General features: G+C 45.4%; 1 protein-coding gene across 2 annotated transcripts; it reads left to right on the forward strand.

The window, feature by feature from the left end:
• Positions 1-39,899: 39,899 nt before the first annotated feature.
• On the forward strand, positions 39,900-96,017 carry FGFR3 (fibroblast growth factor receptor 3). Of its 2 annotated transcripts, none has more exons than XM_062574542.1 (17): positions 39,900-40,077; positions 60,214-60,477; positions 66,901-66,954; positions 73,049-73,218; positions 78,130-78,253; positions 78,736-78,926; positions 82,618-82,768; positions 86,356-86,548; positions 87,441-87,587; positions 87,679-87,800; positions 88,432-88,542; positions 89,441-89,631; positions 90,995-91,117; positions 92,365-92,435; positions 93,956-94,093; positions 94,880-94,985; positions 95,094-96,017. In XM_062574542.1, exons 1-17 carry the CDS (start codon positions 39,900-39,902, stop codon positions 95,256-95,258), a joined length of 2,499 nt encoding a protein of 832 aa, XP_062430526.1. In that variant the 3' UTR covers positions 95,259-96,017. The 2 variants fall into 2 exon arrangements, with proteins under 2 accessions (XP_062430526.1, XP_062430525.1); XM_062574541.1 differs by lacking the exon at positions 82,618-82,768 and adding an exon at positions 83,808-83,952 and having other exon boundaries at positions 86,356-86,543; positions 87,442-87,587.
• Positions 96,018-144,179: the final 48,162 nt, after the last annotated feature.

The raw sequence follows: 144,179 nt of genomic DNA on the forward strand, positions 1-144,179 counted from the left end.
CTTAAGCACGGTCACCTAGTGCCATTGGACATGGCCATCAGTGTCCCTTCTGGCCTTTGTTGGATCTGCTGGTGGGTCTGCTGTGTCCTGGAGGACACAGCTGGCCTGAATGTCTCCATTGGATCTGCTTGTGGCTCCAATACCCCAGGTCATGTCTAGAGGCAATAGACAACCAGGTCAAGGCAGTTAGCTCGAGCCTTTAATCTCCCTGTGCATCAGATTGCAATCTACTAACCCTGAAATACATTTTCCTCTATTTTTTTTTTAATAGCTTACAAGATTTGGGGACAGGAACCAACAGAAGAGCTCCCTTCTAACCTGGTACTATTGCATCCTTCTGCAATACACATATCAAAGCAAATTACAGGTAAGCGCTTTCCCTGTGCACTAATTAAAGTTTTATTGGTCTTCCTTGGGATGCTGGCAAACTCTTCTTGTGTGTACTTCCTCCATGTACTGTGATTCCACTGAGTTTCAAAACAAAATACAAAAAATCAGGAGCAAATTGCTTTTTATTTATGCTACAAAGTTAATAAATGTGCAGAGCAAAGGCAAAAGAAGTCTAACTGCAGGCTGCTGAAGGCTTCCCCATGGCTGTCAGGTGGAGGTGCCTCTTCCTGGAGTTCCAGGAAGTCTCATCCTCTTCCAGCAGTCCCGGGTAAAGCATTAGAGACTAATTATTGGAAGAAAAGGGCAGGAGATATATTTTGTATTCACTCTATGGTGTATTTGTTCTGCAGTGCCTGCAACTGTGATTCCCCAGGAGCTGTCCTGGCTCCCTCCTGGAACAGAAGTTGAATGCAAATCCATACCAGCCACAAAACAACTGTGTGCATTTCCCTGCATTGGCTGTGCAGAGATACAAGCAAGGAGAACCAGGTTGTTGCTTGCTGCCCGGTAGGCCCTCTGCAGCAGCCAAGAGCAAGGGGACAATGGCACAAAAAGACAGCAGCAAAGCAGAGGGGGGGGACATGGATCCTCTTGCCACCAGGCAGGAGATGTTCTTTCTCTCTAATGCAAAGCACTCCATCTGAACACCTACTTTTTTCAGGTTTGTGCTGAGTTGGTCATTGGCACTCACCACTGTCAGTGCCACCTCTCCCAGGGCACCTCAATGCACAATTCAAACCTGGAGCTGCCCGCAGGAGACGGGTTGGCTCCAATGCTGAGCAGACAGGTGAGCATTGCTGGTACTGCAGCTCCTTCAAGTTATGCTGACCACCCAATTAATCTCCAGCCAAATCCTCCCTGATGTAAATCAGAGAAGCTCTCTTGGCAGGAAGCCCCAGCTCCTTATATAAGCTGAAATATTGTCCTTTGAGATTTATCCATTACCGCCAGACTGCTGAGCCTTCTGTCTTCAGGAAGGGCCCCAAAAGAGGAAGGAACAGTTGTGTTCATGCCCTTTTTGTCTGGGCAAGGTAAATATTCTTGCGTATCCTTTTTGGCGGCAGAGAGCCCGGTGCCACTTGGACAGGGATTCCTCCGCTCTCGTGTGCTGAGACACTTGTTCAAACGCTAGGAATTTAATTTGGCCCTCTACATGACTTTTGCAGTTAAATATTTGATCTTGGTGGAGTTTCTTTCGAGGGGGACTGACGTTTCTATGTGCACGAACACACACATACACACAAAGAAAGATTTCTGAAGAACAGCTGAAAACAGCAGATCACTGTGTAGATGGGAAATGGACTTTCAATCAACTGTCGCTCCATATCCTGCCTGTCCTCCCTCCCCTCCTTCTCCCACTTGGAGGATACGCACAAGCACACCTCCGGTCCTCGCCAAAGCCGAGCAGATGCTCTGCCTCTGCAGAGATATCCTCCCCCGCAACGAAAGCCTCCTCAGGCATTTGTGCCCCTTGTTTGCCCAGGGGATCAGTTCCCTGGCCCGGGGTCCCACAGCGATTAGATTGCGCTGTTGAACCAGATGTGTTTGGACAGCTATGTGTTCAAACCCTCAGCAGTCCAGCCAGCTCGGGGCAGGAAGATAGCTACGCTCTGTGCAGAGCTCTGATAAGGCCAAGGGTCTGGTCAAGAGACCTGGAGAGGCTGACACAGTCCGCTGAGGTTTGAAGTGTTAATTACATATAGCTGCTGGTTTCAGAAGGGAACGAGACTGATACTGCTGGAAGCTTCTCCTTCAGTTTTTGTCTGAGCTCAAGCAGTGTAAACACAAGGATGGCAACAGGCTAGCCCAGAGCTACACCGGCTGAGGCACCGTTTCCTTCATTTAATTTTGCTTAAACCTCCACTTGAATTTAAAGCCATTTCCTTGCAATAAAGTTTACTAAGTGCGCTGTTTTCAGTTCTGAATCCTCTATCGAGCACTGGCACGAGGGGAACAGTGCAGAGCAGCTCATGTCCCAGGGTCATCTCCCCAGGCGTTGGTACTATGCCTCCCCAAGGTGGACACCACGCAGCTGGACTCTCTTCTGGCAGCAAGGATCAAACTGCTGGTTGTTACAACACAAGTCTCTTTGCCCCTTCCTGGTGCTTTGCAGCCTTCCTAAGCGGCTCCCACTGTTTCAGGGCCCTTTTTCGCCGGTAGGGAAATGGAGCCAGGTTGTGGAGCAGTGAATCACCTGAGACAGCAAAGCAGAACGGGGATCTGAAGCGTGAGATCCAGGGGTAGGTAAAACCAGAGCCTCACAGCGAAGCAGTCCCCGGGACACTTCACCGTACAGTAATGTTTCTCAAATGCGGGGCACCATTGTTGGAGAAGAATGCAGCATTTCTACAAAAGAAGAGAGCGCTGTTAATAAGTTTACTAACCGAGAAAAACGCAGCCTTTTAATATCTCTCTTTGTGACTCATGGTGTGAGAGCCAGCTGTTACTACTGGAGTGAAATTCTTTACTGATTAGTCTTTTAAAGGGCTTCCCAGATAATTAAATAATGATTTCTCTCACCATTCATTCTAAGTGACAGGAGAGCCTGGCAAACTCACTAAGAAGGGAAGGCCAGCATGTTTTCCCAAGTCTTATGGGAGCTTAGCTATTCTGTGGTTAATCCGGTGCTTAAAACCCAGCCGCAGACCCCCTGCACCAAGGAAAACGCTGTCTTGCCTTCATGGTGCTCCAAGGGTACCTCGAGTTTTGCTCTCGGAAACTCTAAAACAAGGCTTTAGGCCAGGACCATATTTTTGAATATGAAAATATTGCTGGAAAGATGGTGTGACCCGGGATGGCAAAAAAAGATTTTTTTCCTGAGCTTCTGAAGAAACTAAGCCTTTCCTGGGGTTGTAAGAGCTCAGCAACATTGAAGATGAATTCACCTCTCTGTCCTTCCTGGTTGTGTTCAACACTGGTACTAGAAAGAGCTAGCTACCAAAATAGTAGCCTTTTGGAGGTATTTCTGGGGTGATCTGACCTTCAGCACATCAAATGTTCCCACTAGATTTCCAAGTTACAGCATGAATCACAGCGATTTGCTCAGGCCAGCATGAACTAAATCATCATATGGACTTTCTGGGTACATCTCTATTGGTCTAGTGAAATTATTCCAGATTTCCATTAAAATGTAAAAGTCAAAGGAGAACCTGCTGGAGTCAGCAGGAAAAAAAATAGAACCCTGAATATTCACCAGGAGTAGCACCGTGGTATAACCAGCCACAGCAGAATTCAGAAGCAGACATGCTTGCCATTGAATAACTACATGCTCACTTAGTTTCCCTTGCTTGGCTTTTAGACAGACTTCTTATCTCATATATCACTAAATCGGCATAAAATTTCCAAGTCTTAATATCACTGGAAAAAAATAAGGTCAGAAAAATAATACCACTAACAAAAAAGACTCCCCCTTAAAAATATTTTGCTAAAAAACAAGAGTGGCTTCTAGTTTCAGTTACGCTGAAACAGTTTTCTAGTGAGCAGATGCTTTCATTTAATTGAAAACCAATCAGAAATATCAGCTGAGACAGAAGAACATTGACCAGCCATATAAATATGTGAAAATGAACTTGTGAGGTTTGCCCATTTGTAATTGAGAATCTGTTCCCATGGTTAATTGAGAATCTGTTTAGGGGCAAGATAGGGGTGGCATAGATAGAAGGGAGAAAATATTTAGGGAGCCAGTGCTCTATCAGCAACATGCTTTAATGAGAGTCTAGAAAAACTACATGAATTTTATTTTTTTAACTCAGAGCCATCTGGCCATCTTGGCAAAAAGAAATGATGCACCATTAGCAAAAGAATCTTTCTGAGGAAGTTGTTCCAACCTAAAAGCAACCCACAAGGCATGTTTAGACACTTGGAAACATTATAGATTTGCAACATCCCTACAACAGCAGCACTGTTATAGCCATTTAATTCACAGGTAAACTGAGGCAGAAGGTGGTTAGGCGATGTTACTGCAGGGCAAAATCAATGGGTGGCAAAGGCCAAAGTACTTCTCCTCTCTTAGTGAAGGAAGCAACATCGCAGAGTACAGCAGGGTGGAGATGGAGGCAGCTCCCTGATGACAGGAGATTTGGGATGAACTCTCCCCTAACCTGCAGCTGAGGAAGGGATGTGCATTGCAAACCACTCCATGAAAGTCAGGCTGGGGGAGGATTCTCCTCCAGAAAACTTGCATTTAAATAGCCATGAACTCTTAGCTTGACAAAAGGCAGGAAATTCAAAGCAAAGGGTGACACACTGTCTTTAAGTTACATTTTTATGCCTTTTATTCCTTTCTTTCCCACCATGCAAATTGGGGGGGGGGTCAAATTGATAACTTCGTAGACTCCCTGCACTTGATCAGAAGTGTTTGATAGCCCAAATAATCAGACTGAACATCAAATTTGGTGGGGGGGGGGAATTTGAAGCTTAAATGAGATAGATTTTCAGACTTTAAGTGGAGATGATGTTCTCCGGGAGGGACTCAATGCTGACTTTAGGAGACACGTTTCCTCATTCCTTACCCCTGGAGAAAAGGTTAGTGCGAGACAGAGGTGCTGGGAGACAGGAAGCAATGGGGGATGCTTTGTAAATTGATAATGTTCCCTTTGATCCGAGGAGAGTGAAAGAAGGCAGAATCTTTTTCAGATAACCCGTGGAAAGAGAGTGACCCAAAGCATGAAGGCTGAGTTTCAGCAGAGGTTGAAAGAAAGAGGGACCTCTTGCTATAAGATAAATGCTTCAAAATCTCAGAGCTTAGCTCCCTGGACAGAAGATACCTTTTCTACCAGTATTTTTAATTCAACAAAATATATTTTTTACATCTGTTGAAATCACAGAAAAATACTTAAAAAAATAAAAAGACAATAATGCAAGTTTGAATTCAGATAATTCAGTCTCAGCCACTGGACCAAACCCATGGTCATGTACCTGGGACCACCACACTGAGCTCCTCAGACCTGGGTGCTGGGATCTTTGCAATCCCAAGGCAAGGGTCTGTGAGAAGAGCCCGCTCTCCCATGCTGGGAGAACCCATGGGAACTTGCTGGGCACCGAGGTGTGTTGGTGTCGCATGGAAATGGAGCTATCCCTGACTCAGCCCAGGGCCTGCAACAGCAGATGTAGTGCCTTTCGGAGATGCAGCAGGTTCTCCCCATTGCGCTTTTCTCATCCACAGGAAAATGGATTTTACCAGCAGAATTAAGGAAGGAATTAGCAATAGCGGGTTTTGCTACAGCTAAATAGCTATTTTGCTCTAAGCCAAATTCACGTGAAGCACACACTGATCACGCACTGCAGCACAGCTCTCCCTGTGCAGACTTTGCTTCTACACTACGTGAGCAACTGTCAGTTAAAATGATGCACTTTCACGCCAGCAGGAAAACCCTCTGTAAAGGAATTTCATTGCTTCTCTGAAGAGCACCTCGGAGTGGGTGATTATTCCAGGTTGAGTAAGATCCAGTCTTGACCATCTCTCTTTTGATGACACAGGGAACGGAGCGGCGGTGCTGCAGTGAAGCTGCTCCTGCTGCCAGGGCCAGCTGCACGTCCAGGCATCTCTCCCCGGTCCCCGCGGCGAGCGCGATTCGGCTGCTCGCAGCGAGTCCCCAGCGATCTGGTAGCATATTGATAAAGTAATGACACCCCCGATGACAGGGGAGCAGCGGGCTCTGGTTAGGCTTTTTTAACTACTAGAAAAACTGATAATCGAATCTCTCTGCCGCTCTTAATTAGCAAAGGGAAAAAGCAATGCAAGAAATAATTAGCAGAGGCAACTTTCTGTTAATATAAGACCGCAGTTGACCACCCCAGGCTATCTGAGGACATCCACTCCTGCAGGGTCATTTAAAAGTCAGCTACAAAAGCGAAGGCACTCCTGCACATCGGAAAGGTTACTGCCCGCCTCATATTGTGCTATAAAACCGGGGTGTCAGAAAGGCTAGAGATTTTACACTTAGCGTCACTGTTTTACAGTCATTAGACTAATTATGTTGGTGTTTTTACCACCTTTATTCTACTAATTGCCCTAAAAGCCAAACAGGGGCGTCATTACTTTACACAAACAAGCAATTATTGGGCTATAAACACACCCTGATTTGTGTCCTCTTGGGGGGGAGGGAGCACTCCCAAAGCGCTCTCTGTGGTGTCTGCCACAATAACACCCGTTACAGATGCACTTGACTCGAGCTCTGTTTACAAAGAGGTCTCAAAGCTCCTGATACGCTGGAGAAACTGGTATTTGTTACGTCCCTACAAATAGATTTTCAGGAAAATGGCACAACTCCAGCTTCAGTCCACGCATCGCTCTTTCAGTGCCAGGGCAACTTGGCTTCATTTTTGGTTGCAATTCCTCATGTATTTGCTTTCCTAGAAAGGGACAGTTTGGTGAATGCGGCCAGTATAATTTGTTTATGAGACGTCCGTAAGAAAAGTTTTATTTCCAGGCAGTTTGCTCTCCTTGTAGGCTTCTGGGTGAAACATTAGCTATGACTTTCCAAGACTCGTCATTGCCTACATTCCTGAGAACATATCTGATTTGTCTAAAATTGCAGTATCTTTCCAGGTTATACTTTCTGGCAATTCCACACCAGCTATTTCTCTCCCAGCTGGGCTGTTTCAGTAAATGCTTACAAAAAACCACAACTGTACTTTTTTCTTCCTTGCGTTCCAAAGGAAGGCCATATCTGTTGGCTACAATATTTTGTTCAAAAGCTTGATGTAGTTTATATATTTAAGCACTGTCTGTGTTTGAAATTAGAATTATCAGAGACCAAAAGCTTGCAAGGGGGAAAATGAGCCAGCATTCGAAAGAAGAGCTTGGGGATGTGTCATCTGGCAGCAGAGAGGCTGCCAGATGTGTTAAAGACCTGGGCTCTCCTTCATTCACAGCAGAGGTTTTCATTCTAGGTCCTTCAGAAGATCTTGCAGCCTCCACATCCAGGCCTGCCAGGCAAAAACCAGCCGATCAAATAGAAGATGTTGCCTTTCCCCACAATCATTGCCTCTATGAGAGGTGTCTGCTTCAACAAAACCACATACCTGATTCCTGTGAAAATGTCCAGTTCAGTCTATCTAAAATCAGAATGCAACAGAGGCAAACACAGGCTCCAGGAAGGATTCTTCTGTCTTCGCTTGCCGCTGCTCGTGGAGTTTGTCTTTGCTTTTTAACCTAGGGGAGAAAAAAAAAGAGCAAAGGCAGCAGAACTGGATTTGCCTATAAATTAGAGAGCATCCAGCTAAAACTATAGGTGTAATTCCATCTCTGAAGTCTCAGAAATGTGAGAAATACATCTTTCTGCCTCAGTTTTCTCTGTACTAGAACGGGACAACTGCAGAAGTCCTGGACTGCAGCTCCATGTGGAAACTATCACACCTGGTGGCAGCAGTTGTGTGTGGAAGGGGATGGTCAGAGAGTTACGAAAAAACAAATGTAAAATCCACCCCAAATATTACCACACTGGCAACATCAGTAACACCATGGTCTAATACCTTTATTGTATTTTACCTTTGGGGAACAGCTCCTCCTCAGGTGACTTTATTGGACTTTTACTTTAGACGAGACATAAAGCCTAAACATTAATCAATCATGGCCCTAAAAGAGGCCATAGTAATTTTCTGTAAGCACTGGGATATCAGGGAAAGATTAGGGCATTTTAAAAGGGGTAGGTTTATCTTAGGCAAAGCAGGGAATTACACTGCACCTCCTAAAATTCCTTTCCCAGTTTCCACTAGTGCAATCAGTCTCATTTCTGACATTAAATTCTGATGTTAAATCACAGTGTCACTGTGAATGTGTTTCCTGCGACAGACAGCTGCATTTTAATACTGGTTGAAATGATCTGTTTAATTAGTCTGCTTTTGATGCTGAAAATGACTCTAAGAGTTTTGTCCAAGTGCTCGGGACTGAGGCCTTTTAGGTTGCTGAGGGGCTCTGAAATCCTTGTGTCCTGGCTGTGTCACTGGTTTTTTAAGCCCTTTCCCTGAAGACTTCATCAGGGACTCTCACTTTAAAACCGATGACACAGTATGGTCCATCACAGTTAAATTGTGTATGAAGTAAAAGTCAAATGCTCAGTGTTTAACAAACGTTTTTTGCAGTGCAATTCTAGCTGCTGTGTTTACTGAACACATCAGATCTTTGACTACACAATTTCTTAAGCTAGCCAAGTTTTTGTTTTGTTTTCTTTTGTTTGTATTCCATATATCCATTTAAACTGAGCTATAATGATTATTTTTAAGCTATCTCTGAAGTGTTTCTAAATGACTTCTGTAATATCCAGCAGAGCTGGCTCATCTGCTATGGAACTAAGAAACTGCAAATAAACTGCAGTTTCAGTGAGAAACACTCCCTGAACAATGTCTTCTTTAAACTGCTCCGAGAAAGCAGTGAACTTCCAGCTCCAGGGGGAATTTACATGTGTTTGAGCATCAAAGGTTGATATAGCTCTATCATCTAGGGACTGTCATGTTATCTAAGGGTCCGTATATCAGGAGCACGATAACATTGTGTGGTTCACAGCTGCTGCAGAAACTGCATATTTTCTGAATTAACCGAAGCTCAGTTTTATATAAACTCTACCTTGATAACGTCTGCCCAGGACCCCTCTTTGAAAATGCACAAAGATCTTTCCCAGCTTCGAGAGGGCTCGCTCCTGCAGCAAACAGCCTGCAAAACAAAAATTAAATCAAAATCAAAAGAAAGTTTTGAGGCAAAATGCACATTTTGTGGGGCACTGGAAATTCAGCGTTTGGTTTCATGATGCCTGTTCTGAGAAACGGTGCAAAAATGTTTTGCGGCCAAGGTAGAACAATGAAGATGTCAAGTGGCTTCTTGGGGGAGAGCTGCTGTGTCTTGTCATGCTTGGACATGAACGGGGAAAAAAATGTCTTTATTACCCAGAATGGTAACCTTGAAGTGCACTGGCTGCTTGATCCTATAACTTTCCCATTAGAAGAGGGCGCCCGCAATCCTAATGAGGCACAATAAGTAGATTATGAGACTCCCTTTGTTTTGCTAAACAGCAGCTTTTCTGCCCAGAGTATCACAAAGGTGTGCGGGGGCCTCGTGAATGGGGCTGCTGTGACCGATATGCCGATTTGTTCTGTAGGGCCGAGGAGAAGAATTAAAGAAGACAGCACTAATGTTCAGTAGAGCCGTAGGGGGCGGGTGCCGGAGCTGCCTAAATTAGACTCATCAGTGCAGAGGCTCTGCCCATTGTATCTGGGCTATAAAGCTGTCAGAGAGGAGCCCATTTGAATGTTCCCTCATCCCTACCCTGGCGCTTCCTCGGCTCTCAACAGAGAGCTAAGCCCGGGGATCTTTTGTTTGCATGAGAAACCACTGGCATCTTACATTTATAAGGACTTCCAAGGCTCTGGTATGAAAAATAACTTTGACTTGGACGAATACAGGGGATTTTGTTGTTGTTCTTGTTGGGTTTCTTTTAATTGTATGCAAACCAACCAGCGAATTTGTGTGCTCCTCTGAGAAGTTATTTTTACAGAGAGATCAGTGATCATTTAAGATGCAAACAAGAACACATCACTTTACCAGACTGCAATCTTTCCACCTTGCATATTCATTTCAATGCCTAGAGGAGGCAATTGCTCCAGGCAAAAAATCATGGACAGATTCCAACCTCTGTAAAGGAGCTGGATCTGCTGGAAAGATAAGAGCGAATCAGTGGGAATAGCAAGTGGGCCCACTCACCTCAGGTGAATTAGTTTTCCTGTGCTGGACAGGTGCTGAGAAAATACTAGCCGTGGTCTAGCCAACTAGCACATTAAGGTACAGCACTCAAAATTATATTCTTATTTTCTACTGTTTTTGATTAAGCTTTCCAGCCTTTGAAGATCGAGGAGCTCCAGGTCAAATGAGGACCCTATGAAAGCAAAAAACCCTGCCTGCCCAGCCAGGCAGGAAGTTTCATCACAGCCCACTCAGATGTTAGCTATTGCTCTGGTTGAACTGGAGATACATGGTGAACAGTCTCTCCTATTTTCCTTTGACCTCTTCGCGTGAATCTGGCAACACACAGGGAGAAAAACAAACTCTTTTCAGTTGTCCCATGGACAGAGGCAATGGGCAGAAATTGAAGCACAGGAAGTTCCGCCTGACCATGAGGGGGAATTTCTTCCCTGTGAGAGTGACGGAGCACGGGAACAAGTTGTCCAGAGAGGTTGTGGAGTCTCCTTCTCTGGAGATGTTCAAGGCCCGCCTGGATGCAACCCTGTCTAACATGCTCTAGGTGACCCAGCTGAGCAGGGGGGTTGGACTAGATGATCTCCAGAGGTCCCTTCCAACCTTACTGATTCTATGATTCTATGAATAATTAGAAATAGCAATTTCTGGGGATCTCTGATAAGCTCTGCTTTGCGTTGGAACTGTGCCCCGGTGCACTTCAAGCACAGGCTGCTCAGCCCCATGGGACTTGTCCACCTCCTTTCACTCATGCGTGGTGGCACATACTGGCAATTTCTCTCTGGTATAAGCCTTATTGTACAAGTGCTCATGGCCTCTGGCGAGTCTATCTTTGACTTCTCCAGAGCCTTAGGGCCTGCTCAGAAGGGTCTGTCAATGAGTGAAGTCCTGACTGCTCGATGGGGATGGAGCATATTACCCTAATACTCAGTAAACTGCACTAATTTGCTAGTCTCTGGACCCACCCACCCAGAAAGGCAGGCTGTGTGCATCTGTGCAAATCCTAATGTCACCTCCAACTCAGCTAAGAACCTGAGTGCTTGATACAAGGCATAAATAAGGATTTTCTCAAACTAGAATGAAACTTCATGCATTTAATTCTTTTAGTGGATCTGACATTATTTGCTAAGGAGTTCCACTGCCAATCTTTGGCCTGGGATTGCATCTGAAATTTTATTTTGTTATTTATTTAATAGATAATGAGTTTTCTAATCCTTAAGAACCAGTGGATACAGCATAAATTAAATGGAATTTATAAAACTTATACCAAAAATGATGCTCACAGGTAAGTATATTAGATGTCAGGTATCTTGAATCTTCTCTCTATTATCAAAAAATAAAACAATTCTTTCATACCTAATCCAAGCAGCCAGCAATGCTTTTTTACAACACTGAGACATATCATGGGCTCTACAGTTCTACATTAATTTGCAGCAGTCTTGGTCTGAACTGGAGCTATTTTAACTGACAAAGCTGTAACAAGTGACTGAGCTCTTTTGAATGTGTCTTCTGAAAATGGGCTCCATAGTTTTTTCTCAGACTGCAACAATGCAGTTTGGAGGAGTTTTCTAGACAATTTTCCCTTTATCACCAAAATCACCAGTCAGTTTACGTTTTTCTTCCTCAGCTCTTTTGCAGCGCTTCCCCAGGGAGGAATGCTCTACTCACCGTCACTTTGCCAGCCACCTGAAGACCCCACTCAGGACACCCTGGGGAGAGCAAGAGCTGCTGTGGATGAGAGCTACCAAAACCATAAGCAAACCCAAGCAGTAGTTCAGCCAGTGAGCCCACCGGAGAGAGCCACAACCACCTGGTGGGGGGATGCAAAGCTTTTCAAGGCCAGCAGAGCTGGAGTTCTTTTCTACCAAAGTTCTATCAAACTCAACCACGCAAAACCCCCAGTGGTTCAATTTGAGTAGATGCAATCAGCGAGGGGATCCACGGGTGTTCATGTCAGCTGGAGGGGGTGATCAACCAGGATGAGAGCACGGTGAGGCAACCCTCCATTCCTGGACTTATTCTGACTTTAAATCTTCATCCAACCGCAGCCTCAGGCTGCCCAATTACACCCTGCATTTTTCTGTGGAGTATCTAGAGATGTGGCTAGATAAAAGATATTGTTGAAAATAAATCTTGCTTTACAACCATTTTTATTCTTGGCAACGACTGGGCCGTTGGAAGAGGGACTGTTAGAAAACAAATCTCAAGCTGTATTGTTGGCCAAGGCATAAAACGATTGTCCAAAATAAAGCATAAAATTTGTTAACAAGCAAAGCATACTTTCAAATGCAATGGGAACAGGAGCAGGCAAAAAAATAAGAAGACCTGCTCCAAGCACTCTGAATGCAGCCCTTACAAACTAGAACCTTTTAAGAGATGTTGTTTTATTTCTTTCCTTCTTTTTCAGGGCTTTGTTTAATTTTTAGCAGCAATCATGGCATTTTTTTTCTCCCCTCTCTGATATTTTTCTGTAAATAATAATTGGTTCCTTTGTGGCAGCACTTCCATATTGGCAGTGGTGTGTAGTGCTTTCTTGGAGGTGGCAAGAAGAAAAAGAAGTGATTTGTTTCAATGGGTCATTGTTGAGTGAATGCAAATATCTGCAGCCACTGGAGCAAATAGGAGCAGGGGATTAGGCGCAGGAAGCTGGCTGAGTGGCATAGGCCATCTGTCCTGGGCCTGAGAAAAGAGGAGTCTCGTTTGCAGTGTATGTTAATTAGTTAGCTGATTGGCTCAGCTGTCACCTTTGCAGAGTGAAAGCACACAGGCACAATTAAATGCATGTCCATATATGTTTATCAAAGCACATGCTTTTAGTCTCGCTAGTTCAAGGTGTAATTTTGTCTTCTCGGGCACTGGGATGATTCTTTGCTATTGTGCCCACAAATGAAGGGGAAGAAAAAGAAAAGAAGAAAGAAAGACAGAATGAAGAAGAAAGAAAATACCTTAATTAAGACATGATCTGAATTGTTTGCTGAAGCGTTACTGGCAATTGCAGGCCACATTCTTTAATGTACTTGAAATTACCCATTTGCATCAATGGGCATTATCTGAATTTATTTCCATTCAGATGTATTCCCTTGATGTTTTTACATGAGGTAGTAGGTTTGGAAATATATGTATAGCAAGTTTGGGCTCCTATGGTGCTCCCATTCAAACACAATGTCAATATCCTACACTTAAAAGGGATCTGTTAGTTAAAGTAAAACACTCCCTGGTTTGGGGTGTTTGTTTTTGTTTTCATTACATTGACATCTCCAAGGCAGCACCCCCAGTAACCTTCCTTGTGAAGAAGTCGTCTGCTTGCAAGCTCCAGGGAGTTATTTCCCATGGTGTCATTTCAATTATTTCTGATTTATTTGTTTACTGTCTTCCAGTCCTTGTCAATGCACAATGGGCCCATGACCCCCTTCGCGAGCGCACGGGGCCTTGCCTGCAGGGTTTCGGGGCTTCGCAGCACACTGGAGGAGGAGGTAGGAGCATCTCTGCCCAGTCACTCATGTCCTTCGGGGCTTTACGCAGAGGGACCGTGGGGAGAGAGAGCAGGTCGGAGTTGAAGGAGACACCTCATGCTGGGACACCAGCATTAACCTTCACTCAGAGGCATGAAAAAGCTCTGGTGGCTTCCCAGTAACAAGGCTGGACAAAGAGCTGGGAAGCCACTCTCTGAACACTGCTTTGCAGCCTGCCGTGGAAGATTTCTCCTGATCTGCCCTGGAGGAGAAAGCTGCCAGCCAGCCCACCTGGCTCAGGCAAGCGCTGGGATGAGGAGCTGCCTCCAAGCGCAGCTCAGTGCAGCCCGGCTGCGTTCATTGCTCTAGCGCTCTGGAAATGTCCCCACAGTGGAGATGAGGCGACAAGGCAGGGCAGTGTGGCCTACCCTTCCCATCCTCTGGCCACATCTGCCAGCAGGTCCCCAGGCTAGAAAACTAGCCAAGAGCTGTGTCTGCCTTCTCTAGGGGATATGAACCTCTTGCTGTACTGTGCCCGTTGCCTGTGTGTCTGCCAACAAGTTGATTCTCAAGTTGTGAGGAAACATAAAATACCAGGAATTTCCTCTACTGCAAGAACAAGAGCAAATGCGCTCATTCCAAGGGCCCAACAGCCAGAAGCAGCGCAGGAGATCTTCTCATCTACAGCTGCAGCTCCCAGTTTTTTAGCCACATAAAAGGAATTTGGCATCAAAGACCCCTTGTCCTGTGCAGGGCAAATGCACAGTGCTGGCCACTGAGCGGTGAGGGAGAGGAGGATGAGAGATATCTGCGTGGTAATAGGGCTGTTTAAACTGATAGACCATCTTAAAACTCAGGTAGCTGCATATGCGCATTTGAATTCTCATCTCCGCAGACCTCCCCATGTGTGCACAAATTGCTAAAACGTGTAGTAACCTCCAGGAAAATGTATATAATGTCTTCTCTTCCCATTTCATAGGAACCGCACTCTTAACCAGCTGTGGGTTGCCTTCCTTCCTCCCTCCCTCCCCCATTCTTTCCTTCCTTACTTTTCTCCTTTTTTCCTTTCTTCTTCAGTAATACTTTCCATCCAGAAGTGACTTCTGTAATACCACGTTAGAAGCCAGCGCAGAGCTGATGAGAGAAACAGCACATGTATTCAGGATTAAATGGAGTTGATATGGGGCATAGACCCTCCAGCCATATGAAGTCCTCCCATCACATCGGAAAGGTGCAAGTTGGGATGAAGGAAACCCTTTCTCTTAGTTAGAAATGTTGAATTTCCCTGGAGAGAGACCTAGGTAACGTCACTGATGTGGTATCTGATGAATGAGATGGGCTGTCTTGTAAGTACCTGTCAGAGAAAACTAAATGCACACACATATATATCTAGCTGTATTCTTCCTTTTCTGCATGATTCATGGCTCCTGGACAACTATGATACTCCCCAATACCTTTCATTGGAATCATACTCATGTGTGTATATGTGTGACCTCTTCCTTTTTAAGACAAAGCACTAAATCAGCTATATTTATAAAGGATCAGCAGATGGCTAGCAGGCTGTGAAAAAGATAATAACTGTCTTATAAATCTGAAAGGGGAGTTTAAGCAAAACTCCACAACACTTAATTTGATTAATTCTTGGAATTATATTTTATCTCTGCAAAATTATCCACGGCCGTAAGTGCCCAGAGGGTGCAGTGGATTACATGAGTGCCGTAATGGCAGCATCCCAGCATGCTGGGGTATGCTCGCAGCACCCTCGCAAGGCACCATGCTACTGTTCTCATGAAACACAGGGAGGTGAAGGCAGCTGCCCAAGGCTATGTTGAGGATCCTGCAGCAAAGAGAGGAATTGAACATGGGCCAGCAAAAGAAGGGAGGCGTGGGGTGTACACAGTACTGCCCCTACACCCTGTCTCAGAAAAGGTCCTCTGCGGAGGACAACTCTTCTGCCGACCAGTGAAGGTCCCATGCCTCTGAAAGGGCTTTGGGGAAGCCCCATGGGAGCCAGAACATGGGAATAAATGGAGGAAACCCCGATGTTCTCACAAAACCCCATGAGGGCAGGGCAATGTTGGATGGTGCCCACCAGCGAGGGCAGTGGTCCTGGAGAAATGATCAGGCATGCCTCCAGAGCGGTTCCAGAAATGGCACAATTAAAGTGAGATCAGTTATCCCTCTCTTCTTTTACAACTTTGCACAATATGTCCTGGCACAGCGCTTCATGTCATGAGGCTGCAGTGTGTCCTCTCTGGCCTATAGCCACTTCTACACTCCAAGAAACCAGCAACCCCTTCTGTTACAGGAGACGTGGGGTCTGACCCAATAGGGCCCTGACATGTGTCTAATGTGCTAGCAAAGGTCACTAAAAGCCCTAATTAGGACAGGTAAAAGCTGTATATTAACATCAGCCAGCCACAACAACCCCTGGGATTTTCCCTTCAGTAATGTAGCAGGTGCAAAAATATAACTCGTCCCCTCTTACAGGAGGCTTTAGGACGCATTAGCTGAAATGTTTTAAAAATACATTTTTCGTTTTAATTTAAACCAGCTTGCTGCATCAAAATGCTTTGCTTTAGAGTCATAGTTTTTACAGGGAGAGAGTCCAAGATGCTGTTTTATTATGGGATTTAACTCACAGCAGAACATCGAATGACGAATCTGCTCAGCCCTCGGCGCTCCAGGAGCACTGCCGTGCCCAGAGATGAGCTCTGCTGGAAAGAGCTGAATGCCAGCCTGGCACAGCCGGTTACCAGCCTCTAACCCTGCCTGGGTGACACCGACAGGCTTGCAGTAATTAGCTCTCCACTGCGCGGGAAGAGTAAGTGTATGTAGAAAAAAGCCAGTCAGTGGTCATTACTCTTAATTGCACCACTACTTGATTCAGTACTGCCACAAAATTTCCCTAATTTGCCACTGCCTTACATAGACATTTATATCAGCACAAATTGAGTGCTAAGTGGGTGTAAATCAATACCAACCCCTGAGCAGAAGTTTCTGGCTTTGTAGTGTTTTTATATTCAGTTTCCCTCACAGTAAAAGATACCGCAGAAGAGTGGAAAATCAGCTCCTCCCTGGTTTTACCTGAGATGCCTTTAACGCCAATCCTTGCTTGCCAGCACCATCCTCAGAGATCATTCCAGGCAGTGAATCCCATATGTCCCTACACAATTTTCCTTTCAAACCCTTGCTGAATCATTTTTAATACTCAACATGAGTGTTTCAAACACTAGTTTGATAGTTCTGCATCTCCCAGGTCTCCCAGGCATCTTTCAGTTGGGATTGGCAAAGGTCTGTGTTTCATTTAAGAACCCGCTTGCAACAGCCAGAGTTTTTCTCTGAAAAAATAAATAAAGATCCTCTCCCCACCCCTCAGAAAAAAATCCTTCCCAAAACCCAGTGAAAATCAAAGAGCTGAACTATCCAGGAAAGCTTATTTCTTAAAAAGGATCAGTGAAGTTATTTTGGAAGACAACTGCCAGAGGTATTGCAAGAACATTGATATCCAAAACTGTCATAATATTTGACCCTCAAAAAATAGGAAAGTCCATCCCTTGGGTAAGCTCATTGCAATAATATTAAACAGGGAAAGGAAAAGAAAACACTTGTTGTCTTTCGGAAGAGGGAAGCGGCGCGCTACAGCAGAGATTCTCAGCAGAGCGTGCAGGCAACGGAGAGATCAAAAGCCGAGCTTCAAGTACTTCCAGTCAGGAGCCTTTCATCTGCAGCTCTGCAAGCATTTACAGATGAAAGTCCTAGAGTTTCACTGGGAGTGACGAAAAACATTCCTTAGGACCTTGCTTGAAAGCATGGCTGTCTGGAGAGCGGATTTATATTTTGGTTTTGCTCTCTTTTTTTTTCCCTTAGGACCTAAAATTCTACACATTGGGCCAAACGCAGAGGTAGGCCAGCTACAGGCAAAGGAGGCTTCATATTCCTCTCTGCGGTGGTGGGATCATGGGGCCGCGCTTCGCCAGCTGAAAACCACAGTCCCCACTGCCAGTGGGGACAGGCACAGCCTCTAGGCTCCCCTTCCAGCCCCTTTGGCAGCAGGGAGAGGAAGAGCTTCTCTGTGTGGTCCCAGAAGGTCCTGGTCCACCAAGCAGCTTGTTGCACGTAGAGCTTGAAGAGTCGAGGATCGCTCGAGGCAGCTGAAGAGCTGTCATGTTTCACGCAGAAGATACTCTCCCAATATATTTCAATAAAAAGAGTCTAGTATTTAATCTTCACCCCCTATTGCAGGTCTCCAGAGATACGTGGCTGTCTCCAGGTGAGCACCCAGGAAAGGAGGCAACCAGACTCTATGGCGTCAGCTATTCAACTATTCAGTGAATTCTCGCAAATGATGGCTCTGTTCTCAGAAATCAGGATCACTCAGCATATGCTTCACAAACAGAAAAAAAAAAAAAAAAAAGGAGGGGGGATAAATTCATGGAATAATTTATTCACAATGAATAATTCAACCAGCAGAAGTGACTACTCCAAAGATCGGGTCAAAAGTTGAGTGCTTGAATAAATGAATTGCCCTTTCACAAATATAAAAAGCAGAAATCTCAATATTTATCATTTGCAGACACACAAATATTCCAGAACAACATCTTCTAATGAAGTGTGTGGGGGGGTGTTAATAATAAATTCTATTGATAACAGGAGTTAGAAAAGCAAATAATAACTGACTGGAACATGTTTATATATGAAAAGTGACTTTTCAAACAAACTGTCAACAGTGGGCTGCATTATAAGGCTATTAGGAAATAGGAACTGTGTAAATAACTTGCCTTCCCCAGCAATTATTGAACCTACTGCCAGTAAATAAGCACTACCTTGGAACACAAACCAAGCTGTTGCAAGTTCAGAGACATATGGCGAAAGCACAAGTGAAGAGGTTTGACATCAACAGTTGAGACCAGAAGCGCAGTCAACCAAAACATAAAAATGAAAACTATCAGAGACATCACTGGGTGTCGCACCCCTCGAGGAGTCAGATCATTGCACTGGCTTGGTGCAAAACATGTTTCAAAACCATTTTTGATGAAAGCTGAAGGGTATTTAGATGCAGCCTTGGTAGCGCCCCTGCACAACTGTGTGCGCCCACACTGCCCAGAGACACTTCTCCTGGCTCCAGCTCAGCCACCACAGCCACTGCAGCTCCACATTGCCCTCCTTTGCAGCAAGGACAGTCACGGCTAGACTGCTTCTGGCTGGGCAAACTCAGGTGAAACATTCAGATATTCCCCTCCAAAGTATCATGTCCAGCCTCATCAGCTAGCCAGTGGTAAGGTGCCACCAGGAAGCTTGGTGCTCTTTCCTGCAAAGATGTTGCCTGCATTTCATTCAGTGTTTAGTGCCACAGCCTGGACCATGGCTGCTGTCCCTAGCTGCCATCTTAACAAGAGTAGATGCTGATGTCTCCTTGTGTGCTATGAGAGGGGTTGTCTTCATTATTTTTTGTTTTCAGCCACCCAGTTATGCCATCATGGACAACCTGCTTGGTCGTAGTAATTTTAGGGGCAGATCAACATACAATGTGCAGATAGGAGCTGATCTGGGCTCACCAGTTCATCTCACTCAGTGCAATTAGTTACTGTTGGTCACGGCTAATCTAACGTAGCTTTCTGTAATGATCAGCCTTCAGCACATGGGGACAGAAAAATGGCTTGAAGACTAAAAATCTCTGAAATACTGCCATTCCTCTACTGCCTTCATACAATGTCCTTCATCTGCCCAGAAGAGGAGACATATCCTCCAGCCACTCTCTGGAAAACATCTCAGTTTTACTGAATTACAAAGAACACAATAATACAAGTCTCAGGCAGTTTGACAATGTAGCGAGGATTTATGGCCTGAAGCATGACAGAGAAATAGCTCTGCTGGGACCGGGTGCCTGGGAAGGCCTGTGCACTGATCACCGCTTGACTCTGCCATGAGGACCTGTGTTACATGGTGGTCAGCAGGCCATACGGCAGAGGCAGCAACTTCACCCCACTGCTTTAGGGTCCTCATTCCCTTACTGCAGTCACAGAACAGCTGCTCTGTCAGATCGCAAACCCAGATTGCAAGAAAGTTGGCTTAGATGTTTTTTTCCCCTTTATTTTATTTTATTTCTTGGGGGGGGGGGAGGGGGAAAGGTTGTTTCCAACTTTGCAACAGGAATAACATACACATGAGTAAGAAAGCTGACAGCCTTAATTTGTGGTTGCATTTCTATTACTTCATCTCAACAAGGATTCTGGACACAGAGGAGGCAAATAGTGTTCCTAACTCATAAAAGAGGTACAGGGGGAAGAATGTGGTCCAGTAATTATAGCAATAGTCTGGAGTCAGAAGGACTCCACTACAAGCAATTAAAAGAAAAATTACTATAAGAGAAGTTTTCTTTCAATTTTATAGCTGAACCCACAAATAGAAGAAATATTGTACACTTGAACTCCAACAAACAAGCATGCCTGATTTTAATGAGCAAAATTAAGGGTTTCCTTTATAGGATATGTAATATAATAGTTTTATGGTAAAGAAGTCTATTTCTCTGCCACTCTGCACTGCAGGCAGTTATTCCAAGTTGTGCAAAGTGAATGTAAACTGCTACTAAAACAGAATTTCTTCCTCATATCTGCCTGTGGTCATATTCTAACCCCTTGCACACACATGTGAATGACTATTCTGGTGGCAAATCAGCAGATTACAGAAAAAGGACCAGTATTGTAGTTAGGAAAGGAGAGGGATGGAAGGAGAGAGGTTTCAGACTCAGCTCCTTGCCATGACCTTCCTCCATGACTCTGGTTGAGTCACTGAAGTCCCTGAAGGCAAGAAAAGTCCTGGTGTGCCCAAGGCTGTCATCAGCACCAAGAAGGGGTCAGATGCTCTCTGACCCACACACTACTGTCATTTACTGAGCAAAGTTAAAAATTGTAATTACTGTGACACCTCTCACCACCACCACCCTAAGTCCCACAGCCTAATCCATTCTTACTTGTTCAGCCTTACGGAAATAAAAAAGCAACTTTGTGTTTGTAAGTGCAGAAGTAAATACAATCCTGATTTGCCAGGAAAAAAGTCTTAGGGCTATATAGCAAAATTTATTTCCAGTTGACTCTTTCCATCTCATCAGTTTCAAAGAACCAATTTGTTGGGTACTTTGTTGCTTTATTCAAAGCAAAATTTTTGCTTTTCTAATTCCTTCTCTTACTTCTCATTTCATTCTTCTTGAAGTCCAGAACAGAACAGGGCAATACCAGAGCAGAAGGAAAGACAGGTTTGACTAACAGCTGGTTATGAGTGAAAGCAGCAATTTTCAAAGCCAACTGCTGTCCCTCACAGCCTGTATCACACAAGATGGTGATCTCACCCACGGTCTCACCTCGTCTTGCCTCACCTCCGCTCCTCTCCCCTTCATTTTTGGGTGATGCTGAGAGAGGCTGCCATGGCTGAAGATACATAATACACAGGTGGCACCCCTCAAAGTGTAGCACATACATGTCACATCCAAGGCATCTACCCACAACGATGTATTTGGTCACATGTCATGGCAGCATATTGCCATGAGCCAGACCAGTTCAAGCAGCTTGTATCATTCTGCAGGGCACCACCAGCACCTTCTCCTGCCGAGAAATAGCTGCTCTGTTGTCATGACCCAGATGTCTGCAAACAGCCAAAACAAACATGACAGATAAACGCATTGCACCTACCAAACTGCCACCCAGCGTGTTGCTACACCAAGGGAACTGTTTGGTGAATTGACTCGTTGACTGCATCATACTTCTTATCCCCTGTAGGAGCTCCTCACTTTGAGCTATTGAGTGATTCTCCTGCTCTAATGGGTTTGCTGGAGACTTTAGCTGCTGAGTGGAGGAACAGGAAGGTAACATCAATCTGGCACTTGCCTCCAAGACTGGGAAAAAATTATCTTAATGTAATGACTGCAACAAATGTTTTAATGGTAGGGTGTATCTGCTGCCCAATCTTGGGCTGGGAGAGAAAAGCCATCCTAGAGCTGCTCTAGTTGCTCTTCCCTCCCTTATCCATATCATGGCAGCATGCAGATCTGTTTTTCAAGAGTACCACAGGGCATTTCTTGTTTGTTCTTGGTTTTTATTTTCTGACTACCAGCAAGTTTGCCAGAAATTAAATATCTGGGATGTGAAATTCTTTGCTGAGGAGGCTGATCTAAGCTAACAGTATAAGCCAGGAAAACAAAAAAGAAAAAAAAAAAAAAGGAAAGAAAGATAAAAGAATGGGAGGGGAATTCTGAAAATGTTGAAACATACTGTTTCAACAGCTTCTAAACAAAATGGGTTGGGTTTTTCTGAAATACCAATACATTTCATTTCAACATGTTCAAATTTGAGTCTCAAATTGGTCTTTTTGTTTTAAGAAATGAATATAAATTAAAAGAAAATAAGGTTAAATGAAAAGATTAATAAATACAACAAAACATTTTGGATTTGGATTGAACAAGCTATTTGGGGTTAACCTAACAGGAATCTTTCCCATTTTTTTTTCAGTGTGCCAAAAAACTTCAAATAATTTGTTTTGGCTTGACCCAAAGCAATTTATTTATCATTTTTGGAACTCAAAATACTATTGTTACCTAGATCAGCTGTTGGCTCCCTAGAATCCTTTTCCTGTGGCAGTTAGTTAGGAAGATTAAGAGAAGGAAGAAAGACCACACTGAGCTGACTAGGGAGATGTTGCTGTGGAAGCTTTTGATCATAGCCAAGGTGGTTAGGTGCTGCGGTAGCCACAATTCCCTCAGGACACGAACTAGACATGAGAAGCAGTGAGATCTTTTATTAGACCAAAAGAAAAGATCAAATGAAAGGCCTGATCTGAACCCACAAGACCTACCTTGTCTGGAGGATGAGGAAAGATCACTGTTACAGCTCTGCCCTAAAGGTCACCAACAGATTAGTCACCCTGACCAGTAGATTTTGCACAGCCACAGAAAGGAAATCTGCAGGGCCAGGTTTCATCGCTTGGCCCCTGTCCAAGAGAATATAGAGCAAATTAAGTGTGTGTTGAGCTACATAGAAGATGTGAAGCAGGAACAGGAATGACATGGAAGCTCCAGAAACTGGGCCTGGTCCGAGACTGTGCTCCTCGCTGTGCCTTGTCAGTGACTCCTGGATGCATGTTATTCATTTCAGTTGCGTAATGCTAAGCTGTAAGACCTCATCAGCTGCTACTCATTACAAAGGCACAGCCCTTTCTGAATAGAAACCATAGCAGAAAATAGATCTCGGGATGTAAAAACTGACATCTTGAATTCATAAACTGAGTGACAGCATTCTTGTTTAGAGTCTGAGGGTGGCCTGTTCTGAACTTGCCTTTTTTATACCAGATGAGTCTAATCTCAGAGTCAGGATGACTCCAGCTAGTATCATTACTCTAAAATGAAGAAAAGAACATGACTTAAGCCTACTCACTAGAGTCACAACAAAGTGCCTAAGCAGGGGACACTAAGTCTGATCCTGCCCTCCATCCCAATCCATTGACTCTGTGAAGATCTCCTCAGTCCCATTAGAAAGCAGCAACAGTGACAACAGAGGCTGTGCTTCTGGGCTGCAGTCAGACAGCTTTGCTAACACGTGGCAACTTTCTAACTAGGCAAGGACTTACGAGAACCCCAGCCATTAGGAAAAAAAAAAGAAAAATAAACCAGGAAAACATCTTCCACCTATCCCATTATCAAACCAGTGTCACAGCCCTGAAAGTAGGAAGGACTTGTTCCAAGGCATGTTCCCTCAGGGCCTCTCTGTTCAGCCAGGCTAAAGAAAGGCACGGCCTGAAAGGGTCTTTCTTCATCAGCAGGCCTAGAGATGCAAGTTCAAGTATCTCTTAGAAGTGCTGTGACAAAACTCCAGCCCCACCACAGAAGCCATATCCCCCTTTCTGCTCTGATTTAACTCAGCTAAAGAAGATAAATAATTTCTCTCTAGATGGCTGGATGCTCAGCAACTGTTTTCAGAGTATTCCTGGTATACAGAAAGAAAGGTTGCAGGAATCAATATCCATTACCTTCCTCTATGCAGAGCTGTGTAAAGGAAAGAGGCAAACTAGGCTATTTTGATCAAGCAGTGGGGAAGTCGGGGGAAGAACTCAATGACCTCTGGAGATCCTTTACAGCTTTATAACTTTATGGGCCTGTTTCATTAAGACACATGTTTTGGTGGGTTTAGGGAGATCTGGGGTTTATGCCAGCCTTCTTGCATGACCAGGCAAGACATCTAACCTCTCTATGCCTTTCAAAAACCAGTGTAAGGCATTTTGACAGATCCATTTGCTGTTAGCATGATATGTAGATAACAGTTCTAGAGACATTGAAGCATCTGGCTTGACTGGGGGTATGGGTAATTTGCAGAAGTAACCTGAGAGGCCGTTAATGTGTCTCAGATACACCTCACCACTGTCCCTAACCTGCCCATATCCAGCCTTCATCAGTGCATTTACTGATAACAGCAGAGTCCTTTTCTGCATCTCTTTTTGAAACCCTTCATGCTGCTCTGCTCAGTGATGGCAACACCCTTTCGCAGCCACTTTCGGGGTGGCTGGCAGTGTAAGTGCCTTTTTCACATGCATAGTAGGAGGGAAGGGGTCAGAGATAAAAATGCACCGTATGGAGCAGCCTGGCTTAAGTGTGCTGTCCCTGGGGTTCTGTCTGTTTATTCTCTGTTGGGTCCACTTACTCCATTTTTCCTCACACACTCTAAATCTGCATTTAATCCAAGTGTTAAATCCACTTATTTGCTTAATACTTTTATTCCCCTGAACTGTGTTTTTACGGTGGGTATCTGTTGTTGCAAGCATAGTGCTGAAATAATGCATATATTGGTTGCAGCTCCAGGGATTTTAACCGGATATCTGCCTCTGTTTAAATTAAGTAAATCAGGATGTTTCCCAAACACCATAAGGACAGAAGTTTAGACATCAAATGAAATCCACTTTTTGACCTAAAGCCAGCAATGTTTCAGACAAGGACATTCCCTGAATGTATTCAAGGAATCTGAAAATCTGAAAATTACCTTTGACCGGTCTCCTTGAGCACTCTGACTCACCCCACTGGAGGCACCTTATGGAGGAGGCTATCTGCCCCCATTGAGGGCAAAGTGACTAATCACACTGGAAGACTAACTTGTAGACACTCATAAGTGAGAGAGATACATCCCACTCTTTGTATATATTTTTTGATACAAAACTGCAGCTTATTTACTTAGAGACATATTCCTCCATATCTCCCAGAGGAAAGCAAACTTGCAGCTGTGATGAGATACAACTTTAGAAATTGCTATAGACAGATCTTCGACACTGGGTTTGATAGCGCTATTGGCTGAATAATGCGTTCCTGAATACCATTTTTTGCAGAAATGCTTTACCTTCAATTTTCACTGGGTCAGGAGTTTTTAAAGTGCTCAGAGCCAGACATGACAGCGAACTCAAAGCAAAACAGATTTTAGCACCATTTCTTATGCTGGCATCTTGCTGGGAGCCTGTGAGTTAGATACACAACTTCCATAAACAAGAACAAATGGCAGATGGTTCCAAGGCCTCTGGAGACTGGCAGGTCCCAAAACTGGATCTGTACATCCTGGGATATGTAGTTTTATTCTCTTCTGAAGGGGTTAACCACAGGTGTAGTCCATGGTTTCTCAAATGAATAGGAGATGAAGAGTTCCAATTTATCCAAATGAAGTGGAGGTGGTTTCAAGTATTGATCAGAGAGGGCAGGGGAGGATGAATAACTCCTGCAAGAAATTGGTCAAAATGTAGAAATATTGGAAATGCTGGTGAAAGCTAAATGCAAAACAGACTACTGTGGTGCCCAGCACTGACATGCTTAGAGTCGAGGGGGGCTTTGCTGCCCCTCAGCCACAGGCTACTGATCAAGAAAACAGAAACTGCTGATGAAATTTATCATTAATTGTCTTAATTAAATAACTGAGAGCTTTGCCATCAAATATCCTCCTCCCTGTTGTTAAGAAAGGCTAACACATTTGCAACACAGAGCTTGGAAAAGAACAACCTCTCAAGGTCACATTTTGACAAATTGATTAAATTGATTCCCATTTGAGTCTTCGAAGTGCTTAATTCCTGGTCGTTTCCAAGGGAGGGAGCTTCACCCTCAAACTGTTACCTGCACTTCACTCTGCCAAAGACTTTCCTTCAAGTCAGATGGTCTATTTAAGGAAAGAGGTGCTTCTGTGTCTGAATGACACTAGTAAAATATGAGCTTATGGCTTTAGAGTACCTACAGAGGTCCCTTTGGCTTTGAAGACCTTGTTAAATACACTTTATTTATCTCAGCTAATATCAAAGTAGTGATTCACCCTGGAAGATCTAGTAGTGTTACTCCATGCCAGCAAAATGAGTGAACTTGGATGAATGCATTCACAGAGGCACAGATGTCACATGAAGATGTTTTCCTTCACCTCTCTTCGTTGGCAGTGCCCCGGACTTCAGTATGAGAAAAAGTGTAGATAGATGCAACACAGGCCTCATGTGGCTTAGCAACAGTACCCTGTATCACTTAGATTTTACTAGCAATGCATTTTTTTAGATGAAAGCTGTTCTGATATACAAGCACAACTCAAAATGTTGTCCAGATCTACAAAAAAAAAAAAAAAAAAAAAAAAAAAAAAAAGAGGTTAAGTAATTAGCTATAAAAAAGCAAACCTAATGAGAACACAGGTAAGTCAATGTGCCTAAGTCAATGTGATAATAGAGAATAAAGGTATCTAAGCCAGACAATTTACATATCTTGGCAGAAATATGCAACTCAGCAGGAATGTCTGGAAGGAAATCACATCCACAGTCAGCACAGCAGTTTTAACCAAGCTCTGAGCCTCAAAAATCTGTGACTTAAAGTTCCATCACTTAGGCTCCAGTTTGTAAGTTATTTCCATGTTAACAAACAAAAATAAGCAGAAAAGCTTATTCAGGTTCCAGAGAACTAACCAAATGACTTTGGATGTAAACATCTTAGGAAGGATGAAGTATCTGATGAAATGAATTTACTGTATAGAGTGCAGAATTTGATCAAAGGCTTGTCCACAGTGAAGGTGATCTGTAGACATACCTGAACCAGCTTTAAACTAACAAACTGTTTTATCAGTGGCAATTTATCCTGGCAACACAGAGGAGTAACTACTCAAACTACCTTGTTCTTTGAGTGGGTTTTGCCACCATTTTGAATATTGCACCTGCTGCTGAAGATACCTGATTTGAATCAAATACAGACATGTCTGCTCTGAGTTTCAGCCACAACAGTGATGGCAGAGTAGATCCAGAGAGTGCATCACACCTGAGTCTCCAGTGTCACACAGTAAGGAAGAGGCACATATCTGACAGGTGCTAAAAATGAAACCAAAGCATCTGCAGAGGCAGTTCTGCATCAGGCATTAGAAGAAAGCACAGTTGGAGGTGGCTACAAGCCACCCATCAAAGAAAGCTTAGAGGGAACATTTATGGGACTTAAGCAACACAAAGGACATGCAAAGCACAGCTCAGGCTAGACAAGGATGACCAAGAAGTTGCCTTAAGCATTTGATAGTGAGGGAAGAATTCAACTTCAGATTCTTCAGTGTCTTGCAAGTGAGTAGGCATAAGCACTGAAGACTAAAGGAAATAATTCATTCTTCAGCTTGTTTCCACTACTGTACCTCAGTGCCTTCACAGCTAGAACTAAGTGACTGAAGTTCACCTGAGTAAACACAAAGCAAATTAAAGCCCTGCCTGCTTTTTGAAAATATTGCCACCATCTGCTCATTTAGAACTATTTCGATGTGAGAGCCTATACTGTGTGCATTTATCACCCTCTTAAACCTGTTGGATCCCCGAGGACATGTCTGCATGGATAGAATAAAGCCCCAGGCTGCCTGAGGCCAGTGCTGCACTTGTCTGCAACCCACCCCATCGCACTCGCTGTACTCAGGGCAGGCACAGCCACTCTTGTGCAGTGCTGTCGTGGGGCTGGGAGTGAAGGGCTTCCTGGGCAGGAGCAGCAGCTGGCCTGTGATCCACTGGAGGAGAATCAGGGCTTCAGCAACAGCACTACTCTGTGTGGTGTCCCTTGAGCAAACACACTTTCAGGGGCAAATGTGGTATCTTTTCTTTCACTTCTTTAATCTTATCAGTACTGCCTAAACCTGGTCTAACAGGCCATCCAAGGGACAGCGATTGCCTCAGGGGTGGACATGTAAGTGGAGAGATACTGCCAAGTATGCAGATGGTTGTTATCTGCAACAGCATTGCTGTGCAACAGGCTGAGCCTTCTCCAAAGGCAGAGGAGAGCGTGCCCCAAGGACGTGGCATGTTCATCCTTCAGCCTGTTGAATTTTGGCCTCTGCAGAGGCCGCCTTTAATCAGAGCATCACCAAAGCCTTGCCAGACTCAACTCTACCAAGTGGATCCTCATCTGTGCCGAATCAGCACTGCTCCCCCGGGGTCAGCGGAGTTATGGCGTAACCCCCCCTGCTGAGCATCCAGCCATGTCTTTCATCCAGATCAAGTATTAGTGATAAATGAAGCTTGTTTCAAATGACTTTGTCCTTGCACTGGAAGAATGCTGATTGTGAAATGGGAATTTGCAATGCTAACAAAATCCTGAGGAATAGCTACAGAGAAAATAGCTACAAAAAAACAAAGCCAAATCTTCTCCTCGTTTGGAAAATTCACAGCATCCCAATGAAGTCAGAGTATGGAGGCAGAGACTGGTAACGTTCGAACCCTCCTCTTCACTTTTATGAGGAAGATCCATAAGCAAAGGGTATCTGGTGTTGCAGAGCTGATAGCTGCCTGCTTTGCCCGATAGCTAATGATCAAACGTGCAGGAAGAAGACACTGGGCTGTAACAGTTTGCTCTCTGTGCTGTTTTCTCCTCACATTTGCATCGACTCTGGACACAGTGCTCCTCTCTGCTAAGCTCTGGTGTTCCCTTGACACGCTCCACCGCTGGATTGTTGCATTGCTTTGGTGGGTGGAAATGATCCCTGGTAAGGAATAAATACGCAGAGATCGGTTTCTGCTCTCCTGTCTCTGCCCACTCAGCTTTTTGCTCTTTTCTTTTACCTCCTCTCATTTCTAAGAAACCCATCTAAGGCTCAGTTCTGTTGTTTGCGATGTCTTTCATCTGGAATTAAAAATAAGGTTAATGCAGGTGATTTCTAGACCCATTGTGAACATGAAGAGGAGAAAAGTGTAAACCAACCTTTCACCAGTTCTAGCCTGGAATGGATAGATCCCAGTACTTATTTACAGAGCTGCAGTCCTCCTGCTTTGCCCTTAAGGTTTTAGCCTCTTTGGGAAATAAAAATTGTTTTACAGACGACAGAGGGAAACAGAGAAAACACCAAACACCCACACCAGGTGATTTTAGCAAGTCAAGGCATTTTTAAAGGCCACGTCCTCCTTCTGCAGACCTTGGCATGGGTCTCCTGGACCTTTTACACCAGATCTGCTCCCATACAGCCACTTCAACACAGCCCTGCCTTCCCAGGAGCCACAGGGCAGGTAGCATCACTGAAGCCCAGCATCTTTTCTCCCCCAAACAGCACCATGTCTTTTGACTTGGATTTGCCAGTGGTGGCCCGTGCTGTCAGCATACAACCAGCTCCCAAAATGCAGGGCCAGAGAGAGTTGCAGGACTGAGGCACAGCCATTTATTCTCTTTCATGTGGCACACTGCAAACACCAGGTGAGTTTGAGGCACTTCAAACATAGGCTGAGAAAAAAAAATAGCTGCAATAAAATAAGAGTGTAATAAAGACAAATGATTATTGCACACCTAACAAAAGGAGTAATAACATTTTTCAGTCTCCCTCCATCATATGCACCAGCATAGCAGCAATTAAACTCCAAATTTTTCTCTTTTTCCCCCCAGTAAGTGTCACAGCCTCTCAGCAAAATGAATTTTGCCCTGAAAATTTTGCTGACCCGTTCAGTTAAACTCACAGATCTTCTAAAGTTTCCCAACATCATTGTACAAAAAATAAACACTCACAATGTTAAAAGTGCTGTGAAAGACTGTTTGATTTGGGGGATTTTCCTTATTCATTCGCGGGGCTGAGCATATGGTTAGCATTTCGGCATTGGCCTGCAGTGGGGAACCAGCTGGAGGTGGAATTTCATTGACGTTGCTCAACAGGCCCCAGCGGCTGCTGAGGGTCTCTGGCTCCGCAAGTGAGGCAGTGGTTTCTCAAAGGCTATGGAAACCCTTTTGCCTGCAAGAGCAACATGCACAACCCACACAACATCACTAGAAGAAATACGCTCTCTTAATTTCATGCTGATTGGAGGGCAAGTCAGAGAACTGGAAGAAAATTAGCAAAAAAAAAAAAAAAAAAAGAGAAAGATTAAGGAATCTGGAAAGTAAACTATTATCGTAGCCTTTTAGACCACCTTTAGCCTGGTCATGGCCTTACACTCTGGTTTCCAGTTCGATGACGTTCCAGTGACGACACGGCCATGATATTTGCTTAGTGTAATGCATTTATTTACAGTATTTACCCACATCCTGTTTCCCTGAGCAAGGTGGGCGCAGAGCAACTTTCATCTCCAGTGCGTCTGAGCGGGTACCATTCGCCGAGGGGGACCATCCTCCGTGGAGGGAAATGAGGCATCCCCTCATGAAACACCGTTTCCCTCAGACATAGCCTTTATTTCCACTTGCAGGTAGGCTTTTCTCGTGCTTTCCGCTGAGTGGTTCGTAATCATAAGCCACAATGTCTTATTTTGGAATGTGTTTATTACCGGTTCAACACTTCACACTAGCCTGCGCTTTTCACATCATTCCATGAGCTCTTTATGGATACGGAAACTGGCATTCAGTTAGCGTTCAGCCTTAACAAGGCTGATATTTAGCAGGTTTCTAAAATCTGTCCAAGACTGTTTACAGAAGGAAAATATATTTTTCAAAGCTGCGGTAAGGAAGGAACAAATATAATATATTTCACACATTGTAAGAGACCGAGAGAAGGAGAATTTGAAGTTAGAACACAAGTCCATTTCTTAATGCACAGCTCTTGAACATTCTCCTCATTTCTCTGAACACAGTATTCCTCCTGCAAATGACCCATAACTAGCCATTTATCAGACTTCAGGCCTTTCAGTAATGCTGACAACTTCCTGAAAAGTCAACATTTATTTTCAAGTGGCTGAGTCAGGCTACAGGTAATTTATTGGCTGAAATCAAAATACAAAGTCAGGTATTTTGAGAGCTACTGAAGAATACTGGATGAAATCCGTAATGCCATCGCGCGCTTTTAAATAGGAGTTGTATTTATGACCAGTGGCTGTTTTCCTTTCTTTGTTGTGCTTACCTCTCAGTTACTGTGTTATATCATATATTTTGGCATAGTCAAAATCAGTGTTTTAACTTTAAAACATCTCACAGCACACTATGAAATAAATCTAAGAAATAGAAGTAGCATACTTTAGTCACCTAGCATGTCTCTCAATCGATCTTATCTTTCTTATCTTAAAAGAACTTAAAAACTATAATTGGATAATCTTTACTTAATGTAAACTTCTAAAAGCTGGAAGCCATTTCAAGATTGTTCAGATTAACTGTGGATACCTGTGGGAACATGCTTCAAAATTTCCATGAATTCAAGGTGGATAAAATCAAGCATCTCCAGTATTTCTGAAACTATTTTGGCAACAAATAGATTGGAAATTTGTCACACAGCATTCAAGAGTAAATGACAGTTTCTGTAGTGTCCTCATCTTTCTTATGAGCTGGTGTGTTAGCTGGAAGCAAATGTTCATTCTCATTTTCTGTTGCTTTTTTAAACAATACTGTCAGAAAAGAATACATTTTCAAAGTTCAGATCGTGTGATTTTGGTATACTTTTTACATTTACAAATATTCCTTGTGGTCTAGTTGCACAGCTGCCGGCAGAAATATCAAGCTGACAGTGGATTATCCCCTTTCCACAATGTAGTAAGATGCAATTATTACAAATATTTTCATATTTCCATGGTTTGAGGCATTAACAGCCACATTTAAAGAGGAGCAAATACATTCTTAACAACTTGCAGCCCTTCTGTCTTATCATGGTGCATGATTAATGCTAGGTCTGAATGTTGGAAAACAATACTAATTTGCTGTCCCAATCAAGTGACTAGTATGAGCCACAGTGGACACTGCGGCTGCCCGTTGGTTGTTGCTCCGAAGCTAGGCTGGAGAGGTTTGTATGATGTGCACTGTTTGCATGCCACCTTCCATCCAACAGCCCACCATGGGCAATTAAGAAGCATTTAAGAAGTAATTTCTGTATAAACTGCATTAAGTCTTCTGGCAATGTCTGTTATTTTCCTAATGTATTTAAACTCTGCTCTCTACTTGTCTCATCAAGCTCAGAAACGCTAAAAATTAAGAGAAGTAAGTTGTTTTGTTGATTAATGTTAGCTCCCAGTTAGTCGTAGTTGCAATCCACATAGGGACATAACTCATTCAACTGAAAATACCTAAATAATATTTCCACCCTATACCCGGCCCACAGATTCCAGACGCTATAGATGCTGAAGTAGAGAGTCCGTATAAATATATGGGGGAAAAAGTCATATTTAGTTACAAAAGACTGAGTATATAGTAGTTTTCAATCAGTTTCACTGTAGCCTGTGGGTCCCTGGGGTACACTGACTTCTTCTGAATGGTCTACAAAAGTTAACAAGAAAAATAAGCCTATTGTCATTTGGTTTCAGTTTAACGATAGAAGGGGCTGAACTTCTGCTGGAAAAATGTGGATGTCTGCAAATGAAAAAGATTGAAAACCACTGATTGAAAACCACTGGTTATTCTGACTGCATTTTTTTAAGGAAGACTAGAGTTATGCTGTAAAAATTGCTTTCAAATGTATCTATTTGCCTCTTAGTGGTACTGAAGACCTATCTGGGTATACAAATTGGGTACAATTTATAAAGAAATTAAGATCTTTTGGATTTAAAGGTGATACACAAACATGAAACAGCGTTGCATGAAATGAAGGACACAAAACCTGGTCTCAGATGAAGCGGTACTTTGGAGAAACAAAGCCTTTAGTAAAGAATGCTCAAGCTCGGAAGGAATAAAACTGAAATTGCTCTCCGCCATTCCTGGCTCTTGCCCTTGCTCGAGGCCAGATTTTGCAGGGCTCAGGTTAGCAATAGCATGTACAGCTCCACCTCAGTTCTACCTTGCTTGGACCTCCTCCATTCCTTCCAACCACACTTGCCAGCTCAGAGGGATCCTATTTCTCTTTCCAGCCCTGAGCAGCAGTGCCTCTCTTCAGGTCTGGTATTCCTCTATAATCAACTTAGAGAGAAAGGCACTATCAGAAGTAGGTTAAGTTCAAAACCTGAATCATGTTTTGGAGGGATCTAGTTCTTTCTATTGACCATATGGACAGCCCAGGTCAATTAGGTTCCTAACTCAGGTGCTTTGCTAACTTCACTTGAAGTTATATGGGTTTTTCAACCTAAAAACCTAAGGCTGACAAAGTGTTGCAGAGGAAAGTGATGTTCAAAGAGGGTAGGACGTTTCCAGCTTCACACAGTTAATAGCAAATCTGGGAGTAAATCTTAAGTCTTCTTCGTAAAAAAACCTTTGACCGATCTGTGAATCTTTTACAAGGTTCTTGAGATTAGTGGTAGCTGGCATTCAGTGTTTTCAAATGTTCTTAAATGATTCATCTGCTCTATTGACCTAAAGCAAAACTGGCTGTGAAAACCATGGCAAAGTCATGTAGGCCTTGCAGAGTTTATTCTCAACAGCACAGCCATCCCCCAGTGCTTTTCCCATCACTCTTTAAATGACTCAGGGTTTCCTTTCAGAAAAGATAGTGCTGACCTGTGCCAGTAAATAATGCAAAAGATTGGGGCAAAATCCAGCAGATGAGGGAGACCAGCCACCAGGGCTTTCAATTCTGGAAAAATGCATCAAGACCCATTTCTGGCTATAAAAGGATAATGAAGAAGAGAGAATTTCTTTCCCTGAAAGAGTTTCCAGCATCAGGTTCATCTCCTTTCTAAGAAGTCTGCAGGATGTTTATCTGTCTTAGGAAGAAAGCACTCCCATTTTTTTTCAAAATCATAATCTGTCCATATTCATCAGGGCTGTAAGGACAACCGTCCTTCCCCACCACAGCCTTTCATTTCGGCACACACTCGCAAGGCTGTTTACGCATTGCAAACTGTGCTATAACTTGAGCAATCAATTACCTCCCTAGGAAACATGTTGTTAGAGCATCTCAGTGTTCCTGGAATGTTTGGAAATACTTGTCAAAACATGACTCTGGTTTCATTGTTAGTTCTATTAACATTCAAACATTTCCCTTGTTGATTAAAGGCATTGGCTCCACACAATGTTTTAAAGTCAATACTTACCTGCCTCCTATCCAATTTCTTATGTAACTACTGCTTTCCACACCACAAATGTTTTTCCCTTAATGATGAATGAAATGATTTATGCCACAATTACCATGCAGAGGCCTTGCAGAGCTGGTGGAGGCCAAACCTCCCTGACCACAGATTGCATTCTTCATTATGTTTGATCTGGACATCCAGCACGCTGCGTGAGGGGAATCACATTTCTGCAAAAGCACAAGAGCCCCAAGGTAGTTATCACTTTATTATGACAGTACTGGATTTGGTCCCACAATCAAAGCTGCAGAATGGGATTTGGCATGTGGTAAGTCAGTTCACCTTCCTGGGCTTTGGAGCGACCATGTGTAACAGGGGAATAATAACACTTAACTATTTCAGAGACCGGCTAGAAGAATTATCTCTGTTTATAAAGTATTCTGAGACCCTCAACTGCTTTTCCACTGCAAAGCTGCTGGACGTGAACATAGGATTTGGAAAGTGCGTGTATAATGCTTTTTATTTCAAAAGCCAGAAAAAGCTATAGAGCCATTCAATTCTGTAACACATCCTGTGTATTTAATACACCAGTATGCGTCTGATCCACCCACCCTATCTCTATAGCAGAGCAAAGCTTGTACTGTGCTTTTTGGAAAAATAAAACTACCACAGGAATTGCAAGGAGATAGACATACAAATCAGCCTCTAGATGTGGCTGGGCTGGAGTCAGACGCGGGACTGTGTCAGCACTGTCTTGTGGGAGCACACAGTACTGAAGTAGTGTTCAGACTGACTGATTTGTCCCTGTATTTAAGCCTTCTCCTGAAGTAAGACAAACGTGCCACTGAGAAAAAGCTTGACTGAAAACTGTAGTAATAATTAAGTAATATTGACTAAAATTCTCCAGTCCCCAACAGAGGAAAGACCTCAGCTGAATTATCCTTAACTCATATTTATTTTAGTTGGTAGCTCTTTATTCTGAAAGATCTCCTGCTGCTCATGACACCTTCCTTTCCTGTACCGCGCAGCGGGGCAGATCCCCTGAAACCCCCCTGGAGAAAGAGGGATACGGATGCGATATCCAGAGTATACGGCTGGGCGTGGAGTCACGAGCCGCACTGGGCAGCACAACGCGTGGCTTATCCAAAGGGCTGGAGGCCAGAGAGGTTTTCACCCAGCGCATGCCGCTGCCGGTGCCAGCAGCAGTTGCCAGTGAGGCCCACAGGCTGGAGCTTGCCTCCAGGACCATAATGCCTCCATGCACCGCAGATTCTCCATGATGCAATGAAGTCCCAGTTCTCATGGGTTCATACCTGGAGTAAATCCTGGCTTCAAGACAGTTTCTTAAATATGGCTATGGGGCTCCCAGAAAATTGCCTTGGCAGCATGTCGTTCATTCTCACCAGCATCAGTCTTCACAGACCAGTGGGTGAACAAGCAGCATGTGATTTCATTTCAAATGGCCCCAATGTCGGGTGTTTTGCTACACCTACAAATGAAGTGCTTTAGCCAAGGTTTGTCTGAAATGTCATATATAGAGAGTGTTTGAATGGGCCTCCACAAAAGCAACGTCTCTGGCTTCTCCTCTGCAGGCCCCAGGTGACTGTCTTGGTTTACTTCAAGGACTAGGATAATCAGACCTGCAGGAGAGGTGAACTGCATCTCCGAGACCCGCTTGCAGGGGGGCACGGAGCCAGCCAGTGACCCGGGACTGGCTGCCATGCGGCACGGTGGCTGTGCTGAATCCAGATTATTTCAGGACCTGATTTAAAACCTTTGCTTCTCACACCCTCCATAGGCGTTCTCCAGTTTTTCTTCTACCTGCTTTCTCAAATCACCTAGTTTTCTCTCCAGGCTGCCAAACTATTTCACCTCTGCCAGAACCTCCCCATATGCTGCTCTTGCTGAAGAGACTTCGTGTGTCTCTCTCTAGTTCATTTATTCTTTCTTATTCCTTTTCAAATCACATTATTTCTCCCTTTAATTCTCACATCCACACTGTTCTGTGGGAAATAAGCTCTACAGGATGAAGTTGTGTGCAATCACCTTTCAAAGTGATATGCTTCCCATTTGCAAGCCCAGAGAAAGCCTTCACATGGTGGCTTAACCTTTCGCAGTGTTTACCCTGACAATCATTTGGGTCCTTAATCTTAGCAACAATGATTATCAGCTTGAAATTCAATAAACCTGCTTGGAATCGCAGCCCTTTGGACTGGCTAGTTAATAAAAACTGGTTTAGCCATTCCAATGTGCCTTATTGATAAAAACGGAGAGTGACATGAGCCCTGGAAAATTTACTCCCACGTCCACATCCACTGACGCTGCTTAACCCTTTGATTCTAAAGGATGCACAACTGGGATTTCTACCCGTGCAAACAGCTAATGATCTCGGGAGCAAAATTTCAGCCCAGTCTCAAATGCAATTCTAACGGCCCGTTGGGCTGAAGGAACAGGCTGGAAAACACCAGGGAGCTGCAACGCTCAATCTGGCTCACGCGTCCCCGTCCTGATAAGAAATATTTGGCAATACTTATTCTGTGTACCTAACCTGATACGATTCAGAGACCCAAGTGACCACGTCTCCTTGTGGTGCTGCCGAATCTCATTCAGCGTATTCACACTTGCGCTGAAGTTTCACCTGCTTCACTGCTCTGCTCCGTCTCAGGATTGCTTCAGGAGCTGTTTTCTGCCCGCTAAGGAAGCAAGTCACACAAGGACCTATTGATGGGCACATATGGTGTGGTGGGATGGAGTACCAGTCCCCCAGCATCATTTTACAAGATCTGAATTAAACCCCACACGTGTCAGCTCACAGCAGTCACCACGCTCTGCTCTCTGCTTGGTTAAATACGACAGCTCGGCCATGCAGGCAGGCAGGAGCTAAGAGTTTGATCTTTTATATATCTATATATATAGATATATAGATATATAAAAGAATGGGAACATTATTTTGCCTCATTCTTTTCTGTGGCCAGATTTATGCTTAAATATATTTCTGCATGGAATAGTTATAATGTGCAGGCTCATTGCTAAAAATGCTGTTTCTAGCTTTCCTGCCCATTGCCTGAAAGGCATCAAGCTCTGGTGGAGAGGCCAGGCAGAAAGGCAGGGAGTGAGCAGCAGGGAAAGGGAAGGGAAGGGGGAGAGGAAGGGGAAGGGGAAGCGGAAGAGGAAGGGGAAGGTGCCCTGGTCCAGGGCCACCTGCCTTGGTCCCTGTGCTGAATTATCCGGTGGTGGGAGCAGGAAGGCAGGGAGAGTGGTGGCTCACGGGCAAGGAGCGAGAGGAGCAGGAGCAGCGTGGGGGGCGCAGGCACCCGAGCCCCCAACCAGGACCAGGGCCGGGAACGTAGCAGCGACCAGCTCCGACACGACGGGCGCTGCCACTGCATCGTATTTCAGCTGCTCACTTGGAAAAAAGGGGCAGCCGCTTGCTGTCCCGGAGCTGCCGAAAGGGGGTTGATTTTCATCACTGACAGCTCTGGATATTAAGGGGAAGGAAAAGCTTATAAAGGGTAAGAGGAGAACAAACTCTTGGGTGGTGAGTGTACCCCAGCGTAAGGGGGAACATGCTCTTGGGTCGAGGTGGTAGCTGGGGCTACTATGCGTCTTATGGCATAGCAGTCCTAAAATAAATGCAGCGATGTTGAACAGGGTTTACTGCCCTCCATACATCGATTTTTTTATAGTAAGAATGTGGCTGAGACACAATCCAGAAACACAGTTTTTGCTGCACAGCACTACATCTCCGGCTCTGTTACAGTGGCCACCGCAGCGATGAACCAGCATCTAAAAATCTGCGCTTAATCGGGCTGGTGCTCCACAGCCTCATGCGACCGGGCTGCTCCCATTAATAAATGGGAAACCTAAAAATATCCCACCCTAGGGAAAACTGCCAACCTTGAAGTCCTTCACGCAGGACTATCTCAATCCCTCTTTGATTTCCTGTTGCAAAGGGCTTCCAAATGTTATAAGCTTTTAGTTTCTCTGCAAATGAAAACCAGTTCGAAGGCATTAGAGGGCTGGGTTTTCCTGGTTTGAGACACAGACCTTCACATCTCTCAGAAGCCTCCGGCAGCAGCTTTAAAACTCGCTCGCTTTGGATGGGACGTTCCCGTCCTGCCGCCCCGCAGCGAGAGGCACGCAGGCGTGTTTGGCTTTGCCCCGGCGCTGCAGTTTCACTGATGTTCTCATTCTAGCTGTGGACTGAGGAAAGCTCCTGACCTCCCTTTGCTGCTCTTTTGAGAAACAGAGCTAACAATAATAAAAATAACAGGGAAGGTGGTGAGGATTTGCTCACTCTCTTATCCTGCTGACTTGACACGAGAGCGGAATTTGGCCCTACTTTTCCAAAAAGTCGTCATCGAAATAACAACGGCAATGACTCCACATACGGCGTTACTTTCTTCTCACTACAATTACGTCGTTGCCGTTGTTATTATTATTTTTATTGATTTTCTGGCACCTCTAACACAGCAGTTGTGAGCGAAAACATCTTTCAGTTTGACACACTTCCCTGGCATCTCTGCGATGGTGAAAAAACTGTGTTTTAGCTATACGCCTGCTTTTCCCTCCATCGTTTTCGTTCAAACTGCCTGTGTCACCCCGCAGAGTGCTGTAGCGCTGAGACGCCAGGCTCCCCGCCCCCGGTAAAGGCGTCAAGATGGGGGCCGGGCTCAGCGGCAGCAGCGCCGACGCGGAGCCCCCCCCCCCCGCCGAGGATGCCAGCAATTCCCGCTTTCCGCCGAAAAGCGAAACCTGCCCCGGCAGCAGGGATCCGGCCGGCGGAGAGCAAGCCTCGAGGCCGCCTGAGCTCTTCAGGCATTTCTCGTAGCTGAACCGTCTCAGCTTTGCGGTTAGCAAGGTGGGGTTTTGGGGGGCCCCTGCGCAGAGCGTCTTCTGCTCCGAGAGCGTTCGCCCCGTCAGCGGGTGAATCGCTGTGTTAAAGCAGAGCCGTGCTCTCTCGGCGCGAAGCCGCGCAGGTCGCTTTTCCGCAGGAACTGATGCACGCCACTTCGGCCAGTCAGCCGTGTCCGGGGCTGACCGAGATGACTGCACTGCCCCTAACCGCAACGAGTGACATTTAATCAGATTTTATCATCAGCAGCAGCAAGCCCCAGCTAGCAGCAGGGAATGTGCAGAATCCAAGGAGGGTAACGCTCACTGCTGCACGTGCAATGCCGGCACCGGGCGGTCGGCGGGCCAGGGCATGGGAGCCCCCGCGGCAGCACGGCAATCCCACCGGCAAGCACGAGCCCTTAGGCTGAGTCCAGGCAGGGCTTGCATGCCGTGTCCTGCCTGGATTGCCCACTGACCCAAGGGAGCCGGCTGAGGCCGACTCAGAAAACCCACCTTTGCTGTTGTAAGACGAAGAAGAAGAAGAAGATGAAAAAAAAATCTGTGCGCTTTTCAGGGCCCGCTGCGCCAGGGCGCGAGGCCACTCTGCGTAGCCGCGGGTTTAGGGTTAGGACTGCAGGATTTGGGACAGACTGTAAGCTCCCAGGCGCAGGGAGAAAGGGCGCTCGCCTCCCCGCGGGGCGGACGCGCCGTCTTCCGCTCGCTCCCAGCGCGCCCCCCGCGTCCCGGGCCGCGGAGCGGGGCGCGGCCCCCCGCGGCGGCGGCGGCGGCGGCGCGGAGCGGCGCGGAGCGGGGCGGGGCGGGGCCGCCCGCGGCTCGGCCCCGGCGGGCGGGGACAGCGCGGCCGCCCCGCTCCGCGCCCGCGCCCGCCAACCAGACGCAGAAGCGCCGCGGCGGCGGGCGGGCGGCGGCGGCTCCTCGGGCGCGCTCCCTCCATGAGCGGTGCGCGGCCGGCCGCGGGGCTTGCGCAGGTACACGGCCGCCGGCGCCGCTTTTTGCGCGCGTCTCTCCCCCCCTTTATTTTTTTTTTCCTCCTCGATTTCCCCCCCCCCCGCCTCAAAAAAAATAATATATATATATCTACACATACTTCGGCACGGCGGGGGCTGAGCGGCTCTCCCCTTCTCCCGCAGCGCGGCGGCGGAGCGGAGCGCTGAGCGGCGGCAGCATGCGGCCGGAGGATGTCTGAGCCGGGCGGCGGCGGTGCGGCTCCCCCGCGCCCGCGGCGCCGCGCCGGAGGCATGCCGGCGGCGTGGGGCTGCCTGTGGTGCCTGTGCCTGGCGGCGGCGGCCGGCGGGCTCCCGGCGGCCCGGCGGCCCGGCGCCCCCGCGGAGGAGAGGAGCGGCGGGCAGCCCGCAGGTGAGGCGGCGCGGGCGGCGGGCGAGCGTGGGAACGCGGCGTCCGCTGCGGACGGGCTTGGGAGAGCGGCGGCCGGAGGGGCGCCCGGGAGGGAAGGGTCGCTCTTCGGGCAGCCCCCGGTGTCCCGGAGGCTCCTTCCCGCGGTAGCCGCAGTTGCCGCGGCGGCCCGGGGTTTGGGCCGTAGCCGCGCTGGCGGCTGAGCGCGGAAAAGCCGAGACACCGCCGGGCCGTGCGCGGTGCGCGGGGGCGAGCGGCGGGGAGGCGTCTCCCCCCCGTTGTAGGGTCGCCGCAGCTTGGTTGACTTCGGCGTAATAGTTGGGATTGTGTTGAGAAGGGGGGGAAAAAAACCCACACATTTACGGGAATGCAGCAATTACCTCCCCTCGAGTGGAAACTTTGCAGCCGCAAGTGAAAAAGAAAAAGTTAACACGCGGGGCAAAAGCTGTCTAAAAGCTGTACGGCGGTGTTTGAAATGTCGCGTCTCCCTGATACGGCTCAGCTGCTACCTGAGTCCCTGTTTATTTTTCAAAGCTCTTTAATGGAAGGTAGCCCCCTGCCAGCCCCCTGTCTTCAAGATTACATGTACCTAACAGAAAGTTTCCATTGTTCGCGAAAGGGTTTGAAGCAGGTTTGCCAAAAAAGTGACAGGGGAATAAATGGGCTTCGTGGAGGCTGGGGGGGTGGGGGCATTACTTTCATACCCCTTTTGGTTAAAGCTATAAATCATGCTGGGGGTTGGTTTTGTTTTCAAGAAAGTACTAATAAAACACCAGATTCTTAGTGTAACTCGTTTGGCTCATTTTTCACAGCCAAAAGAATTGATTTATGGGGCAACATCTCAGCTACTTTGTCAGAGCAGATGAAATTGGTGTTTAGGAGGAAACAAGAGCAGCCGGCGCTAGTAACGCTATTAGGAATTGACCGAAATTAAGTGTCAGAACTTTTCCCCGTTTTAGCCTGAAATATGTACTTGCGTTGTCACTTAACAGCAAAATTTTCTGGGGAGCCCCAAGGAAAGTGTGGAGCAACCTCTGTGACTTCCTCAGAGGTCCTCTGGATTTACACTCATGCAGGCAGAGCTCCCAGCCAGGGACTGAGGTCATGGGAAAAAAAATAGTAAAAACCTTTCTGTTCTTTAAGACACCCACATTAGGATCTTCGGGTGCTGTCTGAAATACAGCAAGTGACATGCCCGAAAGCCGTCCGGCGTGTTGGTGGAAGGGAGGCAGCTGAAGAAAACGTCCCTGTGGTGATGTCTTAGAACGGAGCGATGCCAGGCGCTCGGGGGAAATCCTGCGGGCAGGTTCTGGTTTCCCTATCCCGGCTTCTCCGAGTAATGGCATAGTTGTGGTCCGGCTGTTGTTGCTGTCAAAACTCTCCCGCGCTTTGCGGGGAGCAGGATTAGGCCGTCAACGGAGGGCTCCCGTGCGCACGGTCCCGAGCGTTTCTCCAGCGGTGGGAGCGAGGGGTGGCCCGCGCGGGGCGGCAGGCAGCGTGCCACGGAGCCCGGACCGAGCTTTGTAACGCCAGGCTACTTCTTGACCAACCACGTGGATGAGGCAAGCTTGAAATACCGCTAGCGATACCCGGGCTGCTTGTCGTGATATCTAATTGACTCGTCAGGCAAGGGCAGAGGACCCGCTGCCAGCGCGTAGGGCGCTCTTATCTGGGGGAGAAAGGGTTCTGCAAAAGAAACTGTAAAGAATATAAACCTTCAGAGCCAAGTAAAAACACATTTTACTTTTCAATCTTTCAATTGAATGGTAAAAAGCAAATTCTTTCTCCTAGTCAAATGGGCCATGGGGTATTGGCTCATTACTGAGGGTTGTTGTTCGCTAGGTTTTGCATTTACAGTCTAAGGCCTTATTTTCCATAAAGGGGCTTGGAAGGATTTTTCCCTAGTGATCTAATTCTCCACACGGGGCTGTGAAGGCTGTAACAGCTACTGCTTTGTGCCTATACTCTGCTACATAAAACACACATTGAAGGGAGGCATTCTCGAGGTATGTGTATGTTTGCTAATATGAATACTAGCTATTAGTGGAGGTGGAGGGGGTGCAGGTTTTAACATCTCCGCAGGGAGGTGTTCGGCTGTTGGCAGGAAGGAGGCAGATGGCGGGGCTGTTGCTGAATAGAAGCTAAACTAAAAACACCAGGGGCCTCATCTGGGCTGAGTTTCTCTTCTCTCCCTTTCTCGGGGCTGCTGCAGGAAGAACAATGTCATTTTTTTTTTTTATGAATGAAAGTAGAGAGGCAAGGCAGGATTGAATGTGTATGTCATTCAGCGGCTATGACAGAGATGATTAGGGAGGTCAGTGAACTCCTTTGCAGCCTTGAGCATGCGGTCACTCTATTCAGCAGCCACAGAATAGACATCAATATAAAAAAGCCCTACCAATTTGCATTAGTATTCAGATAAAGATATTACTTCGTACGATTTGTGAATGTCAAGTAATGCTGGCTGTTTTCTTAGAGAGCAGACCAACAGAAACAGCAGCATTTCTCTTCTAAAGACTTCTGATAACAGGCTATCTCCTGCATCTTGTTTGTGCGTGTGCGTACATGATACGTAGGGAAAAATGAATTTCGGGGTTTCTTACTATACTGGTTAGCTGCTAAAACTGTGTGTATGTGTTGAAAAAGTTGCATAGAAAGGTGTTAATATCTGAGAAAGTTTGTGCAGGAAGGGGGGAGCTATCCGAGTATGTCAGGAGCAATAACCGAAGTTTACTTACACGGTACTGCAGTCAAGTTGTCACCCAGAGTTATTGCACTGGCCCCAGCAAGCAAGCCAAAAAAGCAGAAGAGATGCCAATGTCAGGATTTAACTTAGTTTGAATATTGAGCCACATATTCTTGTGACTTTTCTGCTTGGAAGCAGTAGCGATGTGCCGGCTGACAAGTTTTTCTTTATACAGGTTATAGCAACTGTACTCTTATTTATTTATTTATTGGCCTTTTCAGCTTCTGACTAGCTGAGAGTGCAAGGTATAGGATATTATGATCTGCGTCATTTTGCTTTGTGTGTCTAAATGCTCCAAAGTTCACCATGAAATTATAATTGTATTAAGTGAGTGCTGAATGGCACTGACCATTCCTGGAGTAAGTTTCTGGGTTTATACCTTCTCGAAAGAGAAGCATTTTAAAGCCCTTTAAAAAGAGTCTCTTATTAAGAAATGTTGCTTTCTATGTTATGGCTGAGACCTGAAATCCTTTAGATTCAGTGGGCAGCTACAAGTAAGACAGTTTTGCTGAAGAAAGTTGATTCATTTATTGTCTTAACAGTAGTAGATTGCAAAATGTTAATTAAGTCTTTAATGTTGAGGCCAGCATATTTTAGAGAGCAGTAAAATTAGAAGACATGAGTAAAGGATGATGAAATATGGCTTTTTTGCTTTTCAGTCTATTCTTCACCTAACAAATAGTGACCTGGAAAATCTGTCCCATTGCAGAGACCGGTTCATTAATGCATTTGATGCTAGATGTATAACATCACCATCTTTTCCACATAGTGACAAGGGTCACTCCAATTATATCTATTTTTTTTTCTTTTAATTAAGACTTTATTAACAACCATTGAACAGGGAATGTGATGAAAGTAGATCTTAAAATTGCGTAGCCAATTGTTGATCTGCTAATTAAATGATGCAATTAAATTAAGCCTCTCTGACCGGCACGTTAACTTTTATGACTCCCTCTAACAAATCTTCACCGCTGTTCTACCTGTTCAGAGCCTTCCTGAACATGTTTTTGGGGAGTTAGATGAACACTGAAGAAGTCTGGACTGCGGCATCCCTGAATCAGGACCATTTCTATTTGGAGGGACCCAGCCCAGATCCCTGGGCAGGGCTGAAACTTTTTAAAGCAAGCTGAGGGCTTTTTCCCCCTTTCAGTATGAGGAAAAAACTCTTTTGTCATTATGTATGGTCTGTAAAAGTGAACTTTGATATCAAACTATATGTTTTGAAGCTGTCCTTCCAGAAGACTTATTGCATCCATCTGCTGTTTCAGTTAGAAACCCTAAAAGATATGGAATCACCCCAGTTTCTCCATGGTTAATGAGATTTCCAGTTTACAAAAGCAACATTTAACCAACATGTTTCTGAGAGCATTGGGTTAACTGGCCAGCGAAGCTTATGGCTGGCGATGTCAGCTGAATCTTAACTTTGGTTAAGGTTAGGGCATGGCCTGCTAGTAAGTTTTTTTTCCTGGCTGATCATTTAAATCTGTAGAGTCCAGTGCAGAAGGGTGATCCCGAGCCCTGGGGCTGCAGGACAGGTGGAGATGCGGCTGTCTTGTCCCCTATCACAGTTTAGCTCCAGGCAAATTTTAATATATGTAAAATCAGCCCAGGAGGAATGTTACAGATCCCCCCGGCATTTCCAGCTCGAGTTGTGCGTGAGCCCACTCGGGCTCCTGGAGATGCTCTACAAGGCGCTGGTTTGATACCAGAAACTTCCTCCGTGTCTCTTAGGAGTTGGGGTTGGTCGAGTTGGTCCCTGGCTCCCCCCTGTAGATCTTGCAGACACTTCCAGTGAGCCAGCACATCTCTGGAAGGAGCAAGCCCGGGCTCCCTACCTCTGTTTCTTGGCACGCGGTGAATTCCCCGTTTCTTTCTGTGCTTTCTACTGATCAGGTAATTGAGGTTATAAAGTGTGGCGTATTTCAAGCATGGAAAAATATACAGCCATAAAATAGTATAAAAGCAGCCAATATCTGGCAGTTTGAGCTATTTTTCCCAGCTAGGTTGAACCTAATACGCAGACAGTCGATTAAACATGCCCTATTTATTTTTAATTTTAATTAAAAAAAAATTTTTTTTCAGTTCTCCTGCCTGAACAGACTTACCTGTTGGGCTCTTCCTGCCGGAGCGAGATGTGCTCGTAACTCTGTCTGCGCCCGGGGAGCCCGTTTCTTGGCTCCACGTACCGGTTCGGAGCAGGGGCAGGGGGGCGAGCGAAACCCGCTGTGGAAACCCTAGCTCGAAACCGCGTCCGCCCGCCGCCAACGTACGTACGGTGCCGAAAGCGCCCGCGCAACCCCCTTGGCTGCGGCGACCAGGAAGTTTCCACGATATCGAAAGGCAAACACGGACCGCGAGATAGGAGGCGAGTTGAAGCCTTAGGTAAACGCGGGAGCTGCAGACGAGCGAGGCGGTCGGCCAGCGACGCGCCCCGCTCCGCTCCGCCGGGGAGGCCGCGGCCCCGGGGCGGCCGCTGCGCCGGCGCCTTCGCCGCCACGCTCGCGCGCGTCCCGCCGAGCGCCGGGGCCTTTCGGAGACTCGCGGGGCGGGAAAGCGGGAAAGCGCTTCCCCAGCCGCCGCTCCGGGCGCGTTCGCCTGGGAAAGGAGCGGTGCTTCTAGCAGGGGGAGAGTCAGCTTTCGTGCGCTGGCCTCGCTCCCTCCCCTCGGGAGAGGAGGGGCGGATAAGGAGGCTGTTGGCTAAGAAGGTTTTATTAAATCTTGGAACAGCATCGTAGTTTCGCTATCGCGCCCCAACTGCGTGCAAAACACTCACCGCGTGCTTACGTGTTTAGCATCCGTGGGACTTTGGGGCTTTGCCATTTCTGCAGGTTGCGAGGGGTTAAAAGTGTTAATGACTCAGAAGCGAGAAGGGTTCCAGGTTTTCGGGCGAAGAAGGGACGCCGTCTGGGATCGCTATCTGCGACTCTGCAAGATCTCAGCGGCTGCAGCGTGCGTTTCCCAAGGGAAACGTTCCCTGCGAACGCTTCAGGAGGTGGATTGCCGCTTGGATTTGCACCCAGCAGTTATACCCTGAGCTATTTAACTGTGTTAAAATCTAAAGGTGATTCATGCCAGCATGTTTTGGTTTTGGGGGGTAGATTTTTTTTGAGGCCAGTTTATATTCCTGTAGTTTAAGTATAAGCTTTTTTAGGGAAAGGAAATCATTAGCCGTCGTGGTGCAGCCCTGCACGATAGAGACCCGGGGGCCGGGGGAGCAGAGGGTGGATGCCAAAGTCCTGGTGTTTGATAACCAGGGTGAGAAGAAAGTACTCGTTGGCATACCTTGATTCAGTGCTTTTGCCCCTCGAAGTGTTTCGCAGCACACCTTTATTACACCAAACAACCCTGTGCAGTCCAAGCCAGTAATCTCGCTAAATTATTCAGTCGCTGTAGTTAAATCAGCAAAGCTTTGGGGGCAAGGCCACTGCTTCGGCTGTAAGGATTGGGTGAATACCCGTCTGTTGCAGGTGAGAGCCTCCCGGGAGGAGCAGCACCCCGGTCCCGGGGTCCCCGCGGTGGCCGGGGCGGAGGAGAGCACAGGCAGTGGGATGTGGGGATGCTCAACGCTGAGCTCCACGGGAGAAGGCAAAATGCGTGTCCAGGGAGGCTTTTCTTTTGGGGACAGGGACCTATGGGAGATGTTCCTGGGTTCAGGTGGGAAGACCAGCCATCATCAACCTCTCGCTTTCCCCCATCCAAGAACCAAAAAGCCTCCAAGAGCTGGATTTTTAATTTTACTTGGTTGCATGGCAAAGTTCGTAAAGATCCTTTAGGGGCAAGGTCGGCTCCTCGTTCGGAGGGTTGTTGCTTTGTTTGGGGGTTTTGCCGTTCTCCACTGCTTGCAGTCCCGCAAAAATAATAACGAGGGGCCGATCTTGTGCCTACTGGGTTATTTCAGGGAACGCAGCGGCACCCGGTGCCCTCCTGCGAATCCGCCCGACACAGCAGAGGTGCCTGGTACACGGCATACCCGGGCAGGGGCTGTACCTGGAGCCGCGGCCACAGGCAGGCACAGCAGGGAGAAAGGGTTTTCTTACAGGGTTTGGGTTTTTGTTTTTGTTTGTTTTTTTTAATATCCCTTCCCCCTCGCTCTCCACACTGCTTTCATGTGCAAGACTCGAGTACAAGCAATTCCCAGCAGAATATTTCTGCAGCTTATCTGGAGACTGTAGGTCTTGAAGTAGCCAGTGATTTGATTTTTTTTATTATTATTATTATTACTGTCTTTTTTTTAAAAAAAAAACTTTAATATAGACTCCTAGGGCAAACATGTTATTTCTAACTGTTTGTGGAATTGCTGCAAAATAAGCATGCCGATTCCCCGTGCTGTGCCTTGGGAAATTGGGCTGTCGGAGATTAAAAAAAAAAAAAAAAAAATGAAAGGAGACGACCAGTTGCAACTGGAAGAGCCGGGAGCAAAGAGTGTGTACGGACGACTAACGTGTAACTACAGATAAATCCTCCATGAGCCTGTCTTCAATTAAAAGAATGATTGGAATTACGCGTGCTGCCATCCCTCCTGATGTGTTGCATGCGTGTTTGTCCGAATAAAGCATTTTTAGGAAGGGAGAATTAAAAAAAAAACACCAGATTTTAATCTTCCTTTGGTAGCCGATATGTCTGCCTTTTGCAAGGGCGTATTTCTCCCTGTCTTAGACTACCCAGGCTTGTTGACAGTAAACAACTGTCACTTGGCAGTTTATGAAAGAAGAAGAATGTTTAAGAAAACATGTCCAGTTTAAATAGTTATGTTAATGGGCTGGGGATTCGGGCAGGAGTTGGGGGGGCTGGTAAATGGAGGTGCATAAATTAGCATTTACCCTGTATTTACCCTGTAAGAAATGAGCTGCAAATGAGTGCAGTTGGAGCAGGGGGAACACTCGCAAAATAAAATAAAACATGCATTCATTTTTATGGCTGGTGGATTATGCATGATCTCGCAGCTTTTCATGAAAGCGTGTTTTTTTTTTTTTTTTTTTTCCCCCCTTTTTTTTTTCCCAGGGAAAACTCAGAAAGCCTCTTTCTTGCAAAGTGTGGTCAGTCGGTTCCCAGGAGGCCGTGTGCCTGGGTGAGATGAGCCGCAGGGCTGGGAGCCCAGATCTCCCGCTAACCCGCCTTCACGGTGCTTCACGCTCCACGGGCGGCACTTTGCCCTGCACAGCCCTCCGGCGCCCTTGCTCTGCGCCGCGCAGGGGTGAGCGGAAGAGGCGCCGGCAGAGAAGCTCTGCCTCCCAATTCACTAATTGATTAATAATAATTAAAAAAAAAAAGAGAGAGAGGAAGGAGAGAAAAGTGAGGAGCAGCAGATGGTGTCCTCTCTGCATCACTGCCTGGTCTTGCTACAGATCCGTCACCCACCTTCTTCTAAGTTCAGCACGTATGAGGTAGTGAGTGATGACTGGAGATGGAGGGCTTGTTGCAGCTCAGCCTAAAGGCACCTGGCTCAGCAACGTTGCAGAGTGAGGGCTTCTTGTCAGGCACTTGAAATCTGTAGTTAAGCATAAAGATAAGTTGCAGACTTCCCGGGCTCCTGATTTCACTGGCTCAGGAACAAGGGCTATAAGCCGCTATGGGAACAGTTATCCTTGAAGATATGTCATCAGACAGTATCTCATCTGTCATCTCCTCCTCACCCTCCCGCAGCCCCTGTTTCCTGCCCACCTGGGATACACTGTAAATACTGTAGAGTTTCAATATATACAGTATAGATACAGAGCTTTGGTGGGGACCATTCTTGAGAGAAGACAAGCTAGGTGGCCTTGTGGCAAGTGTGTCCCACTCAACCTTCGTCTGATTTAGCCTCGCGTGTCTCGGAGCAGGGCACGTCGGCAGCAGCGCCTTGCCTTGCCCTCGTTGCAGGCAGCAAGACGTGGAGGGGAGAGAGCAACAGGGGCAAATGGGAACCCCTTGGGTATGGAAGAAAGGATCACACTTTAGTTTCTTTTGGCCGGTGGTTCAATTAGTGTTGCGTTATTTAGAGAAGGAGGTAAAGGAAACCCAAAGCTAAAACCTGCTGCCCAAGAAACGTTTTGAAATCTGCCCTCTGCTTAACCACCCGCACACAGCCCAGACAAAAAAGAAAGCAAGTCCTTGAAAGTGTTTATTGAGCTGTACGGTGACTCCAACATGTTTATTATTTATTGCAGAAACAGGATTTTTGCCTCATTTTTATTTATAGTTGTGCTGGCGGTTGTGGGATTTGAGAAGGAGTCTAGAGGAGAAGGTGGTGGGCTTCCTGATCAAGAAAGTCTTCCTGGAGGGAGGTCCAGGCACTGTTGCAGGGCTCAAAACAACCTGGCCTACCAGTGTGATATTGGCTGTTACCACCCTGTGCAGTGGCAGAACGCAAATCCTTCCTGTGAGGGGCCATCTACACACTTTGCATAAGATAATCTTCTAGTTGGAATGTGTTAGTCTTGGCGCAAAGTTCCCAAAACCTTTTCAGGTACTTTGAAAATATGTGTGCATGTTTAAAGTAGAGGTTTTCTTCCCCTCCTGCTCCCTCACCCCAGTGAATAGCAAATTAGGTTTAGACAAGCTGTGCAGTCTTTGCAGGGATGGCTTTACTCAGCACTTGAACATGGCCATCCGGTGACGAGAAGGAGGTGCAGGGGCCTGGAGCACACGGCTCAGCTGAGCGGCGGTGGGTCAGAGGGGATGGCACCATCCTGGGGTCAAGGTCTCCTGCAGCTGGTTGCAGCTGATGGTGAGACATGTGGCCCTCTTAGAGACCTAGCAGTCGTCCATGCGAGAATCGCTCAGGAGTTGCTGTTTTTTTCATGGGACTGAGAAAGGAAGGATGAAAAGCATCAACCTGTTTGTGTAGAGCAAAATTTCTCCCTGCCACCGAGACGGTGTCTCTCTCTGGTGGCACTGAAGATAAAACAGGTTCACATTGCAGGTTGGAGGGTGATTCTAGGCAGATACAGGATCTGAGTCAGGGTCATGGACCTGGCCTAACATTGTCCTCACCTGAGTGGGAGCTTCAGACATTCCCCTGTCCAGTGGCTCTATGGGCACCAGGGTCTAAACTGCTCTGTGGTCTTACTGCCATCCAGGGGGCAGCTCTTGCTCTGCTTATGTCTGTGCTAAGAAACAGGTCTGTGTAGAGAAAAATCTGCAGGGAGGTTGCACATCTTAACGGCTTTGCTCGTGGTGGTTCATCCCACCATCCACCCCCTCCTCATCCCAGGAGTCTGGCTGCAGTATGACCTTGGCGCCTGACATCCAGATGGGTCCAGCACTTGCAAGGTAGCTCAGCTCGATTTTCTGCATCTTCCAGCTGTGGAAGAGGAGTGACAAGCTTGTGAAGCAGGGAGCTGGGAGAGACTCTTCTGCGCTTTCCTGGCAGTTTGGGTAGCGAGGACTGGAAAGCAGGAGGTTGGAGAGGTTGGTCTGGCAGGGAAAGGAATGGCCAAGCTGGGACACTCACCCAGGAAGGGTGAAGCAGGTGTTGGAAAGCACGTGTGCCACGACCCCTGGGTTGCACAGGCAGAGGAGCTCATGTTCGCTGCAGGACAGGGGAAATGACCTGCGACAGAAAGTGCATTTCCTCATGGAAGTGCTCAGATGGTTTGCTGTAGAGGTGTTCGACTTCATTGTATGATTTCCATAGCCTGACGCGGTACTGTTGGAAGCATTAAAGCTGCTTTAGGGGGTGGGAACAGAGACACGCATGACTTCCTTGAACTCTCTCTTAATTTATTACGTGCAGTTAGAAACCCACCGTAATAGATATGGTTACGCGAGACCGTTAAAAGATCCGTTCTGTTGAACCTGATGCCCTGCTCTTGCCTCTGGAAATGATAAAATGCCACATTTGGATAGGATGGTATGCGAGTGTGTGTGTGCATGTAAGCCAGTAAGTCCTGCTAATTTAGGGATTGTTTTCCAAGTCTGTTTTCTATAACTCCGTAGACTTAGTACAAATAAAGAACTGACTAAGTTTCCTGTGAGAAGCATAGAACAAACGTTAGCGTGGGATTTGCATGCAGAAAGGTGAAAATACAAATGTATACAGAAATAGCAAGTCAAACAAGCTGAAAAAATATTGTAAGGTTGATTTAACAGAGCAGTGAACTCAAAGCTGTGTCTAATCCCTTTAGCAATCTTTTTTAAAGAAGAGAAATAAAAGAATTTTCGACATGCACTTTTCTTTCGCTGTTTCCCAAAACTCTTTCTATCAGTGCTGAAGGGTAAGAGAAGAGTTTTTAGCACATAGAGGAAATGTTGCAGCTTTAGTTAGATTTGCTTTCCACTCAGTAAAATCTTCACTTGTGATTCGGGACTTTAGATAAAAACGGATCAGGCTTCACTAAAGGAGATTACTTTTAGACTTCGCAAACGTGGGTACCTGGCACTGAAATCTCACTTTAGGCATTCAAATAACAGGCCTGGTTTTGAAAGATGCTGAACCAGTTCAGGCTCTGCATTTAAATCACTTAAGCACTCTTAAAATCTGTGGCCATTCCCCACGATGCCTAGATATGGATTTCTGGGCGTAATCACCAACCTTTGCATTTCAAACGCTTGGCTTTTGTTTGTTTTAGCCAGCGCGCAGACAGAGCGGCCCCCAAACTGTTACTTTTTTTCCCTTTTACACTGTTGAAAACAGCTAGCAGAGAAGACTTGAAGCTCTGTGCCTTATTAGTGAGAAACAGGAATCCGTGAAAAAAGTCCATTTTATGTAACTCTAGGGAAACTTATGAAGAGAATATTTACTTATTTTTGTTCACCTAAACATGATCTGTAATATATCTAAAACCCGCAATCAGCTGGGAAAAAAATCTCAAACTACTCTAAACCTTTGGCCTCTCTTAATCCATGTACGAGAGAGGTTTTTTTAGATGTGCTTTTTTCTCCCCCTGAAATAGAGGCAATTGATAGGCTCATAAACAAATACCAAACATTAAGTCCTAATCTCCATATAGAAGAGTTTGACCCTTTTTATGGAGAGAGAGGGTAGAGGGAGGAAGCGGGGCCAGGAGTTTGAGGTTTAATGCTTATTAAAGTTTTAGTGGGTGGGAAAATGCAATCAATAAATTTTGTTTAATGCCCTGAAACTGGTGTTGGTTTTCACTAGCGACACTGGAGAGCAGTTTTCATTTTGAAACTAGGACACTCGTAGTTGGAATGACAATTAATGTTGAGTGAATATGGTCCCAGTTGGAAGCCGATTTTTGAATAGCATGAAAACTCCCCCCACCTCCCAACATTGGCTCTGGAGTATGGTAGCTTCCGTTTTTAATTAGCAGGCCAGGCAAAATTTAGCTCATTGTGTACTTCTGCTCCTTTGGCCCAGTCGATAGCTTGGATTTCTCCATCTTGCTGTCATGAGGCTGTTCTTTTTATTTTTCTCCAGTTTTGGTGCAGGGAGGAAGGAGGGGGGGTCTTCAGGATACTTAGGATTAACGTTATTGTTCTGGGGTATTTACAGCCAGCTGCCTGCATTAAATGAAGATTAGAGGAGCGCACATTAAAAGTGCAAGGCAAATTCAGAGGAGCTGGGATTTGGTATCTGCATAGCTGTGAACCGAAGGGGAAAGGTTGGGGCTTGATGGCAAATTTTTTCTGCTGCCATGTGATCTCAAAGCCAACTTCAGAAGAGTATCACAAGTAACTGCCTGGACCAGGCCTGGCAGGGAGTTGTGAAGCAACTGTGAATCTTTACATGCTTCAAAAAGTTCCTCTGAGGTAAACCTGGACTTCTGGCCTGATGAGCTATAGATTGTTTAAAAAGTTCATCTGCAAGGGTGCTTAAAAGGTGGTGAACATTTTGCTAGTATTCACTAAGTAGCTGAGAACACTCCTGTGAGGCTGAAAACTCCAAATATAATGAAATTTTCAAGGATTTTAGGAAGGAAATGAGGGTAGAGAGAGGAATCTCAGCAAAAATAGTTCTCAACAATTACTCAACAACTTGTTCTTCTAATGCTTTTATAACAGAGTTTAAAAATATTTACGAAGATTCAGTTTCTCTCTTTATGCTTTATAGACCACTCATTCATTTATTGCCTAGATCTTGTTGCAAGCTTTCCTAATTGCTTGGTGCACATCACCTACAAAACCTGGCCAGGTAGCCTAGCCTAACAAAAGCAGGAAAAAAAAAGCGTAGGTTCTGTCCGTGCTTCTACGATGTGTTTTCTTCGTGTGCTTCAGCCTGTCGCTGCTCCAGTAAAGGCGGTGCACAGGCTTTGCCCAGGCCATTGGAAAGCCTCTGGCCCCACATCTAGCAAAGCTTTGGTGGCAGTTGGCTTGCTAGCTGCGATGATGAGTTTTTGGAGATCCTTGGATGTTGAGGAGCAGAAATGCAAAACCCTCACTGTGCAGTACAGTCTCACGGCTTTCAGTGCCAAGGCAGGATGCCAGCTGCAGCATTTCATGATCATTGTGCAGCTAAGCCTGCCGGGCACTTGCCTTTCTCAAGTGCAACAAGACGTTTGGCCTTGTTTCTCCATAGCAGTTTACTACTGGATTCACTCGTGTCGCTCTGCATAGCTAACTGCTGATGGCAAATAGGCCACCTCTCTTTGGAGGCTATTGGAGACAGACTGGCCGGGACTCATGTGCTCCTCCTAGGAGGAGCTTAACAGACCTCCTGGCACTCTCTCTTGAGTAGAAAGTTGTCTGGGTTGCCCACTTCAGGCCGACTTTATCTGTAAGGATTATGCACACATCAAGCAAGCAGCATGTGTGGGCAAGCACTCTGGTTTCCCTGTGTGCCGGGCGTGGACCGGTGTTGCTGTCAAGGCAAGGCTGCTGAGCACTCAGATACAGCTCATTGCTGCCCTCCCCTTGAATAAAGCAGGACCATCATGAAGGCTACAGCACCCAGGAGAGCACAGAGCATCTCTTCGGGTCTCCTCACCTTGCTTCATAACGTGCCATGACCTCCAGGTACCATGGGACACATCAGGTGACATGGCTTGCCTCTGGGCATCCCGGAGCATCCCAAAAGTTGCAGTGCAGCCCACCAAGATGCTTTTGCTGCCTCCTTCCCTGTCCTCCCAGGCTGCTGACAAAGAAATGGAGGGCAGTTTTAAAAAACTTATTTCTGTAGAACAGAACAGAGTACAGAACTGTAAGATAAATAGATAAGGATGGTAGTCACTTTGTTCCTTTTTATTTTGCTTGGAGAACCATGGAAAGTGTCTGGATTGTATTGTCTGGCCAGATTTTAAGGGAAACATCCCATTGGTGCTTGTTCCCTTCAGCAAGCAAGCACCCAGCTAAATACTCTCCTTGGGACAGCCATCTTCTCTCCAAACTCGAGCAGCTACCAAAGGTTTATTTTTCAGGGGGTTTTACATTTCCTTTTTCTTAGGTGTAGCCAGGGAACCCATTCGATTTGCTCTCTGTTTTTTTTTGCTCCTCAGGGCTTTCCCAGTGAGGCAGGGAAATCCTTCTGGCCAAATTGTTTTTGTAACTGTTTTAACTCTCTGCCTATTTATTTCTTATTCTAACTCTCAGCATCTGAATTGGGTTATTTGAGAAAACAGTCCATTAAAAAAAGGATACTGTAGAATCCTGATGAATCCTGTTTTCTACTTGGCCGATGGAACAGAAAGCTAATTGCCAGGAGTAAATCCATTCAAAGGAGGGCTGGAGAGAGAGAGAAAAGCTAATATTCCTCCTTGAATGCCATTTAATCTCTGAAACCTTTCATGCAGATGTAAATTAGGATTTGCACAACAGAGTCAACAATTGCTCCCTAGATAAGGCAGATTTGTAACATCTGCTTTTCCATTCTAGAAGCCCTTCCAAAGTCGTTATTGGGTATAGCCAAGCTAAACACTAGAGATTTTTTTTTCCATAAACTCTTGTTTATGAAGAAAGCAGCATATGACTGAGAGAAATAAACCTGGTTATCATTCTAATCAGATTATCATATCGTATCTGTCTATCTGTCACTTCTCTGGGGAAAAAGTTTGCTTTCCTCTTGGTACAAAAATCTAAAAAAGACTCCATGATAGTACAGCGCAGCATGCTTGTTAACGTCTTGGGAAGAAATGTTGTCTGGTAACAGCTGTCTAGGCCACTGCAGTGATGATACAGTATAAACAGTTTACCTTTCCTTATTATGATGAATGCTATTTTAAGCTTTTCCAAGAGAACTCCCCAGCAAGCACCCAATAGGTGAAAGATAAAATGACTTCTTCAAATGGCTGCAGCAGACCATTTGCAAACATGGTTTCCTAAAATCAAGTTCATAAACCAATTTGGGCTCTTGTAGGATTGGCCAGATTTTTTTTTCTGCCCAGCAGTGTGAGCGCTCAGCAGTCCTGTTGTGTGGAGGCAGGTAGCCTGGCTGCCCGTTGCTTCTGAAGATGGTGTTGCTTCGGCAAAGTGTCCCAGGCTCCAGGGACTGGGATTGACGTCTTCCTGGAAGAGCTCTAGCCAGACCCTGGAAAATGTGATCCAAGGGGGATCTTGACGCTGGAGGGAGGGAAGGGAGAGGGAGCAGACGAAATAGGACAAGGGGTTATGTTTTGCTTGTGCAGGTGTTGGGAACCAACACCATGTTCATCTGCCAGGTGCTACGGGTCAGGGAAGGTTTCTTTAGCTAAGGACCATTAGCTAAGGTCTCTGTGATTATCTTTCCTTGGAAAGAGGGTGTCAGACACAACAGGAGAATGTTCTGGCGTGGTTGTTTCTCTATGATCCTGTAATATATGTTGTTATGGTGGATTTGATGCAATAAGATACATAGAACAAGGAATATTTTAGGATTAATCTGAAGTAAAGCACAAATAGAGTGCTGCTATCTTTCTGCTCGTTAAAATGCCAAATATGACTTATCCAGCTTGAAAAGGATAAAATGTGATCTGCTTATAAATAAGCCACCAGAGTCGCTTAGTTCATTTCACCAATGAGCTGTGAAGCACTCAAAAAAAATAGCTATCTGGGATTTAGAGGGTTCAGTTTGGGGATGAGGAATATTTTGATGAAGGTCATGTGCATTGAGTCCTCTGTCACATGAATCTTGGTAGGTCTGGGACCATCTGCTTTTCAGGTACATGATGGATGTTCCCCAGTTGTGAGATGCTCCCTTGAGGAGGAGGATGGGAGAGGCAGTCCCTCACCTCTGCTTTATACTTGTGCTGCTGCCATAAGAATCCCAAACACTTAGACTTTGGAAACACAAAATGTTGTTCAAGGAGGAAAAACACAGGTAAAGAGAAATAATCAGGTGGAATCAGTCTTGTGGAGCCAGAGTAATCCCTGGCGCTGTGCAGGGTGGCGCGGGAAGGCTGGGCTTGCACATCATGCTGCACATCATGCGAAGTGACGCACGGGGCAGGGGCATTACCAGCATCACCGGGGTGAGCAGCCATCCTATATGATGGGAGGGCTCTAGGTTATCTCAAAGTGTTCAGGGGGCCAGAGGCAGCCCAGGAATCCTCTACTCCCCTTTGCTTCCTCGGCCTTTTTGTGCCTGTAAATCGCTAAACATCCTGCTGCAGTCCTTGAGAGCTGCCGACATTAAAAACAAAGCGTTTCCAGGCTCAGCCTGAAGCTAGTATTGATGTCTTAAGAGGAGCAGACGTCTGATGGAAATACTGACACACTTAAGCACTTGGAACGACAAACCACACAGAAAGTGAATTATCGCTCAGGATGAGCCAAGCAGCTAAGGAGATGGAGTATCTTATCCTTATAAGTGAATACACACAAAAGCATTTTAGCATTGCTGGGCCAGCTGCTCCTTGTTGTGGAAGGTGTCCTTCTGGCTAGTTCCTACCACGTGCCTTTTTTCCTCTGCTAAACTATCTAAAAACTGTCTCTTCCTCCGTTAAATGTTTGCTACAAGCAGCAGTGATAATACTACAAGAGCTGATCTTCTAAAGACACTTCTGAAGAAGAGTCTCTTGATAATTTTCTACCAGTTGCTGCTTTGTTACTTCAATAAATGGTTGAATTTTAGTCATATCTTGGGAACCCACAACCTAAATTACCTCCTCCTCTCTAAGAACCTATTAAAGCAGCAAACTCATTAATTCCAGTGCTGCTGGCAGGTGGCAGAGTGGACTCCTATAATCCTTGCACTAGTTAATTCCACAGTAATTTATACCTGTGAAAGTATGTGTTTATAACTGTCTACTGTGAATTTTGAAAAGATGCTGTTAAGGTCAGTTAGATCACAGATGGGAGCTTCCTTTGGGAGAGGAGAGGGGGGACTTTGTAACCTCACTTGCAGCAGGTGTGTTTTATGAAAATTTTCAAGGTAGCATGGGGAAGCATTGGATATAGCTGTTTGCCAACACTGAGTATGGTCTTGTTAGGACGCGGGACTGAGATTCAGAAGATGTGCATTTGTAGCCCCAGTAAGTGTGAACATCAGCTGGGAAGCTGTGCTATTCTGCCCTGAAGTTTTCTGAATGCCTAAATCAGAGGTGCGCATCCAGATGCAAGAAGCAGCCATGCCTGGAGAGCTCACCACCTGCTCCCCTATATTGGTTTCCTTAGCATTTGGCAATGAAAGATCCGAGATGAAAAAGGAGGTCTAGCCCTCACCCAGATTTCCAGAAGAGCACAGCCCCCAAGGTCTGTTTTGAACACACCTACCAAGTGTGGGCTGCATTGAGCTACTCACAGAGCTCTTGCAGGCATTAATTCAAAAAATGTGATTTCCAGCCTTTTGCACAACACTGTGATGGCCGGAGAGTTTGGCCTCAGGAGGGACAACTTCCTGTCCTCAGCAGAGGAATGTCATTGCTGGCTGCAGAAGACCAGGGGTGGGAAAAGAGCCGTCCTTCTTGTTGGAAATGAGTTGGAAACACAAGGCACCTGCAGCTGGAAAGCAGGCAAGGAAGAGCTGGGTTCTGTACACTGGCATTTGGGGCACTGGTGGGATACTTGAGGTCTGGATCCCTGCTTAAAATGCCGGCTGTTCTCAGTGCAGAAGTGAGACTGTCTCCATTTTAGGATTTAGCACTGTATTTGAAAGCTACATGAGAAATAATAATAGTAAACTCTCATTCTGCAAGGTCTCGATTAGACATAGTGCTTAAAAACATGCCTGAAGTACACGTTTAAGTACTGTTGAGGTCTTTCATTTGGTCCTGTTTATTGCTTAAGCCATAGGCATTTAAACTTAGAAGTTGAAAAACTGTTAAAAAAGACCAGATAGATAGATTAAAACCACTAGTAACATTCTTCTTTTAACTGCCACTACATCTTTCCAGGTCTTACTCCCAGTCGGTAGGAATAAAGTCACTAGGAGTAAAGTGTGCATTTAATGGGCATCAGGAGACCAGCTGGGGAGATTGAGGACAGAGGTGTCAAAGTTGTCAGAAATGAGATGATAGGCCTTTCCATGGAAGATACCTCAGACCCCAGTTGTTCTGCTCCAATTCTAAAGAAAATTTGCCTTTTGTTTCACTATTTCCTAATTATATTTTGTAAAAATAGTTTTTTTCCTTTTTCACTAACACAGGTTTGTTATGGCTTTAAAAAAGAGCGACTTCTTTTTAGATGGTTAATCAGTACAGTTTGGTTTGTGCTTCGTCTGAGCTTGTTCCTGTTTGGTAGGCTTGTGATATAAAAGCCAAAATATACAGGTCTTGATCATTTGGCAAACAGCTTGGGTAAAACTGTGTGTTTTGTATGGAGGAATTTTGCAGCTGCATGGGGTTTATTTTCTGGTAGATTAAATTAGCAGGAGCCTCCATCACGTTCGACAAACAAAGAGCAGTACCCAGTCCTGCAAGTGTGAAGCTGTATCCAGGGCTTTTTAATTGGAAGCTAGAGTTGGTACCATTGAAAAAATCCTTACAGTCCAAGGGAAGGAAGAAAGCCCATTGAAATGAACAGTTAAAACAGAATATTCCTCTTTACCAGGTGCCCCAGATTTCTTTTTCTCAACTGTGTTTAACCCAAGGATCTTACAGTTTGGAAGAGACTGTGAGTGAACATGTAGCATCAGAACAGGGGCTGATCTGTAAGGAAGGAGATTCTGGAGTTCTGTCTTCCTGTTCTTTTGACTAATATACTATATACTAAAAATACATGTTTTCAGGGAAAATTCCTTTTTTTGTTAAAAAAAAAACTTCTTGATTGTACACCAAAATGTTTGGCCAAAATGTAAATTATTTGAATTGAGATTGCTGCCAAGTATTTCAGGAAAGGTAACTTTGTCACCTCAATATATGTGGGCTTTCCTATGGCTAGATGATACCTCCCATGGCTTAACACATTTTAAGGTCCCTAGACTGCATCATTTTTACCCTATAAGATTATTGGCTAAAAATGTTTTTATAGTTTTAAATTTCCAGAAGAATAAAAACTTACATGACAGGATGAAAAAAGGAATCTTTTTATATTTTATAACCTACAGCAGACCTTTCACTTAATTGCAGAAGAGTAACTTAAAGACAGTATCACATCCTCAAATAATCTAAACCTGTGAAATTACTTTGATTTCACAGTTAAATTCTAACCTGTGAATGTACTTCGGCTGCAAAATTGGGATCTTTATCTTGATCCGATAATTATCAGAAATAAAGGCAAGCTTGTTGAGTTTGGATTATGGGATTAGGTTCAAACTGGTCTGGTTTGAGTTATTGTTTATTTGTTAATTGTATAATCATAGAAGCAAAGAGTCTTCACCATGGAATAGAATCTGCTTGTAATACATGTTGTACAAAGCCAAAGAGACTCTTTCGCCCAGAGGAGCTCGCAGTCTAAGAGCTGGTATATGCCAAAGGACACGCGCAGGGCATTGCGCGTGCAGGAAATGTTGGTCAGCACAAACAAGGCGGGGGACATGGCGGTCTTGCTGTTGATGTAATTGGGTTGACAGCAGAGTCATCTTTTTCAAACTGGTGTGAGGGAAGAATAATCCATTAGACATCTAAAGTCAGTTAACGTATCACTATGAAATGAGTCTGAGGACAGTCAGACCCTAGAAACACGCTCTTGGGATGTCCCGCCTTCCTGCATGGGGAGGCTTCTGAGCTTCTAACCTTTCCTTTCGTCAGGGTCCTACTGTAAAACAAAGCGCTCCAGCCCATGGCACTATTTGCTATCATCACCAGTGTGGCAAGCTGCCCCAGTTAGGTAGACTGAATAGAGAGATTTCAGAGCTTCGTGTCCAGCATTGGGGTTTGTGTGTCATTGTTGCTTAATGAGCGAATAACTCCTACTTGCAGAGAGTTAATTTATTGCAGCTCTGATTTCCATCCAACCTTTTGTGTGGTTTCCTCCACCTTGTAGAGGTGTACTTGCACCATCCTGGGTCTCAGAGAGAACCTTCCCAAGACTTTAAGTCTGGAAAAGGGGAACTCTGGGCACATAGAAGGATCAGTAGGACAAATATGGGGTGTTTTTTTGAAATGTTCTTTCATTCTCTGACACCTGCTCTTACTCATTGCTGTTTCTTCTTCCCTTTGCAGAATACTTGAGGAGTGAGACCGCCTTTCTGGAAGAGTTGGTGTTTGGAAGTGGAGATACCATTGAACTTTCCTGTAACACTCAAGGCTCTTCTATGTCTGTTTTCTGGTTTAAAGATGGTATTGGGATTGCACCTACCAACAGAACTCATATTGGACAAAAACTGTTGAAGATAATCAATGTGTCTTATGATGACTCGGGGCTGTACAGTTGCAAGCCAAGGCATTCCAATGAAGTCCTGGGGAACTTTACAGTCAGAGTAACAGGTACGTGCAGGAATATAGCTATTTCTCCTATTTATCTCTTTTTTAAATTTCTTTAATTTTGTTAATATTTTCAGCGCTGGTGATTCTTTACACTCTTATTCCAGTGAGATTTCTATCTTGTTAGCGATTCCAAGCAGTTGCTGGACTAGCAAAACAAAAAACAATCGATCAAAGAATGGTGCATGTCCGTACCACATGTTAAAGCTTGGATGCTAAGGCTGAGAGAGACTTAGAAATGGTGCTAATCAGACTAAACCCCAAATCCCCCTGAACGCTCAAATAGAAGCAAAGCTACATGTTCCTTTGAAGTCTTTTATGAGTGAGTGAACTGTGGTTCAGCGAGGTTAAGTGACTTTTTCCAGTTGTGGGGCAAGTCAGTGGCAAAATTGGATATGAAAGCTGGGGGTTCCTAAAAGCTGTTTCTTTTGTAGATGATAAATGTGGCTTCCTTCTGTCCCAGTTATCACAGATGACTTGTTTGTTTCAGAAGTAGCTCGTCTATAGACTGTGTATGTTTAGGAGCTGAGCGCAATCAAAGGCACTTACAGGGAACCACATATTGCAGACACATGATGTGTTAGCAAAGCACCTACTGTCATTTGCCTGACTGTTTTCCATGGTTAGGACAGTAGGACAGAACAGCTGCAAGCTAGTCTAAGCATGGATTGCTAAACAGAGGGTGCCAGAAAAATCTGTTCTTCACAAATAGTTAGCAAATCATGCTAAAATCATCCTCATTGTTTCAGACTGCCACATAGGTAGTTGAACAGTCATCAACAAAAGCTGATAGAAATTCTCCTGATGACAGAGATTAAAGGCCTGAATTTTCAGAAGTATTAACTCCCTGCGGATCTAAGGTTTTGAAATCTTTCGTTTCACTGTTGGAGCTTTATCAAGCGTCCCCGAACAGTCGGGCTTTGCCTACTGTGCCCTCAGAAGTTGAGCTCCCTGAAAAAGTAAGGAGCTCCATATGAAAACTAAACACAGAGATAGCAAATCTGGGTGTACTTGAGATATTACATCCATTCCTTAAGGGGCTTTTGCTTGCCAGAAATAGAATCTTATGCTATACTCAAACCGTCTTGAGAATAGGTGCTCTTTTCAGCAAGCCTTCACCAACATCTGCTTTTCATTGAACATTACTGGAGATTATTGAGAATGATTCAAGGTCATATCAATTAAATGGTTAAAGAAGTATTTGGCCCTTGAAAGCCTTTCTTTAACTAGGTACAATTATGGGGAATATTCAAGGAACTGCAGGTTGTTAGAAATATTACTCTCGCTTTTTTTTTTAAAGCGACATTAAAACACTTTGGAGTTCAAGGGGCAGCGGGAAGGCAGAAGAAGGCAGCCAGCTCCACGTTCAAATGAAACAGCTGCCAGCCCCCAAAGTTTGTAAAGTGAGAAATTGTTTTTAATAGTGGAAAGACTGATAATCCCCTCCTTTTAAAAAATTTAAGCCCCTGTGTTTTTCCTCTTCACTAATAATAGCTAATAACAGCTTAGGAACAAGCACGTAACCCGAACCTACACTCTGACAGCATTATGAGCCTTTGATTCTATTAGTCCGCTGTCATTACCACCAAAGTGCTGATAATGTAGGAGTCTCGGTTTTAGCTGTCAGCCCCACTTGTTTGAAACTTTGAAGCCCTGCTTCATGTGGCAATAGTGGCGCCTCTTGTATTCTCCGATATTTCTCCGTAATTTTTATTGATTGCTCAGTATTCCACTCCAGAGATGAGATTGCTACCTGAGATTCATGGTGTATGTTCCCACTTCTTAAAGGTAGCATTGGTGATTAGCTGTGATATCTCCTTGAATATTTACATTGATATCTGATGTTAGGGGCCGGAGTTGTGCTCTACATTAAATTTGTTTAAATCTGTGCTAACAAACTTGAGTTGTGTGGATCTGTGCTCTAAGTGAACAAAGCTGGACCATACTGAAAAGAGGCATATTCAAAATAGGTGATATACATGGAAATCTCATTTAAATTGATGCTTCTAGGTCCTGGCACCATATCAGGATTCTTCTGCGTGGGGCTGTGAGTTTTGAGCTTGCAGCAGAGATGGTTGTGCTGAAGGCAGAGCCCGTAGTAAACGCTTTGGTTGGCATTTCCCTGTGTGGGCACATTGTGTCACCACACTGAGAGGTCTTGCAGGCGAGCCGAATGTGCTTCTCGTCTCACCAAACCCTTTTCAGGGTGTTGAGACCTCCCTGTTGACTGCTATGAACCAAAATTGGTGTTTGCATTAGGAACCATTAGATAACTGAGAAGACTGAAGCTGCTCCTTTAAACTGAGAAATAGATTGATTATTAACAGGGTCTGATTGCTTAAAAATGCAACTCTTGTTACATGTGGGCTTGAGCGTTTTATTGGTTTACAAGAGAAAAACGTACTGTCCTCTTGGAACGCAAGCACATTATGTGAATCACAAATAAAAACTTTATGCCCAAACTGATATACAGGGCTGATTACAGAAACTCTATTTCTGCGATCATTTCATGCACAAAACAGCCTTCAGATTTAGTGGCCTATGGAGATAGAACAAGTGCCCAGACTAGCACTGGTGGTAGGTTGGTACCGAGCAAAAAGAGCTTCCAAAATTCCAAAGACCAAGATCTTCAAAACAGGTAGCTAATGAAATTAAACCCCTTAATTGTGCATAATTAAGGCCCTTTCAGAAATAGTGTCTAGCAGTTACTGTGGATGCCAGTTCTCACTGTCCTCTGGAAAGGATTACTATTTCAGTAAATAGTTAACAATTAGCTTAGCAAATTCTTAGTCACTTTCTGAAAAAGGTGACTGTTCGAGTACCCTGAAGAGGAATGTAGCTCTGAATGTGGGATATCTGCTCTTGAAACCTAAGCTGCAGTTTCCCTGAAAAGCTTTCATCTGAAATACAGACAAGGTCGAAAAGTCCCCCTTGGTCCTGCTGATTTTTCCCTCCTCCCGTTAGGACCGGTACATTTGAAAACAGAAGAAAACTATAATCACGTGTTAATATATGGGTAACAAAGTCTCACGGTGCAGGGCTGAGAATTTGCTCATTTTTCTGTCAATGCTGATGGGTATTTGGCTAGGTTTCTGCCTTCGCTGGGACTTGAGTAAACCTACTGGTTCAACCGAAACACCTAAACATGTGCTTGGCTTTCAGCAAGCCCTGTGGCATTTCCCCGGTTCTGCTGCCAGCAGGACCTTAACCATGGATTTGCACTTACATATGTGCTTAATGTCTCTCTTGAGACTGTGCCAAACAGAAGGTGCAAAGCACAATGTTCGACTGTAATCTAAGGCAGGGAGATGGTTCCTGTGTTACTTACTCATACGTACAGTGAATGTGTCTGTAAATTCTTCCCAGATTGCAGAAAAGTAATGCTTTTTGTTATCTTTCCTCCTCTCCCCCCCTTTTTTTTATCCTCCATGCTTTTTATCAGTGAGTTGGTTAGAGAACGATAGAAAACTTGAGAGCACATCTTGGAATGAAGGACGTTCTGCCTGACTCGGTCTAAACTAGTGCATTACGTTTCTGGCTACATGCTGAACACTCATAAAGTTTCCTCTTTTCCAGTGTTTAATGCTGAGTTCTTCTACTGCAGTATCAGAACATAAAGGCTGCTGCACTGTTATCGTTTCGCCTTTATTTAAAAAAGAAGTTCCTGCAGGTTATGTAAAGTGAGAGATGGCTGAATCTTGCAAACATTGAGTTGCACTAAATCATTTAAACAGCTGCTATTTTATTATAGGCTTTACATTTACAGTAGTCATTTGAGGGGAAAAAAAGGATTGAGGCTTTATTATAGACAACTCGAGAAAGGAAAGATGTTAGCCTACAATAAGAAAATGGATTCAGGAAGTTTTTGAGCATTGTGAGATACTGATGGAAATTTCCCACCTGCTAACCTGTGTTTGGTTTCAACCTCAAGGTGCCTCTGTAGATGGAATATAACCAGAGTGAGCTGGTTCGAGGAGTCACCAGAAAATGTCTATCCAGAGAGAAGTTTGGTGATGAGGAGAAGTTTTAAAAGCTTCGGTCTGTGCAGTTTAGCAAGGACTTAACATGGGAAGAAGTGGCTGAGGTGTATTGAGTTAAAAGAACAGCACAGAGAAAGTGAATGAGAATTGCTGACTTGCCACTTTGAGATTCAGTGAAATAAAAAGTCTACGGAGTGAATGCTAGCAAAACAAAAAGTAGGGGAGAATTTGTTCTTTAAAAAGAAACTTTCCTGTTTGGAATTGACTGTTTGCTGGCAAAGAGAACAAGCATTTCACACATGGAGAAGCATTTGGCATTGGTCACCAGCTCTCTGATGGCAGAGTGCGGGTAAACTCACTACATTTCTGTCCCAGTTTAGAAAGCTTCTGGCCTAATAGTAGCTGCAGGTGCAAATGCACTGGTTAGGAGGCGCGTGGGAGCAGTGTAGGAGGGGTGAGCTGGTAGCTCTGCACAAATGGGGAATGTAAACAGACGTGCTTGTCCCTGGGGGAAAACTTGTGCCTGTTGCCCAGGTACAGGGGTGGCAGGCTGTTTGGGGACTACTCTGTTTATTGAGTGGTCTCCTCGGTCACCTGAGGCAATTCATACCCCTGTGGCTATTAAGGTGACTTTCAGCCCTGGAAACTTGGTAGCTCCTTGATGGAGGAGGATCAGATTAGGGAACACTTGCCCAAGCTGAACACACACAAGTCCAAGAGTCCTGCCAAGATGCACCCACGCATGCTGAGGGAGCTGAGCTGTGTCCCTGCAAGACCACTGTTGGTTATCCTTGGATGGTCATGGTGATCAGGAGAGGCTCCCGAGCACTGGAAGAAAGCAAAAGTCTCCCCTATTCCCTGTCTTTTAAGAAGGGAACCCCAGGCCGTTCAAACTCACAGGGACAGTGACATCACCCTGGGAAGGTGATGTAGCAGCTAATCCTAGATACCTTTTCAAGGCAAGTGAAGGACAGAAAGGTGATTGGGAATAGTCAGCATGGGTTTACAAAAGAGAAATTGTGCTTAACAAACCTGATAGTCTTCAAGGATGAGGTTGCTGGCTTGGTGGATGAGAGGAGAGCAGTGGATGTTTTCTGCCTTGACTTCAGTAATGCTTTTGACACTGTCTCCTATAACATCCCCATAGGTAATGAAGTATGGGCTAGATAAGAGGACTGTGAGGTGGACTGAAAACTGTCTCAACTGCTGGGCTCAGAGAGTTGTGAATAGTGGCACAAAGTCCAACTAGAGGCCAGTCACTAGTGGTGTCCCCAGGGGTCGATATTAAAGCCAATATTGTTCAACATCTTCATTAATGACTAAATGATGGGCGTTCAGCACATTTACTGATGATACAAAATGGAGAAGAGTGGCTGATACACCAGATTGTTTCACTGCCGTTGGGAGGGACGTCAACAGGCTGGAGAAATGGGCAGAGAGGAATATCATGAAGTTGAAAAAGGGAAATGCTAAGTCCTGCATCTAGGAAGGAATAATCCCATGCACCAGTGCAGGCTACAGGCTGACCAGCTGGAGAGCAGTTTTGAAGAGAAGGACCTGGGAGTCCTAGTGGACAAGCTGAGTATGAGCCAGCGATGCACCCTTGTGCCGAAGAAGGCTGAAAGCATGCTGGGCTGCATTACGTAGCTCATTGCCAGCAAGTCAAGGGATGTGATCTTTCTCCTCCACTCAGCACTGGTGAGGCACAGCTGGAGCACTGGGTTCAGTGCTTGGCTCCCCAGTACAAGACAGACATGGACATACTGGAGTGAGTCCAGCGAAGGGTTACAAAGATGAGTAAGGGACTGAAACATCTCTTGTACAAGGAGAGGCTGAGAGAGCTGGGACTGTTCATCCTGGAGAAGAGAAGGCTCAGGGAGGATTTTATCAGTGTGTATAAATATCTGATATGAGGGTTTATGAAGCCAGACTATTTTTAGTAGTGCCCAGAGACAGGATGAGAGGCAATGGGTGCAGACTGAAACACAGAAAGCTCCACTTGAAAACTTGAAGAAACCACTTCTTCACCGTGAGGATGTTTGAACACTGGAACAAGTTGCCCAAAGAGGGTGTGGAGTCTTCATCCTTGGAGGTGTTCAAAACCTATCTGGACATGGTCCTGGGCAGCCTGCTGTAGGTGACAGTGTTTGAGCAGGAGGGTTGGACTAGACAGTCTTGTGAGGTCCCTTCCAACCCCAACTATTCTGTGATTGTGTGAAACCTACTGTAGTTTCTTGGTTTAGATGATACCTTTCATTTTGCAGAAAACTGTGGGAGCTGGAAGTCCAGCCTCTGACGCAGCAAAGGCTGGAGAGTAGCTGTGCCCTCCTTGTTGAATGCATCTGCCAGGGTGCCCTGACTCTGCACAGCCATCAAAGCTGGATACAGAAACATCTGTGGCGCTGGACATAACTCCTTATTTTTCTTTTTCTCCTTCTCATTCTAGATTCTCTTTCATCAGGTGATGATGAAGATGATGATGATGAATCAGAAGATACAGGTAATTAATTTTTCTAGGGTACAAAATCCTCCTCTTTAAAAGAGATGTGGCTCCCAAATGGATGAGGCTCCTAAAGCCTTGCTATTAAGGAGTATAGCACTTTATTTGCTCCTCCTCCCCCTATCACCTCCCCCAAAAGCAGATTTTCAGAGACAGAGCTGGTTGCACATGAGAAAGTCTGATGTAATGGACTTGGGGGAACAGCGATGTGTTCCTGGCCATGCCATGGATCCGTGCTGAGGCTTGGATAACTGTGTAGCAGCTTTGAAAAACCGCAGTAACACTTTTACTTGCCTTTTGAAGTCTTCCAATAATATTATCTGACTGTTAGCCTGGTCAAACTGGAACTCCTAGTCCATGTTAAAATCAGTCGTCCTTAGGACTGGAAATAAAAACTCTCAGGACCAGGCAGCATGATGATATTTATCTAGAAATTCAGAAGCGTTTGCCAGAGTGCTATAGCTCCTGTAATATCTAGCGGCAGCTGTAGCTTAATTTTTGGGGGAGACTTGATTCTGTGAATCTGACTTTATGAGCTGTAGTTATAAATTCTCCGTGTATTTAAAATCCAGAGAAACCCACTCCGTCATCGTTTCTTTACTACAGCAAAGTTATACCAGTTTTACATGCTCCGCATATCTTAGCCTGCTTTATTTTTAGCCATTTTAATTCTGGTCCTTACCAGCATCTTGGCTGGAGGCAGAGGCAGCTTGGAGAATAAAATTCACGCTAGCCAAGGGCCAAATTTACTGATGCCGTTAGAAGGAGCAGCTCCTTTGGTTTTACTAGCATGCTCAGGTTACTCGTGGGGAAGTGAGCCCCAGCGCTGAGCCTCTCGGTGCTTTTACACTGAATCTCTTTCAATCCCAGCGCTTGTTGCTTTAAGTGCGATACCATTAATCAGGACCGTTACATGCTTCATAGGCGTTAGTGTTGTGTTTTATTATGCTCTTTATGTTTCTGCAAAGCGAGCTGCCTCTGTGTATGTGTTTTTAATAAATAAATGTCTTGCATTTGAACTCCAAATCAGTTATGTACATTGGCAAGAATTCAACATGACTGGAAAATTTCTCCTACCCATAAGCATTGGACATGTAGGACTCCTTAAAACAGGTCTCCCACTGTAATAAATTTGTACCACTGTGTCTTGCAGTGTGTGGACAGTAATTGTGAGTTACGGAGCCAGGCGACCCGTCAGCAGCAGTTAGTGGTTTTCTGATAGCTTCTAATTAAGGGCTGAATCCTGCAAGGTGACACGCACCTTTGAAAATGCGTTCAGCGCTCCTACTACCTGGCAAAGCCCATCGGAGCCGTGGAAAGGGTTGGGTTTGGTCAGGATTTGTTCCCACTGGAGACTGACTTCTGATTTACACAATTAATCGTTCTGTACTTTTCTTTTTATGTGGTCTGTAGTAAACTTCATCTCCTAGCAACAGGTATCGCAAAACATGAGCTGTTTTATGGTACAGAAAGGCACGTTTTTATTCACTGAAAAAGAAAACACACGCTTTGCCACACATATTTATAGCCTGTATTCTGGGTCTTCTTGACTTTAAGACTGTCTCTTTTTTTAGACCTTAAGGTAACCACTGGCATTGCTTAAAGGTCTCTCTGTAAGAAGTTGGATTCTCTTCTGCTTTAAGCATGGTTGAGTAGCTTAACATGCTGGAGCAGCGAATCCTTACGGCGTGTAGTGCTGTGAGCATGCTTTAATGTGTTTGGTTGAACGTCAGACCCTCTCGTTAATCTTAGGGAAAAAGAAAAATATAACCAAGAGTTACCACCCACGAAGGGTCGCAGCTCTGACGTGGGAAGGAGGTGCATCCACACAGGTCTGCACCAGCTCTCAAAGGACTGTAAGGAGCTGATATAGTCTAGGAGTATTTTCTCAAAGAAGTCCTCAACGGGAGTCCAGTGGAGTGCCTCTACCCCTACCTCAGCCCCGCTTAGCCCGGTCTTAGTTGCTTTTCACAGGATGTAACCTTTTCTTCTGGAAGCTCAACAGGTAGTCTTTTCCCCTCATCCTTAAAATCCCGTCTCTTGCACTGATGGAGGATTTTTCTGGCTTGCTCGTGTTGTTTAAGAGAGTATCTTGTCCTCTTATTTGCTGAGAGGAGCTTGGAGAGGTAATTCTAGTGGTGTCATGAGTCTGAAGCCAGTTTCATGAACTTTGGGGATATGACCTAAGAGTGTTGAATGATGGTGCTAGAAACAGCAAAGCTAGGGGAGAAGAGGAAATCTCTGATAAAGGAGTGAGTATTTGGTGCAGAAACCCTTGGCGAATGTGGAGGTAGGTCCTTTGCATGGAGTCTCCTACTCTGCTCACACTCCTTTAATCAGCTTCTCCTAGCAGGAGCACGGAAAGGTAGCGTCCCATAGGGATAGAAGGTGGAGAAGAAGAAAGAAGAGCTTCAGTAACTTCAAACCGTCCGTGCATTTGTTACAGCCTTGTCAAAAAACGCGATCTGCCTTTGCAAAGGGAGGCTTCCCAGTACCTATTTCTCCACAGCTGTTTTTCCTGGCTCAGAAACAAAAACAAAACTCCCTTTTCACACACCACTCTTCTGCCCCAGTGCTCCCTACCCCTCTGTATCTGTTTGTTTGGAGCCCCTGCTGCGTCGCCGGAGCACCTTCAAAGAGCCCCTATAATCTCCAATTAAAGCTGGCTGTGTACTCGGAGGCGTCAGCTGGGGAAATTACACAATTAAGAGTTGATTCTATCTGCTGCAGAATTTTGTGGCAGCTCCTAATTGCTAAATAAGCGCTTGAGCTGTATTAATTATTCCAAGTATCGCTGGAGTTTTTTTAATTGGTCATTCAAGTTGAATGGGTGGCCAGTGTCTCTGCTGAACAAAATGGGTCGTCGGGCTCGGTGTTTGATGATGGGAAAGGACTGCTGATACTGTTTGCTGTTCCCTTTTTCACGCCTGTGCAGGCAGAATCATTGCTCCTAATTAAGCTAGAGTTGGTCTAAAACTTTGGGCTGTCTCTCATCCCTCCTCATTCCCCTTTCCCAAATCTCTCTGGAGCTCTGCAAACTTTGTTTGGAAAGAAGAGCTAGCTGAATCTTCACCTCCTTAAAAATAAGTAATGAAAGGGCTCTAGGGGCACTGTTAACTGCAAGCGCTGATGTTTTGTGAGCTGCTCCTTAGAGCCGTTTCTGAATGCAAGCTGGGACACTTATTTCCAGTTTCAGTTTGACTTGCACGCTGTCCTGGTTGTGCAAGGCTTGGTCGGTGAGCCCGGGCGTTCCCAGCACGGGTGAGACCCTTACCATGTGGGAGAGCGCTCCTGCGAGGGAAGTGCAGAGAAAAAAGCAGTGTCTGATTGCCAGGGTGAGGGACCCAATCCTGCCATCACTCCATATGGAGACTATCCCCCATCTAGAAACCTTTCTGGACCCTGGCCTGCTCTTTGCTGATGGCTGATAGCAAAATCCTTCTCAGCTTTGGAGGGAAAATGTGCTGGTGATGGGCCTCCAGGGAAATTCAAACTTATCTTTGAGCAAGTTCCTGCTCTGCGGAGAAAACCAAGCGAAGTAACCGCAAAGAGCAGGCTATTTAGCTGCCCTTCTCAGCTGGGGCTTCCTCCACACTGGCTGCGCTCACCCCAGAGGCAGAAGCGTGTCTCAGCGGCACGGCCATGCAAAACACGAGGCATGGCAAAAGCCTCGCACAGGGCAGCAGCAGGGTCGGCCGGTGAAGCTGTGCTAACGTTTGGAAGTATTCCCTCCCTTTTGCTGCATAGGCAAGGCAATTCTTTGTAGTTTTTCCAAGCTCAGATATTCACAGCTACCTCGTGTCCTGCCTTAGCCTGTGCCATCTTGTAGCATTTAAGCCTTTTTCTGGCTGTGCCATCCTACATCCAGGATTTTGCATTCGGCAGCCTGGCTGCAGAAGTGTTAAAACAGATTTTATTTGAGGGCCAAGCGCATCGTGGAGCGGTCCCCAGCCACAGAGGGATGTGCGTGCTGGGTGACATCTGGGTTCCCAGTGGCCAGGCAGGCTTTTTCATGGAGTCGTGGTAAAGCAGATTGCATATGAGATGTTTGCAGAAGCTAAAATTGTGGGGTGCGTGGATATTCTTACCTGGGCTGTATGAGCTTGCCTGCAAAATCCTTGGAGCTAAAACACAGCGTGCAGCCAGGAGGAGATGCTGAGAAAAACAGTTTGTTAATGAAAGAGCTCTGGAGTCATTTGACCTAGGGAGATGTGCTTCACTTCAGGGAGCTTAGCTGCTGAGCAGGTAAGAGATTTCATCCCAGCAGAAACAGCCTCCTCTGCATTCCCCCTCCCCAAAGACCGTAGGGAAAGAGCCCCATGCTCATGGAGCCAGGACAGAACTCTGCTCTGTGTTTTCAGTGTTTGCCCTTGTAATACTTGAGGTGCTGCAGAGCTGGGGTTTTCAGGAGCCGGTGAGGTGGTGAGATGCCCCTGCTCGCCTTCATGTTCTTTCCCAAAAACACCAGGTTCATGTTGCAAGAACTGACTGAAATCCTGGGTGTACGGGAGCAAGCAGCCAAACACCCGCTCGTTTCCACCAGTCTGGGTTGTGTCCAGCCAGGCTGAAATTAAAAATAAATATTGAATTAACAGTCGGGAAAGGATGAGGCCACTCCAGACTGAAAGCAGGCACTGTGAAACCCTCCATCAGGCCTGCTTAGCTTGGTTGTGCTTGTCAGATACTTCCAAAACTAATCCACACGCACACAGTCCCCAGCAATAGTGTCAGACAGTGCGTTTGTCTACCCAAACAGCATTTGTGTTGAACGTACGAGACCGAGGTGATACCATCACTGATTTAAGTGGAATTGCAACAGGATGGGTCTTGGGGAAACAAACGCAAGGACGTTAACTAAACTGGGGAGCGCTGGAGAGAAGGGACAGCGGGTTGTAGAGACAGTCAGAGTAGCACCGGGGGCTGCTGCAGTACCTGGTGGCATTTCACCTGGTGGCATTTGAAAGAATCTTCACTGCTGTGTGAGAGCCTGACGGGGACACTGTCCTGGTGGCCCTTCTCCGAAGCAGTTCTTGCAAGACTGGCCCCGTCGGTTGGTCTCCACCAGGAGCACGCAGGTCTCTACAACCTGTGGGTTCAAATGTTCTTTCTGTCCGTGGTTACGACCTTCTTATCCGGAGGTGGCTGGTTAAGCTTCCTGGCTTCCTCTTTGCTGTTTTGCAGGCACAATGCTGTGTGGACACACCTCCCGTTGGTCCTGGTGTCAACCATGGGTTGAATGTGGCCCCCAACATGCCAAGAAAAGCTCCCCGAATGCAGTGCTGCAGTATCCCCTTAAGCAGAAAAGAAGGCTTAGGAGACTTTTTTTTCCTTTCTTTTTTTAACTTACTTTCTTCGCAGTATAATAAGTTTGCTGCCACTGCTGTCTTAATTTGGAGTTAATATGTAATGTTTGTAGCAATGCCAAGAAACATTGCTGTACTTGAGGCAGATTATAAAAAGTATCTCATGCTAACACTGGTATTTTAAAACTTATCCCTGTTCAAAGGTAACATGAATCTTTAAAACTAAAATCACTTGTACTTTAAGAACGTAAACATGATAAACCAGTTTGGCATTGCCTTTTTTTTCTTTCCTTCCCTTAAGGAGGCTACAGTACATTTCTGCTCACAGAGAAGCAAAAGTTTCCTGTGCATTCAGTTAACACTTTTTTTTTTTTGCTCCCTTGCTGGCCTGTCAACATTTTTTTACTGTTCCAACATCTTTCTGCTATTTATGCTTCTTGGCTACTATTGTCCTGAAGGTACATATGTATCTTTTTATGCACCAAGGCCAGATTCTCACCCTAATCTAGAATAACTCTCATGCTTGATTTAAAAGCAGCTACTCTAGATTTATACTGGCATTACTGAAACAAGAACCTGGTCGTGAACCTTTCATCACAAACCTAAAATGGAAACACCCTGTCTCTGTCTATGAAAATCATTTAGCTGGAAATTATTTCTATGTCATTTATCTTAACTGCAGCAGGTAGCAATTTAACTGTCGCTCCACTCCTGCCAAAGCCTCCTCAGATGCATCTGCTCACCAGCTGATATCCTCCGCTGGTCTATTCAACTCATTTTCTCTCTTGCAGGTGTCCCCTTCTGGACCCGACCAGATAAGATGGAGAAGAAGCTGCTAGCAGTTCCCGCGGCCAACACAGTTCGCTTCCGTTGTCCAGCGGGCGGAAACCCAACTCCATCTATATACTGGCTGAAAAATGGCAAAGAGTTCAAGGGAGAGCACAGGATTGGGGGCATAAAAGTAAGACACCAGTTTTGATCTCAGTGTAACAGGTTTTAAGGTTTTTTACTGACTCTCTTTCTCAGATGAGTGAAAACCTGTTTTGTGGTGTTTAACTGACTGCTGCATGTAAGAGGAAAGCACAGTGCTGCCTGCTGGGTGGGCATGGTTTTGATAGTCTTAGCAATTGCTTGACCCCAAAGTGTTGAAAAGCACTGCTGTCCATGGGATTGAAGGCTGATTCCCTTGGTTCCTGATTGAAGGTGAGTTTGTCTGCCTTGGTCATCCAGGGATTAGGTAAAACAAGACTGGGTTTATGGATGCATTGTGGATGGTGATGGGAAGGACTTCCCTGCTGATGGCCAGAGGCCAGGACGGTGGGACTGAGTGCTGCTTTGGGAGCTGGTGGCAGAGCCGCAGCGTGTGCCTGCCCTCCAGAAAAAACAGCCTTTTGGAGCGTACAAAGGACCACACCAAAGAACAGGTCTGTCGTGTTGGTGGTCGTGAGCGTTCTCGTGGTGTAAATCACCCACTTGATCAAGTGGTGGAGTCTCCTTTACTCACAGTAATAGCATCGACTCCTTGCTTTCTTCCTCCCCCATTCCCTTTCCACCAGAAGGTGTTTTGGAAAATACTCTGGCTCATATTTATACATAGAGCTAAGGGACAGCAAAAGTCAGTGTGCTCAAATGATTTAATTAGCCAGAACTTTCTGTGCTGCTCTAAATAACAAATTTTGACATGAATTTAAGAGAAAAATCGGTTGCTCGGATTCATTTTTATTGTTATTATTTTGTCCCTTTGAGCTCATAACCAGGCTCCTTCGTATTTTTATTTGGGGGCAATGAAACTAACAGTAGCAGATTATAACAATATCAGAATAGCAGAAAAGACTCCAGAGCAGAGATTTTCAGCCTGTACTGTGCCTGGCATGTCCCTAGGCCACTACTGAGGAAAGAAGGTGATTTTTAGAAAGGCATTTCCATCAGTGCCATAAATAGCTCTATGCTAATGCTCGCCGTCTCTGTACCACTTTGAAAGAGGGGCTGCACATCCAAAGTGTGCAGGGTTCCAGAAACCAAAAAAGGATTTAAAAAGGTCTTCTCTCGCCCCCCAGTTTTGGGCTGTTTCCTTCCTGCTAGCTCTGGCCCGTTCCTGCAAGAGGCTAATGTGATTGTTTCAATGAAACTTTCAAAGCTCCCTCATTAGCTCCCTTCCCCTTCCAGCCTGCTGACAAGGCTGAGGACACACTCGGTTTTCGATCTTCTGAAAAGTTTAGGAGAAAAAAGGAGTGGGGAAGCAAAGGCTGTCTGTAAGCAGTCTTACAGCAGATAACATTTACAAGCACAAGCATCTTTTACTAATTGCATTCTACAAGGATCATCATAAACTGCTTTCAGGCTTGCGTGCACTGTTTAAATGGCTTTTTTGCAAAACTATGTGACATCAGCTGCACTAGATTATGCTTGCAGAATAAAATCTAAAGCTGAAAGCAATTCCCCTACTGACTTGCCACTGGTTTTAATCTATACTTGAGTTTAAATTGACATGTTTCGTCCTCTGGAGCATGGTAGTATGTCTTTGGCATCGCTGTGATTTGTTTCTCTTGGGTCACCTTCCAGCAATGAGCCAGTGCTAAAGAACTATTGAAGGCAATGTCAGGCCAATTACAGCAATATTGGTTTAAGCTCTCTATCTGTCTAGATAGAGTTCTTTGTTCCTTTCTTGATATAAAGACATTTTCTGCTCTCTGTAATTCTCTTATTTGCTTGCTTTCGCTGTAGAGCCATAGTTAGATGTAAGTGTAAATCTCTTCTAGAATATACTGACAAATATCAGCTATAATTTGAACTAGAAAAAGAAACAGAAAACCTGTTCAATACCTCATATATTCAAGATTTAAATTCTCAAAAACAACTTAGCTTCATAACAGAATTACGCAGCTTGAAAAGAGTGGGCAAGATCCAGATCTGGCAGAGTTTGGTTGGCTTGCTCCATCTCTAGAGCTGGTCTTAACTCAGAAATCCTTGAGCTGGGAATTTTCTCATCTGTTTTCAGTGTTTAGAAGAGTTTAAAAGTTGGTAGTGAAAGGTCTGTGGTTGGCAGATGGAAGCTGAGCACTGCTGCACTCCTGCATCTTGTAATTGGCATTTAGATACTCTCTGATCATCAGAGCCTAATGTAAAGTCTGCAAGAGAGAAGAAGAAGTGCTGAAAGCATGAAATCCAGGCTAAGCTAATTTTGTTACAGTTCATCCTTAACTGGAGAAAAGAAATTCATATGACTTACCATATGAAATTTCCCAAAGAGCATTAATGGTTAAATCCTTGTTGGAATCTCTAATATCGTAAGCCTGTGTGTTAAATGACCCTAGAAGGGAAGACTGAGGGGGAGGGGAGATGGAGGATTATCCCTTCCCCAGACCATTGCACTGACTCACATACCAGTCTGGCAAACATGGACTGAGTTTCCAAGTGTGTCTGAAAATGTTTGTTTCACAAGGAGCCAAGAATGACAACACCAAATAAACCAGAGGGATTTCCAGTATCTCACCAACTTGATAAATGTCTGCACTAAGTCACTTCATGTTTCTATTGTTTTATCAAATGCAGCGACTATCCTGAATTGGAAGCATCCCTTTTTATTATCTTCTCAATCTAGACTTTATTTTCAGCCCCCCAAAAATTGGTTGCTTCTAGAAGAGTTTCCAAACAAGTTCTGCCTCCTAAGTTTGAGCCTCCAGGTTCACGTCTCTGAACTCCGAAGTCCATGCCACAAAAACAGTGATGAGAAGTTCTCTGAAAGCGTTGTAACACATGCTATGTCAAGCACCCGATTTAGACCCAGTTTTATAATATAGTTCAGAGTAGGAATTTGGCCACATATCTGGAGTCCCATTTCCTTGCAGTAGCTACTAAGCATTACAAAGGCAAATGCTTTGCAGTGCTGAAAAGTGAATTGAAAAGAGTCTTCAGATATAACTATGAGACAATCCAGTATGGAGATGAGCCACTAATCAGCCAAAAACATGGATTCAAACTTCCTTGGCTTTCTGGTATGTTCAGATTGAACTCTTGTTTCAGGTTCTCAGAACTTCTGTTATCCTGTAATTACCGCACTTTTACAGAAAATTGATCTATTACAGTTAGGACAGTGCTTTTCAGAGGGTGAAATGTTGCTTCTGCGTTCAGCTCCATCTCTGCAGTCCTGGATGGGCAGATGTCTGGTCAGGCCAGATCAGACATCTTCAAGACAAAACTTTTCTAAAGACATTTTAGCCACAGCCTCCTAGCATACATAGCTTGGAATGAGGGGAAGTGCTATACTCAGCCACATCAGAAAGGTAGAGCACTCAGCAGTGCTGTTGCTGGCGTTGCTGAGGTCTACAGAGCAAGGGGCTTTGTTAAAATGGCTTGGTGGCTTATGTTGAAACTAAACTATCTAGTCCTATGACTTTAAACCTTCTGTTTCCCAAATTCTGGCTTGAATTGCAGCTTGTCCCTTTAAAGAAAAGCATGTGGATGCAATTTACATGTAGCAGAAGAGTAGTAAAGAATGACTTCCTATTTGACTTCACCTGCTCCAGCTAGAAACGAAGGAGCAATTACGCCCTTGTTTTTTCCCTCAGTCGCTGACATTCTGTAGTGCAGCGTTACCATGATCTCCTTCTTCTGTGTCCTTGGAGTCAACTTCAAAATGTTTAATAAAGCTAAATGTTCTACTTTGGGTGACAGAAAGCATCAAAATAATATCCAGAGATTTTGAGAGCTTTTTTGGGCTGTGCATCCTGAAGGCATCTCTGCTTGTGTTGGTCACTTTCTGCATTAGTTCAAGATTCGTTTTCCATATCCATTATTTCCTTTATACCCTTCAGAAAGGAACCTTTTAGGGGAAGCACATGGCCAGCAAATCAAACTGGACTCTGCTCGTTCTGCTTTCCATTTTGCCGATGAAAACTCAGCAACTCTGGACATGAGTCACATCCAGAGACACAGCTGGTGTGAAACCTAGTGCAGACAGAGAAGGACTGACCAGGAATCCTAGGGACCAGACTTGAGGCTGGGCATGTTTTCTCCTCTGTTTTTGACTGATTTGGTTCTCCTGTCTTGACAAGGAAGATAAAAGCTGAGTGGGTGACTGGTAACTGAAAGCAATAGTGAAGACGAAGTCCCACATTTATCCTACTTAGACAGTAAAGCAAAACCTGTAAGTTTGGGACATTGTCCAGGTTTCTGTTGTAGTCAGTGGCGAGGAATGAGATGTCCTAAAGGGTGAATCGTAGGACAGCTGAATCACCTCTGGAGATTTCCATTGCTTACTCTTGTGACTAAATAGGAAGCCCTAAATAGGGAACTAACTCAGTTTTAGACATTCATTTCTGGTTAGATTAATGCCATGCTGGGTGCCCTCATAGCACAAATCTTTAAAATACATTATAGATGAGCTAAAAAAATCATCTTTACTGTTTCTATTCATCTTAAGGGTCGCACATAATAACAGTAGGTAAAGATCTGCAGACGAGGGTATGTTTTCTTTGAGTTGAGGGACTCACTGGCCCAGAGTCTGGTGAAGTGGATCAGCAGATCAGAGGTTACCTTAGCTAATGCCTTCTGTACATTGTTCTAATGAAAGGTGCGATGTACAGTGCAGCTGTCAGCTGGTTTCATTATTGTTATTGTGGGAGTAGCTGCAGGCCTCCATCGCAAGCTCAGCATGTTATGTTGTGTTGCACTGTTCATGCATTTGTCTTAATTACTTTTTATATTAAGCCTGTTCATGACCCTTGAAATGGGTTCATGCCTGCTCCGAAGTCCATCCATGGTGGCCAAGCATGTAAAAGACACAGGCAAGGGCATGTCTGTTATTTTCTGATTTGAGTGTTCTGGTGATGATGGTACTTTACCATGGGCTTGATTTTTTTTTTTTTCCTAGTTGCGACACCAGCAGTGGAGTTTGGTGATGGAGAGTGTTGTCCCGTCAGACCGAGGAAACTACACCTGTGTTGTGGAGAACAAATATGGCAACATTAGGCACACATACCAGCTGGATGTATTAGGTGAGATTTCACTGTTTTCCCTTAGCAGCTGATTTGTAATGGTGTTGAACAGGTGCGTGAAAGGATATGGAAGCAGGAATTTTGATTTCCTTCCCAAAAGGCTTAATCATGCATCTTCTAAAGCCAACAAGAAACCTTCTGTTGACTCTGCAATTCAACCTCAAATCCACAATCAGTAAATTAGTCTGCTGCTCTACAGAAGGGCCAGAGAAAGATTAGTGTGAGTGGGGCTGAGATGCCTCCCCTGTTCCTGGTGGTTCTTCCTCATTTGGCTTGAGAAGCGGTGGCTGGAGCAGTGGCCAGGGTGCCAGTCCCCAATCTGTACCCTTCCTGTGTAAAAGTGGAGAGACTCACTGACGCAAATCCTGCCGGAGCAGCCTGAGCTACTACCACTGAGCAGGCATTGTCCGTTCCTGAGGACAGCCCCAAAGGGAGTAGAGAAAGGACAGGTAAATCTGGATTTCCCTCGGTTTTCCTTCCAGAACGGTCGCCCCACCGACCCATCCTGCAAGCAGGGCTTCCCGCCAACCAGACTGTGGTGGTTGGCAGCAATGTGGAATTTCACTGCAAGGTCTACAGCGATGCCCAGCCTCACATCCAGTGGCTGAAACATGTGGAAGTCAACGGCAGCAAGTACGGACCTGATGGGACACCCTACGTCACGGTGCTGAAGGTTGGTACGCACTCCTTCTCACACCTCCAAGCTGTCCTTTCTCTGCCTTGATCTCCATCCTGCAGAGATGGCATCTGCCTTGTGCGAATATTTCTCAGAAAAACATGCCATCTGTGGTCAGGCTGTACTCATGGCAGAAGAGATCAGCACCAAATAATGGTGCTTTCTGTCAGTGGAGGCCATCAACTTTATTTACGTGTCTATAAATGAGCCTTGAACTAGATTTACAGTGGGAACTAGAAACTCCTGACAGAATATGCTCAATGCCACAGTTCCTAGAAGAGTAATTACTATTTAAATCAGATTTTGGGGAGCTCCAAGTTTCACTTTATATAACAGTTTCATGTTTATAAGGAAAAATTTTGAGAATAAGCCAAGGACAACTATTGGGAATGCTTTCTTGTAAGCCTGCGCAGTAAACTACTATGCTTTTTGGAGGGGTACAGCAAAAATGTCCTGAAGTCAATGTTCCAAACTCTTTTGTTTGCCAGAGATAACACAACTACTGAAGTGGCACAGATAAGCAAAGTAGTTGTAAGAGCTGAGACAACTGTGAGAAATGCAGTATTATAACAGGGCAGCTGTCAGATTGCATTTGACCTCAACATGTAAAAATAACCTTTTTTTTTACAGCATGAAGAGCGGTATTTTCAAGGCTTGTTAAAATAAAGGGCTCCCAAGTAAAACATATTCTTTCTTTCTTCTCCAAGTAAACATTCTGCAGCACACATGTACCAAATAGCGCTGCACTATCAGCACCCAAGAAATGAGATAGTCTTGTTGCTCCAGCCAGTAACATTTTTGAGCAATGCTATTACCCATGTTCAAGAAGGCCTTTTTTTAACTGAACAAAAACTCACGTAGCAAACTCAGTGTGTTTAGGTGCTTTGCTAAAATGCTTTCTTGAAAGGCAGTTTCCAGACTACAGCCAGAACAAAGCTAACTAGTCTGGTTTCTTTTCCTGAACCAGTGTAGATATGAAAGGTAGACAGTACAGAGTAAAAAATATATTAGACTTCTGAAATAGTCCCTTTTTGAGTAACCCTGTGTTTTTATTCATTAAAATATATAGGGCCAGCTTTTCTGCTTCTGCAGTATAGCTGAAAACAGAATTTGTCCTTTTCATTTCAAGCTGAGGCTGTCCTCTGCATGGACATTCCCCATGCCTGTCCTGCTCCACACACCCTTTTTCTCTTCGTATTAAGTTAAAAAAAGAGAAAACTTATCAGGCAGCATCTACAAAACTGTAACTCAGCCAGATACATGATAATAAAAGCCAGAGACCCTGGAAATAATTACACAGATTGAAATAACAGATTGGTTGGAAGAAATGGCTGGAGACAGTTCTTCAGGATTGGCAGCCCGCACTTCTTTCAAGTTGATAAAACTGGTTTCTGTCTGTGTCTCAAAATGTGTTGGAACTATGCATGTTTGAATTTCCCCCTGGTTTCGCAGCACAGTACCAAGCTCTGAATAGCTGGCCGTGTCACATGCCATCTCGCATAGTCTCCTGACTCCGTGTGTGGTCCTCATGGGATAACGTGCTACCTTTTGGAAGTGTTCAGAGCCGCTGCGAACAGCGGATTGTGTCACAAGCACAAGCTCCCCTTTTGCTGTGGCAAAGAACATATAAATAGTCCATATAAATAGTGTTTTAAAATTAAGTCTGAGCAGCACCGGGGTGGCTAGGTAATTAGAATTGCCAAATACCTTTTCTGTGGACAGCAAAGGCTCCGCATTCCTCGAAGGGGAGCACAGGCAGGCGCTTGAAAGGACAAGTTTTGTTTGGTTTTTTTTTTTTTTTTTTTCCTGAATAGGACCAGCACACGTCTATTTACTACTTCTGGTTAATCAGGAATGCTTTGAATTGTATTAACGCCGGCATCAGCACTGGGGCACTGAGCATTTCCATTTTGGGATGCATCTTTTGTGTGCCTGTACTGGGCCTCAGTTGAGCTGCATCAGGCCCGGCTTTGTAGAGATTTTTTTTCCCTTGTTTTTTTGTGTGTGCTTGGTTTTTAATCAAAAAGATGAGATAAAATGATCTCTCACTTATCTTGGAGCCAGTTCCTCAGCTTTTTATGGTCTTTCCCCTTGCTTCGTGAGACACTGCTGCTTTGATGCAGGTTCCTCAGGCTGCAGCTGGAGCAGGGTCCTGTCTGCGGGCTCTTCCCTGGCCACAGCTGCTTTGAAAAGGGCTCCGTGCTTCCCGGTATTGTGGTGCCTGGAGGGAGATAAGGTTTTTTATCAGCCTGCCTTTCCCCCTTGCCTTCCGGAAACCTTGGCGGAGCTGCTGTGGGTCAGTTTGGGCGCAGAGTATGCCAGTGTCTGCTGGAGCTGGGGAGAAGGAGACGTGCCCAGCACGTGAGATCCCCCCTCACACTTACACTGGCAGGGCACGAAGCTCACTCGTGATCCAGATGATGAGATTGTGTGCTCTACTTCCAACCCATTTTTTTAAACAGGCTGACAAAGCCAAGCCACCACCCGGGTCAGTTCCTGAAAGCCTGGGCTAATTTGCAGTCAAAGAAAAGCCCTCTGCAGAGCGCTAAATGCAGCCCAGCTGCGGGCTCGGGGCTGGCAGCTCTGCACCCGAGCTTTGGGCAAGGGGACCTTGCGTGTTCGGCATGGAAACGTGCCGATATCGTTACAAACCGGGCAGCAAGAGCAGGCCAGCACGCTGCCACACTCGTCAGGCTGGACAAACTTGCCAGCGTGCAAGAGCTGGAGACGAGATCGAGTCAAAGCCCGCAGAGTTTATAGTGAAATGTGGACGCTGGGGCTCCTTTCTGATGCCACCTCGGGGCTTGGTTTCTAATGCCCTATCAGATCTGATCGAGGTTGATTTTAATAGGCTGTGAGTCCCGTTGGCAGGATCAGGCCCTGAAGCTGGAGGCATTGAGATTGGACAAGTGAGCCTGACAACAAAATTGGGAAATGCAAGCATTTTATTTGCTTTTCCAGAACTGAAGCTGATATTTTTCTAGACTTTCCTTAGGCTACTTCTGAGGCCACCCAAAACAGTTGTGCATTTTCAACCAAAATAAAAACAACTGTTTAGGAACAAACTGATGTGCTGTTGTGGCAGCTTGGAAGAAGAGAAATAAAACCCTGCTCAGCTGTCTGAAGTTTGTTTGATTTATATGCACCACTTTATTTAGTAAAGAAGAGGCTCCTATAAGCAGTGGAAAAAATTACAGCTAATTTCTGAAAGGCAAAGTCAGCAGCGAGTTTCAGACCGCCACTGCTTATATTTTGTTTCCAAATGCTATTTTGGAATCTGATAATTGAAACAGTATTTGCTGAGCTGGGTTGCAAACACAAATCTCCACTTAAGCCCTTTCTCTGGTGCTCCTGTCTGCAGAGTTATTAGGAAACCATCGGATCTGTGACTGCTGTCAGATGGAGAAGTAGGAAACTGTTATGTTTTTTTAAAAAAAAGAAACCTCATGTGCACCTCTAGCACGAGAAACAACCAGGAAGGGAAGGGAGTTAATTTACGTGTGGTCTGGGAGCCAAATGCAAATTCTTTTCTTCGCCTAGGTTTTTGGTAGGTTTCTCAGCACAGAGTGAGCAGGGGATGTTTCCACAGCCAAAAAGAAAAGTCATGAGCAGTCAATCCTAGCTGACATAGGCTCGATGGAGGTATTGTTTGGTTTACTGAAGTTCAGGTTTCTGTCTATTCCTGCAGTCTTGGATCAGTAAAAACGCTGAAGCCGATGCTAACCTAAATCTGTTCAATGTGACAGAACAAGATGAAGGAGAATATCTATGTAGAGCCAACAATTTCGTAGGCATAGCCGAAAAACCATTTTGGCTCCACATTCGCAAACCAAAACCAGGTAAACCACAGACTCTGTCCCAAGGCCCTGGCAACTGCAAGAATGAGCTATAACATTTTAAGAAGCTAGTGATTAAAATTAGTATTCATTTTGTGTTATACCCTGTCAACTGACGCTGAATGGCTTTATCTTATTTTCTTGCTGATTTTTTTTTACAAGAATGTAATGCCTATACAGCAATTGCCATAGAAAAATTCCCACAATAAAATGACTGTCAAATTTTGCTATAAACTCTTCCCACTTTTATTCCTTTCCCTTCCTTACAATTGAGTGCTGATAACAGACTTGCATGCATTTAAAGAGTTTTGCCCATAAAACCGATCTAACAAGTACACAGACTTTAGTCCTTTTGAGTAGCAATTGAGGAGTAAGTATCAACGTTGACTCATGCAAGCAAACACGCAAAGTGGAGAGCAGCAGCGATGTAGCGAGCTCCCACGGTGCGGTGGAGGCTCTGGCTGGTGCGTGGCTCGGTGACGCTGCAGGAAGGCTCCTCGGAGGGCACCTTCCTGTAACCAACCAGCCAACACTACAGCACCAAGAGCTTTATGTAGCTTTAAAATGCCTATTCTGAAAATAATTCTCAAAAGTCCTTCGATGTGTGATGAACTGATAAAATACTCAGATGTTCATCTGGTCAGCACTTAAATCCTTCCCCACTATACCTCCCCTCCTTTCTCGTTTCTTTCTGTCTTTCCTTTTCTTTTACACACCTTTTGCCCCCCTCTACTCACCCTACTAACCGAAAGTCAGTCATATTGTGGAGGCAATTTTTCATTTGGATGCTTTTGCTTGCATGCTTCTTAGTGGGACAGAGTGAGAACCTGGTGAAGGGAACTTTTTTTTTTTTTTTTTTTTTTTGCTTTTGACTACAGGTTGCAGAGGGGAATGAATAAATAAATGTGGAAGATGGGCCATTGGAAAAACAAATCTTAATCTGCTTTTGAAATTTGCCTGTGGTGTCCTCACACTTGCTGGGAATGTGGCTTGTTCTCTGTTTTCCCTCTTTCTATATGTGTGTGTTTTTTTTCCCTCGTAGACGGCAGGTGTTAACACAACGGATAAGGAGCTAGAGATTCTGTACTTGCGAAATGTTACTTTTGAGGATGCTGGGGAATATACTTGTCTCGCAGGGAATTCTATTGGGTTCTCACATCACTCTGCTTGGCTGACGGTTCTACCAGGTATTTCCTTCTGCGCTGTCCTCTCCTTTTCCTCTCAAGGATGCCTTCATGTTTAACTTAAGAAATGCCAAGTTCGTGCAAAAGCTCCCTTGTTTGGAAGAGGGCACGTGAGCCGTTGCGCAGCCGGTGTGCAAGGGAGAGTTCTCCTCTGTGCTAGTCTGCGCTGCAGGTAGCCCTGTTGCATATTAATAGCTGGCATTATTAATTTTGCATTTCATCTCAGGATTTAAATTCATTTTCTGGGTTGCAATAATGATACAAAATGCCCTGTAACTTTTTTTGTTCAGATACCAGGGAGGTGTTCACAGCATCTACTTCAGGAGTCTCTCTTTAAGTGCCAAAATTAAGAGCTTTTATCTTCTTACACTGCCTGTGTACTCAATAGGAGAAGGAAACTCCCATCAGATGATCCAGGGCACCGAAACTGGACCCTGTCTGTGGATCATCATATGAAGGAACCTCTCTGTGTAACCTTGTATCTTGCCTAAAATTAGATGCATAAGTAGTTGGTGTGAGTACACCCTTCCCTGCCTGTAGCATTATTTCCGCTTCACGGATGAACAGACCAAGATAGCTATCTTAAACAGAAGGTCGGCAAGAGTCATCTGCAGGCCAGACCCAGGAGTCCTGGCTCACAGAGGCCTTGACTACTGGTTACTCAGCTGAAATCAATGAAAGCTGCAGTGGGCTTAAAAGCCGAAGCCAGAGTGACCTCAATTTTGTGTGCTTTTCATGTGCAAAGCTCTGGTTGACAATGAAGCCAGCGCAGAATATGCAACAGCGGGATCTGCCCTCCAGCAGAAGGGGAAGAGGCTTTGCTGTCCCTTCACCTGCACAGTTGGCCTCCGGGGGAAGGGGAGGTGTCAGCATAGTCTAGGGAGGCATCTCAGGTAATATTCACATTGAAGCCAGTGGGTGTTGTGCCTGCAGAAGCTGCAGGAACAGATCTGGAGTATTTTCAGTAGATACTGAATGCCCCCTGCGAAAGCAGTGGGCACATGAGATGTTGTACATCTCACTTCGACTCCTCAGCCGTAGACCACATATGGATCTATCTGACAAACACATCTGTTTCTAGATGTGTTTTGGAACTGGAAACTTTGGCATTTCTAATCTTGACTTGAACTCTGTTGGTGGTTTGGTCATAGTCACTTTTACTGGGGCTCAAGAAGGTTTCCTCCACACCTGCTTGTGCTGCAGGTGAGATCTGCTGGTCTTATATCTATTTGTTTGCCAGCTCTAAATTAGCTTGGTGTCTGACCCTGTTTCTGCTTCTGCCATACCCTGGATGAGAAATCATTCCCTTTAGTTAGAGCACTAACATTTCTGTTATTTTAAGGATTTCCTGATATTGTATCATTAGACTGTTATGCTGTTTTCAAAATGTATGAACTCATATGTCCTATTTAAGCAAAGAACAAAAAGCAAAAGCCTGAAGTGGAACTTTATAGCGAAGTCAGATGTGGTGAAGGGCAACTGTCAATGCAGCAACACTGTCCTCATGACTTCATTATAAATCATTCCACTGCTGGCCATTCCTTGAGCACTAGCCCTCTTTTGGGGAATAGAAAATAGGTCTCACCGTGGTCCCTTTCTACAGTGGAAGTGCCTGTCCTGAAAGGAACAAGGGGAGATTCACAACTGAGCTTTTTGTGTCCTGAAAAGGCCTTATTAGCTGGTAGCCAGTGGCTGTAGTGCTGATGGGGTCATGCCATTTCCTCCTGGCTCAGCAATTCTCTTGGGTCAGCCCTTCTGGCCTCTTTCCCATAGAATTGAATTATCGTGAAATAATTACGTAGTTTTCTCTTAGGAGACCTTTTGCCCGGTTTGACACCTTACCCCTGGATACCCTTTGAGCCCCTTGGTCCTTCAAGGCAGGCACTGGTTTGGTGGAAATCTTTGCTTGAGCCCCAGTCTGCACAGCATCTCTTGTCAGTGACCTGATGGGCAAGGTACAGCAAAATCCCATCCTGCAGTCTTTGCACATCCAAAGCATCCAGTTCTTTTCAGTGTGGATGTGTGGAGAAAGCAAGATCCGGTTCGGAGGGACTGCACAGACATGTGAAGATGTGTTCAGTCTAGAGCAGTGGTTTTCAACCAGTGGTCTGAAGGTCTGCAGAAGCCCACAGATTACACCGAAGGGCGGTGAAATTACCTCCAACAAGGCAAAAAAGGCAAGCCAAACTAATGTCAGCAGGCTTCAGTTTACTGTAGCAAAACCTGCTGCACTGGAAAGCGCCAAAGGTAGAAAACCACTGGCCTAGGAGAGTCACCTCACTGAAGTTAGTCCAAGAAGTGGCTTAGATGAGCAAGTCCTCCCCAAATTGTATGTGCTGTGTGTGTGTAGCAGTGTGAGAGCAGCCACCGGCCCCCTTCTGACTCCCATCTCTTGTTGCCCTGCAGCAGAGGAGCTGATGGAAGTGGATGATTCGGGCTCAGTGTACGCTGGCATTCTCAGTTATGGCACCGGCTTTGTTCTCTTCATCCTGGTGTTGGTCATTGTGATTATCTGCAGGATGAAAATGCCAAACAAAAAAGCCATAAACACACCTACTGTACAGAAAGTCTCCAAATTTCCACTGAAGAGACAGGTAACAGAAAGTAGATACAAGATTCCTATTCCTCGCTATGGTCACTCCTTTTTTTTTTTTTTTTTTTTTTCCCTTCTTCTCTATGAGCTTTTCTTTCCAGGCAAGAAAGTCCACCAAAAGGACATTTTCTGAGAGGGACATAAGTGGGCTGCAGTTTAGCAGCGGAACCCTCTTTTATTCATTTGTTTCTGTTACAGTGGAGTTGTAGTTGGTGGCGGCTGACTGGTTCGTAGGCAGTTCCCAAGCACCCACCTTTATGTAGCTCTTGTCAAAGAGGCACTTGCAATGCAGTCATGGATGTCATGGAAAACAGTTGTTGCAGGCTCCTTAGTGGGGTGGCAGCTCGGGGGGAGCAGGAGCATGTTTAACTAAAGCCTGTTCCTGCTTTCAGTGAGGTCCTGGCAAACTCATAGCAATGCTTCTGGAGGTGGGAGAGGATCACCTCTCTCCATGCAGGGTGAAAGTGCTCTGCTGGTTTTAATTACAGAAGGGCATGAGCAAAGGCACTGTGTAAAACCAAACGTAGAGGTTATATGGGTTTCATGGCTTCAGCTGCAAGCTCTTGGTGGGCATTTACAGTGCTCGCACACACAGGGCAGAGGAATGGGTTATATGTGGCTGCTGGGAGTCCCCCTGCTGGAGTACGCTGCCTTAGGCTGCTGAGCTGTCCCTCGTTTCCACCAGCTGAAGATGTGACCATGTATGCCGAGCTCATGCACTTCTGCAAGGATGGGGAGAAGCAAGGGAAGAGAGTGACATTTCTGATTTAGGAATTATGGAGCATCAGTGCACAGAGAGAGTTCAAAACCCCAAAGTGATGTCTCTCAGGCATGAGCCTTCTCTTATGCATGCTGAGAGTACAGTTGGCAATAACACTTCATTTGCTCTACCCAAGCAGGTGTCACTGGAGTCCAACTCTTCCATGAACTCCAATACGCCCCTGGTCAGGATCACGCGTCTCTCCTCCAGTGATGGGCCGATGCTGGCTAACGTCTCCGAGCTGGAGCTACCTCCTGATCCCAAGTGGGAGCTGGCGCGATCTCGGTTAGTCAAGCCCATGGGCCTGGTCCCTCTTCCCCCCAGGAGTCTCACCTCCCTGGTACCCACTAACACACATGCTCGTTCCTCCCTTCAGCCTGACATTGGGGAAGCCGCTTGGAGAAGGGTGTTTTGGCCAAGTGGTGATGGCAGAAGCAATTGGGATCGATAAGGACAAGCCAAACAAGGCCATCACAGTGGCTGTCAAGATGTTAAAAGGTATGGGGACTCCGTGGAGGGCAGAACTGTATATTGCAGTGGACTTTATTCTGCTTTTTCGCGCTTTTTCTCAAAGTAGTTTTACATGTTTTATACAAACAGATCCAGTAGAAGAAACCAAGAACAGCTTTTCTTCCACTCCACCCCTATAGCCTGGGGTAAGGGCTCTCCCCTTGGAGAGAACATAAAGATGTAAATGCTGGCAGGGAAAGAGAATGGGAAAATTCCCAGGTCTTTGCTAAGGAGCACCAAGGAGAAGGGGAACCACCTTCAATTCACATCTAGCCAGCTCTACAAATCAGTCCCAGCCCCCCCAACTGCCTTTTAATAGATACCAAAATGAAACTGGATGAAAGGTTTCACTTACTTACAAATTAACATTTCTGTCCAGTTATTCAGATTTTCTTTTTGATCAAAGATTTCCTTTCTGATGAAAGATTTTGTTATTCTGTGATAATTTTTATTTTTTATTTTGACTCTTCTCCCCAAAGTGGAAGAAAAGCAAATATTGAAATTTTTAGAGCGCTTCTTCCCAATCAAAACCCACATGGCTACAGAGCAGATGTATAAACTGCTTCACAAAACGCATGTTTTCTCCCTGACGTTTCTCCTACTCTCTTTCTTTCTGCAGATGACGCTACCGACAAGGACCTGTCCGACCTGGTCTCTGAAATGGAAATGATGAAAATGATTGGGAAACACAAAAACATCATTAACCTCCTCGGTGCCTGCACGCAGGACGGTACGTCTCAGTGCCTGGCAGGCACTTGTGGGGCAGTGGGAGCCTTGTGGTGCCAGCAGCCTCTGTCTTGCAGGTCACTGCCACACGTGCGGCTTTGCTCTCAGCGACCCTGCGTGGCCACTTCCACAGCAGGTCCCCCTTGGAATAAGGGCTGGTGGCTAGAGCTGTTTTACCTGATCTGTGCTGGGGGACTTTCCCTCCTTCCTCCAAATTGCTTGTGAACGAACCACGCAACACCTGTCTGTGCACTGCTGATGGCCAAATAGCTGGCATTGGTGGCAGGTCCCTGCTTGTTCCTGATGCTGTGCTTTGAATTGGGTTGCAGCTTTCCCTAAGGACCTTCCTGATGTCCTCCTTGCTTTTCTCATCAGTATAAAACGATGTACTGGAGAGAGGCAGGGCTTGGCTGTTGCTTCTGTTTAATTACTCACTGGCTGCCCAAAACGTCCATGACCAGATTTCAGAGTTTGGACACTGCAGTTGTACCAACTCTTTGGAAGTGAGAAAACCAAGCCAAGGCCTCAGGGGCACATTTCCCTGCCCTTCACACGGTCTCGACAGCGATCTCCCAGGCTTTCAAGGACAGGAAAATTCTCTAGTCTGCTTCCCAGAGGCCACACCATTCACTGGCCAGATCTTCATTTGCTGGCCAGAAGATCTGGCCAGCGGTCAGTTACCTCTCCTGGTCTCCTGGCAACGATAGCTTTCCTCCTGCCACAGCTGAAGACATCTTTCAGTGTATTTAGCCTCATATTATCGCCCAGGTGTGTATAGGAGATGAGGCTCAGGCTGACTGCATGACTTTCCAAGGCATGGAGATATAAGGTCCTAACTCACCTGACCCCCTTGCAGTGCTTGCGTTTGCTCTGCCAGCTGCTGACCATGCTGTTGCTTGCAGGACCACTCTATGTGTTGGTGGAGTACGCATCGAAAGGGAACTTGCGGGAATACCTCAGGGCACGTCGCCCACCCGGCATGGACTATTCTTTCGATACCTGCAAGCTGCCAGAGGAGCAGTTAACATTTAAGGACCTGGTTTCCTGTGCCTACCAGGTGGCCCGTGGCATGGAATACTTGGCGTCTCAAAAAGTGAGTTGGGAAACTCCATTCAGTTAAAGTGTCAGTCAGACTCATGTCTTCAAGGACATGCAGTGCAGTGTGTGTGCAGGACAACCTGAAGGCAAAACATTGCGGGCTTTTCTCTTCAGAGGGCAGGGTTTTTCAGCATGAAATGCGTTGGGTTTTTTTGCAGAAGACTTCAGCCCTAGAAGGCTGTTGCGGTGTGCAGGCTGCATCTGTGAGCCATGCAACTACATAGCCCTGGGTGTCACCCACAGGCTCACTAGCATCTCCAAGAGGCACAGCTGTAGAAACACAAGCAACCCCAGCCTCAGCACCCATCCCCAGCAATTTAACCTCTACCACTTATAGGAGTAATTGACTTTCCACTGGACAATCTTCAGCCTTGATCAGCCATGGTCAGGTTGTAAGCTTCCTGTCTCCCTGATGTCAGCACAAGAAGAGGTCACCTTGGGAGGGATTACTTCAAACAACAGAATCAGGAGCTGCATGCAGCCCTACCCTCCTCACCCCCAGCTCCCTTTTGAGATGGCTAAAAATGCAGAGTGCTCTATAGGAAGCAGGGATCCTGCATGTAGCACATGTGTTTGTGGCCGTAGCAAGCATGCATAGGCTGGGCTGGAGCAAAGCTGCTGGTGGATTTGGCTCGATACGTGGCCAGGCCCAGGATGCTCACTGAGGAGTGTTTTGGGGCGTTGAGCTGACTGCTGCATTGGCTCACATTATGCCCTTAGGATTACTCTTGATTTACCCTGACATCAGCAAGAGGAGAATCCAGCCTGTGGGTTTACTAGGTTGTGTGCCAGCTGGTGTAACCTCTTTTTAGGGTAGAGAGAACTAAGGCAAGAACAAGTTCAGCTTCAGGTTTAAGGTGTATTGGGCCTGCAACTGCAGATCAGAGTGGTTGATTTATGGTGGCTTTAAACTCGCTACTTGCACAGTGCAGGCTAATTTAGCTCTTCTCTCAGATAACGATCTCAGTGAAGATGTATTGGGGATATCTTGAGTATTTTTTAATCCAAACGTCAGCCTGCATTCTCCTTGGAGGAAGCAGGGCAGTGAGGCAGCTTCGTGTCACCGTAGATGTCCCACAGAAGAGGAAGGTTTGATTCCCATCTGTTCAGCCCATTTGGCAAGAGGAACCATGTGGCTGTGGCAGCACTGAAGCTCTCGATTAGGTGTTGCTAAGAGGTGGCTCCCAGTGAGCATGCATGATGCGGCAGTGACACAGAAAGTGAGGAATTAAGCAGTGCCCACAGTTTTATGAGCTTGAGAGTCAATGAAACAGCAGCTCATAAACCCCCCGTTACTGGTGGCTCCAGGCGCAAGCAGCTAACAAGCCCAAATTTATTTACTTGCTTACCTTTCACAGTGCATTCATCGCGACTTGGCAGCCAGGAATGTGTTAGTCACTGAAGACAATGTGATGAAAATAGCCGATTTTGGCCTTGCAAGAGATGTTCACAACATCGATTATTACAAGAAAACCACCAATGTAAGTACTGAACTGCCAAGCTCATGCAGTTCTCCTTCTGGCAGGGAAATAGGCCATTGCTGCAGCAAAGAGCCATAATTCCACATTTCCCTTTCTAAAGGGACTTGGGAGGAAAAAATCTGCTGGTGGCCTGACCTGTAGACAGGCTGGCCCCAGGAGCCTACCATCCATTTTCTCACTGACAGATACTGCTGGTGCTAGCAGCTGTTTGAAAGGACTTGACTCTGCCAAGGACACTCTAGACTAAGAGAAACCAAGAATTTTGTGAAAGGGGAAAGTAGCAACAGGGCAAAAGCTGCAACTATAATGTAGCGTGGAGATGTCGGTGGGAGGGTTGGAGGGTATTGCAGAACGCAAGAGCCTTGCAACTGCAAGGAGTTTCAATGCAGAGGCAGTCCTGTGAAGCCCTCCTCACCTTGCTGCAGCAACAACCAGACAAACCCAACACAGAATCCTACTGATCCCTTCCAACATCCTCTTGGAGAAACCTCCCTTAATTGCCAGTCTTTATCTTTGGAATTGTAACTTTGGCTGCATTGGATTTACCCTTTTGGAGAGCTGAGAACGTAAAGTCATTTGTGCAGCCCACCTGTGTCCCATCTCTAGCTGTGTTCTCCAGTGAGACAGTGGTTGAGAAGGAGCCAAAGTCCTCCCTAAGCCAAATTATGGCTCAAACAAGAAGCAAGCTTCTTTGGCGCCTCCAGGGAGCAAGCAGAGCATCCTGATGTAGGATGGTCCCGTTGAAACCTGACATCAGGTCTCCCTCTTTTGGACTCCTTGTGGGATCGAGACTGGATTCAGAGGGGATCTGGGCCTTGAATTCACTCTGAGAAGTTTCCCCTCTCATTCAGCAGGAGCAGCACTTGGACTTGAGCCAAACTGCTTCTTCAAAGCACAGAGATGGGAAGTTGCCCCGTGTACTACTTCAGAGCTAGCAACATTTATGAGCAATAGACACTGTTCTCGTGCGAAGATTTTGGTGCTCTGATATATTAAACCTGCCTTGGCAGTGACATCCAGTCTGCTGTAGAGAGCATGTTTACTGCTAAAATAGCCAGGAAAGATCCAGGGATCAAATACTCTAATCTGTTTACAAGTGGCCACTCTTGTCTTGCCCAGTGACCGGGAAGGCAGATGTGGTTGTTAATGAAAATGTTTCAAACTGGATTAGAAAAGAAGTTCAGATGGTGCCGTTGTGGCTGAGTGAATATGCTGATGGGACGGTGCCTTTGTCTTCCTAATTACAGGGTCGGCTGCCTGTGAAATGGATGGCTCCAGAAGCGTTGTTCGACAGGGTCTACACTCACCAGAGCGATGTGTAAGCATTACCCACACTTACACAAAAAAACAAAATAAAGGCAAAATAAACACCCCAGGATCCCAAAGGCAAATGCAGTGCGAAACGCGAACAGGGCTCCTGTGCCGCTGGAGGGACGTGGGGACGCAGAGGCAGACGGAGCGATTCTGAGCTGCAGTTTTGCACATGTGGTTTTGCTTTACCCTTATCTAGTTGCTTTCATCTGAAGATCTGGAGGAGCTTCTGAAACATTGTAGGAAGGCAGGCAGGTATTTTTCATCCGGTTTACAGATGAGGAGATTCATCCTGCAGTCAAAAAAAATCATGCAAAAAAAAAAAAAAAAAGAAAAAGCTTTGTGGAAAAAAAAGTTCCCCTTGACTTACTCCACTCTTCCACCCAGACGGTTACACGTCACTGGAGTACATGGGATGAGCCTGAAATATTCTGCCCAGCGTTAGCAGAGGTGATGGGAGAATATTCAACGCATGCATTCTCTGGTTGATTCTGCCGCTTCATTTAGTTTGCCCTTCTTTTTCTGATCTTGTCTTGTCCATTTTAGTGCCTCCGCGCTGTAAGCAAACAGAGCCTGCAAGAGAGGATGGATCTATCAAACTGCTATCTTAAAGATTGCTCTTTCTTTTGCCTGATTTGAATGGAAAGTAGAGCAGTCTAGGAAACAGTTTGAGATCGCATTTGAACTTTACTAGGTCTGAAGTAGCTGAGTAGGCACACTGTCTTTCTTATTTCAGTATTTAGTTGATAATGGCATTTTTACACTAACTTAGCAGGCCGCCTGCACGTTCCCCAGGGTTCACCATTTAGAATCAGACAAATTTATCTGTTCTGTTTCTGTAAATTTTACATGCTTTGGCTTTATTGATCTTAAACCATAGTTTCCATGCTTAGGTAATGCTGCAGTGGGCATGATAGATAAATCAAAGCTGGGGAAAGAGAGAGCAAGTGTGCACGAAAGAGAAACAGAGACAGATAATCCCTGTCTTTAAAAAGAAAACTAAGAAGGCAAAAGATATTTTTGAAAAGACGACTTTTAACCAGAGCACAGCTGCAGGACTAGAGTGTGTAACATTAGTGCTGCGCTGATTTTTGCTGGGGTATTTTTCTCCCAGCCTGGCCAGTGAAATGAGTGTTGTAACAAGCAAGTTTTGGTATCGACTTGCACAATTAGTGGCCTGTGGTTCCAAGGCTGCGATTCAGTGAAGCTGTGCATGAATAATTTGATTTGTTCCATTCAGTGGAGCTGGTGGAAGACCTAACAAAGAGCTGGGGGTAATAGATGGGCTGTCACCTATCTGATTAAATGCTCATTTCAATTTCAGACTTGGTGCCTGGGATTTCTTTGCTATTGAGTTGGATCAGCAGAGATCTCCAAGTAACTAGTAAAAATGGCCTAGGCAATTAGTCATGCTATTGATGACTTTGTTAGCTATGCATGGCTGCACAGAAAGAAAGCGGAGCAGGGGGTGGGAAGGCGGGCAGAGAAAACCTCATTGAATTTTAAAGATCTTTCTTTGGTTTCCAGCTGGTCTTTTGGAGTGCTACTATGGGAGATCTTTACGCTGGGAGGGTCTCCGTACCCGGGAATTCCCGTCGAGGAACTTTTCAAGCTCTTGAAAGAAGGCCATCGGATGGACAAACCTGCCAACTGCACTCACGACCTGTAAGTAACCCGTCGCCGCGTCCCCTTCGGCACCCGACGGCGCTCCTCCCCTCGTCCTGGGCTCTGCTCGCCCTCTCCCCGGCCCCTCTGTAGCCCAGGGAGGCATCGCGGATACAGATTGTTTTCCACCGTCTTTTCCCACCCCACACTCGGTCACCTGAGGTTCCTCCAGGAAACTCTGGCCACTAGCTCCACCACTCTGCTGTGTGGTGGAGTCAAGTGAGGAGTAAGCCAGGAGCAAACATGGCCCCACTGGCAGAGGAGAGTGATACTGAGCTCTTCCACCTGCTCCTGGCACCATACATCAAGGATGTCTTCTCTGAGACGGAAACTGTTGTTTGGAGACCTGTTTCGTGTCCCAGAAAAATGTCATAATTCCAGTTGGCTCCTTCCTTGGTAGTTCAGCTCTAGTAACTTCCCAAGCGAGTGTGAATTAAGGAACATCTTGTTGCCCATGTCCAACTCCCCTCGGGGACCCAAGTAGCGAAAAGCAGCGGCTCCACGTGCACCAGGCACATTGCTGGCCCTTCCCGGGCTCACAAGTGCCGCAGGACAAGTGGGACCTGCCTGGTGGTTCATGGCGGTCCCTCTTGGAAATAGCACTGCCTGTAACATTTTACTTGAGTTAGAGAGATTTCAGGAGCCTCCTGATTTCCGGAGCCACATGAAGAGATTTCGGGTTGCCAAGCCGCCCTCCTCGGTCCTGGCAGAGCGGCGGGCGCGGAAGGGGCTTCCCGAGAGGTGCCTTGTGGCACCCTCGCTGACGACGTCTCCCCTGCCCCGCAGGTACATGATCATGAGGGAGTGCTGGCACGCAGTCCCGTCACAACGGCCGACCTTCAAGCAGCTGGTGGAAGACCTGGACAGGGTCCTCACCGTGACGTCCACCGATGTGAGTGTGGCTTTGCCGCCGGCGTGGGGCGCAGGGAGGGATGGATGCTCCTCTGAGGTTTTGCACCGCATCCCTGGGCTGACATCTCCTGGGTCTGTCCCCTCGCAGGAGTACCTGGACCTGTCGGTGCCCTTCGAGCAATACTCACCAGCTTGCCAGGACACCCACAGTACCTGCTCCTCGGGAGATGACTCCGTTTTTGCACATGACCTTCTGCCGGATGAGCCGTGTCTCCCCAAGCACCAGCAGTGCAACGGCGTCGTCAGGACGTGACAGCCTGCCACGGACAGACAGCAGACACGCGAAGGCACGGGCGCGGAGGAGGCCGAGGACGAACCGTAGTGAAGGATCTTTCAGTGAAACTGTTCGGTAATTCGAGAAGATTTTTGTTGTTGTTGAGCTGTTCAGGGTAATTTTTTTTCCCATTTGCTGTATAAAAAGTCAAGAAGCACTGTCTGGCCTGAAGGAACTAATCTCTTGCCAAGATTATATATCGTATATAATTTTTTTTTTCTAAACAGAATGTTAAATTTGGGGAGGTGCTGACCTCTCCACCTCCGGTATTGTATTATCGAGTGCCAGAGTAGCCGTTCTGTGCCTGCAATACAAAGAAGAGAAAAAATCTTCCTTAAAAAAAAAGAAAAACGTGTAAAGAATGTAGAAATTCTTTGCTTATGCAATCTGTACATGAACCTTTTTGGTGGAGCTGAAAAGCCACGTTGCCTGCAGGGATTCATATATTTATAAAAAAAATCTATATTTTTGTTGTTGTTTTTATAGCTTCATGATCTACTACCCAGCTGCTTAGAAGGAATATCTTTTTTTTTTCTTTTTTTTTTTCTTTTTTTTTGGAAGAGAAGAAAAAATAAATGACTAAGAGGCAAATAATTTTTTTAAAAAAAAAGAAAGATGGTGAAGTCATCTTAAAGAGCGAACGGCAGCGCTTCGGCCCCACGGGGCGACGACCTGTGCTTGCAGCGCGGGCAGGGGCGCACGGGGCGCCGGCGGGTCCGCGCGGCCCCCGAGGAGGAGGAGGAGGAGGAGGACAGGGAGCCGCCGTCCCCGCGGGACGCGTCTCGCCCGGGGACCAGCTCCTCTGCCCTCCCTCCCGCGCAGGCGCCGCGGCTCCGTCTCCGCGCGGTGGCTTGGAGAGAGAAGTTACGGGTACCTGTAGGCAAGAGCCTTTAACTTATATCAAAAAGGTTTATTCCAGAGAATTTGTGTATATATCTATAAATATAGCCTGTATATATATAAATAAATATATTAAAAAAAAAAAGAATGTATAATACTAATGCAACGTGAAGCCGTACTGGGAGAGAGTCTCGGGATGTGAGCATTGCAATCTAGGATATACTGATCTGGGCAAGAGAAGAGATTTTTTTTTGTTTGTTTTATATCTTCACAGTTTTGTTTTAAAAATTGTACCTTAACGTGTATATTTGTAAAGTTATTTATAGACGTTAACATATCTGTTCATTGGTTTAAATAGCGTAGCATTACTGTAAACTTTAAATTTCACCAAGCTTAAGTTTTTTTTTTTTTAACTTATTAAAAATGGAGAAAAAATATATTAATCAAGTTTTTCTTTTGTGCTTATGGGAAATATTGAAAGAATGTATAGATGTACAGTCCTTTAACAAATTACATTTAATGTTATAAATATATATATATATATATATATATGTATTCATTAAAGAAAATATTAGTTTATCCTGGATTGCAGTGAGCAAAGGTAAGTTTATTTTTCAATACATCACACCAGTGGTTAAAACCAAACAAACAGCAGCAGAGAGATGACTTTTACGTATTTCAGAAAAAACAGGGCCAAGAATTCTTCCATCAGTTTAACCACTGTGCAGTAAGGGGGCGTGGGTGTTTATTTTTCTATTTTCGAATGAAGGTATTCTTTGTGGTCGACCTAAGAGCGAGTACGCAGCAAGGCTAGATGTTGACTTTGGATGACGCGCGTTAATTTTTCTTTTTTTTTTTTTTTTTTTCTTTCCTCCCCCTTGCCGGTACCGTTGTATTTTGGGTTTGCGAAATACCATGTGGGCAAAACAGAGGAGTGACACTGTTCGCAGGGGAGATGCAACGACTGCGTGTTTCTTTGGCGTTCAGCACGTTGAAAAAAGCCCGGGATGCCTCGGCGGCTGGGTTGAACGCGCTGCGCTGTTTCGTTCCTCTGTGGCAGCTAGAGCTGCTTCAGCTCCCACGAGTGAACAGGGGAATTTTAGGATGGCTCAAGCTGACGAGGGGGGAGGTTTGGATGTTTTGTTTTGTTTTTGTCCAGGAGACTTTTTCTACCACCACAAAGAGGCGAGGATAATTGCATCCTGAATTCTTGCTTTCCATTCTTCTCTGGTGCATATTACATATCAATGTTTCAGAATAACAGGATGACAGCATCTCATTTTAAGTTTTTTTTTTTCTTCTTAGAGCCACAAAATCCATATCCTAAAATAAATAATTTATAGTTTGAGGTTACTTCAGTGGAAGTTTGAGAAGGTAGATTTCTATAGTTTTTTGTTTTGTTTTTTGGAATAAAAAAAGAATTTTGGGGTATTTTCTTACAAATGTCTGCTAATTGTGTACATTCCAGGTACTCGAAGCATTGTGTTTCCTGTACCGAAAAAGAAAATGTACAAAATTGTGCATGATTTCAAATGTTACTAGATATTATAAATATATATATAATTTATTGAGTTTTTACAAGATGTATCTGTTGTAGACTTGTTGACTTAACATTTCTTATTCAATGCTTATATAGTTTTATAGCCTGGACTATTATCTTTAAAAGCTTAAAAAAATTAAAAATTCCAATTTTGTTACATTTTATACTGTTGATACAATCCACAGGTTTGCATAGCGTGATTTTTTTCAACGAGCAACTCTGTTCGGTTTATTTTAATACTGTATTTCTGTGCCTGACAGCTGCAGCTGTCGAAGGTGTGAGATGAACACTAAATAAAACTATTCTGCTTTTGTTAACATGGCAAACTTACTTTTATCAAAAAAAAAAAAATAAAACAAGTTGTTGAATTTGGGGGTTTTCTTCCCAGTCGTGAGGGTCCTTTGAAAACACAACTCTTGTATTTTCCAGGCTCTGTAGCTGCCAAAACCACGCGAGAGGGACGTGTTTGACAAGGCTGCTGGGTGCGCCCTGGCTGACGCTGTTTTTACGCTCTGCGTGATTTTGGATGAGCAGGGCAACGTTATTTCTTTATTATTCGGTATATTAATACGCACCAAAGTGGACAGGTAGGCACCATGCAGGGTGGCAGTGCCAGCCCCTTTTCTGGCGCTCAGCGGTCACCGGCACCGATTTCTGGGGTGGCTCCCAGCCCGCCCGCGGAGGAGCAGAGGACGGTGCGGTCGTGACAGTGATGCCGGCAGCAGCTGGGGAGGGGAGGCGCCTGCGCCCAGCCAGGCGCAGAGCAGGCGCCATCCCCGGCTGGGGGGACGAGGGGCCTGATCCTGCACGGCCCCGTCAGCGAGGGCAGCCCAGGGGGGACGAGGAGGGACCGACAGCCCTCCCTGCGGCTGGCTGCAGTGTGCAGAAAGCCTGCAAACGGGTAGAAAAAGGGTCCTCTGAGCACATACGGGCGCAGACAGCAAAACCACGGCGAGGCACAGCTCTGTCTTTTCCTCTCGGACGGCGTCGATGTCACCCTTCTGCTAGCCGTACTTGCTTGCATGTGAGGGAGCAGGGTGATGCTTTATTTTAATTGCCCTGCCATAGGGCCAGTTCTTCATCTAGGATAACTGTTTCTTTTTGGCTACAGAGCATGATGTGCATTTAGCAAGGTGCAAAAACCAGCCCGGAGGAGCATCTGTGGTGATGCTCGGGTGGGATGAGTCACAGCACGCATCCCACCACATCCAGCGCTGCTTGTCCACCCCTTCCATGTCTGCAGCTCCCCACCCAAATGGTGTGCCTCTTCCACAAGAAAGAGGCATTTTTTTCATTAAAAAAAATCTTTTTTTCCTGTGTAGGTAACTCACAACATTTGTGGCAACATTCAAATTACTAACGTGGCAATGTTGTATGTGTTGGTCACTGCACCGTGGTAAGCCAGGGAGGGTTTGGCGAACAGGAAAGTCCCAAGTCCTACAGGTGTCAGTAACAGATGGAGGCAAAGAGAACTTAAAAAAAAAAGCAAAGTTTCCTATTGCCCTTCAAAATTCCTGGAGGACTTGTCTTCTGCTGGTGTCCTCCTCTGAGCACATTAGCACAACCCACCAAAAGGGCAGATGGAGACATGGGTTGCATTGACATGAAAAGGAAAAGGGCAGGTCAGTGATGGATGCACTCACCACAGAGGTATTAGCAATAGGAGGATACAAGGACATGCCTAGAGATGTCAGGAGCTGAAGCGCTTTCTAGACCTGCTGGCAAACTGCTTAGGGAAACAGCCTAGAAAAGAGATCTCACGGGACAGCGGTCCTGGGCTGCAGACTCACCAAGACACAGTTTCAGACAAGGGCCTTGTCGCACTGGTCTGCACCCTCATCCGACTATGCGTTCTCAGCCACTCTTTCTGATCATGGTTCAACTTACTTACCCTTCTGATTTAGTTTATCCATTTCATCATCACAAAGTTGTTATTCACATGCAGCATCTCAGATGTAGACAATCCTTTAAGCAGAACAAAAGTTGTACCCTGCTCCAACATGATTATTATCTAAGCCCAGGAGAGAAGTAGGTGTCCCAGCACACAGCAATGCAATTAGCCCCGAGTCCTGCAGGTACGGCTGCACCCATGCACCCACCATGAGTGAGCAGCTCTCCAGACTGGCACCCACCGCAGACCAGGCCACAGCCACTGATCCCATCTCAGGTGCTTTTTGGCTAGCAGCATGCAGGAGCAGGGGTTGAGAAGGGCAAGCATGAAAGGAGAAAGACCTCTTACAAAATGCATAGGTGGCACTGACCCAGGAATGATTTTACTGAAGGCCAGAGCATGTCTGCTTGCATCACCCACCAATGACTGCTTGCTCAAGATACCTTATCAATGCAGACAAAAGTGGGTTTTGCCTCCCAAAAATGAAGGACTTGACCTGGGAAGAGAGAGGAGAGAAAAGAGTCAAAGTCCTAGGAGAGCATGGTTTGCTGTTGCTGCTGCCATGGGGAGAGAGGAGCAGATGGAGGGCAGTGACCGGTATTTTTGGGATGGATCTTCCTTGCCTTTTCTCTGCTCCTCCAGGGCTCTGACATAGACAAAGCAGGCAAAAAAATCATGGTTATTTTGTCAGTCTCCACAGCAGTCTTCTGCCCATTAGATGACACACTACTATTTGGCTCATGGCTTAGGCAATAACTAAGGTGTGACTGAAAACAAAATGATGGGGTTTATGCCTCAGTGCTCCTCCCCAGCACAAGGCAGAAGAACCAAAGTGTCATTACTTCACAGATGGAGAACCGTCTGGCTGCCAGAGCCGCAACCACCTCTGCTTTCTGCTGGGCTTATCACCATCTGCTGCAGCAATGCAAAGAGCTGGAAGAAACCTCCGAGGTGAGGGGGGCTTGGCTCCTCCACAGCCTGCAGGGAGGTGCTGACCTACACATCTTTATGGCTCTGGGATACACTGTCCAGGAACATTAAGGTACAGGGCAGTAAATCAGGCAACAAAAGCTAAACCAGTGCTGAATAGACCAAGATGCACCGTGGATAATCAACATATGGCATCTCCATCGACAGCACACCCTATCTAGCCGTCATCACAGACATTTAGCTAAACACCACACACACTCATCGCTGCGGCTGCCTCATCTCCTCTCCCCAGGCCTTGGGGCATGCTAAATGGAGCCAGGTGAGGAAGGTGGTAGCACGGTGTTACATAAAACCCATCCCCACTGAGCACTACATTTGAATGCCTTCTACCCTAGACAAAAATCAATGATGTGGATGTTAGGGTAATCAGAGATTTTCAGTCTTCAGAAAATGAATTAAAGAGCTTTAGAGGCTGTGAGCAGGAGTGCTAAGGCTTGTTACCTTTTGAACCATACTGACAGGGCATCTCCATAGAAGAGGAGCAGAAACTGCAGTGCTGATGGCAGAAAATAAAGACCGATGAAGGCGATATAAAGCAGAGTGAGTGCCCCCAAACTCTGCTAGACTTGCAGTATTGGGCAAAAAAAACTCAACCATCTTCCTACGAGATGGAAGCTGAAGTTGCCCCAAAGAACTACCCAGTTTGGAGAGTAGCTTTGCAAAATCCTGTACAGCCTGCACAGACCTAATCTCTAAGCTCTGTGAAGAACTGTTCACATACACATGGAAAAGCATCCCAGCCTGCCAGGATCTGGCCAGTAACTTGACACGTTCCCAGGATTCTGGTTGTACCAGAGGACTCTGATCCCAACCCAAGAGAAGTCATTCTTTGTCCTTTCTGGGCATCACACCAGTATACTTTTGCCCAATATAGCCAATAACTTGTTCAGGAAAGGATTCTTTGTTCTGACCTTCCATCAGACACTCATCTGGATTGCTCAGCAGGGCAAAACCACCATTTATTGCTTTTAACCAACCAGTCAATATTGATTTTTTCCACTCTCAAGCCAGTAATATAGAGGAGGGAGTCAAAGACCAACTACAGTTTTCTCCAAAAGCAAAAAATTATCTAGTCTTTGCAGAACTTGGTTTCAAGTAGGCCTTGGAAGTAAACCTGCTTTAATAATCTCCTGTTATTGATAGATGCAGGAGAGAGAAATCCATTTGCCTCCTCTTGTGCCTCCCTTCAACTTCTAGCTCCTTCAGCTGTTTTTTTCCTGAAGGAGATGGCAGACTTGCAGGTTGCAGTGTTTGAGGTCATTCTGGAGGAACAAATTCAATGAGTAGTCTTGGAGGAGGTCACACCTTTCCATTACACACCTTACTTACAGGGGCCAAAAACAGTCATCCCAGTGTAACACATACATACATCTTCTACATGGAAAACACACACTCAAATACCAGCATGATGTGTCTGATGCTCACCACACCTTCATTGTGTGTCACTGCCATGGCCAAGCAGCTGGACAGGATCAGCTGCTGAATGCGTACAACTAATTCAGTTTGGCAAGTCATTTTGGAGGACTCTTCATTCTCTCCCAGTCTTAGCTTTTTGCCTAAGACAGCCTAGGGATGTCTTCTACCACTTGAGGCCAGTGAGGAGATGGTCTTGCCTTAGCAGACAGTAATCCAGTCTCCACTGCATCCAACCTCATCCTGCCAAGGGAACTACTGCAGAGCATTACCTATGTGACCATGAACCTCAAACTCTTAGGAAATGCCACTGACTAAGCACTACTGAGTGTGTTAGCAGAAAGGCCCTCAAGCATTTTGCTGATGAGGGTAACACAGAAACTGAAGGAGAAGCAGAGACTGGAGCTTCTGTGAGCACAAAGGGCATGCAGATGGCAAAAGTCAACCCTTCTTCACAAAGAGAGGGAAAGGATCAACCTACCAGATGGCTTCCATGCAAAGATGCAATACCTTGGAGCTACTGGAGAGAGTCCAGCGTGGGGCTACGAAGATGATCAGAGGGCTGGAGCATCTGCCCTATGAGGAACGGCTGCGAGAGCTGGGCCTCTTCAGCCTGGGGAAGAGAAGACTGTGGGGAGATCTTATCAATGTATATAGGTACCTGAAGGGAGGGTGTCAAGGGGATGGGGACAAACTCTCTTCAGTTGTCCTATGTGACAGGACAAGAGGCAATGGGCAGAAACTGAAGCTCAGGAAGTTCCGCCTGAACGTGAGGGGGAATTTCTTCACTGTGAGAGTGACGGAGCACTGGAAGAGGTTGCCCGGAGAGGGTGGGGAGTCTCCTTCTCTGGAGATATTCAAGGCCCGCTTGGATGCAACCCTGTGACATACTGTAGGTGACCCTGCTGAGCAGGGAGGTTGGACTAGGTGATCTCCAGAGGTCCCTTCCAACCTTACTGATTCTATGATTCTACCTTTCTAGATACCTATGAGTCCATGTGCTGGTGATGTGCAGCTGCCGGAAAGCAACATTCTTTTATAACCTGTACATGAAAAGTTTGAAGTTACGGCAGTGTTTGAATGGTATCTCGGTGCTCCTGTTATACAAGTAATCCAGATATCTGGTGCTTACTCTACCTCAAAAAGCAACCAAGCCACCAGCTCTACTTTACAAAAGAGATAAAGGAGGTGAACTTTTGGACTGATTGATCTGGTCAACATAAAACGTGTTTGTGGAAACCTCCTTTTTGGTATATACATTCTTACCTAATGTTTCTGTTGTAGGTTTATGACTTACACATGAAAAACTTATGCAGATGTCTCCCACAGCCATTTATGGTCAAACTGCTGGGAAACACCGGGAAAATACAGAGCTGGACCAGTTTAATGAGATCCTGCACGGTCTCCCTTATAAAAAAGCTGTTCCACTCAGAACAACCCTCATCACCTCAGCCTGGGGTGTACAAACACCTAACTAGTAAAAAATCTCCTGCCAAGCAGTCCTTCAAACTTTCCAGTGGAAATATTCTTACCCCAACAGGACAAAAGATCAAAACTCCATGAAGTTAAATAGTGCCTTTGAAAGCATTACCACCACCTTCCAGATACTGCAGGAGAGAAAAAGACAGCCTGTGCAATATACCCCTAATGACCAGAGAATTTTATCTGGCGAGGTCTGAAGCCGTCACACTTGGCACCTGAGCAGCATCCCGACTGCTAGATGAAATACACAGATAAATACGACACACAATGTGAGGCAAACGTTGAACGAACACTGAGATCCAGCCTGGGATGGAGCTCCTTGGCTGCAGGGGAGGTACATGAAGAGGAGCTCTTGGCTCCCCTTGTACTGGCTGAGCAAAGACATTTGCACTCTTGGAGCCATCCAGGGTAGACATTCACTTGCCTTCCCTCTGCAACAATAAAGTTTGCTGCAAGTTAATAAATATGTAATTTTAAAGTTATATCTATACACTGATAACATTAATGCTTTTAATATTTTCTGCCAGTTTTACTGCCATTAAATAGAATTCCCCCTTAAACCGTGGGAGGTTCCAGACGGGCTGAAACATTTCAGACACAGCTCTTCCACTTCTTCTTGTGCCCCCTCATTTAGTTTGAGATGAGATTTTTCACTGTAAGGTTCTCAGAGTATAGGGGATACATGCACACTTACATCACATTTCATTTTATTCTGAATTATTATTTATTTGTGAGGATGACAGTTTCTCTTTTTAAAAAACAAAGAGGAGGTTCAGAAATCTGAGGCAGTAGCAGCCTTCAGATACCAAGTCCATTTCATGCCATGCTATACTATCAGCTTTCACCCTCAGAGAGCAATTTTAACGACATTTTCAGGAATTAGGATTGCAAAAGCAAAGCTGTCATTGGATAGCCAGAAAACAGAAAGGTAAAAGTGCTGTATTCATTACAACATTACAATGCTATGTTGGCACGGATATACTCTTGACTTTTCCATCAGCCCTGTACTTAAATATAGAATTCAAGAAGTTTTTACAAGGTAGAGGAAGGGCAAGAAATTATTGGCAAAGGGAGTGGTTTTGAGGATACAAAATCCAAAAGAGTTTTGGTTGGCTGACCAAAAGCTAGTTAATTTTTCTGAATGCACCACAGTTCTCATGTAGGTGATACTAATTTGTATTCATTTTGGCTAGTTTGCTATGCCATGTAGATACTACGAACAGGGAAGAACTTAAGGGCGGTCTGAACCCAAGGAGAGTAGGAAGCTCTCCAGAAGGGAGACACCAATCTTTATCATTCAAGTCAGTCCTAAAAACACATATAAAGACCATCATTTTAGTTATTAGGTGAAATCTCCAGAAAAGCCGCTGGAGATTTGCTTGTGTAGGAGGGACCAGAGAAATAGGGCCTCTGTGCATGTGTGAGCATGTAGCACAGGGCAGAAAAACACTTGTTTATGCAACACTGAAGTTGAGAAATGAAGCAGTCAAGAAATGCAGCGTTAGGGTTGAGTGCTCCACTGTAATGTTGCCTCCCAGTATTTAAGGTTCAGTAGTAGTGCTTTTGCACATCCTTATGAACCAATGCAACAGGCAGCCTTCCTGAGGCAAGGAAAAACCTGTGAAATACGCCAGCCAAGGTTGTTCAGTGAGAAGACAACCTTTGACTGTGTTTCCAAAGAAAAAAGAAAAAGATTTTAATTGGAGACATCACCATCCTTACAGTCCCAGCAAGGAAGGCTCTGGCCTCAGTCTCCCGATCTGTGGGAGCTGTGCCTTGACATGGGATCTGGGAGGTCACTTCACACCCCCAGCAGCGAAGCGGTATGCTAAAGTAAGAGGATAATCATTTGACTTGCTGATGAGTGTTTCACTCTTGATACCAGTTTCGAGATAAGAGCTGAAATCTGTCACCACTGATATGGACTCCTGCCCCCTTGACAGACATGCATCAGGAGAAGAGAAGCAACAGGCCCAAGCATGCTGCAAAGCTGTGGTGGAGCAACCATTGCCACTGAACCCTGTACAGAGTGCATCACGGGACCACCGCCTCCCCCCTTTCAATCCAACATCTCCTCAGGAACTTAGGTCCTGCACTGTAGTACCTGATTTCTCATTATTCACTCCATCATTAGCAGATTTCTGTCTCTGCATCCAGGATGCTCTTCTCAGCTGACACATTTCAAGCCAATTGCCCCTGCTCACAGGGACAGGAGCATCTGAAGAGGTTGCTGTAAGCTAAAAGCAGATACTTCCTTACAAAGCTCATGTCATCTTTCAATATTTGACTATGCAAGAGAGCCAAGGCAAGCTCAATCCCATCATTTACGACGAGAGCTGTTTTTCCCCCTTAGAGAAATGAGAATCTGTGGCTACAAAAGGACAGCTCTTCCAAGTTCATATATTTGACTTTCAAATTCCCCAGTATATTTTGCATTTAATTCCAAATGATCAAATCAAATGCTGATCTGACCTTTGTTTATTTTTCTTTCCTCAGTGTCTGAGTGATTCATTTGACTCAGAAAATGGATTTAGCTATCAGTTCAGACAACCACTAATTACAGTGACTGAAACCTAACACTTAATTCCAGCCCCAAAGGAGCCAATGGTTCACATTAAATATCAGATAAGGCAAAATATCTCAATTTAGTCTGGCTATACGTTTGTCAGATTTCTGTGCAGAATTCAAGCATGAGCAAGATACAACTGAAGCGATGGAAATCAGATATCAACAAGCTCTCTGGAGCACTCAAGGAGCGTAACCCATTCCACTTGTTTTAGGTACCTTGAATTTCAGGCATGGACAAAAAGGATTTTGAGTGGGAGATCTAATGAACGGACAGTACATATTTCAGCTGCAAAGAAGTAAATTATAAATCTCTGTCCTTTTTCGTATTGCAAAGCTCTGAGGTGCTAAAGCAAGAAAGACTTTCACAAATCTAGTCAAGCAAAAGCAATGCAAGTTAGAGGAACTGGATGAGTTGGTGGGACATCTCCCAGGTATGCAGAGGTAGATAGGGTCAAATGACAAGCAGGGGCACAAGAAGGGCTTTTCACATCTCTGCATATTCTTTAGGATGGCGCCAAGGCTGACAATCTTGAGAGCTGAATTTCTACAGCTAGCTATTACCATTCACAGATATTGAACGAAAGAGGGACATTTTCAGAAGGACTGAGAGCTTAGGCTTCCAATATAATGCAAATTAAAGCATTAGTACTGTTAACTATCTGGTCATATATGCAAATCACATTGCAACAATAAACCTAGGAGTCAGGGCATGAAACGACTGGTATGTAGTGAAGAATTATCTTCTGGAGTCGTCAGCCTTAGCCCTTCTGGGTAAGAGGACAGGAAAGTTTCATATTTTCTAACACTCCCTTAAAGCATATGATTCTAAAGCCAAAAAGGGTATTTTACTATTGGAAATCATCATCTTATTTATGTGTAAACTAACATGCGGATTTAGCTGTCTAACCTTCAGATGCACAAGTCTGAAAGTTCTCTCCTTTCCTTTTTCCAGGCATTCTTCTGCATGACATTGAAGTGCACATTTTCCATTATTTGCCTCAGAAAGCCAAGAACTGTTGTTTGAGGGAGGCTATGAACTGGTCACAGATTATCCCAGTAATCCCACGCACCACCTTCCCAAGGGGCTCCCACAGCAGGAAACCCCCATAAACAGCCTTTCAAGGATTCAGACACATTCCAGGAGTTATTTTTCCTGCTGCTGCATCAGTGACTCTTACTCTGGAGTACTCCTAACACATCCATTTGCCCCGGAGCCAGGGCTTTACCTGTGCTCATTCACCATAAAAACTCTGTTGTTCTGTGGGAACATCTGCTGGTCTGTGCTCCACCCAAACACCCCACACATTCTTCAGAAATTTCTCTTTCTACAGGTCTTGGTGCTTTTTGCCAACAGCAATATACACACTTGACATGCTAAGAAAAAGTATTCAACGGGAGGGAAAACACGCTCCTCATAAATTATTCCCTCTGCAGGATGAAGAGTACCAAACTAATGCTCCTGTACTTTAGGAAACCTGCTTACAAAAGAAAAGGAGATTGAATGAGTCAGTTAAGGTGAAATGCTTGCCATTCTCTCTCTACAATTTGCTTCAAAAAGCACTGATGGTAATTTACCTAGCCACTGGAATAAAAATGGGTCACTACTGGGCAAAGGGTGACAGAGCGGCTGTGGAACACTAAGGGAACCACATTCTTCACGTTTAAATCCATGCTGCAGAAGAGAAGAAGAGAATAGGGAAAGGGATTTCTAATCTGTGCTTCCCTTTGAAATACATGGAAGGAATTTGTTTCTGACCACCTAGAGTTTCTCCTAAGCTCCCTGGTGGCCATCCATACCAGGCACCAAAGACTGGACATGTAGGGAAGAGGAAGGGCCCTGGTTTGGTTGACTTGGAAGAAGACACTGCTGCATCAGACAAATCCAGGTTATGGGGCTTATCACAGTTTTCTGTATCACTACATCCCCACATTGACAATTCCAGCCCAAGGAACCAGGACTTTTGGTTCTTTTCACTTTTCAGTCTCAGTTGGAGCTCTTTTTATTTGTCTTCCCATTGTTGAATCTGGAGGTTTCAAGGTTCTAAGGACCTTTTACAGCTTTTCTTTGAAACTCTTAAGTCTGAACACCATTTAATGTCATGACTCCAGCATCTGAGGTTTCAGAAAGCAAAAATACAGTTGCCAACCCTGCTTTTCACTTACTTTTTAGATCACGTAGATCTCTTAAAAAAAAAAAAAAAAAAAGGAAAGAAAAGCAAAATTACTATTTTTGGTCCTGAAAGTATCTGTAGGTTTTGCAAATCTAGCTGAAATCTAGGTTCAGTCTTGACTACTTTCTGCCTTTCTTTCATTCTGACTCTGGCATACCTTAGATGAGAACAACCTTCTAAATTTGAGGTGGGGAAGGGCTATTAAAAACCCTCTATGTGAGCTGACATTTCAGTCACTCCTGTGCTTTTCCCTTGATTTTCAGCCATATGAAAGCAAATGAGTAATACTTTAATATTTTATGGCTAGTCATGCTGGATTTGTTGCTACAAAGTTTTCTTTTCTCGGATGATCCAGTGTTCTTCCTTACTCCTGTTCAGAGATTCATTTTGAAATTGCAGTTTCTACATGTTTTTCCCATCCAAAGGCAAACAACTGTCCTTGTTTGAGTAGACATGGGCAGAAAGGCTTTCTTAAGTCTCTTATTTTCCGTCTGGTTTACTTTATTTAAGTATCACAGTTCCTACCAAAACTGAGATCTGTTTGTATTGAGCAACACACAAATATGGGCCTGCCAATGACCAAAAGGGGCAGCTTGGACCTCCATACCCCTGCAGTACTGTATCTGTCAAGCCAATGCAAAACGAACACCACACAAACAAATACTTACAGAGCCCTTTGCAGCATTATGTGATTGGCCTCAATGTTAAGCAAAAGGGGTCATTTGTAGGAGCTGCCTTCACAACAGCTGGTTACCTAAGAGTTGCTGCTGGTTGGATGCTCATTTCAGTGTGCAATGCAGGCAGGCCTGGTAGATAGAGTTTCTGTAAAACCTGTTCAAACTGAAGTTGTGTGCTTCTTCACTTTGCTCCTGCAGTTTCAATTAATCTGACTTGATTTAATCTCCCATAATTGTGCAGTATGTTTTTATTTAAATATGCCTCCAGTCTCTTACCAATTAGTACATCCATGCGTAAGTGATGCCGGTACCTCAGATCTCGTCAGACTGCTTCACTCACTGTTTCATCATCTTCAGCTCCAGAAACTCCCCTGGTGACTGCCAGGAGCTGAGTGAGGACATTTCTCCCTCAAAGTCCAGATCATCTTGTGAAAAGCCTTTTGCGATCACATGAGGACTATACCGAAACAGCTCCTGGTGCTGGAAAAGCCTTATTAAATCATCCGTGTATCCACACTTCTCATCAGCCACACTTTTCCTCTGTGACTCTAAGAAGTGGTTGCACTAGGAAGCCAAATGCTAGTTTTGACTTACAGGAGAAAATTAAGATTGAACAACTGTTACCAAGCTCTACGGACAAGGTTCCAGTCTCATCTATGCCATGGTTATTAACCACTGTAAATTGTTTAATTCCTGCATAAAATTAGATGGAAGGTTATGGTTGGCTATCTCTGGCTTCCCTTACAGTAGGTTTTCAGCCATGAGCTGGGATGACTGACTGATAACTTATACAGCTACAGTCATAACTGTGTGCACAGGCCACTGCACATCTGCTGTCAGTTCAGGGAAAGAGTCTGGCAAAACTGTCTCCAGACCCAGTTTTCTGACACAGAATAGACAGAGGATTGACCAGCTCCCTCAGAAGTGTGTATTGCACAAACCCAGGCCAGTTAAAAATAAAAGGAAAAGAAGAAAAAAAGAAATGGGAGGCCAAGCACATGCTTCTCAAATACCCACTTTATATTCAGGGTATCCTTCACCACCTGCTTAATGTCCACCTTCCACTGGTCCTGCTGTTGGAAGAGAAATTCAGGGAGAAGCAAATTTCTCTCCAAGTTCCCCTGCTGTTCTCACTGAACAAAGTTGTTCAGACAAGTAGGTTAATGGTATCCTTTCTAACAAATTCTCCATAGAAGGGCTGGTAATTGCAATTATGATGGGCAGAAACCAACTAGCGATGAATAAGTTAAGTGCTTCTTTCTTGTCTAGAATTCCAGATTATGTCTACAGTGAAAAAGTTCATCTTAGAAAATATATTCATTGGCATGATTAGATCAACACTATTACAATATTCAATATTACTTTGCCTTTGGCAGCAGCAAGGACAGCTGGGCAAAGCAGCATTTTCTATTATGCTAGTTAAGGCATGTCAGATAATACACTTTCTAACTTCAGGCAGTCTCCCACAATAGACAAGCCCACTTTCAGTGGTCACTGAACAAAAGCAAATCTTTTTGAGGTTATATGTATGGGATGGGTCAACACTCATCCTTGTAGGAGCCTCTCAGTCGAAGGGGAGTAGCACGCTGTGGCAACTTGCAGGAACAAGCCCAAGAGCATGTCACCAGCACCAACAGGAGCTCTGCATGCTCCCAGCAAAGTCTGAAATACAGAATTGCAGGGTGCTGAGAGCTCTAGCAGGTCTTGGGAATTCTTGAAGGGTGGTTTCCAGCTGAATTAACAACTCACACCCACTACAAAATGATTCTTGAACAGCAAATCAGTCTGTGTCCATGCACTCAATACAGCCACATTCACTAGTATGACTCTTTCAGGCCTGCCTCCCCTCTCTGTGCTCTTCATTGGACTTAGGTGGCCCTGTCTGCACCCTACCTTCCATCAAACTTTGCTCCTTCAACTCTGACCATGCTTTCTCAGAGCTGATGCTGTGAAGGTTTCTGTTGCAAATGCTGTCTCATATTACTCACTTTAAAATCACTCTTGCTTTCATACTCTTTCTCACAGTGTTTATAGGTAGTTCACCTGTGCAAACAGATAATAGATGAGAAATGGTCTAGCAGATTATCCTACATACTCAGATATATTTTCTTGGTCTGACAAGACTAATGAATGTTGCTGCAGCTGTAAGAGGTTTCCTCATACCCTAAACACACATAGATGAGTGAAAGATGCTTCTTTAGGTCAAAAATATATACACACACACTGTAAAAACCATTCAGGAGATCTAGAAAGCTATAAAAGCAAATAAAAGTGGGTTATCACAGCAAAAAAATTATTCTGCAGCCATGGCAGAGATCAGCACAGGTCAGTCAGCACAGCAGCAGTGGAGCAGCACCTGAGCCCCAAAGCAGGCATCACAGCCCTTGGGGCTTCCTGTGATGAGTTAGGGGCTATGCAAGGCCAGATCCATCAATGCATAGGCCACCATCCAAGAGCAGTCTTCATCATCTGAACTATACCTCTACAAGCCCATGTTTCACAGCACAGGTTGCAGGCACAGCCGTAATCTAGACCAGGTGCTAGCAGTGGAAATTGTGTCCTGTGCTGCCTCTGCCCTGCTGGAGGGCTCCCTGGTCCATGGAATGCTTTTCCTTGCCAGGTTAGCCAGTTTTTCTGGTTTGCTTTGCAATGCCATAGTGGAACAGAGCAGTGGGTATGGCTATTCTGACTGATCCTACCCAATTGACTAGGAAAATTGCCATAGGAGGAGATGTGAAATTGAACGTTTCAGAAGGATCTGCCCTAGCTTGAGAAAAGTCATGTGCCAAAAAGCCTGAGCCAACAGACTGAAAAGTTCATACAGCAGAAGTTGCCTTTCCCTTGAAGTCAGAGAGATCTCTACTGAGTATTTCAACTTGTGCCCTCTCTGCCAGTCTAGCAGTTTGTATGGGTTCCTTCCCCAGATCTGCACACTTCATAGATACAGATGGGTTAGCGCTTTCTCTTGCCCTCATTTAAAAGATGGCAAATTAAAGAACAAGTTAGACTAGGTAAAGGCAGAAAAATTCCAAAAGAGTCTGTGGAAAGCAAAGACTAGAACTCATCTGAGCACCACTTCTGGATCCCCACCAAAACTTGTCTTTCATCCACTGCGGACTGCCCGGGCACACTCTGCCCAAATGTCTATGGCCACAGGGCATCTGTTGCAATTCTGCATATGTTCCTTCTTCTTTCTGCTAGATTCGACAGGAATCATAGAATCATAAGGTTGGAAGGGCCCTCTGGAGGTCATCTAGTCCAACCCTCAGCATAGCCCTGTACAAGGATTGAACCCACGACCTTGGCATTAGCAGCACCATGTTCTAACCAACTGAGCTAAACCTGCTAGGGAAGTCTTCTACCATTCTTTGTGAACTCTTTCTGCCCATAAAAACAAGTAAAACCAATATTTCTTGCCATTAATAGGCAAGTGTTGGTTGGTTATGTGCATGGATACAGCCCTATAGACAACCATCTCTTTCTGTAGCAGTTTCCCAGTTTCATGAACCTCATAGCCTTAGTCACTGCCTTCCCTGGGGGATGTACCCCCAAAACAGGTTTGTCCTAAGCAGGGCTCTTCTCTTCCTCCTCTCAAACACATGCACCAAGTTGAAAGTCCCATCCTGCCAATGCTGGACCAGAAGAAAGGGTTTCCCCTTCCAGCTGGAGACAGAAAGGAGGACAAGAAGAGGCCACATACCCTGGGCAGAGTTTGCAGCCTGAATCTGATATGCAAAGTGTCCCTGAGGAGCCATAAGCTGTGCCAAGGCAGATCCCCCACACCATCAGAAACAGCAGTCCCACAAGAGAAATACCTCTCCAGTCACCAGTTTTAAAATGATTTTGATTCACATTGCAATGAATTTGCCACTGGCAGGGATTGAAACTCAGGAGTTAATATACTGCAGGTTTATGGTAAATGAATGCTTCTGGAACCATAATTCACATTAATTGACAGAAGCTGTCTACAAGGCTATGAAATATGCACATCATAGCTGCAAAACAGGAATCCCTGTGTGCATCGGAAAACAGTGTCTTTGCTTCCAAGCTCCATGATTACTTCTCTTTTTCACATCAAATAAAAACAGCTAGTTTCGTCTGCATCTGAAATGAGGTGTGAACAGTTACAGACACATCTGCAACAAACTAGTCAAACGCAAGAACTGAAAGAGGAGCTTACCTGAGAAACAGGGGACTGTTCCCATCTGCTCCACACTTTGATCGCAAAACACACTAACAACCCAGTCTGCTCAGGGCAATGAAAATCATCAGGCAATTACCACTTCCATGACCCATTTTCATCACTTCATTAAAAACAAGGGGCCAACTGGGGCAAATTGGCTTAGCTCCATTGACTAGAGCACAATCTGGCCTCTAAGATTTATCTGCTTGGAAAATACATATATTCTTTAAGTAGATCCATTTTTAACAACTGAACTGCATCAGCAGCCTTACAGATACATTCAGAAGCAGTGGTTCGGTTCCCAGTGAGGAAATTAGTGTAAAAGCAATGAGAAGATGTAACCAAAGATCTTTATCAGGAGCACTGAGCCAGGATTTAGTTGGTTAGAAATAGAGGTTTGAAGTGAGGTTGCAAATGTGCGCAGAAGATTCTTCAAGACAGCAAGGGAAACTTGCTGAAAATTTCCGTTTTGTCGAAGTATGCCATCAAAAAAAGTACGCTATTCTGCAGAGTCATTTGGGCTTGACAATGAATTTGGAGAAGGTTTTCTGGAAGCCCAAGGAATCCATAGCTAAGAGAGGCATTATATTGTGGTGTGATGTTTTTTTTTTCTGAGCTTTTGGACCTAAAAACAGTAATATATAAGAAATTGCATTTTAGGAAAACATTCAAAAAATTTCTGTCTTGTTTCTATGAAAAACTAACTTTGAAACCATGAAAGCTGTCACAAACTGAACTGTCTATTTATGCCAGTGGTTCTGGAGGACAGTGTTTAGTGTTAGAAAACCCACCTAGACCAACCAGTCCAGTTTTCCCCCCTTTCCTGTCCTTATTAATATTATAGAACATTTAGAAGGGAAAAGTAATTCAAAAGAATCTCCTGGAAAGCAAAGCCCTCTTTCTAGATTACACAGAAAGAAGGGGTTTTGCCACCACTGAGGATACTTCATGGAATGGAAGGGGAGAGGTTGAGTCAGCACTGCTCAACCTGGGAAACCACACATGGCTTGAAGGGCTACGTGACGTGAAGGCAGATTGGACTATATAGTTCTACCAGATTTTGCCCTGAAATAACTTTTGCCATAGTCCTGGCTAAATTTTTCTTATTTTACCAGTCTTACAGTTTGCTAAGCCCCAGGGTCCAGCCTTATATCTTATCTTCCTTATGTTTTAGGAGTGGTAATAATGAATGGTTTACTATCTGCTCACTACCTCACGGCAAAATTTTGCCAGTCTTGTTCACACTGGATTGTTCTTTGTAGAGGGGTTGTGGTGCGTTCACAGAATCACAGGACAGGTAAGGCTGGAAGGGACCTCTGGAGATCATCTAGTCCAACCCTCCTGCTCATCAGGGTCACCTAGAGCATGGTAGACAAGGTTGCATCCAGGCAGGCTTTGAATATCTCCAGAGAAGGAGACTCCACCACCTCTCTGGGCAACCTGTGCCACTGCTCCGTCGCTCTCACGGGAAAGAATTTCCCCCTCACGTTCAGGCAGAACTTCCCTGTGCTTCAGTTTTTGCCCATTGCCTCTTGTCCTGTCACATGGGACAGCTGAAAAGAGTTTGTCCCCGTCCCCCTGACACCCTCCCTTCAGGTACTTATACGCGATACTTATGTACAATATATAAGATTCCTCCTCAGTCTTCTCTTCTCCACACTAAACAGGCCCACCTTTCTCAGCCTTTCCTCGCAGGGAAGATGCTCCAGCCATCTGATCATCTTTGTAGCCCTACGCCAGACTCTCTCCAGTAGCTCCATGTCTCTCTTCCTAATGCACCCCAGGATACCATTGGCCTTCCTGGCCAAAAGGGCACTTTGCTGGCTCATAGTCAACTTGTTGTCTATCAGGACTCCCAGGTCCTTCTCTGCAGAGCTGCTCTCCAGCAGGTCAGCCCCCAGCTTGTACCAGTGCATAGGGTTCTTCCTTCCTAGGTGCAGGACTTTGCACTTGCCCTTGTTGAACCTCATGAGGTTCCTCTCTGCCCAACTCTCCAGCTTGTCCAGGTCTCTCTGAATGGTAGCACAATCTTCAGGTACATCAGCCACTCCTCCCAGCTTGGGATCATCAGCAAACTTGCTGAGGAGGCACTCTGTCCCCTCATCCAGGTCATTGATGAAGCACATTGAACAGGATGGGACCCAGTACAGAGCCCTGGAGAACTGCACTAGCTACAGACTTCCAACTAGACACTGCACCACTGATGATGACCCTCTGAGATCTGCCTTTCAGCCAGTTCTCAATCCACCTCACTGTCCACTCATCTAACCCACACTTCCTGAGCTTATCTAGGAGGATGTTATGGGAGACAGTGTCAAAAGCCCTCCTGAAGTCGAGGTACACAATGTCCACTGCTCTCCCCTCATCTACCCAGCCAGTCATTCCATCACAGAAGGCTATCAGAGTGGTGAAGCAGGATTTCCCCTTGGTGAATCCATGCTGATCACCTTCTTTTCCTCTTTTACTTTTACTTGGAGATGACATCCAGAATGAGCAGTTCCATCCCCTTTCCAGGGATGGAGGTGAGGCTGACCGCCCTATAATTGCCTGGATCCTCCTTCTTGCTCTTCTTGAAGACTGCAGTGACATTGGCTTTCAACAAGAGCACTCAAGGATGGAGGTGTTGCTAGTGAGCACAGAGATGGCAGGATTCAGTGCAGACAAGACAGCAGTGCTAAGTCCTGATTTGCCCCCTTTTTTAGTGGAGGCATTCTGCTGATTCACTCACAGGTAACTAGTAAAAGAACATAGTGAACAATTCCTGCCCCAAAAGGCCTAAAACTCCTAAGCCCAGGCCTGCTCTCCTCACTCCCACAGCTCAAGTCATTCCACATGCGCATGAGGTTGGCCATGTGAGGATTTTGGGGATCAGACTTCAGATAATCCTGACCTGTCCTCACTCATAGAAGGGGAAAAAGCTTGGAAGCTCAGCTGAGAAGAAGTGTTAAATTGCAGGAGGTCAGTGCTTGTGACCAACAGCTTGCTCTGGAAAGCCCTCCTCTACCACACAAACCCAGGCCCTTTGGGAGGGCAAACAGGATTTCTCACACAATTTGAACCTGACCCTGCATCACCAAAAGCAGCCAAGCTTTGTTCCAGCAAGCACAAAGTTCGCAGGCAGGGAGTGAACACAGCTGCTACACATCCAGCCTAGCCTGACTATAGTGAAAAGAGCATTTCTGAAACTTGTCAGCTAAAATATTTGAACCAGTAAGTTTTCAAATCCCCGTGTGGACAGAATGAGTTACTTTTTAGCAAGTGATCATAGGAAAAGATAAAGCTGCTCATTTGAAAACATGTCATTCTTCTTTTGAAAATGTGTCAGTGTGAGTGTGTTAGCACCTGCTCACCAAGTCTGGACAAGCTCTGGAGGAGGAGGATGGCTGAGCCAGCGAAGAACATCAGAGGCAACTCATGGTGGGGACAGCCCAGTGCCACAGCCCAGAAAGCAGCTCCTCTCCAACAGGAGCTTTTTCAATCTAAGGAAATTAGAAAGGAGACTGCAGCTGCCAGCATTTTACACCTGCTCCAGGCAATGCTTAGGACAGCATTTGGAGCAGCTGTGGCCACATGGAGTCTTTTCAGTATTACTATTTCCAAGGCTGATACTGCTGTGAGAGTTGAACCAAGTTCAGCAGTAATGGGACCATTACAGGAACCAGAGCCGGAGGGGAAAGGGGCCAGCTCTCCAGAGCTCAGACTGCTCTTGTGTTTGTACCTGCTGCTAGGGCTGCTTCAGCATCTCAGGCAGCATTTCTGATCCTGGGTACTCTCAGTAAAACCTGGCTGAGGCACCTTCACATCCCTCCATCCAATCCGCAGCAGAGCTTCAGGCACAGGGTTTGCCTAGCTTGTGTTTCTCCGTGCAGAGTGTCTGTACAGTCCCGCTGACTTGGCATTTACCCAAGCAGCTGCTGATACAGTCCTGAAGAGACACAATAAAAAGACTGAGGGAAAGTACAATTCCAATTTAATAAGGAATGAGGGACCAGTGAATCTGCCCCCTGAGGAACACAGATATTTATTTTCGGGATAGCCCAGGGCAGGAGCAGCCATCACCCCTTGGATCCAAACTCCTTATTTACAGACATGCCCAAATGGTAAGTTTTGAAGCCAGCTCCCAACTCGCTGCTTACAATCAGATTTTGTATTTTGAGCCCTATCTCTTTGGCACAAACAAGTGAGTATAAACCTAAGCCATGGAAACTTCCAGCAAAGAACAGCAGCAAAGATGGTGTGAACTGGGATGTTCAAACCTTCATCCTGTTTCCTAGCATGCAGTGGTTCCCCTTCCATCCAAACAAATCCAGGGTGACATGTCAAATGGCTTCAAACTCCTTACATGGCTCTAACAGATGATACAACATACCCATGAGGTCTGAAGGGAGTCCCAAAATACAAAGGGCCAGTGCCAATGCCTTGGTATTAAGGACAGACTTCTAGAACTGTGTCCCAGTTCAGAGGCTGCAGGAAGAAATACTTAACCTATGTACAGGGAGAACAGAACTACATGAATGTTACCTGATGGTCTGCTGACTATTAATATTAACACTAATTACCATCACCACAGCTTTCACTCCAGGCTGTTCCTCCAGCTCTTTACATTAGCTCACAGCTTTCTCACCAAGAGCTTTACAGTATTCCCAGCCTTGTCAGATAGCCTCAGTCTCCTCTCCACACTTTGTACCTTAGATATCTGGATCCTGCTGTGCTCACCCCACACTGAGACAGCTGTAATTGTGTTGCCACAATATTGGATTAATGAGCACAGAGATTCTGAATGTACATCAGGATTTCTGGGCTTTTTTTTTTCTATTTGCTGAAAAAATAGTTTATTGCCACTCATGTTAAAATGCAAGAGTGAATGTTCCTACCAAATACTCCAGGGCAGATAATTCAATAGCGTAATAATAATAAGGATGCATTGCTGTATCAGTAATGCATTCATGCTACACTGTAAAATAGTTTGGAGGGAGCCATTGTAATCTAAAGTTAATTTGAACATAATTTTGCAGCAGAAGTTAAGGCTCTGTCTTCTGGTAGCAGACAGCAGCACAGCAGATCCCTCAGAAACCACTGCAGCCAGAGTTACAACCAGGAGAGCACTTGCGCATTCAGCATGCAGACAGAATAGAAATGGCTATATTTCAGCAACCAGCCAAAATGATTTCCACTTAACCCAGAGAAGCACCTGAAATCATCTACATTTGTAGTACCAAATTCAAGTGAGTGCCCAAAGTTCCATTAATGTGAATGAGCAGAAATAGCTCCTCCTTGGATAAAACGGGAAAAGATCCCAATTTCCTATCCAAATCTACTTGGGATTTGTAAATAAGGTAAAGCTGAGCAGGGGCTCCCACCATCAAGCATAGTCATGGCAAATCTAGTATGTTGTACTGCCATAAATCATAGCAGCCACAGCACTTCCATCAAAAACACAGCCTGAGGGGGAGGTAGAAGCTCTCAGCTCTTGTGCTGGTAGCTACAGCACCAGGAAGATCAAAATCATTTAAAAAAATAGTCCTTTAAGAAATATATGACAGCCTCAGTTCTTTACTTCCAGTTATTTAAATGGAATAATTCAGGTGCTTGCTTCAAATGTCGCAGACACCAGAATCCACTGAAATATTATATAATGGTGGGGTGTGAAGAGGTAGTTTCCTAAGAGTGGGTAGTGACTATGATGTGCATTTAACCTTTCCAACAGTTTTGATTTTCACTCCTTTGGAGAGCTAGAAGCAGTTTATAGAGACAAATGAAATCGTCACCTTGGTATTTATAGTCTTTCTATCCCTCCTAAGCTCTCACGCAAACAGCTATGAAGTGCTGGCAGTGTAATTTCAGAGGCAGGTTTTTCCTCTCACCACAATCGACATCTGGCAATGGGATTCCCTGATATCTCTGGGCAGAGAAGAGATCTGAGCCTGAGCACAGACACCATCTCATCAGTACATCCATCAATGCAGATGGATGAAAGAAGGCAAGGATGACAACTCCATACCCTATCCCTACCAAGCTTCGCAAGCTTGGCTCTTTTTGAGCACAGTGTGAATGCTTCAAGGATGGCTGGTGGCTCTCACCTCCTGCATTAGTTCAGCATGGCCTGGCAGCCTGAAATGTGCTGAGTGTATTCTCGGTAAGAGATAGCTGCTTTTTCCAAGGAGCTAATGGTCCAGATGCACCATATAAAAGCTGAGCTTCACACCAGTATGCACAGTAGGTCCATGGTGGGAGGCCATGTTAGTCAGGCCAAACACCAAACCCCATCCTTGAGGTCACACTGGTCCTCCAGAAGTGCAATAACTCAAGCAGATGAGATCTTCATCTGCTGGGGCAGACTATTCTTCTATGCCATGTGGGAACAGATTTAGATATATGGAGGAAGCAAGATCACAGAATCACAGAATGGTTAAGCTTGGAAGGGACCTCTGGAGATCATCTAGTCCACCCCCCCTGCTCAAGTAAGGTCACCTACAGCACATTGCACAGGATCACATCCAGGTGAGTTTTGAATATTTTCAGAGAAGGAGACTCCACAAACTCTCCGGACAACCTGCTCCAGTGCTCTGTTACCCATGTCAAAGTCAATGTACCATTTGTGTGGCTATGACTCAAGGTAAAGCAGTTTGTGTTCCAAGCTGGGATACACAAAGTGACAAACCTCCTGCTACACCAGCTATCCTGGGTGTGGATGAATTCTGCATATGGTATTACTGAGCAAGCCTTCAGATACTGTGTGCTGCCCGTGGCTTAGGTCCTCGCCAGCCTCTTTGTGCTGGAGCCCGAGCAGGTATGTTGAGGAGGTAGTTACCAAGGAAGCAAAGGAAACTCTAGTGGAGAGTTAATGACAAAAGCAACAGAGTAAGAGTTATTTATAGCAAGAATCAGAAATGTGAAAATACATTTCAGAAGTTCCAATGGGACACTGGACGAAAGAGGGCAATATAAATTCTTAGAGGCAATCCTGCGTTAATAGGAGAGAGTGGATAAGTTATTTTCTCGTCTCTGGTTTCTGTGCATGCTCAGCCTTGAGCAGGTGGATCCATATGCATTCTCTCACTCTTGACATGTTCACATGAAGGCTGCATACTTCTCTGAAATATTCAGTTTAGTCAAAACAACATATTAAGCTTAATATAAAGGTAAATGGGTGAAATTGTATGACCTTATAGCGGGTGAGACTGGATGACCTAATGGACCTTTCCACTCCTACTGTCTGGAACTCCATCGATGAATGACCTTTTGGAAGTGTTTTTTTTTTCGTTTTGATCCTATACAATTGTTTTTGCTTCTTCACAAGGAGATAGAGAGGTTTAGGGAGATCAAGTTGAGTTAAAGATCCATATAACAACAAATAAAATCCATATAACAACAAATAAATAAATATGCAGTGTTTTTCCTGAAAAATTGAGGGTATCATGGATCAGCAATTTTATTATAGTCTCATAGAGAAAAGATCAAAAGGCAGATCAATACATAAGCTTTTAGCTGGTTTTGGATGGCACGCTAAGGGATTAAAAACTCAAAGGATTTCCCTTCAATCTCAGAGTTTCCAGAACATGTAACAGTTTTAGGTCAAATTATAATAATTAACTTGAGATAGCGTGTTGACTGGAGAGGAACTTTGCCAAAAATAATTTTGCACATCACTAAATACTGACGTTTGAATTCAGAAAGGAAGCTTGCTTTAGCTCACACACAAGTTTAAACAGGTTCAACTATTAAAAGGGAGGTTGGTCTTTGCAAAAAAACAAGAGCTGAAAGTTGTAACGCTTTCCAAATCAGATGGGGAGTAGTCCCAAGAGCAAGATGTTTAATGCAACAGAAAGAATGTTTAAACATATACGAGATTATGCTGCCGTGCAGATGGACATGGCCTCTTAAAACTCTTGTAACTAATCAGCAACAGGATCATTAATCAACACTTCTAAGTTCTTAAGAGATCCTTTGGAAAATGGTAAATGTAAGTGCCAGGGATTATTTTCAGTGGAGAACTCATATATGATAATGAATGGATGGACAGTCGGCAAGAAAAGAAAATACAGTCCCAGTACAAGGTAGAAATTTTACATTTTCATTAAGCAGCTGCTGTATCTCAGCCAGGTATGATGGCCTTGCTGCAGAAACCCTTGTATGATACCACACAGCCTGCATTAGATAATGAGAAAAGCTATGCTAAGAGAAGAAATAATTGGTTTTAAGGCCACAAGTACCTGTTTTTTAAATAGAAAATGTCTATCCCCTGTCACTTCATATCCGAGTGAGCTACCAGAGGTGAACTCAAATACTATGTTGGACAAACATAAGTTGTATTCAATTTTATTTCAACTGACATTACTCTAACTTCAAACTGTCATTGCTTTCTATCATCCCTGCAGGCTGCTTTCCCCCTTTTAGAGGAGATGAGGCAGCTGGAGAAGTCATTTCATTAAAAAAAAAGCAGGCATCTAGGCTGCGGCTTGAAGAATTAGACAGTCTAACAATCGCTGGATCAATTCACATTAAGCTGAACAAAGAACAGACTGCAACAAGAAGATGAACTAAATGACTTGGTAGCTCCTGCCTGTTCCTAATTCTCTGTTGACTTTAGGGAGAGCCTTGTCAGAGAAGGACAGTAGCATTTGACCCTCTGTTTCCAGGCACAGGGAGGGAGCTGGGGACACATGCAGCAGCATTAAATAAGCAACTTCTTTCCCGCATGCCCCAGCCCTGCCATGGGTGACTGATCTTCCAAGTTAGCCTATCAGGGATTTATTGCCTCTTCTCCATTACCCAGCAAAGAAACTGTCACACAGATGTTGGCATTGTAACTCATTCAGTGTCACCGTGGGGTTCTCCTCCATTGTGTCCCCACACAATGGGGCGGCATTCAGCGAAGGGCACCGCGGGGTTGTAAAGGTAGCCCAGGGCCGAGGCCATGCTGACTCGCTCTTTGTTACGGCCCCTTCTCCGAGGGTATCAACTGCCCTTGTCCTCCCGTGCACTGGAGGGAAGGGCTGGAAAGGAGTTGGCAGGAAGGAAGGATTTTCTGCCTTTTGTGGGCTCTTTCTGTGTTATTTTTGTTCTCCAGGCCCGCTTTTGTTGCCCAAGGTAATGATCCTTGGCCCTTATTCATATCTCCGCTTTTGTCCCGGGGCCTTCCTTGGCAATGCATGGCGGGGGGAAGCTGCCCGAGGCAGACAAGGGCCGGCCCCTCTGATGAGTTAGATCCTACGAAATAATCATCGCCAGAGCACCAGAACAGCTGTCAGCACAGCTGCAAAACACAAGGGGAGCCACGAGGAAAGGGCCCTGCTGACGTCCTCGCGGAGGACTTGGCTCCGCACAAGCACAAGGAGGAGACGTGCCCAGGGCATCTCAGGAAGGTGAAACGGCCTCAGGCTCCGGGAGCGGAGCCAATACGGACCCTCACGTGCCCAATGAGCACTGCAGTTTGGGCAAAGGATCTCACAGATACCTGGTGCTGAGGGGTCCCCAGGCAACACACCGTGCAGAGGCTCAGGGTGACCAGAAGTATCCAAAAGCCTGGTGAGTCCAGCCGTGCATTTCACAGGTCATCCCACAGCCGCGTATTGTGGTCCCCTGGGGTGTTCTTTTGAAGCATGCACACACTCCTACTTTTCTTGGCACTGCTGAGAAAATGGGCTTCCAGGAGTGATGTAAAGCAAAGCCATACTTTCTCCTTTGACTCTCTGCCTAAGCTCCCAGGATGATCCTCTTGCCCTACTGCATGCTCCTGGCACCTGCAAGGAGACTTGCCAACAGGGAACATGAGGCACGCTGTTTTTCAGATGCACACATGGATATAAAAAACAGCTGCTGCTCGCAAGAGAAGAGGATTCTCCAAGGTAACATTTTTCCTTCCCTCTGACCTTTTGCCTCTCTGCTGGTACAGCAAACACCGGCACCATCCTCACCCCACTCAGGTCAGAAAAGCCAAGTTTGGGTCCCTCGGACAGGAACAGCCCATGCTGGCACGGCACCACATTTAAGCCTCCCCTGAAGCTCCATGCAAACCTTGCTCCAGCTCCACATGCCACGCTGCACCCCTAGGCTCCAGACCTGCAAACAGCTCTGCAGGTTCTCACATGCATCGTATTAAGCATATTTGTTTTTGTTTTTTTCGGATTCAAGGTCTCAGAGTGTAAGCTCCGGAGGGTGAGGAGGCTCTGCAGTTGAGACATCTAAAGCACCACACCCAGCCATGAGGAGGAGGATTTTTTTATATATATATACATACATTTTTTTTTTAACTCCTATCCATCTGCTCAGCAGCAACAATGGTGCCAAATGAAGTCTTTCCACTCGTGCAATCTTTGTGGTCTAAAATTCACCACGTGTTTAACCACAACTCCTTGGCCGGTTCCTGCAGCACCCAGATTCCCAGGTGGTCCTCTACCCCAGCACCAGCGAAGCCTGCAACTGCTTAGTTTCTAAGCTCAGGGCAGTCAGGCCAGTGTGGATATAAGCCAAATATAATAAAGACACACACAAGCCTATATTATATAAAATATACACATGCACTTACACATATTTTATATGTCTATATATATATACATATATATAAAAATATATAAATTCATACACAATGCGTGTGTTTAAAATAGAACACCCCCCCAACCAGAAAATAAAATATTTTACTGCAAAGTGAATGGATTTTTTTAATGCTTAGAAAAACTTATTAAAATAAAACTAGAGCATTAATGAATCTTTGTTCAAATGCTGATGAAATGCAGTGTTTCACACCGACTGTATAGAATTTTTTTAGTGTTTATTTATATCACTGCTAAAAGGAAAATCTCATTCTGAGTGAAATATTACACTTGGTACAGAAAAGGCCTAAATCTTTAAGTCCCACCAAGTTGTTCTCAACAGCAAACCCATGGTACAGAGGGTCTGAAAACCCCATGACCTCACGGAAACAAGCTCAAAAATCAAAATTGAAATGCTGAACATAAAGTTCACCCTCCTGGTGGGGCTCTTTCGCCCTCAGCAGACAGAGATTGCCCTCATGACACTCCCGAGCTCCCGTTTCCTCTGGGTTTCAGCTGGGGGAAAGATTGCTGGCCACTCCAGCCCTGTTGTAGCTTTCCACTCAAATGAGAGCCTGCCGCTGCAGAGGGCTTCCTGGTGCTGCCAGCGGCAAGGTGGCCGCCCTGAATAAAGCAGTGGACCTGATGCACTGTCAGCGAAGCTTGTGTTTGAAGAGAGCAGCATCTCCACTTAACACACCCCCAGGTGGGGTCTCACCCAGCCTGGAGAAGGTTTCGTGGTAGAGCTACACTTTGAGCGTTCATACCTTCAAACAGAAGCCACAAACTGTGTGGGCAGGTTTCCCAAATCATTACACCCTGTTATTAGGGCATTCAGCTGCAAAGGGGAGAAACCTGGACTGCCTCAATGGCAATTTAATTATTTTATACAAATGGGAACATCTTTAAAAGTTTTAGAGCCTGGGAGAGGCTTTGAGAGCTGAGTTAGGACATTTCTTTGAGGAAAGTGAGTTCAAGTTCCATCAAGCAGCAGAAAATCACTCGCATGGGAGTCTCCCATATCCCAGGTGAATACTTTAATTATTGGCCTGGGTGTGAGGAGGAGGGAAAAGAAACACAGCATGCCTCTTTATCTAGTTCTTCTACTGAAAGAAGTGATTAACCCTTCTTGGGCGCAAACTAGAAGAGGCACCTCAAGACCATACAGAGTTAACATGCAAACCTAACCTGAGATGCTAATCTGAGGCAGTGAGACTGTGATAAGAGTCACATTAAGCCACTCCTGTGGTCAGTGGATAGAGTTTGCCCAGAGCGCAAACACAACCACTAAAGATGCTAGTTACCCCCTGAGGAATCTATCTCCACTGAAGGGAGAGAGGTCCCAGGCAACCAGGGTCCTGATGCAAGCACCTTTTCTGGTGCTGGAAGGAGGTGGGATGAAGTCAGGCCCCAGACCTCAGTGTTTCCTCAGCAGTTCCCCTCCTGGAATTCATTAATCCTGTCCTGACGAGCTGCATGGATGCTCTGTGATCCTGCGTGAAGATTATTCCTGCAGTGGCCCGTAACTTTGGCTAGATGAGAGCACTAACATGCTCTCTATAACTATGTATATGTATACATATAGGCCATAGCCAAGCTCTTAGAAGCTAATGGGAAAGAAAAAGAACTAACATGCTGACTTGGCATAATATGGAGCAATTAGAAATAACCAATATGTTAATTAACATAATACTAACGTTGAAATACCCTGAAAAATTGTGGGAGGAATCCCTTTTCCTCTCAGCTGAGAAGGAACCAGAACATGGTGTCCTGGACTAGCTCAAAGCAGCAGTGTGCCAAGACCTCTCAAGACCAAGGAGTAGCTTTTTTCGCTGGGTTTTAATAACGAAAACTTTTATCATGTAAATATAATAATGGCACAAACCAAGGAGATAAAAGGAGAGGGCCAGGACAGGCTAGTCTGAATCAATTGCTTATGATGGATGTATCTGTGCTTAATCAAATATGATTTTGAGATTCTTCTACAAATCCTATGCTAAGCATCAGCAATCCTACCCAATGGCTGCACTCTGTTTTTTCATAAAGTGTAGTTCGTAATTGCCATTTTATCTTGAGAAAAAAAAAAACATTAAAACTCATTTTGCTTTGTACATGCTATTTTAAAACAATGGAAATATTAAGGGTGCTCAGGAAAAAGAAAAATTGTTGAACACAGCTTGCAACGATTAAGTACCTCTAAACCTCCAACAGGAGATCTAGGAGCCTAACTCAGGACTGTAGGTACCACTACTTCCTACCAACAGCTCTCACCCAGAACTGTCATGCAACCAAGCCTGGCTTGGGACGTAAGGAGAGCAACAGATACCGGACCATAACCTGAGTGACAGTCCTGAAACCCTCCATCCATGACCAAATCAAGTACTGACTGAGTTGGTGGAAAGAATCTCACTCCCTGTAGTGGTCTTTGGATCCTGTCCCAAAGGGGAAAGCAATTTCCATCACAGAAATATGCCTGCCACCTTTTCCATTTATTGCTGCTTTGTTAAATGTACTATAAAGAATCACACAATAAAATTGCAGAAATCATCCAATATCAACAGGTTTCAGCTGGAGTGATTAACCAAAGCCTAGGAACTTGGAGAGCAAGCATATTAATGTCTCCTGGCCACTAAATCTTTCTTGCCAAGCAATAAAAGAGCCAAAAAAAGCTAAGTAATTAGGAAGTTAGTACAATAACTCCAAATCCCAAAGTGGGTTCACTAACTGTTTACAGAAGACAAACTGCAACGAAGGGATGACTAGAAATATGTCAGCTGCAGGACTTTGATAGCAGCAAATCTGCCTTGGGGGAGGGATGGAAGGAATGGACTACCAAGAGCAATTGCAGTCAAATAAGCAGAGTACAAACTACTAGCTCAGCCTCAGATATTTCTCAGTCCTGCAAATGTCTAGTAGATCAGTCTAAATGTAGGATGGCCTTGAACATCATGCAGTATTGTCATTTTGCAAAACGGGAACAAGTTCGGCATCTGGTGTGCTTGATCAGCATCATCTGTGAATACATAGTGAATTTCTATACTTAACCATTTCCTTATGTTTGCACCTGGGCAATATATCCAGGCTTAAGTTTCACAGTCCTGCCTCTTGCATGGCTGTACTGTTAAGTGCACGTTACTGCTTATAGCTTTGTGCCAAACTGTACTAACTGGAGCACAGGAGAGGCCTACAGGAGTGGGTGGAGAATTCAGGGACAGTTCACCTACACGTGTAGGGCAAAGAAAAGCCAAGGCCAGCGGTCATTAGTCACCCGTGTGCCTCTGATCGTTTGGTCTCATTGGCCTGGCTGTCCCTGGCCCCTGCACAGGGACACACCAGGAGTCTCTGCTTTCGCATGGCTGAACAACTGCACTCGCGCAAAATTCCCTGCCCAGAGAGGCTGATAAAGCTCCCTATTTATCTCCTTCCATAATCTCCAGAGCAGATTGGCTCTGTTTCTGCAAGATAGTTCATTTTTCTAATTGTCAACACCGCAGACTCCACCTGGATCCCATTAAACTCTGTTCTTACAGCCCTGGACTCAGGGCTGTTCCTAGCAGTAATGCACAGGCTCTCGAGTGAGGAAGGAAATAGGGATCAGCTGTAATGAACACTGACACACACCTTATTGAGGTCCCTGGGCACAGGTCACTGAAGCGCTCTGCACACAGCTCAGCCAGACTGACAGTTTGTGTCTCCTGGACCAAACAGTCCCAGGAACTCCAGTAAAGCATCTGACTGGTCGGCCAAACATGGGAAACTTTGCTTTTCTGTAGCTCCTTCAGACACACAGAGCTTGTGCTGATACCTGGAATTTCTGCCAGTGACTTCAAAGAGGGCAGGATTCAACTCATTGTGTGAAGCCCGGCCCTGTTGCCTGTCCTCAGGCAAGCAGAGCCATGAGAACAGCTCAGAAACCTCAGCTTCTTCAAAGTGCTTCTGCCTCCCTTGGGAATAAAGACGTGTCCTAAAAACCCACCTTCCGTATGCACCTGCAAAACGCTGGTAACCAGCTCTCATTGAGAGAAGACGGACTCCTCTGCCCTAATTACTAACTGCACAGTCCTAAAATGTCTGTGTCCCTTACTTCAGCTCTTCCTGCTACATACTACTACAAAAGCTAGGCTAGGCCAAAGCCTTTACCTGAGTCAAAACCCCCTTCATGAAAAGGCAGACTTGGATCTCGGATGAGTGGCTTGAGAGTTCAGCTCCCTAGCAGCAGTCGTGGAAAAACAGCATAGATATTTTTGGTAGCATTATGGCAATCTCATTCTTAATTAATACTTTATCGCGCTAAGCCATCCGGCTTTGCTGCATAGAGATCATGAGTATGAAATCGCTCATTCTCAAAGGCACGCGTTCCGCGACGTTTTCCCACGGTGCCACAGTCCCCCGATCCTCTCCCACCCCAGCGTGAGGCCAGCAGAGCACCCACCTCCCCAGGAAGCACACACGGGCACTTCGCAAGTGGAGCGATACGATGCCTGGACAGCCAAACGTAACAGGGCAAGGGGCCATTCCCCAGCCCTAAGGCACACAGATCGGGCTGGCCGAGCACACGCTCTCCCTGTCCCAGAAGGATGAGATATTGGGACCAGTCCCAGGCTCACGTGTTCCCCTGAACGGTGCCAGAACATCAGCTGGGAGAGTACAATTAGTGCGATTCAAACCAATACCAAGGAGTTGGCTAAAATTTAAACTCTGTATGTGATCAAAGATCATGCCCTGGCCGTGTGTGTTTAGTAACGGCCATGGAGCCGCAGAGTCCCCATACTGACCAGTGCATGACCTCATTTAGAAAAGCAAAATCACCAAATTCACTCTATAAAAAAGCTCAAGGGAAACTTTAAAGTTTTGAAGGAAGGTTGAAACACTTAATGACTCCTTAGAAGTGCTGTGCTCAAGATGACACTGCATGACAAAGTGGGAAATCTTGGGAAAATTGCCTTTTTCTCTGGGCCTTGCTTACCTGTCTACCAAATGGGAATAACACCGGGCTGTTGTTGGAGTTTGTACATCGAAGTCAACAGGGTGGCCAGATACTGTGGGGACGTGAACCACAGGAGCACTCAATCTGAGATGAAAACAAAAAGAAAAGCGTTTTCAAACAGACGTAAGTAATGTCATTTTGTCATCTCCAGCTTCAAAGATACATGCTCTATTATTTTCACTGCTCAGGAAATCTTCTTGTCCAATACGGATTTGTGCTGACAGCAAGCAAAATTTTGGCCTCTTGAATTAATTAATATCATTTTTAATTGAGGTTCCAGATTTCACCCAGCCTGGTTTAGGGCATGTCTGTGCAGATGGGCACAGACACATGCAGGTTTCTCTGTCTGCATTTCGAGCCAGCTTGACTCAAGCTGGCTTCAGCATCATGCTGGGCTCGCATGAGCTATCTGGCTATTTGACACAAGCTAATATGTGCTCCTAAGAGACAGCAGGTATTTTCAACCCCAGCATGGCAAGAACATGGCTTCATGGCTGCTGGATGAAGCTGACTTGTGCCCAGTTGGCTTGGCATGCAAGCGAGGAGTTCACATCTGGTGTATCCATCCATGCAGACATGCCCTTATATGCCTGTTTTCATGTTTACTAAGTATCTTTTTATTTGTCCATACGCTAATAGAAGTATTTTCATGACATCTTTTAGAAGATATACAGGTTTCCATTTTACTATTTCCTCATGCTGTGCAAAGCTAAAATGTTGTGGTGTTCATGACAGTGAAATCAGGAATAGAAACATACATGCTTCTGATTGCATTAAATAGTAACTAATTAATTACATTTGTAAAACGTTTTTTTTCTGATAATCACGGGTGCTGTTTGCAACATAGGTTTTATTTTGTATGTGGGTGTGTATAATGATCTATTATTTTGGCAGATTCTTTGAAAAAACACATTCATCAGTTGTTATTTCAATAAATACTCAACCAGAGTAAAATCTACTAGACATGGAAGTATCCATGGAACGGATATGGTCACAGGAAAACAAATCATCCCTATTTCATCTGTCTTAAGGTTCAGCTAAGCTCAGAATAAATACACACACGAAGCTACAGCTGAAATAATCTCAGAGTATTTATAATAATCATTTTTTGTCATATGCTACAGATACATTTTGACTGAGCCCAGTCACTGGAAAGAAATTCTCTGGAAATGGGAAAATAGGAAGTTTCACTGAGTATACAGAGGAAAATCTTTTTCATAGGAACACAAATAATTCATAATGCACAGGGAAATGATTTACAATGAATGCAGTAATTTACTTGGGGAAGGGGGAAACTTGTAATAATTCATTTGAAATGGCTTTCTTTGTATAAACATTGACCAAGATAAAGCTTATCAGAGGCATTCCTATAGCCATTGTATATAATTGTAGTGGTCCATGGAGTATTAGTTATTTGGCAGTTAACATGTGTTATTCAACTATAAAACACACACAAGCCAATTAAGAATATTTAATCATTTACTGTCCGCTGCTAGAAAAAATGTCAACCGTCAAACAAAGTCTTTGCTCATGACATTGGTATCATTATCATGTTGCCAAGAACTGGAACAAGGGAGGTCCCTAAAAAGGAAGGTTCCCTGTTGAAAGGTTCCAGAAAAATACAGTCACTGGAAACAAATCATACTGGGAGACTTGTAGAATTTCACCTGCTGAAAAAAGCCCGGGGACAAAAAGAGAGCACTAAGAGCTCCTTTTGAAGAGCAGAAGGTTTCATCTCCCAATGCACAGAGAAGCTCTCTGTGGAGGCAGGAGGTGTTTCTGCTGTGCCCAGGCCTGCCATGGAGCCCAGCCTTTGCGAGAAGGGGAGCAGAAGAGCATCATGTTTGCCCTTCTTATATATTCGTTATGGGCCATGTTCACCCCAGAACTGATCCAGCCGAAAGTTTGGGTATCTCATCAACTCTGTGCCCCCAACAGATCCTTGGTTGCGTGGGATTGAATTGCTCCCTCCATGCTTTCTTCAGCAAGGTGAGGGAGTCTCTCTCACTCAGGAGATCACTGCGTACACTGCAAATCTGGTCACAGTTGTCCTGAGTGAACATGGCCAAAGCTCACCTCAATATAAGCAGTTATCGAACTGGTGATGTTGAGCCCCTAATGGCAACATGTGTGGTTACATGAGATAGGAATGTCAGAGATGTGACCAGGATAACCACAGCCTACAGTATATCCAGACCACTTTTTGGCTTTTAATTGAAGCTCTTCAAAGCCTAGAAAGAAATAAATTAACAAGACTGGATGCTACAGATGCTCAGCTAAAAGAGCATTCTGTAGTCATGAGAATTAAGAGTCCTCATAAGCTTAGTCAAAATGTCTTTTAAGGAGCACAAATTTTCTGAGCATCTTTCAGAGGAGAAAATACCCGATTCTCACTGTTAATATGCTCCTGATTGTTAATATGATATGTTAATGCTCCTGATTGTTATAAAAGGTTAGAGAAGGATCATAAGATCGTAAATCAAAGAAATAGAGGGCTGTAGTTAACCAGGATTTCAGATTTGGCTTAAAAGATTTAGCCTGAAGAGATCATTGGCTCCTTGTCTATAGTCAACATGCCTTGCAGGACTAAGTGTTTGAAGAGCTATGGGGCAATGTAGGCCAAGCAGAAGGAAAAGGCCTGGACCGAGCTCTCAGGAAAATGATCCTGTACTATCCCATGCAGGCAGCTCTCTCCAGATCAGGAAAGATACACAGTACTTACAACTGGAACATTCGTTTTCTCTTCACGCTCCACAGTTGCCAAAATAAACTCTCCAGGAGATAGAGGCAAAAAAAAAAAAAAAAAAAAAAAAAGTTATTAACAGAGTGAGCTTATGCCCTGATTGCTGCATTCCTCATGGCGTTCCCTGGGGGCTTGCTAGCTGCACAGCCCCGCTAGGAAGCGTGCTGCATGCTGGGTTTGTTTGTATATCCCTTTCAGGATTTAACTCTATCAACACCTTCAGGCAGCTCGTGAATGAACGAGTGAATTAACGAATACAAAACATGAGCCCCCACAGTGCGCTCTGTCCAGCTCCTCCTGCCCTGTTTTATCTGCACTCCCTGGGCCAGGCTGAGAGGCAGATGTATCTGTGATGCTTCCAGCCATCCCAGCCCCTGCCTTGTTCAGGGTCCTTCCTCACTTGTGCTACCTCTATGCGCCCTACTGGAGGGACCAGGTTGTTGAGGGAGTCAGTGTAGACCTGAAGTCTTGCAGTAACATGCAGTCTGGATGCATCCAGGGTGCTCATGCACAGACCAAGGCTGAGGGAGCCAGCTGGGCTGCCCTGGGGTGTACAATCAACCTCGCTCTTCCCACCCACATCCAAGGTTGTTCAGCTGCATTTCTCATCCATGACACCTCCAGGCCAGAGAGGAACCAGGGAACAGCCCTGAACACAGAGCTGGGTAGGGGAGACTCCCGTCTGCGACTGTGCCAGCTCCTCGGCACCAGCAGAAGGACTTTCTAGTACAAGGCAATGGACAACCTGCCTCTCCCATTATAATTCACCACATCTCAAATAGTCAGACTGACCTCGGGCCTGAGGCAGGAGATTTAGTGTTCCTTCTCACCAATTATATCCCTTCCAAATGTCCCTTCCAAATCAATTATATCAACTATGGAGATTTTCTTTAATGAAAATACAATCCTTTTTTGAAGTAGAAACAACTCTTGGCCATCCCAGGGCTATGACTCCACAACCTATGTCTGTGTGCACAAAAACACCCCCCTTCCTGTTAGTTTTGAATGCCTCACTGTTTAATTTTACTAAATCCATCCTTATTTCTCTTTGCCTGCCCTGAAAGGAAGAACAAAAGCTCTCTCATGGCCATGAGGTACCCAAACACTTTCCCTTTTCTCCTTCTTCTCGCCAGAGTAACTTACCTCGGTCTCCTCTCTGAGGCGCGTGGCCAGCACCACAGGCTGTGTGTTATGTAAGGCTGTGCCATTCGTCCTAACAAGAAATGCAATATTCTCCCCGTTTAGTCTTCACCTTGTTCCTTTACGTCTCTTCCATTTGCTTTCTCAACCGATGAAATGCATTTCCTGGTTAAAGCAGTTTGTTTAAAACACTTTTTTACGACCTACGCTAACCAGACCTTCTCATATCATCACACTCAGCTGTTTCATTACTGTGCCTTTAGTCACTTTTTCAATTTTGCTGTTTTGCCATTTTGCACATGCAGAGACGTGGCTGACTGGTTCATACATTCCCAAATACAATCTGGGCCGCACGTCAGTCCTCTGCGGTGGCACGGCTAAGGACCACGGCCATGTAGCTGTTGGTATCTCACTCTCAGCTGCTCTGAAAGCTTCCAGCTGCCTGGGAAATTTTTGATTAATCAGTTTAACTCCAATAGCTTGAAAGGCGATTCAGATACATGTGGGATATCAGCACACAGAGATGTCCCAGGTAATTTCCCTTCCAGTGATCAAATCTTCTGCTCTGGACAAATCTTCTTATGTCCAGATTCACTATATACCATGGAATATCCTACTAAGAGCATGATTCAGAGCCTCTAAAGACTAAAAACTACTTAATACTGGGCAAGAATAGAGTCCTACCACACGGATGTAGTAATCGGTCCCTTGCCACAGTGACAAGGTCTCTTTGGCACACTCATAACCAATCCTACAAACAACACAATTCTTCCACAAACAACTGTGAGAAACCAAGCAGAAAAGCACATGCTTTTCACTCCCCTTCTGCTCAGTTGTCATTTCTCCACGCTGCACTCGCCAGTCTCAGGTTGTCGTCACAGTGTCAGGTTGTCGTCACCAGGTGCTTGTTTGGGACTGACTGAAGCAGAGACGGGAGACTGGGAGGCCTTTAACTGACCTGCCGAGGTGACGGCTTGGGAATACTCACGGCAGGTGCTCCTCAGCGCTGCTGGCTGCAAGGTTATTTCCGACCTCTTGTCCTGTGAAAACTTGCACCCCTCCACCAGCCGACCACATCCCCTCCCTCTCATTCTCACTTCCAGCTGCTTATTCACACTAAAAAACTCTGATGGGTGGCAGGGAGAAGGCAGCCTGACACAGACAGCAAATCACCCGCTGCACCCTGCGTGCGGGGCGCAGGGCATCCCTAGAGCACTCACTGCAGAGCTGTGGCCCGAGAAAGCCAGGCAGAGGCATAGGAGCTAGCAGTCAAGAGATCCAGCTACCCAGGGTCACACTCAACTTCAGAGCAGGTCTACAGGACACACGCATGTCCGGAGAAGAGCACTGGTGCACGCCCCCATGCAACCCACGCGAGTCAGTGCCCTGCTCCGCGCAGAGCCCAGCTCCCGACCTCCTAACGCCTGCTAGGACAAGTGACCTGCAGCCTTGATCATTCGACCTCTGCTAAGAATGAGACAACGGCTCATGAAGATGTCTTCAGAGATGTTTTTAAAGGATAAATTCTCCTTTCCATGTAAAATATATATATGTGTTGAATAGAGGCTCACTTGTTTTAATAGGGAAAGTAGTTGCTTGCTTTCAACTTTACATGAAAAGTTTGTTTCCTCTATAGTACTATTATACCTGCAACCTTCCAGAATGACATTAGATTTTTCTTTGATAAATTTAAGGTAATTTTAAGGAATGGATGGCACAATCTGTATAAAATCTTAACTTGCACCAATATTAAGTTCCAGGGTTGGAACATAATAGTTCAAAAGTATTTGAGCTGGCACAAAATAGCAGCGCTTTCTTGAATTAAATGGAAAGTCATCGGAACATACAAGCACATGGAGATACCCCTGCTGTTCACAATGTTCCTTGACATTATGTCACCCCAATGTAAATACAAATTGGAACCCAAATCATCTTCATCCGGTCTATAAAGATCCATCACACAAACTCCTCTGGTAATTCTGGGTTTTGAACAAAATACACATAGCAGAAGCCAAAATTCTATTTCTCAAGGCTCATTTTCTTCTGCCAGCAGAGCTTCTAAGTGCAGGCGCACGACTGCACCTGCAATGTGTCAATGGCTTCACTGCTAGATTATGATGTGACGAATAGGGGTTAAGAATCCATTTCTAGAGCAAACAGAAGAAAAATAAAGCTATTAAAAAGTTTCTGTTTCTAAAAAAATACCTTTGGTAATAGCAAAAGAGGTGCTGAAGATCAGAATAGTAATTGTAATTGTACAGTAGTAGTGCTAGTAGTAGTAGCAGCAGCTCTAATAGCATAATTTGTGCTGAGGCAGGAGCTTTTCGAGTCATACAAGGATTTCAACAGTTTTGCAAGGCTGAGCTAAATGAGGTATTTCACAGTGTGCAGAGGCAAATCACTGTCATTCTAAATGGGCATAGGGAGGATATGTGAACCTCCCGCAGCAGTCGCTGGCAGAGGCAAGATTGCAGTTTCCAGTGCTGGGTTTTCTATTCTAGCCATTAAATAGAGCATCGAAGCTATTACCCTAGTTTTATCTGCTGTGATAGCTGGGCTATGATATTTCCCAGTTGTTCTGATCGCAAGATGAAAAAATATCCTGAGTTTCCAGTGAAGACAGCTGTTTAAACCTTCCATGCCTGGGATCTCTGCAGGTCCAGTTTAGAGAAGCATCTTCCTACAAGCCAAGCACAAGCAAAAATGTTCCCGCCAAGTATGTTTAATCAGTATGCACAGACTGTATAAAAGAAAATTTGGAAACTTAACCAAAGTAAACAAAATGGATGGGAGATAGCAAATAAAAATAAATACAAAGATCAACTTTTATGTATCACTGGAAAATTCCAGCAGCTCAGATGTCAGGATCCACATTTAAATGCAATTTAAGCAAAAGGGGCCCAATTTTCAAACGTGCGTTCACTGCTTTTACCAACACCACTTGAACATTTCACTGGCTTTTAGATTATATTAGTAAGAGCAGAATAAGACCCACAAAATAAATTCTAACCAGCTCTGATATACTAGAAAAACCGCCCAGTACATAAGTAAGTCTATTGTACTGTAGCAGAAAAGTGGCATTAACTTTATATTAATGCATCACACCGCCTCAGTGCCTGGCTGAGCCCCAATGCAGGAGATCACTGTTAATGACAGTTCAGCTGCACCTAGGGGCACCAGCAATCCAGAAATGCAGCCTAATCACTTAGCTGGGAGGTGGCGGGGTGGGTCCCAAAACTGTCAGATGAGAGATTAACTCACAAAGCAGTTTCTTACAAAAATTGTATGTTTAAAATAAAATGTAAGACAAGTGGGTTATTATTAGCAACAAGCCTTTGTTGAGGGTGTAGCGCAGAAGGCCATGGCAAGTCCTTGAGCACCAGTCACCTCCCACACCATATTCCTTAGCAATTAATAAATTAAATTTTCTATATGAAATCAGTGGATGATCCCAGAAAAGGTCTAAATGTTTAAAAATTTGGCTTTTCAGACCTGCAAAACAAGCACAAAAGGGATACAAAAACGCCAACAAAGAATCCTCAAACCAAAAACAGCAGCGGCGGCTCGTGCTAAAGCAGCATCCACGAGCGGGACGTGTTTGGCCGCATTGCTGGAACAGCCCCTGCACACATGGTTACCTCATACGGCAGCAAACGACCCTTGCGGGACAGTTTTGGGGGATGAGATAACACGTGCTTATCTCGCGTGCTCCGGAAGGCACCTGATGCAGAGGCTCGTGCAAGGACTTTGTCGCTGCCTCGAGACACCCGATAGAAAGCCCAAGTCCCTGCACGAGCTGAAGACTTCACAGGCGCAGCCCAAACCAAGTTCTCGCTTGCTTGTGTTCTGCACAGAGTTATTCTGTGCGCGCTGTCAGGGAAAGAGCTGTACTCCAGAAGTTATTCACAGCTCAGTAGCTTTCCTACACCTGCAAACTTAGTACAAATTCATAGCACTCTTCTAACAAAAAAAAAAAAAAAAAAAAAAAAAAAAAGCTGCTTCTTTGCAAGGGCTGTTCCCGGACCACATTTCAACTTGTGAAACTAGCCATTTCTGCCTCAAAGAAGGAATTCTAAAAAATAATAATAGCAGAAATATTTCCTACCTCCCCTTAGATGCAAAGACAACCTAGTACATTTTGGCTTGAATAAACACCTATCCATATGCTTTCTTACAGATGCAAAAAAAAAGCACAAGAAATTTCAGCCTATAAGCTGAAAATTTCAACAAATAACTCACTGAAAATGATTTAGAGTGGAAACCATTACACAACTTTATCTTTGTTATGCTAATTTACAGCTATTGTTCCCTTAGGCCTAGAATAATGCCAAACTCTAGTTTCTTATCAATCTTTCCCCAGGACAAGAGGATCATGTGGTCTCTCATATTAAAATATTATGCAAAGAAGGTGCTGTGCATTTTAGTTCAATTTTGCAACCTATGTCTTCTAACCCTGCTTCTGTACTGTTTTAGAAAAGCAAGAGACTGAGCTGGAAGTGATCTACAATTATTGTCTTTCCTTGAATTTGAGAGCCTTGATGCACAGGCACACTTGGGTGTAGTATGTGGGTCTGCATACAGAGAGGAAATATTGTGAAGGTCAGGAGCATAGAGTATGTCACATTCTTACTGTATATTTTGTATTAACATTTTGGTAGCTCATTCTCATGACAAAAATTGCAATGAAGGGGAGAGAAGCAAGTGGAAGTCCCCCGAAATGCTACCTGTAGAGAAACTGGAGGAAAATTAATCCTGTTTTGTCACAGCTCTGCTGGTGCCAGTCCAAAGGTCCATTCGTGATGCCCTCCCAGAGGACCTTCCCCAGCTGGCTGGCCGGGCTCCTTTCCCGTTGGCCCAGCATGGCAGATGCACAACGCCTCTCTCATCGTCCTTCCCACCATTCCCTTGCATAGGCAGGAGCACTCTGCATCAAAGCGAGCACTATTTGCTCCAGGTGAAAGCGTTAACGGGACACGGAGCACCCAACCTGGCTCTCAGTCCCACGCTCCTGCTATGCGATGGAGCAGAAGATGCTCCAAGCTGAGCTTCTTGAGGGGGTTCCTAGCATGACGGCAACCATCAGGTTTGCCTAAGCTCTGTCTTCTCTTGCCAAATACACCCTTGTTCGCATGTCATTGCATTTATGAAAAATGAGTGAAAAATGCAGTATCCGTATCAAGCCCAGGAGAGGTGAGGGGGCTGGAAGTGTTTGGAGTAACACGCTGGCAGCCTCACCATCCGAGGGGGCAGAGAGCGAGCGTGAGCGTGAACGTCTGCCATTTGGCAGCGTGGCTTCCTCCTCAATCAGCGAGTTTGCCTGACGACCTGTGGGAATCCCACAGGACACGGTTTGGAAGGGCTGGTTAACGAGAATGAGCAACTGTGCACGCTCACCTTGAAAGCACAGCCTTCCCTTTCCAGGACTTCATACGGATCGAGATTCAGCTCTGTCTCATAACCCACTTACAGCTCTGAGGACATCTCACTGGCCTTTAAAATAACCATTTGCCATTATGTAAACACCATGTTGACTCTTTGCAAGCAGTTTAACCTTTTTTCTTCCTTATGTCCTACACATAGCTGCGCAGCTAGCTGAGCTATCAGTGATGTCCAACCCCACCTGTTTGGAAACCCATGTGCATAAAATCCAGTGCACATGCCTCCAGCACAGCTTCATTCAACAGCTCCATCACTGTGTGTGCTGAATATGCCTTCCAGGGCTCATCTCTTCCCTTAACTGAAGGGGTTTTTGGGTTTTTTTTTGCTCTCGTATGTGCACTTCAGGCCTACACTGGCTCGTCACACATCTGATCTCTCTTGCTAGCTGTTGCCACTCAATAATCCTACTGCCAAAATTGCAGCTTGTCCGCGTCCTTGGTTAAATCATTTGAGTATATAGATGTCTGTGAAAGGCCTTTAAATAAAGTTTCCTTCATTCGGTATTGAATGCCTGAGCATAGCCCAGGCCCATTGCAATCTCCACTGACGTAGCATGCTCTGTGGCTGCAGGGGGCTGGATTTCTATATTTAAGCCTCTGAAGACAGAGAGCTTAAATACAGCTCAGAGGAGCCCAGCCTGCCTGAGTTTTACTCAAAACGCTGACAGCGCTGAGCTCGTCTAATGGGCCCCAGCAGTCAGCTGTGTCTATGGATCTTCTCTGCAATCACTACCCCAGCGTGGGCAGAAATTGCAGATTTTGGCTATAGGGAAGGCTGGTGCAACAACTATTTCACTGGGAACATGAAGAGTAGTGTCAGTTCTTGGGCTCTGTGTTGTGCTTGAGGACCATCAGGGGGTACATGCATAACTTTGAGGCCAAGTCATCAAGGACTGAAGGACATTTCTCCAGACCTGTCTGGGCACCACGTGGAGGTCAGAGCTCATGAAACATTGCAGCACCAGGACCTGTGTGGCCCGTCCGCACTCACATACAAGCCCTCTGGCTTGTTTGGGGCATGGAGAGTGATGCTTTGCCCAGAGGAGGTCCCATTCCCGCATCACTCCTGGGAGTGTCGGACGCCAAGGACTTCCGACACGGCGCAGCTGCTTGTGCATCCGGGGCTGGGGGACCATCCGCGCCTGCAACCCATTATGTAATGTGATATAAACAGGTTGTAAGCACAATAATCATGGGAATTGGTATTGATTTATCCGCACGGATGATCCTGCTGCACTTCCACGCAGGCAGCTGCTCCCTGCAATTCCCTGTAACTGCCAAGGATTTGTCACATACCAGAATCTAAACTCTTTTAATAAGACAGGGACCCCGAACCCAGCCTGCAAATGACACTGCTTGTTAGTCTTTAATTTACACGTGACCCACCACCACGTAGCGTGAGGAGAGGAATCGAATCAGAGAAGCTGCTTGACCTTGCAGGAAAGATTTACCTTGACAGCCAGAGATAAGTCTGGTATCCTCCTCTTTTTAATCCCCCCTCCCTCTTTTTTTAAATTTGATGTGATCAGAGAGGTCTCTTTGGATAACCCTGAATTTTGAAATAAACCAATCCCATCTCCCTCACACAAAGCTCTTATCACTCTGCTGAATTTTTTCAATTGCTTTCTCCCCTAAAAAGTCAAATCATACCAGAAAGCTATAGAAAGAAAGGGTTTTTTCTTAAGAAACCAATTCTGCGTCATTTCCTAGCTTATATTCTTTCCTCTCTCTCTCACATTTCAGAAAAAGCCACTTTCTTATCCTTGCTGCTGCCAACCTCCTACTTACAAAAGAATGAATCCAAAATAAACTCATTAGTTTCAGCAAAGATGCTTTGGAATTGTTTCATTATAACTCCAAGTATAATTTTTCCCCGATCTCTTTAACCACTGTGCAGATTCCTGTTATGCATTCAGATTTCATTCTGGGTCCAGCACTCTTAATAATTCAATTAACATCACAAAAACACAATTAGACTAGAATTTAAGGCAGAAGCAGAATCATTGCTGTGTCTGGCCAGGCCAGAGGTTCTTATCTTGGCTCAGGTAACAGTTGGTATTGAACTGGAGGAAGGTGCAAGACCCCTTTCCTTTCCTTTCCTTTCCTTTCCTTTCCTTTCCTTTCCTTTCCTTTCCTTTCCTTTCCTTTCCTTTCCTTTCCTTTCCTTTCCTTTCCTTTCCTTTCCTTTCCTTTCCTTTCCTTTCCTTTCTTTTTTCTTTTCTTATCCTTTTCTTTTTCTTTTTAAGAGGCACTTACAAAATAACTCATCTAAAGAAAAGAAGAAGATTCTGCATAACTTCCCTTAGGTGTGAGTTTTTCCCCTGAATCATGGCAGAGTGACCTGGGGAGACGCAGACAGACAGACAGACTGTGCTGATGTCAGGTCCTTATTAGTGGGAGAAATACTACCCTTTGGAGGTGTGGGCTGCACATTTCTGCATCCTGGTTCTGGAAACATAGCTAGAAAATGGAGATATTTAAATATTACCTCTATCATCAGCCAAGGGGGTTTTAATTAGAGGATCTCATTAGTTGATTTTACTCTTATTGTGAAAACATGTTAAAAAATCAGGCAAAATTAACAATCTATATGGCCTTTCAATTCAATGTATTTAGTTTATACTGTCTTGAAATTTTCTCTAAGAAAAGCCAGACGTATTATTCATTCCTGTATTGGCAAGAGGCTCTGAAAGTCTCATTTAATTCTGTTCTATAAAATGATTAGGAGCTGAAATTTGTCTTACTTTTCTTTATGAGCACAACACACTGCAATCCATGCAGCAGCAATAACTACTGCTCTCCAGCCGCACGTGATCTCTACGGAAAGGAGGATTGCTTAAAAGGGGGACATGTACAAACACAAAGACAACAGGATTTTTTCTACCTAATCATCCACCCATACGCAGGGTGTGTATATCAGTATATCTCTGAAGTTTGGGGACGAGGTAATACCCAGGATTATAACCATTACAGGCACGTTATTGCTTGCCATACAACGTGGAAATATCAAAGTTTACACCTAGTTGCGTTGAAGAATCAAGCCAAGTGTGGATGGCACAGCTCGTCAGGCCAAACGGAGCGCCGGCCCATCGCAGGCTCTCGCGAACCGTTCTGAAGCGCCTGGATGGTTTTTTGCCCAACTTTTTTTCTTTCAACTTCTATCTGTGACGTGCACTGAAATGAGAAAAAACCGCAAGGGATGTAGCTGCAGCCTCTAGCTCAGTCCCGAGGTCAGCCTCTTAATCCAGGTTTTACAGCTGGTGGCCCTTCGCAGGCTCCGAGGCCCCGCTCAGCCTGCCCGGAGCGACGTTCCCGACGTCTCCCACGCAGACGCAGCCGGGATGCCCGCCCGCGGCTCGCGCCGGCGCCCGCTCCGCTCACGGCCGTGCTGAGGGGGAAGGCCGGCCGGGCAGGGCTCGACAGCCCTCGCTCCCCGCTGCTCCGCTCCGGCACAACGGGTCCAAAACAACGGAAAAGCGGGAGGAAGCGAGGGTGACGAACGCGCGTGTTTGGGGAAAGCCAAGTGCGGTGCGTGGCATTTCTGTTCGGCGCTGCACGACCCGTCCACAACTTTGGGAAGAGTTGTGTTGCCTCCTTGCAGGCTCGCCGTTCCTGCCGAGAGCCGGTCCGACCTCCTTGCCCCTCCCTTGCTGCTCGCGTGATTGAGACCAGCTGCGCTCGCCTCAGCTGCTCTGCGCCTTGCCTGCTCCTAAGCAATAACATCCTCTCGCGTTCCCTCGCGCTGATCTTCCCGCGGGCCCTGCAGCTTCTGTGCGCTCGTCCAAAACCAGCCAGATAACAAGGGTGACTCGCTCTCGCTGGCAGAGAGCAAGGGATGAGCCTTTTTCCTCCTGCTCCTTCCTTAATGGATTATTTAAATCATCCTAATCAAGCGATGGCAAGCCTTCACTCATCGAGAGTGATTTTCCAGCTTCCCGTTTTCCCTGCTTCCACTTTCTGAAGTTCAGCACATTCTGCGTGAGAGTTCAAAAGGGTTTGTGTGTCAGCCCTCGCTTCCCTGCCGTGCAGCAGGCAAGAGAGACACCCGTATGGCCAAGCTAAACATAATTAGTGACTCCTGCAGTGCAAGTGCCAGCACTCTGCACGTGCTCTATTTCCGGTGCCTAACAGGGAGAACATCTCTTCTACTCAAACAGCAATTTTTCCTGTCAGTTACGATAAAAGCTCAAGCCGGAAACAAGCTGCAAAGACTGGGCTGAGAGATTCAGGGCTAACAGTCAGATTGGTGGAGACACTTCTCCTGGGAGGAACCTCTACAGAGAGACTGTATCAGCAACAGTAACCATCCTCTGGTGTCGTCTTGGTAGTTTTGCTCTCGTTCCTCCCAATGTAACATCTGTGTCTCTACCAGGATTCACTCTAGCCAGAGGAAGAGATGGATCTGAGGAGAGAAGCCACAGGAACACCTGTGGACATTGCACATTTTCCAGTGCTGCCAGCTAGAAAAGCAATTTCTAGCCTTTTTTGGTTTATTGATGCTGACCAAGTTTGCACTAGAGTTGTGGAGTCGTATAGAGAAAAATGAAGTCTTGGGAGCCTTCAGAAATAATCCATGGGCACACTGATAGCCATGCGCAAGCTCTGAAGGATAAGCTGTAGTTCCAGCAGCAGCTGTGGCTTCAGGCAAGGCTTTTTGCCAGAATCAGGCTTGTTGCAACAGTCTTTTCTGCTCTAAAAGTCTATAAATCTCTTTTCCTCCTTTTGCATTCCTTCCAAATTACCATTGTTACCTATCAGACCGTTGCAAGCATCCAGCCAGGCTGCTGAACCTGTCTGTCCTACAAAGCCACACTCCTTCCAGTGAACTGAGGGGACTCCCCCGAGCAGCTGCTGGGGACAACCCAAGTGCTCCAAACAGCACTTTGCAATTTAGGAAAAAATCAGTGGTTTTCAGAAGCAAACAAGAGGCACTCTGAGAGGTGCCCAGGGAGCTTTACTGTTTTATTGCCTGCCTGATCATTTTAACTACTCTGGAAAAATAAAAGCTCCCATCACAACCCAAAAAGTGCCCAGATGGAGCAAGCTGGGCAGGCCAGTGGAGAGCCGGCCTCCAAGAGCTGCTTCTCCTTCCCGTCCTGCATCCACAGGCCCTCCAAGAAACTTCCCAAACTGCGGCATGGCCTGCCCTGCAGGAGAAATGCTCTTGCGCATGGAGGCATGTCAGGAAAACTGCCACGCAAGGTGTTAAATACAACGTTACCAGCCAACTGGAGCCCAATGCGCCCATCAGCTGCAGGCATGAGTGGTGCCAAGTAGCTAGTGGTGCTCTGCTCTCCCTTGCACGTCTCTCTGACCATCCGTTGAGACACGTCTTGGATTTTAGTATCCTAGAGGCAAGATTACCTTCTCGTTTTGTCCTGGTGTGGCGTCCCAGGGTCCTGGGAGCATTAGAGAGCGAGTGACAGCCGATTCCCCTCATCCCAGCCGAACACATGGCTTGCAGACAGCGTGACGGCACACAGGCTGGAGGGGAGCAGCCGCAACGTCCGTGATGAGGATCCCCATCCAAATCAAATAATCCTGAGAAAGAAATTGTTTTAATTAGGAGGAGCTTATCATGTCTGTAAGAGCTTTCCATAAGGCACAGAAAGGAAACAGTGCTCCCGGCTCCTCTCCTTCCTGGGGGGACACCCGCTGCGGAAGCACAGCGCAGAGCGGCTTCTCCTCAGGCATCCAAACAGGGAAGGGAACCGCAACGGAAGAGGCCCTAGGATTTTCATGGGACCCATACAAACACAGTTACTGCTGCCTTTACAGCGTCTTCCTTTAGCCAAAATGCCAGCACAGACAAAACCACGGGCAGAGAGCAAGGCGCTGCATCTCAAACACCAGCCGTATGGGCCAGACAGCCCTTTCGCACCCCTCGGTGGATGAAAGGTCCCAGGCAGACGCGACAGCGTGGCGGCAGTGTTGCTTTGCTCCCCAAGCCCCTCATTGCACCACGACCCTCAAGGAGCACCAGCTAGGTTAGCCTGAAGCAGAGCAACCAGGAGGCAGCTCTGATCTGTGCTCGGCGCCAAAGCGAGGACTTTGGTTGCTCCTGTCAGCTCCCTTCAACCCTTGTGTTCATAGCCAGCTGGCCCACTCCATGGGCAAAAGGGAAGGGGAGCCCAGTTTCATCCCAACCTGCAGATGTAGCGTCTCCCAGTCAGCCCTGCTTTAAGCAGGAGGTTGGGCGCTAACCTCCTGAGGTCCCTTCCCACCTGAATTACCTCCTGCTACTACAAGTTCCCTTATAAGCTTTCTACCCTCTGCTGCAACCACCAGCATGAAATGCCCACCCA

This window comes from Rhea pennata, chromosome 4, assembly GCF_028389875.1.
Source record: "Rhea pennata isolate bPtePen1 chromosome 4, bPtePen1.pri, whole genome shotgun sequence".
Lineage (NCBI taxonomy): Eukaryota > Metazoa > Chordata > Aves > Rheiformes > Rheidae > Rhea > Rhea pennata.

Coding starts and splice junctions, on each gene's coding strand:
- FGFR3 (XM_062574542.1), top strand. CDS start 39,900: ATGTCTGAGCCGGGCGGCGGCGGTGCGGCTCCCCCGCGCCCGCGGCGC. Junction 40,078..60,213: donor GAGCGGCGGGCAGCCCGCAG/GTGAGGCGGCGC, acceptor TTCCCTTTGCAG/AATACTTGAGGAGTGAGACC. Junction 78,254..78,735: donor ATACCAGCTGGATGTATTAG/GTGAGATTTCAC, acceptor TTTTCCTTCCAG/AACGGTCGCCCCACCGACCC.